This window comes from Diospyros lotus, chromosome 1, assembly GCF_014633365.1.
Source record: "Diospyros lotus cultivar Yz01 chromosome 1, ASM1463336v1, whole genome shotgun sequence".
Classification (NCBI taxonomy): Eukaryota; Viridiplantae; Streptophyta; class Magnoliopsida; order Ericales; family Ebenaceae; genus Diospyros; species Diospyros lotus.
Window position 1 is genome coordinate 20,134,077 of NC_068338.1, and position 144,179 is coordinate 20,278,255.

General features: G+C 36.9%; 2 protein-coding genes and 1 long non-coding RNA gene across 3 annotated transcripts; 1 reads left to right on the forward strand and 2 right to left on the reverse strand.

Annotated features, from left to right (window-relative positions):
* Positions 1–19,655: 19,655 nt before the first annotated feature.
* LOC127807530 (uncharacterized) lies at positions 19,656–20,513 on the reverse strand. The gene is made up of 2 exons (XM_052345492.1): positions 20,119–20,513; positions 19,656–19,977 (listed from the first exon to the last, which is right to left on the reverse strand). Exons 1-2 carry the CDS (start codon positions 20,511–20,513, stop codon positions 19,656–19,658), a joined length of 717 nt encoding a protein of 238 aa, XP_052201452.1.
* A 1,814-nt stretch (positions 20,514–22,327) lies between these two features.
* Positions 22,328–22,895, forward strand: LOC127798206 (uncharacterized). The gene is made up of 2 exons (XR_008022352.1): positions 22,328–22,408; positions 22,657–22,895. It is a non-coding gene; the product is annotated as an uncharacterized LOC127798206 (long non-coding RNA).
* Positions 22,896–55,786: 32,891 nt separating this feature from the next.
* LOC127807586 (uncharacterized) lies at positions 55,787–85,967 on the reverse strand. The gene is made up of 4 exons (XM_052345602.1): positions 85,795–85,967; positions 85,517–85,673; positions 82,050–82,106; positions 55,787–56,347 (listed from the first exon to the last, which is right to left on the reverse strand). Exons 1-4 carry the CDS (start codon positions 85,965–85,967, stop codon positions 55,787–55,789), a joined length of 948 nt encoding a protein of 315 aa, XP_052201562.1.
* Positions 85,968–144,179: the final 58,212 nt, after the last annotated feature.

A 144,179-nucleotide genomic window follows, 5' to 3' on the forward strand; every position in this document is an offset into this window, starting at 1 on the left:
TATAAATTATAACGTATATTATTGATTTTTGAGGAAAGTGCATCGACACCCTTTAGATTTAGGATTTGTTTAGTTTTTAATTTTAAGTTGAGTTTTGTTTGCTTTTTAAGTGGAACAAATTGTATATTTGATAATAACGTAATTCTATTTAACTCATCTCAACTCGACTCGACAAATCTAACCTCAAGTTGAGCTCGAGCTCAAGTCAAGTTTGGAAACTGAGCTCGAGCTTGAGCTCATTTAACATAGTTCGAGCTCGACTCGAGCTTGACTCGTGTCGAGCTCGCCACCATGCTCGAGCTCAGTCAAGGCGAGAGTAGAGGATACGGTGGTCAGCAGTGGCCAAAGCAACGAGAGAGGTGAGGCGACGCACAAGAAATGCAAGGCAACAAGCTTCAATAATAGATCTCTTTATCTTTGAAACCGGCAGTATGACAACCCCACCCTTAGAGACCCCGATCGAGGGAAACATGGGAGAAGTGTCAAAAAGGAATGATACATGCTGGAGTCATAATAGAAAACACCACAACATCTTATAACCAACAACAAGATTATATATATATATATATCCAACGTAGAATACTAACGCATACAATAGGGCCATACATTAATAGCATTACGAAGCAAAGAAATACAAGGCCCTCAAAAGCTAAACATCTACAACAGACACCGTGTCAATATCTTCCAAAACTTTTTGTCTGAAACAGCTCTGTACATGTCTAGACACTAGACCCCACATGGCTAGGCTCCTTACCTTCTTTAGACTTGCCTCTACTTGGAATGACGCAAGCACAAGTGAGTTACAAAACCCAACAAGTAATATAAAATAAAAGGCAGTGGAAGTATCAAAGTTTGAACTATAGATGATAGTGAATATCTCCACTAATGCACATAGGAAAGAAAGGAAGTAAGCCATAAGCACCATAAACATGCAACAACATGAACCCATGTTATGTTAGCATTGTAATAGCCCACTTCCCAAAGCCCCTACTAGCATAGATGATCTGTGATAGGATCAATATGAGGATGATATATAACAGTAACACAAGCCAACAACACGCACCAACCTCAATGCAATACAAACCATGGCTTTCTTTTCACACAACTAGCAATAAGTTACACAGACAACAAAATACTTAAGCTCCACAAACTAACAAAATAAAATGACACCCAGGACTGTTTCTTTAGGATAGCATTGCACACGAACCTAGGACTCAAGGACGAGACTTGACGTCACTAAGCAAACCTGCCACTTCCAGCGTCCTAATTGAAATGATTGACAGTAAAGGCGAGTCACAAAAATTAGCAATTATATACAAGAAACAAAGGCTGGTAAAACTTAGGAAGAAGATCCCAATACAACCCGCACCCAAGACACACGCATCCACAGAATTAACCACTAGACAAAGGAAAATCGCATAAATAAACATGCACATAATGGTCCTTGGGGCCCACATAGAAGACACAAGCACCCAAGTCCCTAACAAACCTATCGATATCGTGAATTGACAAGCATAAATACTCCGCGTTGAATCCAAAGCTTCCTCGAGACAGTTCCTCCGCCTGTAAATCATGTACAGAAAATCTCAAGTCCAATCAAGTCTTCTCTTGGGACCTTTCCGAGCTAATCTAAAAGTTTTCCTTCGGGTTTTCTCCGAGCTAGTCTAAGAAAACCGAGATGAAGCTCCCCCCGAGTCGATACTCCCGTCACCTAGTGTAACACCCCAAATTTTCGGGCGTGTTATAACTTAGGATTTAAGGATTTTTTTTTTCTTTTTTACACCACATCCATTGATATACAACATACGATTCTCAAAAATCCCAATTTCACCTTCTCAGCCTATCAAACCCAATGATCAAATAGCTAAAACAGGTGTTATAATTACAAATGTGGAAGCTAGATCGAACCTGATATAGTACATAACCATAACGTTTTATTTATGATATGAAAAATTGTTCAAGAAGTCTACAAAACAAATTACATGGATATCATCTCTTGAAAGCGATAACTGAACGCCTTAAACATAACCAAAACGTACTAAGGTTCGCATAAACTAAAATTCTCATACATACTTAAAGATATGCTAAAATATGCTACAAATAGCAAAATGAGTTTATTCTTCAGTTATCTCATTTCCCTTAGAGCCGCTTATTGAACCTGGAACGTTTGAATATTTCAAAGACACAGTCCAATTAGATTATGAATCTTCTAGTGAGAACTCCAAAATAGTTTATATATATGCATGAACAGATATAAAATGTATGAGGAAATAACAAGAACTATTCTGAAGTGCCTCGTGAACATGTCAGCCTTCTCCAACGAGAGATTTCTCAACAGCGCACACATAGCGCTTCTCAAGAGGTCCTTAACCATGTCACATTTGCCCGACCTCATAGAACTCGTGTAAGCACCACATCAGTTACTCATGATCTTCCCTACGAGAGCTTTCTCGATGACGCACGCATAACGTCTCTCGGCGGATATCTAAACTTTCACTTTCGGGTAACAACACATAAGTACAACAATATAGCCACACGGACTTTATAAATACAACAATTAAAAGCCAACAACATATATTTCCAGGAAAACATATTTCATATATGCAACATGATTTCATGTAAGAGAACAATAGAATTTTGCGTACATGAACGTTACATAAAACATGTTTCATGCAATAGAAGTCTCACATAAGAGAACAAAAAAATAAGGTTTGAAGTATAGGAGCCTCACCTTGAAGGTTTGTCTTTGGAAGTTACGATTTCTCCGCAAACGACCTAGGTTTCTGTTGAAAATATGAGTTTCGATAAATCTAACCTCCAATTTTTTTATATAAGGTTGAAAGGCATTAAATGAGGGATATAACTGAAAAATTTCAAGGCAATGAGGCCCCTCGTGGGCCCTCACGCGCCCTAGGAAGGTGGCCCACATGCCTTCACATGCAACCCCTTCCCGTCGCATGTAATTCATGTACTGTCGTGACAGCACTGCGTAATATTTTTTAATATTTGAGAAAATGTGTTTGATGAAAAACCTATCTTAGAACGAAATTTTTTTATGTAAATCTCATATTTCGAAATAAAGTTTTCATATTTCGAAACATACTTGAATAATGTTTGGCGCAAATGTTCAAATGTTTGAAAAATTCAAAATTCATACATCATGTTTCGAAACTAAGTTTGCATGCTTCAAAACATCATTCTGCCATGTTTCGAAATGTCTACTGATAAGGTTTCAATGTTTGCTAAGTTTATATGCTATTTCGAAACTTGTTTGAGATTTAAGCATATGTTGTGAAACTTATATAGTATGTTTCGAAACCTCTGTCATTTTTGTCAGTAGAGTATTTAAAATCTATGTTGCATATGTTTTGATAAATGTTTTTGAATCATATTTCGAAACCTTCATAGTATGTTTCGAAACATCTGACTCTGTCAACAGAATATTTGAAAAACTGACATGCTTTTGCTCTTTAAATTTCTTTTCATCTAAAAGTTGTTTAAAAGTCTCTTTTAACTTAATCTCCATACTCTAATGTTTCAATTTCAAAATTTGAAAGTGGAGAATAAAACAAAATCATTTTATGTTTAAAAGCATTGTCTTCTACTCATTCTGTCTCTAAGTGCATAACCAACTGTAAAGGCTGGATGTTTCGAAACCTCAGTGTAAAAGTGTGCTGTTTTGAAACCTACTTTCTCATCTTGTCTCTAACGGTTATAATTACCCAAAACTCTATCTCTTTGATATATATATCAATTCTTTGAAGACAAGAAACACAACTTACAAGCATACACTTGAGAACACACTTACAAGAGACATACACAAGTACAAGTGAACCAAATCTTTGTTACAAGCTCTCAAATAAGATCCATTCAATCAATCCAAGATGTGAATTGTGGTGTAAAAAAGAGAAGCAAACTGAAACCGACGTCTCATTCTTTTAAGCTCTTCTCATCTCATACCAAGAGGTTTGTACAACCATTTGGTAAGGTATTTCATTACATTAAAATTGTTGATTTGTAAAAGATAAGTTTCATTTATCTTGTTAGTGATTATAAGGTTTGAGTTGAGCCATAAAAACTCATCGTGTACAAGGTTTTATGGTGAACTGAGTTAAACCCTTGTTGTGGTTGATCACTAGTAAAAGTGATTGTATTTGAAAATTTTTCAAGTGGGTAAGCTTGAAGGTAGTGGACTAAGCGAGGTGTCGAACCACTATAAATCTCATGTGCATTTGTTTTACTATTTTACTTGCATATTATTATTGTTTATGTTTTCAAAAGAAACATTTTCAATAGTTAAAAGTTTCAAAATAAGCAAAATAGATAACAAGGTTTCAAAACATATCATAATAGGTTTCGAAACATACTTAACAAAAATGTTGATTTCGAAACATACTTAATTATATTTCGAAACATATTTAACAGAAATGTTGATTTCGAAACAAACTCCTTGATATTTTGAAACATAGTGTTCTGTCATCAATAGGTCTTTAATTTATCAAAAAATTTACCTTAATCCCAATTCACCCCCCATTTGGGATATATTTGCCATCATTTGGAACTAACAAATGTCTGTCACCCCAACCCCCATTTATGCTTTCCTAACTTTGCCCCTTCCATTTGCACACACATATATTTCCATGCTCTTTTATGTCATTTGCCCCTCATTTAATTTTCTTTTTAAATTTAAATAATCTTTTTGTAAATGGGCTCAAGCCCAAACCCATTCATCCTTCACATATAATTTAAGCCCAACTCATTTAATTAGGCCCGACATCTCATAAAACCCAAAATACTCCTTTTCAACTTGGCCCAACACTTAAGGCCTGAAAGATCTATTTTTCACTTGGTTCAACCCATTTCATTTAAAATCAAATATGGACTCAATCTATACATATTAGGCCCAATCCATTAAAAATGGTTTCATTTAAATTCTAACTACCATTTGCCATGCACTTTCTCACATTGGCCCAAATCTAGTTTCATTAAACCCTCAATCCATTTTATTTAATTTAAAATAATGTCATTAGATATATATACATCAAAATGAAAAAAATATCAATAATGGCATAAACCCAATAACGGGTCGTTACACTTGCAGGTAATTCTTATTATTGCTTTTTAGATGAATACTTGGCATATAATCAAATTCTTATTATACCCCGAAGATCAAGAGAAAACCACATTTACATGTCCATACGGAACCTTTTCTTATCGAAGAATACTATTTGGATTGTGTAATGCACCCGCAACCTTCCAATGGGGCACGATGGTTATTTTTTTTTTATATGGTGGAAAAATTTATAAAAGCCTTCATGGATGATTTCTCTATGTTTGGTTCTTCTTTTGATAATTGTTTGGCTAATTTTTCTTTAGTTGTGCAGAGATGTGAAGAAACTAATTTGGTGTTAAACTGGGAAAAATATCATTTCATGGTACAAGAAGGAATTGTATTGGGACATAAAATTTCAACAAGGGGAATAGAAGTAGATAGAGCAAAAATTGAGATCATTGAGAAATTACCTCCACCTATCTCTGTTAAATTAGTAAGGAGTTTTTGGGACATGCTGGATTCTATAGAAGATTCATTAAAGATTTTTTTAAAATCACTAAGCCTTTTTGTAATTTATTGATAAAGGATACACCTTTTAAATTTACTAATGAATGCATATGTGCTTTTGACAGGTTGAAAAAGATGCTAATTTCAACTCCCATTATTATGTCCCCTGATTGGAGTCTCTCATTCGAATTGATATGTGATGCAAGTGACTATGCAGTAGGAGCAGTGTTGGGACAACGAAAAGATAAAAAGTTGCATGTTATTTATTATGCTAGTCGTACATTAAATGATGCATAACTAAATGATGCTACCACAAAAAAAGAACTTTTAGCTATTGTTTTTACCTTTGATAAATTTCGATCATATCTTATTAGGTCAAAAGCAATAGTATATACAGACCATTTAGCTATTAAATATCTTCTTGCAAAAAAGGAAGCAAAAACAAAACTCATTCGTGGGATTCTTTTGTTGCAAGAATTTGATTTAGAAATAAAAGACAAGGAAGGAGCTGAAAATTTGGTAACAGACCATCTATCTAGACTAGAATTGGAAGAGGAAAAAGAAGGTGCATTTCCTATGAATGAATATTTCCTTGATCAGCAATTATTAGCAATCCACATTTCCAATACTCCCTGCTACGCTGATATTATGAATTATTTGTCATGCAATATTGTTCTTTCCCATTTATCTTATCAACAAAGGAATAAATTTTTTTCTGATATTAAATATTACTTTTGGTAGGATCCATATTTGTATAAATATTGTTCAGATCAACTTATTAGGAGATTTATTCCTGAAAATGAGATTAGAAGTATTTTAAATCATTGTCATTCTCGAGAATGTGGTGGACATTTAGGTTTGTCAAAAACAACTACTAAGGTACTTCAATGTGGATTTTATTGGTCTTCATTATTTAGGGATGCTCAAAACTTTGTTAATGCATGTGATCGGTGTCAAAGAACTAGTACTATTTCACATAAAAATGAAATGCCATTAAATAATATTTTATAAGTAGAGCTGTTTGATGTATGTGGAATAGATTTTATGAGACCATTTCCACCATCTTTTTCAAATCAATATATTCTTGTGGCTGTGGATTATGTATCTGAATGGGTTGAGGTAGTGGCACTTCCATCCAATGATGCTAAAAGTGTACTCAAGTTTTTGCGAAAGAACATTTTCACTCGCTTTGGCATCCCAAGGGCACTCATTAGTGATGGAGGTAAGCATTTCTGTAACTATTATTTTAATTCTCGACAAACTAAATATGGTGTCACTCATTGTGACGACCCGTTCCCACTTATGAGTGCCATTCGTGAACAAACATCCGAAATGCTCACATGCCTGGCCATTTGTGAAGGGCGGATTATGTTTCGACACGAAACGCCTTAAGTGGGAACTAGACTTCGTCTTTCTCTTTCCTCAATCCCAGGATCAACTAGCAGACTTGGGCTTTAACTATACCACACTTGGCTAATTAATTTCCATTTAATTTGCCCAATCGTCATTTTATTATTTTAATTCTTCTTCTTTCCAAGAATTCCACCGGGCTCCATATATTTCAAAATTCCAACAACCCATTGATTTTCCCAAAAATTCAAAATTTCCATTTTCCAAAAATTCGAAATTTATCTCCAAAATACTTGAAAAATCCTTTTATTTTTGAAATTCTTCCGGGGCCCATAATCAACCAAAAAATACCCCAAATTTTTTATTTTTTTAAAAAAAATTGGTCAGCGAGGCTTGCTGGTGCGCCTGGGGCCCTGTGGTGCATTGGCCGCGTGGCTGGCCACGGCCCTCGTGTGCCTACCTCACACCCACCCGGGCACTTGCGCCCGAGCAAGTCCCTGCGCGCCTGCTGCCCACCATGGCCACCTGCGGGCCACCTGGTGGCCCCCGTTATTGCTACTACTGCGTTCTTCACACTTTTACCCCTCTGTTTTTTTTTTTTTTTTTTTTCTCTTGGGCTTCCTAGCCCAAAATTTTTAGAATTTCAAAACCCCATTTTTAACATCCCAAAAATCTTTATTCCCCCCCCAAAATACTCATTTTCTTCTTTCACAAAGCTTACACAATAAAGGAAAAATATTACTTCTTACACCCACTCACGATGCTTATTATAACATAAATCAATACAATCAAAAATAGGCTTCCATAAGCCATACAATGGTCTTGAATCTTCATTCTCATGCATCCACATGTTATCCCATCTTTGTCTTAACTTTCCCATGCCTTAACAATCTATATGTGAGGGTAAAACCTCATGAGCTATTGAGTTCAGTAAATGTGCAATGACAATAAGCATGGACATGAATATAAAATGTGATGCCAATGCATGCAATGCAAGAAAGTTAGGGCTTCCATATCCTCACAATCACCTTGGTTTGAGACTTTAACCTACCCTACCTCACACAACCTCATGGCCATAGGTCATTGAACACAAACAACATGCCAATGCACACATAAAAATTTATGAACCATACTTACAACCTTGCTAGCCACCATCCTATAGGGCTATCCCTTACCTCTTTTCTTTTAAGAGCTTCACCAACTTTTCTTTCAAGACTTGTTCATGCTTTCAATCCCTTAAAAATAAAGCTTTTGATCTTTAATTATTCTTTTGAAGACTAGAAAATAAAGGAGTAAGAAGACTCTTCTTTCTTTTCTTCTTCCCATTACATAACATAAATCAATATAAAAGAAAGCTTAACTCTTTTGATTCTTTTCTTCTTCCTTTCTTTCTTTCTTTCTCTCCATTAGAAGACTTCTCATTCCAAGCTCTTCAAAGGGGAAAAAATTGAGCATAAAGCTCTCTTTCCCCTTTTATACTTCTCTTGTCTTGATATCTCAATTTCAAGACTTCATCTTAGCTCTTGATTTCCCTTTACTTTTAGAGAGAAAATCCCAACCACACAAGAAAGCACAATCCATGTGCTTTTGCCTTCTTTAATCTCATCCATTAGATTTCATTCACTTTCCAAGAGAAGATCTCAACCATTGGAACAAGTACAATTCAAGTGCTTTGCTAGGATTTAATCCTAATCTTCCATCTTCTTAACCCATGATCTCCACCATCCAAAATCAATTTAAAAAAGATTTCTTAAATGAGTTGGCAATCCATGCCAACTTGAAGGATTTTATCTATCCCTTAGATCACTTCCCATTTTCAAGAATAATTCTCCACCCTTGGATCATCTTGAATTTCCATTTCCTTTCTCATTTAATTAAATTATCAAATTTTGCAAGGCATTAATGGTGACTAATTACCATTTTCTTTAATTCACCATAATCATGCCTCTCATTAAATGCTTACAAGACTAATATCTTTTTTCTTTTGGAATTATTTAATTCCACATTTCTCTTGGAAGAGAACTTGCCAAGTGTCACATTTAGACACAAGCCTTTGCCTCCAAGCTTCTATCACAACCATCCATGTGCCATCACCACATTAATTCATAATTTAAGGAAAATCAATTATTTTCTCTCATAATTTAATATTCTCTATTTTCCCCATTCTCCATAATTTAATTCCTTTATGGAATTTCACTCCAAATTACTAAAATGCCCTTTGTGAATTATTAATCCCATTTATCTCCACATAAATACAAAAATAAGAAATTAATTCACTTCCATACTTAATTCCACCTAGGAATTATTTTTAATTTACCAAATTACCCTTTATTGGACTTTACTATCCAAATTACCAAAATGCCCCTCTCATAGGACACCATTTTTCTCAAAATCCATCACATTCTTAAGGGTATTTTTAGAAGTTTCTCACTTCCTTTCCTATTCTCCTAACACCAGTAACACTGGTGTTACACTCATCGTGTAGGAACTCCTTATCATCCTCAAACGAGTGGCCAAGTGAAAATTTCCAATATAGAAATCAAGCGAATATTGGAAACAACAGTGAATTCTTTAAGGCGAGATTGGTCTAAAAAGCTAGATGATGCATTATGGGCATACAGGATAACATTCTAAACACCAATTGGAATGTCCCCATATTGTTTAGTCTATCGTAAGACTTGTCATTTACCGGTGGAATTGGAGCATAAAGCTTATTGGGCAATGAAGTTGTTGAATTTTGATATGAAAGTTGCGGGTGAATGGAGATTGTTGCAATTGAATGAAATGGATGAATTCCACCTTAATGCATATGAAAATTCTTGTATTTACAAAGAAAAACCAAAAGATGGCATGATAAAAATATTGTGAGATAAGAACTTCAAGAAGAGCAACAAGTACTTCTTTACAACTCCCAATTTCGATTGTTTTTAGGAAAACTTTGCTCTCGATGGTCTGGCCCATTTACCATTACCAAGATTTTTCCATATGGTGCAGTAGAGTTACAAAGTGAAGATAAAACTTTCAAAGTTATTGGTCAAAGGTTGAAACCTTATGTGAATGGAGGTTTTGAGCAACACAAGACTTCCATTAAACTTGATTAATGTGACATGTTGCCAAGTCTAGCTAAAGACTATAAACAAGCGCTTTTTGGGAGGCATCCCAAATTTATTTTTCATTTGTTGCATTTTATTTTATTTTCTCACCCCAATTTTTAATCTCATATGCCTTCTTTAATTTGGTTTTGCATGTTTGGTAGGAACACCAATGAAAGAAGCATTGAAGTACCACTTATGTTCCTTCAAGACTATAATAAATCCAGGGGGAGTATTTTTGCTCTTTATATCTTTTATTTCTCTTACAATATTGAGAACAATATTGAGTTTAAGTTTGGGGATAGATGGAAAATTTAAAATTTTTAAAAAAATGATTTAAAAAAATCAAAATTTTGTGTAAATATATATATATATATATTTGTTTTATTTCGATTTGAGACTTGTTTGTTTGAATGATTGAAGAGCCCATGATAAAACTTGATTGAAAAAAATATGACTTTTGGAAAATTCTCTGCATTGTGATAATTTGTATTTAAAGATTGAGTTAGTTTATTGTTCATTTAGAGTTTTTGGAACAATTTGAGCACATAGCCTTGAGTAATGAGTTCTTTTGCTACTTAGAGAAGGTTTATGTAAATTTTATAATTTCAAATAAATCTCGACAAACTCTAGAACTTTATAGTGGTTCGGCTTTCCAAGCCTAATCCACTACCTTAGCTTTCCACTAAGGATTTTGAAATCAATCCACTACAAACCCCCTACTCAAGCCGAGTAGGTCCTCTAGTCCACGACTAGGAAGATTACAAGCCTCCCACTTCAAATAGGCCCTCTAGCTAATGCTAGGTAAATAAAAGGAAATAAATAAGAGAATCTAAGAGTAAAACTCTTAGTTACAAGTTCTCTCTATAGAAAAAAAAATTATGAGGCTTAGAATGAATATAACAGTGTAGACACAAAGCCTAAAAAAAAAAAAAAAGATAAGAACAAAGAGAATGAAATTTAAAGCTTGATGTGAACTTGAATGCTCGGTAGTTGGAATAATAAATATTCTCAGCAACCTTCAATGATCATTCAACCACCTATTTATAGTTGATGGCGAATGCTTCTAAAAATAGAATCGTTAGTGTAGTTGGATGAGCATTAAATGTGCCAAAAACTAGCCGTTATAACTTTTTGTGAAACAAACTATCAACAAACTCAAGAGCTTAGTCGACTAATTATTTGAATAAAATTAAAACATAGTCAATAGAGCCATAAGGATAGTTGACATAAAAACAACCAATGTCACTGATAGTCCACAACCACCCTTACATAGTTGACAGATCAAAAATATGAAGAAAACTTCTTCTAACATACACACTAATAGTTGACAAATCAAATTATTTTATCAACAGAATCATGAAGATAGTCAACAGATCAAGACATAGTCAACAAATGCTAGGCATAGTCGACAAAACAAGCACACGTAGTCGACTATTCACTTAGAAAAACTCAACACTTAGATGACAACATGTAAAAGAATACTTGATTGATATAAGTGAGATTCCAAACATAAAATTTTTAATCATTGAACTCTCTTAACTTTATTTCAAGCAACTTGAGATTATTAAAATGATATTGATGTTGAATTCAAACACTTAATTGTACTTTTTTAAATTTCAAGATTGATTTTCATATAATGAAGAAAATTGTGTCATTATCAAAACTTTTATTAATACTTAAGAGTAAAATATTAATCTCCCCTTTTTTTATGATAACAAAACATATTTGAAAATCAATTCATATCTTATTTCACATCAATTTATAGTAATATCTTATTTCACATCAATTTATTTTATCTCCCTCTTTTTGTCAAAATCAAAAAGATTGGACTTCCCTTTTTTGAAACAGAATAAGAATAGTAGAAAAAAAATGAAACTCCCCCTTAATCCAAAAAAAAAAAAAAACATACTCCCCCTTAAACCAATCATTCATTCAGTCACAAGCATCCAATAGCAAGAGTAAAATGTCAATAGTTAACCACATTTCATAACTTGATAATAATTCATCCATAAAATGGCAATGTAGCCAACACAAAATCACATCACAAAAGCAACATTCAACAGCTCCAAAGTAAACATTTATATATCAAAAGTAAAATGAAATGTATGATGAGGGCAACATCTAAACATCAAGTGAAATGGGCGATGGAGAAGATTGATCAGTTGAAGGAGAAAAAGTTGAAAGTAGAGATGATGATGAAGCAAGAGGAGGAAACTAAGAAGACATTAACTACATGAGCCATCCCAACTGAGATGAAATCTCTTCTTGCTGCCTGTTGAGACTCTGCAATTTTGATCTTACCTCTTCTCTGAATTCAGTCAAGCTTGTTTATGCCCTTGAGATGTCCAACTTCAGATCTGCCATCCCTTGAACCACCAACTCATCTTGAGACTCAGGCTGAGACGATGATGGTCCTTCTGATCTCCTCTTTTTCTTAGGATTCTCTTACTTATCAACCTTGACCCATTCCCTATCCTTACTTGCATAGCCAATCCTAATGGCTATCTTTCCATTATTATGCTGAGAGGGATTAAGATAGACTTTCCTAGCACTTTCCATTTGGCCCACTAAATTATCCAATAATTCACTTATTGTCATACCATAGGGAAGTGACCTATGTTTCCTCGAAAAAGATTCTATCATTTGGTTGATCATCAGTAGACATAGATTTGGCCTTCTTTTAGCCTTAGTACATTGAAGTAGCCATAAATCTAATCCAGTAACCAGTGAAAAACTACCACTTCTAGGATACATCATCTGATAACAAATGAGATGAAGAACTCTAGTGTTCAAGTCCACATATGTTGTGTTAGTGATTTTAGTGGTAAAAATGTCATCTCCTATGACTTCTTTACTAGCTTGGACACAGTCTTGTGTCCAGGAAGCATAATCTTTACCACGTAATGGAATTCCAAACCAGTTATGAATTAGTGTCAAGGTGAATTCAATATGAGAATCTCCAATGTTGATTTTAAACTTCTTATCCGACTTTCTCTTATGATAGGTGTTGTCTGCATTTGAATAAAATGCCCTAACTGTATCTTCATATATACACCTATGGATAGTTAAGAAATCCCACCATCAGAACTCCTCAAACGTTTGAATGTATGGAAAATCAGTGGATTCCAGAAACGTTAAATCCAAATAATGACTTTTTAGGACTTCTCAAGATTCAAAGTGGATGGAATTCCTTTCTTGTTAACCCTCAGAGTTGAACAATTGGATTTGAGGCCTAGGTTGTGACGATGGACGACTTGAAGAGGCCGATTCTTTCCCTTTTCCTTTATCCTTGTTGGAGTTTTTTGTCCTTACCATTGATATTTCTTTGAAAGAAATGTCTTGGGCTCGGAGAGAACAAATTGTTGAGAATGATAACGAGAGAATGAGAAAGAGTTGAGAGCTTCGAGAAATATAGTGAAGAGGGATGTTCGGCCAAAAGCAAAATTTTTAGGGCTTGAAATGAACTTTTGTGCAAAATGATCGAGTATGAGTATATATATATATATATATATATAAGGGTTTTGAGAATACCGATGGTCTCCCATTGTTTAAATAGATCAACCTAGATAGTCAACAAAGAACTATGTTCTGTCGACTACCCAAACGATAAAAAAATAAGCTTAGTCGACAGATGTTATGCTTTTGTCGACTGATTGAAATAAGATAAGCAACATAGTTAACAACGGTTGGACCTCTTGTCGATAGAGACTTTGGTCTGTTGATTATTTCAAAAGAAGAAAGACAAGTTAGTCGACAAAGGAAGAGCTTTTGTCCTTTGTCGACCATTTTAAAAGGAAAACAAGATTTAGTCGACAAAGAGAGGACAATTTGCTAACAAAGATGTGCCCAAAATCACATATAAAAATTTGGCCTAGATACACTTTGTTAATAGATCATTTTATTTGATCGACAAATTTAGATGCTTTGCCTTAGAATCGAGATAAAACATATATATATATATTTAAAATTTAATAAACCAAAGACAATGTCAAGTCAAATAACACATAGTTAATCATGTAATAATCAACCCTAGCTCACTCCTAAAATATTCAAACTTCTCTTTGTCCAAGGCCTTTGTAAAGATATATATTATTTGATGATTTGTATCTATGAACTCAAGGTTTATGTTCCCTTTTTGAACATGGTCTCTAATAAAATGATGTTTTACTTCTATATGCTTAGTTCTAGTGATGTGTGATTTATGCACAATTAATTCGCGCAAGTGTACCCTAGTCAAATATACATATAGTGATAAAAAGAGTGTCGATCCCACAAGGACTAGATCACAATACCAAAATAATTTTAATTAGTCTAAGTTGAATTAATTAATTAATCAGATAAATAAAAATAAAAATAAATAGAAAAATGAATTCTTTATGAGAAAAATTAATTAATGAATGCACTAGGGTTTATATTTCATTTAATTTGGGTCATGTAATTATTTATTCAACTTGATTCAAAACCACAAATACCCTTATAATATTTTATAATTATTTGTATGTGTTGGTGGATTTTCCTCAATTAATTAATAAGCTTTCTCAAGTTATATTAATCCTTTATTAATTCAATTTTACTGTCAGATCTCTGAACAGATATCAACGAAATAAATAAACATTAAGTTCTTTGGAAACCTCTAATCTCGAAAGGGGATTTGACTCACTAAGCTTCCTCGATTCCCACACATGAACTAATCATCTTTCGATCTCATAGTCAAGCATGTGATTTATGTTGCCTACGGATCTAATTTATAACAATCCTTTAGTCAATCATATATAAATCATTAAAATGTGGCCAATCTTTTAAAGCATTAAGCACAACAATATAAAATCCTCATGCAAATAATAATTGAGTTTTGAATCAAACTAAACAAATAATCACATAATCCCATAATTAAAATCCATTCAAACCCTAACTAAAATAATTTAGCTAGATATAATTAAAATAAAAAATAAACACTGAAAATTTAATGGAAGAAATAAGGGCTCTCTGCCCAGATCTATTCCAAATCTGGGTCATAATTATTGCTGCTGTGCGTGAAGTGGCTCGAGGCTACTTCTAATCTTCCGTTGAATCCCTTGCACTGCTTCTATTCAATCTCCTTCACTATGCGTCTGTGCCTCAAACACTCGGTCGTTGTTCTTTCAGATCTTCACTGTGCGCCTCCTATCCCCTAATTTCATCCACTCCCCTCTTAATATCTTATTATATATATATATATATATATGTGGCGTGGGCCGTCCATTCCTCAATTTGAACTTCAATTCCAAGTTTTATAATATAATAATATATACATATATGTTCCATGCGCCCAACCTCACGTCTCCAATTCAACTTCCATTTTAACTTTATAATATAATATAAAATAATATATAAGATAATATTAATTTTAAAATAATTTTATAAATTAATTTATAATATTTTTTTTCTTCTTTTTGTGCCCAAATCTTCGAATTCAATTCCTTTCTTGGATTCCTATAAAAAATATTAAAATAATATAAAATTCATATAAATATATATTTTAAGTAGAAATAATAGCACAAGGTTAAGATTAAAAATAGATAAAAATATATATAAAATTAAGCCCTATCATCTAGCATGAAATACATGATTCTTTGTTAGAGCTATAGCACTTGTGTTATCACATTTTATTGGGATATTTTAAAGTCTTATACCATAATCTTCTAACTGATATTTCATCTATAATATTTGAGCACAACAACTACCTGTTGCAACATACTCAGTCTCGGTAGATGATAGTGCTATTATATTGTAATGACCTAAATTTATTTATTTATTTATTATTATTAGTATTGCTATTGCTGCTATTATTATTATAGTAATATTATTATTACTCCTAGTATTATTATTATTTATTGTGGATAGAATTATTATTGATATTATTATTATTATTATTATTATTAGTTGAAAGTACTCCCCGCAGCTTTTGTTGCCCACTTTCATCTGCCTCCAAGTTCCTAAGCCATTTCATGAAGCCGATGAAGGCGATGGGTTGGTGGAGGTTTGAGTGGGAAGAAAGAGAGAGATAGATTAGAGCTTGGCCATTGTGTAGAAGAAGGAGCCAATGAAGAACAAAGGAAGTTGCAAGAAAAGAAGAAGCAGAGGAGGAAAAAGGAATTGCATAACAGAGAGGGTTCGGGCGTGTTGCTGTTGCTTTTGATTCTGCAAATAGGCAAGCTTCTTCCCCTTTTTCTCTAGCTTAAATAGTTGTTATCTAATAGTGGGTATGTAGGGTCAAAGGTCTATCAATTTACTGTTGCATCGTGAAGCTCTGTAATTATATACATATATATAATGTGTACACGGACAGAATGGAGATTCGGTTGCACGCAGTAGTCTTGTCGAGGCCCAGTTTAACCGTTTAATCTCTTCTTTCCTTGCTCAATACCCTGTTTCAGTTGGGTTGGGTGTTCTTTTAAGCTAACTTTAATCTTCTTAAGCTCTAAATTATGGCCATTGCTCTCGCTGGAGTGAGAACTGTTGGTGATAACTAAGAAAATAGAAGTAAAACACAGTAAAGAGAATTCACAAAATGGAGGCAAATCACAGATATATTTTATTGAGTCTCTAGAATTGTTTAAATACATCAAACCTTAACTGAATTCATCCATAATCTCCTAAAATATTGGAACTAATTAACTGAAGAATTTCAACTACAGATAAATAAAAAAATAAATCATAATAGAAGCTAAAAGATTAGGACTGTAACTAACTATTTTATCAATTAAGTTAGCTACTTCTGCTCCTATTTTTCCTCTCCCAAAGCCAGCTATAAGAGAGATTTCCAGATTATCTTCAATTCTGCTCCAACGTTATAACAGTTGCTAAGGCATTTTCAACACTCCTCCTTGCATTAGCAACCGGACACATTCCTAAATCCAATCTCAGTTGTTCAAAGTTGGTTTTAGGTAAAGCCTTTGTAAATATGTCAGGCAACTGGTCTTCTGTTTTGCAATACAGAAGCTTAACATCACCATTCTGTTGCACTTCTCTGAGAAAATACAATTTGATGTTGAAATGCTTAGTTTTGCCATGGAAAACTGGATTGTTGGAGATAGCTATAGCTACTTGGTTGTCCACATAAATTGGTGTACTTTTTTGTTGCACCAAACATAGATCAAATAGAATTTTCCTCGGCCAAAGAGCTTGATTCATAGCTGCAGTTGCTGTTATAAATTCTGCTTCTGCAGTTGATTGGGCTACAATTTCTTGCTTCTTTGAACTCCAAGAGAACACTCCAGATCCCAAAGTAAAACAGTACCCTGAGGTGCTTTTGATATCATCTAAAGATCCTCCCCAATCTGAATCAGAATAACCTTCCAACTTGACCACCTGATTAGGTTTAAACTGAACACCATAATCAGGAGTTCCCTTAATGTATCTGAGGACTCTTTTTGCAGCCTTGTAATGCTTTACACTAGCACAATGTAAGAACCTTGAAAGGACACTTACAGCATGAAGGATGTCAGGTCTTGTTGCAGTCAAATACATGAGACAACCAATAAGACTTCTGTAGATTCCTTCTTCAGCCTTCTCAGCACCATCATCCTTACTTAGTTTTTCCTTTTGATTCATCGGAGTGGCGATTGCTTTGCATTCTTCCATATAAAACCTTCTTAGTATTTCCTTTGCATACCTCTTCTAACATATGAAGATTCCTTGTTGATCTTGCTTTATCTCCATTCCCAGAAAGTAAGCCATCGCTCCAAGGTCTGTCATTTCAAAAACTTTCAGCATTTCTTGCTTAAATTGATCAACTTGCTTAACATTACTCCCTGTCACCAAGAGATCGTCTACATACAAAGACACAATCAATATATCAGCATGTGAGTGCTTGATGTACAAGGTTGATTCACTTAAGCTCCTTGTGAGGCCAAGATTCTGCAAATGCTCATCTATCATGCTATACCAGGCCCTAGGAGCCTGTTTTAACCCATACAAAGCTTTTTTCAACAAATAAACCTTGTCTTCTTGCCCTTGAACAACAAACCCTTCTGGTTGTTCCACAAAAATCTCCTTTTCCAAGTAGCCATTGAGAAAGGCTGACTTGACATCAAGTTGAAATACAATCCACCCTTTTTGAGCTGCTATTTCAAGAATTAATCTAATGGTATCTAGGCGTGCAACAGGTGCAAAAGTGTCTGAGAAATCTACTCCATACACCTGTGCATAGCCCTTAACCACTAACCTTGCCTTGTGTTTGTTGATAGAACCATCAGCATTCAGTTTTGTTTTGAACACCCACTTCACTCCTATGACTTTCTTGTGCTGTGGTCTATTAACCAAGTCCCAAGTCTGATTCTTCTCAATCATCTTCAACTCCTCCTGCATTGCTTCTATCCAATTGCGATCTGTTGCTACTTCATTGAAATATCCAGGTTCCACCATAGAAAGATTACATCTCTGATATACATCAGATAACAATCTTGTACCTCTGATTGGCAAATCATCAACGGTCTCATCCTCAACTAATGGTGGAGCTGCAAATGATGGCGAGACAGCTACTGATGTGCCTTTTTATCCTCCTAATGCCACTTTTCCTCTTCTGCAAAATGGACATCTCGGCTGATCACAATTTTTTCAGACTGTGGCTGAAACACTCTATAGGCTTTAGAGAAATTGCTATAGCCTATAAAGATGCTCGGATCAGCTCTCTTATCTAACTTGTCTCTTTTTACCTGTGGCACAAGAGTATAACAAATACAACCAAACACCTTTAAGTTCTTTACAAGAGGTTTGTTACCATACCATGCTTCAAAAGGTGTTTTCCCTTGCACTGATTTTGTAGGCAATCTATTTTGTAAAAACACAGCTGTGTTAGTTGCTTCAGCCCAAAACTTCTTAGGAAGATCTTTCTCATGAAGTATGCAGCGAGACATCTCCATAATAGTCCTATTCTTCCTTTCAGTCACTCTATTTTGTTGTGGAGTGTAGGGAGTTGAAAATTGGTACTCAATTCCAGCCTCTTCATAGAATTTGGTAAACTGTTCCGAGGTGTACTCCGTCCCATTATCTGATCTAATAACCTGAATCTTGCAACCACTTTGATTCTCAATCCATGCCTTGAATCTCCAAAATACTCCTGTAACTTCAGTTTTGAATCTCAAGAAATAGATCCAACACATTCTAGTTAGATCATCTATAAATGCAATATAATAACGACTTCCCTTCAAAGATGACTCTGACTTTGGTTCACTAAGGTCAGTATGAACCAACTGCAGCTTTTGAGTTGCTCTCCAAATTATTCGAGTAAAAGGCATCCTAGTTTGCTTCCCAAACTAGCAGGCTTTACAAACTGATTTAAGATCTTCCAATACAGGTAATCCTTGCACCATATTCCTTTTCCTGAGATCCTGCAAAACAACCTGATTGCAATGGCCTAATCTTTTATGCCATAGTTTAGTTGCATTATCAATTACAACATGAGCTGTTTGTTCATTTTTCTTCAGGTCTAAAGGAAAGCATTTACTTTTCATGCTAACCTTAAACACCTGCTGACCATTAGCATCCTTAATCACGCACATGCTATCCTCAAACAACAGTTTAAAGCCTTTTTCAAGCAACTGACCAACACTAAGCAAATTCTGATCAACTTCAGGCACAAAAAGAACATTCGAAATCATCTTAGTACCTTAAGAGATTTCCAATGCAATTGTTCCTCTGCCTTTGACCTCCATGTAATCTCCATTGCCTATCTTCACCTTCATGCCCCCGACGTCTTCAAGCTCCTTAAATAACTCTAGATTGCTGGTCATATGATTGGAGCAGGCACTGTCTACCAGCCACATTTCCTTTGAACAATTGGCTAAAAGATAATTTGCAGCAAACAATTGCTCTTCCTGGTGATCAGCAACCTGAGCTTCTGTAGCTTGATGAGATTTACTTTTGCATATCTTAGCAATATGTCCCAGTTGCTTGCATTTGTTACACCTAACATCTGGTCTCTTCCAACATCTATAAGGTGGATGGCCCTTCTTTTTGCAGTGTTCACAAGGAGGAAAGTTTGGCTTGCCACTACCTCCTGCCTTGCTGTCAGATCGATCCACTTCCTCCTTCTTCCATTTCTTTTTTTCTTTACCACCTTGACTAACCTACAACTTAGCCTGCAATGCTCCCTTAATTGACCCTTCCTGCTTTATAAACATTCTCTGTTCCTGTGCTTGCAAGGCATTCAAAAGTTCTGCCAAAGTGATGATTGACATGTCTTTTGAATTCTCCAAGGCTGAGATTGTTGTCTCAAACCTTTCAAGAACTGTCACAAGTAACTTCTGCACTATCCTTGAATCAGCAAATTCACCTCCCAGCAATCTCACCTTGTTTGCAATTCTCAGAAGTTTATCTGAGTATTCTTGAACTGTCTCAGATTCCTTCATCTTCTGCAACTCAAATTCCCTTATTAGATTCAGCTTTTGCATCCCCTTGATCCTCTCATCTCCTTCATACTCTTTCTTGAGAAAATCCCAGATCTCTTTAGCTGTCTTCAGGGTCATAATTCTGGTGAATATTGTGTTGGAGAAACTGTAGAGAACAAATAAGACTTGGCCTTTGACTTTCTCTGCTTCTTTTCTTTGTGATTCCTTAGTTGAGCTACAGTTGGATTCTCAGGCAAAGGAGGGATGTCATAATCCTCCTCAACAGCTTCCCAGAGGTCATTGGCATCTAGAAAAGCTTCTATTCTTACTGCCCAAACTTGGTAGTTTAAACCATCAAACACTGGAGGAGCTATAACAGTAAAAGGAGTTTCAGCTTGCATGGTGTTTATCTAAAAAATAGCTCACAGGTCCCACAAGAAAAATAGCTCTGATAGCAATTTGTTGGTGATAAGTAAAAAAATAGAAGTAAAACACATCAGAGAGAATTCACAAAATAGAGGCGAATCACAGATATATTTTATTGAGTCTCTAGGATTGTTTAAATACATCAAACCTTAACTGAATTCATCCATAATCTCCTAAAATATAGGAACTAATTAACTGAAGAATTTCAACTACAGATAAATAAAAAAATAAATCATAATAGAAGCTAAAAGATTAGGACTATAACTAACTATTTTATCAATTAAGTTAGCTACTTCTGCTCCTATTTTTCCTCCCCCAAAGCCAGCTATAAGAGAGATTTCCAGATTATCTTCAATTCTACTCCAATGTCATAACAGTTGCTGAGGCATTTTCAACAAGAACTGGACTGATATATATATATATATAAATATATATATATATATATATCAGCATGCATGCATGCTGGGTTAGCCGAGTGAGAGAGCAGCTCCTGTTCCTCTATTCTCCCCCCTCAATATGCATGGTTGATTTAGTATAATCTTGCAAAGCTCATAATAGTTTACTCAAATTATAGATCCTGGAGATTTCTCTCGCTGGAGAAGAAATGTGACCCATGTGCACCTATATATATATATATAAAACGTGGTAATGTATGTTGAAGGATGGAAGTGGTAGGCAGCACGTCCTTGTGCCTTTGGGAGTATAAAGTGTGTTTATATATATATATATACATTTATGTAAATGTTGTTTAAAGACTATAAGCATAATTTGAGGTAACTAAATAAATAATAATAGTAATAGACAATATTAGTAAAGATTATTTTTATTATTATCTTTCTTTCTTAAAAATAATAATAGAAATAATATTTATAAATAATAAGTATTATGTGACATAATTCATTAAATTATATATATATATATTATAATATATTTTTAATAGTTATGTATCATATGTAATGCCTCATTGAGTTATTATAAAATAAAAGTATAATTTAATAAGACCATAGAGGTTGTAAATGTATCCGGCGTGTGTTGGTTGCATTTCTAGAGAATTTGTTCACTATTTACCTTCTAAAAGGAATGAAGATAGGTACATTTGGGTTTAACGTTAGCTAGTGTCCATAGGGAACGGGTGTATGTCTTATAACACTGTTTCCCCTGTCCCAACTAGTTAAACTCATACTACACGACCAAGTGTTAAACGTACACTCAAGTCGAGTTTATGCATTTTTTGTGGTTCATTTACACTTGAGTGCTTGTTACACGATCATGTTATATTTATTTGTAGTTGGTAGACACGAGCATTTGCATTTGGCGTGTGTTTTACTAGTTGGATGAGGCTTAGCGGGATGCTTGGCGTATGGGGGCTTCATATCCTGTTTAGTCTACTATGTCAGCCTTATATGTTGCACTTGCATTATCATGGCACCAGTTTTGAAATACTATTGTATGGTGTCGGGCTTTCCCGAACCAAGTAACTTAAGGACGCCTCGGCGTGCCTAACTTTTTATTTTGGTCGCTTATGCAGGCTAGAGGGTGTGGTCGCTCCCACCCAGGCGAGCTTCAGCTCGTAGTTCAGGTACAGTCTGCCTTCAAGGTAGTAGCAGGTTTGTGATAAGAACTTGGGTGCTAGTGTATTCCTTATTTGGGCCCCAAGATCCTGTATATGTGCATTGTTACTTATGCAATTGGTACCTATGTCAGTTTATGAGATTGCATGGCATGTTATGCATGAGTTTCGGTTTGTTATGCACTTGAGATGCAAGTTTACTCTTAGTACCTACTCTATCCGTCTTTCCTTTATTTATGAGCTTGCTGAGTCATTTGGACTCACCTTGTTTTCTCTTCATTCCAGGTAAAAGCAAGGACCCAGTTGTGGGCGGGTCTAGTAGTTCTCGACTACTTGGTTAGGCGGTGTATAGGGCCATGCAGACCTAACAGTTGTCAGCCTGGGGGTTTCTTTTTGTGCATTTTGTCACTTCCAGACTGTATTTTCTTTAGTTTATTTGGGTCTGTATGGTTTATAATTATTTTAAGGCTAGTGTGCCAGAGATGTATGTTATGCATGCTTGGGCTATGTAAGCCTAGAGATCAGTTGTTGTGTAGCAAATTGAGGTTTTGTTTTATATGCCGGGATGACAAGTTTTCCCTATCAGTTTTCCCTTGGTATTTATCAGTGGCATGCATGACAGGTTCTTTTTGACCAGGTTGTCTTTATTTTAGTAGGGCACTTGCTCTGGTTCTTTGGGGACTTGGGTGGGGGCCTTACATATATTTTGCTTCCTACTTGACCAAGACACTAAACAATGTCCTAAGAATTGACATGAACCACTTGTGCTTTTCCTATCTATTTTACAACCATCATAATCAACATCAATACAAGTCATTAGATCAAAGTTGTTTGATTTAGGGTAAAACAGTTATAAGCTTTTAGTTCCTTTTAGATATCTCAAGATTTTCTTAATTGCTTTTAAGTGAGATTCTTTGGGATTGGATTGAAACCTAGCACACAAGCATACACTAAACATAATATCAGGTCTACTAGCTGTTAAATAGAGCAAAGAGCCAATCATACTTTTATACAACTTGTTATCTATAGCCTTGCCTAACTAATCTATATCTAGGCTTAGAGAACTAGTCATGGGTGTAGCCATAGGTTTGCAATTTTGAACATCAAATCTCTTAAGAAGATCTCTCATATATTTTTGTTGAAAAAGATAAATACCCTCATCTTTTTGTTTTATTTATAATCCTAGAAAGTATTTTAGTTCACCCATTATGCTCATTTCAAATTCTCCTTGTATAAGATTTGCAAATTGATCACATAGAGATTTGTTTTTGGATCTAAAGATGATATCATCTACATATATTTGAACTAATAATATATCCTTGTCATGATTTCTTGTAAATAGGGTTGTATCTATTTGTCCTCTTTTAAATCCTTTTTCTAAAAGAAATTTACTAAGCCTTTCATACCATGCTCTAGGGGCTTGTTTTAGACCATATAAAACTTTGGATAATTTGAACACATGGTCTTCATACTTATGATTTTCAAAGCCAGGGGGATGTTCTACATAAACTTCTTCATTGATATATCCATTTAAGAAAGCACTCTTAATATCCATTCGATATAACTTGAAGTTTTTGTAACAAGTAAATGCTAATAACATCCTGATGGCTTCTAATCTAGCAACAGGGACATAAGTTTCATCATAGTCAATACCCTCTTCTTGGCTATATCCTTGAGCCACTAGCCTAGGTTTGTTTCTAATGACTATACCATTTTCATCCTTTTTATTTCTAAATACCTATTTTGTGCCTATAGTTGGATAATCTTTTGGTCTTGGCACTAGTTTCCAAACTTCACTTCTTTCAAATTGATTTAATTCTTCTTGCATGACAATAATCCAATTTTCATCATCTAAAGCTTCTTTGACATTTTTAGGTTCAACTTGAGATAAAAAACAACATATTTGCATTCATTTCTAATGGATGATCTAGTTTTAATGCTTTTAGATGGATCTCGTATAATTTCATTTTCTTTGACCTATTTTCTTTCTCTTGGAAATATTTGTTCTTTTTCTACTTGATGCTCTTGTTCTCTGTTGAATGGATCATTATCTAGAGAGTTTGATTCATTTTGATCTAATGAAAGTTTTTCAAGATTTTGGGATACTTTATTTTCACAATCTTCCATAGGTTTTGAGATTTCAACATTTATGTCATCAATTATTACTTTGAATTGTTTCTTCTACTATTAAGGACATTTTGTTGAATACTCTATAGCCTTTGCTTTGAGATGAACAACCTAGAAATATACCTTCACCACTTTTAGCATCGAATTTTCCTAGAGACTCATTTCCATTGTTGACAATGTAGCAAGTACTACGAAAAACATAACAGTGACTTATATTAGGTTTTCTTCATTTGTATAACTCATAAGGGGTTTTCTTCAAGATGTGTCTTATGGAGACTCTATTTAGTATATGACAACCAATTTTCACAGCTTTCTCCCAAAAATACTTAGGAAGATTTTTATCACATAGCATTATCCTAGTCATATCTTGAAGAGACCTATTCTTTCTTTCTACTACACCATTTTGTTGAGGTGTCCTAGCATAAGAAAAACTATGATTTATACCATTTTCTTCACAATATATTTTGAAAGATTCATTTTCAAATTCTCCTCCATGATAACTTCTAATTTTTGAAATGCAAAAGCCTTTTTCCCTTTGAACTCTTTTATTGAATACTTCAAATGATTTAAAAGTTTCATTTTTAGAAGCAAGGAAAATTACCCGTGTGTATCTAGAATAATCATCTACTATGACCAAAACATATTGTTTTCCTCCTAAACTTAATGTTCTCATAGGACTAAATAAGTCTAAGTGAAGTAATGTCAAGGGTCTTGATGTTGACACTTCATTTGTAGGTTTGAATGATATACTAATTTGTTTACATTTCATTCATGTGCCACAAATGTGATCTCTTTCAAACTTTATCTTTAGAAAACCATTAACAAGGTCATGTTTTACTAGTTTGTTAATCAAGTTCATATTAGCATGACCTAATCCATTATGCCATAACCAAGTATTTTGAGAAGTATTAGACATTAAACAATTTTCCATCCTAGATGACCCAGAAAAGTAGGATAAACATTTCCTACTCTTTTTCATTTTAGTTTTATTTCCTTTGTCTTTGGACATATGACCTTAAAAGAACTAGCATCAAAACGAACTTCATAATTCATATCACATAATTGACTTATGCTAATCAAATTATGCTTTAGACCATCAACAAAAAACACATTATCCAACACAAGGTGTTCAAAAGAGATAGAACCCATACCTATGATCTTACCTTGGGAGTTATCACCATAGAATACATTGTCTCCTTCCTTGAAGATGATGTTGTTGAGAAGATCTTGGTCTCCCGTCATGTGCCTTGAGCACCCACTATCAAGGAACCACTTGCTCATTGAGTCAATTGAAACCAAAGTAGTCTCATCTTCAAGATTAGCCATGAAGCAGACATTGACAACTTCATCATCTTGTGATTCATCACTTGATGATAACTCCCCCCCCTATATAGCTAGTGCCTTCTTCCTCATTTTTCTCTCTTTGCGATCTTTCTTTTTCAGTTGAGGACAGTCATTCCAATATGACCTAGCTTTATGCACTCAAAACATTGAATCTCATTAGAGGGGTTAGCTTCATTTTGATCTTTATCTTTTTTAAAATTTCTTCTTTGATTAAATCTTCCATTTTTCATAAAATCTCCTAGCTAGTAGTGTAAACTCATCATCATCACTATTTTGAGAGTCTTTTTTCTCGTCTTCAACTTTAAAAGTTACATTCTTGTCTTTCTTTGGTTTTACATGATCATTTCTTTTCATCATGATTTCATGGGTCGTTAGTGAGCCTAACAGATTATCAAATTCAAGTTTATCTAAGTCTTTGGCCTCAGTAATAGCAGTGACTTTTGGATCCCATGACACAGGCAAACTTCTCAAGATTTTTCTAACCTTTTCCCCATTTGTATATATCTTTCCTAGAGCTTCTAAAGTGGATACAATATCATTGAATCCAGTATACATATCTTTTATGGTTTCATTCTCTTTCATTGTAAACAACTCATATTCATGAACAAGGAGATTGATTTTAATTTCTTTTACCTGGTTTGTACCTTCATGTGTTGCCTTGAGCTTATCCCACATTTCCTTTGTTGTTTTGCAAGTTGAGACTCTATTGAACTTTTCTGAGCTAAGAGCATAAATTAATGTGTTCATAGCTTTGGCATTGATCTCAATATTTCCCATGTCGGATAGCTTGATTTGTTTATGAATAGCCTTAATCAAGCTAGAATCTTACACTAAATAAATTTACATCCTTGTTTTCCAGTAATTATAATTTGTTCCATCAAAAAATAGAGGACGAGTATGCTTTGACCCTCGGTTTGGGATGTAGATACAAAATGTGCCATTAGAAAATATCTTTTTCCCTAGGTTGTTAGACCAATGAAGACACAAGGAACCTCGCTCTGATACCAATTGATATAAATGTATAGCAATGGTACCAAAACCCAAGAAAAGGGTGAATTGGGTTAATTAAAAATAATTGATTTTACTTGAAAAAATCTTAATCGATAATGATGCTTAAAGAAATGAAAATGATAATCAATGGGTAATGTTAGTTCTATATAATGACAAATATATCCCAAGAGGGGGGTGAATTGGGATTTAGGTAAATTTTCGATAACTTGAAAAAACTTTTGCTTGCAGGACACTATCACTACAAGAAAAACGGAATTTAGTGACTGAAAAATCCGTCACTAAAATATCAAAATCCGTTGCTAAAAAATTTAGTGACGGATTTAGCGACAGGCAGCTTCCCGTCGCTAAAAATAGCGTTACTAAATTTCAGCGACGGGGAAAATCAGCGACGGGTATTTTTGTAGCTGATTAAGAAATAAAAAATAAAATTTATTTAAAAAATTAAATATTATTTTAGCGATTGAAAACATTCCGTCGCTGAATAGCAACGGAAAACTTTCCGTCGCTGATACACAATAAAAATTAGAATATTTAAAAAATTAAAAGAAATTATAATTAGCGATGGAAACAATTCCGTCGCTAATCAGCGACGGAATTGTTTCTGTCGTTGACTTTAATTTAAAAAAAAAAAATAGCCTGCGTTGAAAGGATGCGCGCGCTGCCTTGCAGCGCCACGTAGCGCGGGGATAATTTCTAGTGCATTCCTTTCTTCCCTTCCTCGGTTTTGATCCCTGGTTGCCAGTGTGAGCGCCCCCGCGCACAATAGTCTGAGCTAAGAGTTTCCTTATGATATACACTTCACATATTAACTATATACTATACTTAGTTGCCAGCTATTTTAATTTTATTTTAAACTAAGTTTTTAAATTTTAAATCTTTTAAATTTATAAATTAATACTTAAAAAAATAAATATTGTAAATTTTAACTCAACTAATATACCACTTAAATGTTGTAATTAATTTATCTCTTAAATATTTAAGTTTTATTTGATTAAAAATTATTTTAATACATATTTATTATTATTATAAATTTTACAATATCATATCAATTTACATATTTTTGGTTTGTAAATAAAATACATAAAATATGCATTTAAAAAATTTTAATATTTATTTAATCTTTGTTTAATACATAATTAATAAATTTTATTTTTTTAATTTACTTTTTTCATTTGTAACGACTGGCTAATTGTTTTAATTATTAATTTATTTTTTAAATTATTTAGTGATTTTATATTTAATTTAAATTTATTTTTATTTAATTTTTTATTAATTAGTGACGAAATATTCCATTGCTAAATATATTTAATTTAATTAAATAAAAAATATAAAATTTAGCGACGGGATAACCCCGTCACTAAAAAATAAAAATAAATTAATTAACAAATACCAAATTTAGCGACGTGATAAGTCCCATCGCTAAAAAATAAAAATAAATTAAATAAAAAATACAAAATTTAGAAACGGGATGAGGTATAGTCCTCGTCACTAAAAAATGAAAATAAATTAATTAAAAACAATTCCAAATTTAGTGATAGGATAGCCCCGTCGCTAAAAGTGTCGCTAAAAAAGAAAAATAAATTAATTAAAAATTACCAAATTTAGCGTCGGGGTCACACCCATCGTTAAAAAATAAAAAATAAAAAAAATAAAAATCCAAAATTCGACGACGGGGCATCCCTGTCACTAAAAAATAAAAATAAAATAAATAAAAATACAAAATTTAGTAATGGGGTCACACGCGTTGCTAAAAAATAAAAAATGAAAACCCAAAATTTAGCGACGGGGTTCGTCACTAAAAAATAGAAATAAAGTAAATAAAAAATACAAAATTTAGCGATGGGGTCACACCCGTCGCTAAAAAATAAGAAATAAAAAAAATAAAAATTCAAAATTTATTGACGGGGCAGCCCCTGTCGTTAAAAAATAAAAAATAAATTAAATAAAAATATAAAATTTAGCAACGGGATGACCTCGTTGCTAAAAAATAAAAAATAAATTAATTTTTTTTAATTATTTAGTGATGGAATATTCCGTCGCTAAATTTAAAAAAAAAATAAAAAATTTGGCAACGGAATATTCTGTCGCAAATTCGAATTTTCGTCTCTAATTGGCAATAGAAAAATTCCATCGCTAAATTCGTCACTAAATTATAGATTTTTTGTAGTGTATGTTTCAAAACCTGAGGGAGTATGTTTCGAAACTAACATTTCTGTTAAGTATGTTTTGAAATATAGATAAGTATGTTTCGAAATCAAACTTATCGTCAAGTATGTTTCGAAAACTACTATAGTATGTTTTGAAACTTTACTCTCTGATTTGCTTATTTTGAAACTCCTTTAACTTTTGAAAAACGATTCTTTTGAAAACATAAGCAACAATAGTAAGCAAGTAAAATAACAAGATAGGTGCACACGAGATTTATAGTGGTTCGACACGCGCCTACTCTACTACCTTTAAGTTTACCTATTTGAAGGATTTTCAACCACAATCACTTTCACTAGTGATCCAAACACACTAAGAATTTAATCACGGTTTACCCTAAAACTTTACACAATGAGTTTTTACGAGCTCAACTCAAACCTTACAACAAGATAAATAACACTTATCTTTTACAATCCAACAATTTGAATGTAATTAAATACCTTATCAAATAATTATTACAAACCTATTGGTATGGAGTGATGAGAGCTTTGGTTTCAGTTTGCTTCTCCTTTTCACACTATAATGCATACAAAGGAATTATTGAAATGATATTCTTTGAGAGTTTGTTTAAAGAGTTTCGTTTGCTTGTGCTTGTGGCAAATATCTCTTATAGATGTGTAAACTTGTGTATGCTTGTAAAATGTACTTCTTGTCTTCAAAGAACTGATATATATAAAAAAGATAGAGTTTTGGCTAATTATAACTATTAGAGACAAGATGATAAAGTAGGTTTCGAAACACACATTATAGATTTCAAAATAACACATTTTTACATAGAGGTTTCGAAACATACATATCATGTTTCGAAACATACAGCCTTTACAGCTGGATATGCATCAAGAGACAAAATGAGTGGGAGATATTGCTTTAAAACAAAATGATTTTGTTTTATTCTCCACTTACAAAATATTTGAAATTAAAACATCAGGGTATGAAAATGATTCCAAAAGTAAGCATGACAGTTTTTTAAATAGCTCTTGAAATAAAGGCAAAAAGCATGATAGTTTTTCAAATATTCTTCTAACAGAGTCAAATGTTTTTAAACATGATATGAAGGTTTCGAAATATACTTCAAAAACATGATTCAAAACATGTTAAACAAGTTTTTAAATACTCTGCTGTCAGAGATGATAGAGGTTTTGAAACATACTATATAGGTTTCGAAACATATGCTTAGTTTTCAAACAAGTTCCGAAAATCAACATATAAACTTAGCAAACATTGAAACCTTAACAAAAGACATTTCAAAACATGTATAGAAACCTGGCAGAATGATGTTTCGAAACATGAAAAGTTAGTTTCGAAACATGATGCATAAATATTGAATTTTTCCAAACATGACTAAGAGCATTTCAAAATACGTATAGAAACATAACAGAACTGTGTTTCGAAACATAGATACATGGTTTTGAAACATGATACATGGATTTTGGATTTTTCAAACATTTGAGCTTATGCGCCAAAACACTAATCATGCCTGCTTCGAAATATGAAAAACTTATTTCAAAATATGAGATTTTCATAAAGATTTTTCATTTTAAGGTTAGTTTTTCATCAAATATATTTTCTCATATATCAAAAAATATGATACAATAATTCTTCCCCTATTTTTTTGATAATGATGAAAACCTTTTGAAAAATCAATATGCACTTAGAATACACATAACTCCCTCGTAAACTTATATCGGAGATAGAGGTACAAACCTTTGAAGTTGTAGATCCTCTTTGTATTTGTTTGAGACTACATAACACAAAGGTTTTCTTGATACCAAGAGTTAGTGTTTCAAAAATGAATAGGTTTGCTCAATACTAATTGTTCAATACCAATTGATAACCGGACATTGGAAAACTTACTTGATAAACTTATTTGATATCAATTTATACTAAACATACATTGCATACATCATACATAAGCATCCATTCTTGACATTGCTATGACTTGGGATATTTAACGATGTCTAGAAACTGTGATGCACCATCTTACATCTTTATAGATTAATCACAGTATACATCATATAGACTTCTATCTAGTTTCATTCGATCATTATATTAATAACAATAAACTAATAGAACAACTTCTTGTAAAATTAAATAATTCTTTATTCAATAATAAATATGATTACAAATGTCAGTGTACAATTTGTCCAATCTAATTGGGTCTAGAGCACCTACACTAACAACTACACTCATAGTTAGCAGGCTAAAAGCCTCAAACAACTGCCACTCACGGCTATCTACCCAGTCACAATAGCCACACTCCTACTCATAGCGTTGGGCACCTCACTTCCATACCCTGGGTGATACAAAGTAGTGCAATCATAGTCCTCAAGGGACTTTATCCACAGTCACTGCCTCTCGTTCAACTCCTTCTACAAGAACACATACCTCAGGCTCTCTGTGATTCGTGAGCACATCAAATGTCCCATCGTACAGGTAGTGCCTCCATAACCTCAAGAGCACATACCACAGCTGCCAGCTCCAAGTCTTACATTGGGTAGTCCACTCTATGTCTTAGCGTGATCCATACCTGATCACCCATATATGTTACATTAACACGCAACTCAAATCTTTGAGTTATCACAAGCTCCCACTGCATCCAACAGATCATTCCCGCTTGACTCTCTTCATGAGTCCTTCAATGAGCATAACTATTTCAGAGAGTCCCATCACGAACCCCTAACAACAATTTACCAAACATCTTTAGACAATTAGGGATCCTATCACAGTGCTCCGGTCCCTTGGGACGCGGATCCTAGTCAAAACATAATAGCCATGGCGTTATCTAAACTTTGGCATTTGACCGTTGTAACGCCCCAACCCCAAGATAGTATATAAGGTACTATAATATTTACACGGGCGTCAAGGAAATCCCATATACTACAGTAAGGATTGTAACCTAAAATGTTGGGACTTCCATAAAATAAACATTCACACACACAATTTATCAAGATAGCAAGGAAAATAGACTTCATTCTCCACGAGACAAAATATTGTCAAAGTTAGAGTACAAATCTTATAACATACTACATCATAAGAGATGCCTAAACAAGATAACTACACTCACACCGCCTCCAGGCCTTCTCCCTTTGAGCCCGAGCCTGACAGATCTGGAACATTTGAATATTCCAGGGGTATGAACACCCGGGTTAGATCGTTAAATCTAAGTGAGGGTTAAAAATAACTTCATGCGTGCAAATGCAAAATGCAGAGATGCATGCTCTAGGTGGATGTGACGCCAGGGTGTTGCAATCACCCCTGCCAACCTTATCATGTAACACAGCCTAACAACACGGCCAAGTGAAGACTCCCTTCACCCATGATATTCACAACTAGTCACAAGCCACACGTAGTGATGCATGAACAAATGGAAAGAAACATGCGTATCAAATGAAATAAACATGATATGCACTTGCAATCACCGCCAACATGCTCAATAATATGCACAACATGTAAGAAATACAGTTTAGAAACCACTCACCGAAGCTTCCCACTTCTTGGTTGCACAAATTCACGGCCAAACGTCGCACCAAGTGGACTGTTCTATAAAAATCGAGACCTTTTTGTATCCAAAACTAAAATAAGTTTAGATAGGTAAGTATCTACTAAAATTAGGAGTTTTCATGAAAAATTTCAAGCCAAGAAGACCTATCACGCGCCCAAACGCTCTCCCACAAGGTATGCCACGCGCCTAGACGCGCAGCTCTGTTAGGCGCGTGCGGATCACGCGCCAGACGGACTTCCGACCCTGAAAATTAAAACGGGCATAACTCTCTCATTTTAACTCCGATTCGAGTGCCGTTTGAACCTACGGACTCCTATTTCAACCCTCTACGTGATTAAAGAAAGAAGATGAGCTTACCTTGCAGTTTTGGTTACTGTTTTGCACGGATTTCAAGGGGCTCGTGCCTTCCAACTGCTTGCTTTCGGCTCCTACTCGGGCAGGGTTTCCTTCCCTTCTTTACAGCAGAGTTTCCCCTCCTTTATAAGCAACTTGCCTCCTTAATTTGGTGGCCAAAACCCAACTCAAGGCATTCTTATGTAGTGCCCTTAAATCCATAGGATTGTGACACTTGGCTTTCTAAGATGGTGACACTTGGCACTTGAGATTTACACCCTAATTATTGCTTTCTTCCCATGGTGACAAGTGGCTCTTGAGATATGAGCCTTATCATGACATTTTTAACCCTTTAACGAATGGATTTTTGCCACGTGTTATGGAGATTTGAGCCATAATGATTGCTTTCATCCTACGACGCCACGTGTCCTCGAGATATGAGCTTTCATTATTACTTTCTTCCTACTACGACATATATCCCTCGAGATGTGAGCCTTCATCATTGCTTCCATCCTACGATGCCACGTGTCTCTCGAGATTGGTGTTTAATTATTACTTTTGATTTTCCATCCAAATTACGCCACGTGTCCATGTAATCATTTCTACCCATGTGTCTCCATCCTTATGATGACATGTGTCCATTAATTGAATTTAATTTGGGTTTGAAATCCATAGCCACTTTTGATATTTTTTTGGAATCCAAAGTTAGGTTTAAATAAACTTTGAAGTCCATTGCCCTTAAGTCCCCTAAAGATCCTTGAATCTCACAAATTCCCGAGTCTTTGAGAACTTAAAGAAAATCGGGAAATCGTTTCATTTATTAAATAGAAATAGCTTACAAGTTTTAGGGTATTACAACCGTCTCTATAGTTCACTATGTAGCTCTGACTCATGGGTCCTAGACTCGTATTGCGAGCCAGCTCAGTTGCTCCGGTCGTTAGTCACGAGCTCATCACTAGTCTTCTGCCTTGGTCCCTAGGCTCAAATCTGCTGTTACAGACCACACACCCATGGTGTTATTGTTTATGTTAGAGCCTCCTTATCCAGCCTCTGAAAGTTGTAATTGACCCAACTCCTGTCACTTCTAGTACTTCTTTCAATACTAGCTCAAATTTCCAAATCTCACGAATCGTCGATCCTTTTCGGAGTTATATTTACTCAGGTTACCAACCTTTGCTCCAACCAACCTCTATTCAAAACTTTTGATTAGCCTCCCAAAACCTATTTGGACATCTGACTTTTCGGAACTTCTTAAGCTCATGGTGCTTATGATAATTAACTTTGATTTCACGTTCACCAACATGGAGCCCCATGCTCTCATCATCTTTGTTATGACCTAGCAACAAATCTTGGTCACAACATCCATCGATGCTCCCTACAATGCCTCTCGGGATTGCCAAAACTCACATTCGAAGAATTTGGCGTACAACTAGTGCTTTCTAAGAGCTCCCAACATTATCCTTAATGTTCCTCATGCGTCTCCCTATCCGAGGGGTATACCAGTATATCATCGATAAACCCAATCACCAACGCGACTTTGATGCAGCTGGTGCATTAGTCAAACCATCAAATCCTGACTCAATGCTAATTCTGGAATGTCCCATTCCCTCGATTGCATATCATTCATAGAAAAATATCCCAACCACTTGCAACTGGTTAATAATTCATCAACTCGAGGTAAGAGATACTGACTATTAATTATCATCTCATTCAAAGCTCGGTATTTTATGTCCTCACTCAAGCCACACATAGCTAAGCATCAAATATCCTTAAGCTATCAATGGCAGCTCCAGACTTTTCATTTTGAAATAATTTCAATAAATTTTTTGAGAATATATTATGGTATTTCTCTTGCTACCTTAACTTTCCTCACGACTTTTCACTGACCGCAAGCCCTTGTACAACATCTCAACACGCTCCTTATATTCATAACTTGCCGACATCATTTTAATGATTGTCTAGCTATACATCTCATGATCTGCCCACCTGGGCTACGTAGACTAATCGTCTAGCCATACAAGAGTTCTATTCTCCAAAATCGAAAATCTCGAATCTCTAATCTCTAATCAATTTAGGTCTACTAAGAACACAACTTTTCCTACTGTGACCTGTCATCCTGGCACATCTACCCTCATTTGTTTCTCTCAAGCATGTCAATCGATTTACAATATCATAATGATAACAATCCATAACCACCTCACTAACTCAAGCGGGTAGGTACTTACGTCCCCTATGGTACTCCAGTCCTCATTGGATCATAGCTTTCATAACTTAAGAGATTAGAACTTTTATTTCCTCAACAACATTCCTCTAGGACTTGTTGAATCTCTTCTTTGAAAAACTCTGAAGTCTCATCATGAATCCTTAGATTCTCAATGGCCCTTAAAATCAATCCTTTAAGGAATTTCCTCAAGAATCCCAAATCGATTTATCTTCGGAAACCTCAAATCAGATCACGATATTTGGTGCCAATTATTTTCTATAAACAACCGAACCTTAAAAACTTCTAGGGACTCTTTACCTAAGGATACCTTAAACCTCAAATAATGATTCAAGTCCCCATGCGGTTGCACAAGACACAACCCATTCACGTGTCCTTTCTCACAGACTTTCGGATCCTCAAGCCCACTTGGCAACTGAATCGTAGTCACAACCTTTGTTGACTAGGTCTCCTTATCATTCCTTTTGCATTGCTACGACCTATCAAGCAACTATTACCTTTTTGGTACCCGAACCCTACCTTGAACCAAGATTGCAATCTCACAATTCATCGTCAAGGCTTTGGACTAGCCATGCTCCACTACCTGAAATCTCACTCACCAAGATTCCACTACCTCACCCTGTTTTGTTCTTCAAATCCAACTAACTATTGGCACGAGACCATTAAATTAGTTCTTCCTAGGCACTACTTTTACGGTCAGTTAGCACTCAAGTTGTTATCATCACCCCGATCACATAGTAGGCTTACTCCTACACCAAGTGTTGACCCCCACACGGGTACGCCTTGGGTGAAAGTGTAACTCCCCGCTCCCATTTACGGGTGTTACTCGTGAACAATTACCCGAATTGTCCACCTGCCCGGCCTTAGGTGAAGGGTGAACTATGTTTCAAGACGAAACGCCCTAGGTGGGAACTAGGCTCGCCCTTCCCTTCCTTCAACCCCAGGATTCACTAGCAGAATTGGGATTCAACCACCACATTCGGTTAAAAAGAAAACTCATGAAGATGCCCAACTACCATTTTCTTATTTATATTTAATTCTTTTTCCATCCAAGAATTTTACCGAGCTCCATAATTCACCATTAAAATCAATTCATTGATTGATTACCAATTTTGGAGGAAAAACTCAAATTTTCAAATTTTCCAAAATTTTGGCATTTTCTCCAAAAATGCCCGAAAAATTCATTTATTTTGAAAATTCCTCCGGGGCCCAAAAATAAATTTAGAATTGCCCCTTAATTCCCCAAAATTCCAAATTTTAAAAATATTTGGCTGACTGGCCCCGCTGGCACACCCCGGGGCCCATCCGGGGCCCCGCAGTGCGCCTGCAGCGCGGGTCGCACGCACTTGCCTCGCGCCTGCATGGCCGCCCGCGCTCGCGCCCACGCGCGCGCCTCTGCATGGTCGCCCGCGCCCGCACCTCCGCGTGGCCACCCGTGCGCCCCCGTGTGCGCTCGTACGCCTAACAGCCTGCTGCTGGCCTCCTCACTTCTTTTCCCTTTTTTTTTTCTTGGGCTTTTAAACCCCAAATTTTTCCAGAAATTTAACTAAATAAAAGACTTCACTTTCATCCAATTTTTGTCTCAATTTTCCAACAAAATCATTTTATTTTACTTGGTTGCTTCCCACAACACACCTAACAATGAGACTTACACCACAACTTAGGCTTCAACATGCCATAAGCCAACATCTCATTTTAAAGTAAAATCAAACACTGCAAAAGGAAATACACCCATGGTTTAGGCTTTACAAGCCATTACCAACCAATCAAAATTACATCTCATAAATCAAACACAACAAGGTAGGCTTCCCTAAGCCATACAATACACTTGAATCTTCATTTCCATGCTTCCACAAGCCATTTCACTTTGTCTTGATTTTTCCCATGCTTCCACAACCTATATGTGAGGGTAAAAACCTCATGAACTATTAAGCTCAATAAGGGTGCAATGCAAAATAAATATGAACATAACAAGATTATATGATGCCAAATGCATGCAAGTGTGGCTAGGTCTCTTTGCCCTCACAACCCCTCCAAGGTTAGAGGCATCAACCCACCATTCAACCATGTTCCCAAACTAACCTATGGCCATAAGTCTCATGAACATAAAAGAACATGCCAAATGTAACATATACATTTATGAAACATACTTACAACCCATTGCAAGGCCACCCTCCCATGGGGCCATCTCTTACCTCTTCTTGAATCTTCAAATCTTCATTTCAAGAGAGCTTTCATCAACATCTTCTCCCATCTAAGATGGCATTCAAACAAGAACTCACTTACTTTGCATACAAGAACACTAAATAAAGAGAAGAAGAATGCACTTACCTTGATTCCTTTCTCTTCTTCTTCTTCCTTTCCTCTCATCTCTTCTTTCTTTCATTCTTTCTACAAATGGCCAAAGGGAGACAAGTCTTCCACACTTGCCATTTTATACTACCCTTTTCCATTTTCAAGAATGGATCTCCACCATTCATTAAAAGCACAATCCATGTGCTTAAGGAGAGTTAAATCTCCACCATTCATTTTAAATAAACAAGTCTCCTCTCTTGGAGAAAGCACAATCTAAGCTCTTTATCTTGATTAATCTCATCCATTGGATTATTTTGCCTTTTCAAGACTTAAGCACAACCATTGGATCACTTGGAAATTTCTTTTTATTTCCAATTTATCAAAATACCCTTTTTATTGGGCTTCATTATCCAAATTACCAAAATACCCCTCTCATAGGGCACCCTCAATCTCAAAATCTTTCACATTCTTAAGGGTATTTTTGGAATTTTCTCACTTCCATTCTCATTCTCTTAACATCGGGATTACTGGGTGTTACACAAACTACACGATCTCATCATAGTCCTCTAAGAACTATCATTCACTGTCATTGCCACATGTCTAGCTCTTTCTACAAGAACACACATCCAAGGTCCTCACTAAGGTTGGTGACCACGTCACCACGTAGGTAGTGCCTATACGGCCCACGAGCTTGCATCAAATCTACCACGGTCACATGTTTCCATTACATCAATAAGCGGCTTTACTTCATACTAGAGGCATCGGCATAAACAATCCATCTCATGATCTGCTAGCATTGCCACACTAGACACCGAGGTTAATCTACCCCTCGAGCCTCATAATGCTATTCTCATCACCATTTCACAAGATGACCACGAACCCAAATGCAAAAATAGGACACCCCGTCCATATTCAAGACATTACTTGCTTCTCCATCTTTAGATCACGTCTCCACAATACGATCCATCTCATTTAGATTCCCGAGGCTTCCAGCCCCGTTCAACAAGCTACTGGCACACGTCGCACCCTAGTCCATTGGAACTTAGACCCAATACAAGGTACAAACCCTACTATGTTGTCCAGATCTTCAACATCTGATTGTCTCCCATGCAGTCTGCTATGATGCTTCGATCAACGAGCCTCCTGTATCTACCGCAAGCCATCCCTCTGCCCTTTGCACGTGGGTCCCTAGATCCAGACCTATCACTACGAACATCAAACCAGTAGTGCTGTCACGCTACTAGGGTTTCTTGTCCTGACTCTGCGAGTCACATTGGTTGAACTACTGTCGCCTTAACTGACGTAACTCACACGCCATCACTCGACCTTCTTTGGCCTCTCGCTTGATACAATCCCTTAGATCATTGATCTACATATCTCATTTTTTCGAGTCACTAAATGAACCTCGAAAATACTTATCATTCAATCCTAACTCATCAGCTAGGCTATGACACATTAGACTAATCATTCATGATTCAATCATCCTTGATAACCACCAGTTATCCTATCATTCATCGTAAGGATTTTGACTAATGACCTCAAATCAACCGTCTCTAAATCTCTTGGATCCATAATCATGGTTAACTAATCATCTTTACATTCGAACCATATCATCGAACCCTAACTTTCATAGCTAGATCATTCCGACCAACTATTCTATCACTTAATAAGGTTAGATCCTCAAATCAATACTCTCTAAGACCTCAACCGACAATCCCAAATCTAAGTAGGGATTCCATTCTATGACCCATCAGTTTCATTTTTCCCCCTAAGTCTCCAGTTGGGGTTTTCTACTAATTGGATCTAACTGTATCAGATCCCCTTAAGTCTACAAGTCAGACTTTTTCCAAGTCTCCAAATAAACGTTCGCTCTGATACCAACTGTATCAGAGTCCGATAAATCTCAAAGTTAGACTCTTTCTAAGTCTTCAAATCAAATTTTGCTCTGATACCAACTGTAACGCCCTGCTTTTTTTGGCTTTAAATAACTCATGAAATTTCAGGGATATATTTTTTTTCAATATAAACTCAACATAAATCATTCCCGACAATCTCGTTCTACCTTTTTAGCATACCAAAATAATAATCAATAAGCTAAGATAGGTAATCATCATAAATTCAGAAGCTAAAATCGAAACTTTATATGGTACATAATTGAATTCACTTTTATCATAACATAAGAATCCATATCATCATATCTTCATACTCGTAACGCCCCGCTCCCACTTACGGGTGTTACTCGTGAATAATCAACTAACTATTCACACGCTAAGGCCAAAAATGAAGAGACGGGCTACATTTCAATGAGAAATGACCTACATGAAAACTAGGCTTTGCCCTCCCTTCGCTCTACTCGAGGATCCGGGAAAATATTGAAACGATCCAGCGAAAATAAAACCCGAAACCTCGTAAAGTGTCACCCATTCTCAAACTCTTAATGAAGAGCCAAGGATGACTTCCCAGGATTCGATAAAATAAGCTAACACACTTGCTTCATTAAAATTACGGCATAAGGCCTTAATTATAAGAAAATAATTTTCTTTGCCCTAACTATTAACCCATTTTTTTCTCACTTCCAAACCCTTTAGGAAATATTTGGGTTAATATTTCTTTGGAAAAAATTTAATAAAATTTTCCTTATCAAATCTCCATTGATTTTTCTTTTTTTTTTCTTTCTTAAATACCTCAAATTTCCAACCTTTTGGAAATAAATTTTTGAAATTCAAACATCAAGCTTCCTCATCCATTTTCCAAATTTCAAGGAAAATACTCTCTTATTTATTTTCCAAAATATAGGAATTTTTCCACAAATGCCTCAAAATTTATATTAATTTAATAATTAATTTGAAGGCTTAAATACTCATTTATTTATTTATTTAAACATGCATTTATTTCAAAAATTCCCAAAATAGCATATATAATTAAATAAACAGAAAAAAGAAAAATATATATTTTTTAAAATAGCGACAGGGGGGCCACGACAGCATCAGCCATGCCCCCAGCGCGTGGGCCACGCGCGCTGGCTGTGCATGCGCTGGTTGCCAGCCACGTGCGCGCTTGTTGCGCGCGGCCGCACCTACCGCGCCCCAGGCGTGCCCTGGCGCCCAGCTTGCTGCCACCCCAAATTTTTTTATTTTAAAAATATGTTTTTTCTTTTTAACTCAAACTTTCCAGAATACTTAGATACATTAAATACCTTCCAAAACATCTAAGTTTTCCACCATTCATCCACATTAAGCATTCATACATATTTAACTAAAATAAATACATCAACATCCACTAAATCAACAAAATATATTCAACTTCACATGCATTTCTCTTGCTCCATTACCTTCAACCTTCCAAAACTCTATTTTCTTTAGAAGATTCCCCACCTACATATAGGTGAAAGGACCTTATGAGCCATTGCTCAGTAAGCGTGCTATGCAAAAGTAAATGTAACATGAGAAGTAAACATGTAACGCAAATGCAATGCATATAATGGGTAGTCCTCCATGCCCTCATAACCACATAGGTTAAGGTACCAACCAACCCCTCCCACATCACTAGTCTTCCATATGGCCATAGGTCCACTAGAACACAAAACATGCAAATATGTCCATTACTTGCAACTCATACAAAACAATTACAAATGCAAACAAACCCCACCACTTGGGGTCATCCCTTACCTCTCTTTCCTTGAAGCTTCAAGCCCTCATTTGCCAAGACTCTCTCTTTAGCTTTCAACCTGTAACACCCCCTCTCCTAGAACTAACTGAGAAGAGGTGCTATTGGGGATAATAAAATAAACTGGCTGATAAACAAAAATCTGATACCATGACTGAACATCTCAATCAATTGGAATAAAAACTCTTAGTCAATACAAACTGAAATGCATAAACTCTTACTGAGGGACAATCCCTCAACTGAAATATAAAATAAGATCTAATCTAAGAAAACTCTATAGAACTCAACAGACTCCCAGACATCTTTTATCTTGAGCGGCTCCACGTACACACACTACTGAACACTGCTGCTAGGCCCCATATCTGATACTCCCCTGCTAGAACCTGGAGGGGTGAAGAGTACAAGGTGAGCTACAAAAGCTCAGCAAGTAATAAGCTGGAAAGAATACTGAAGCTGAATCGAAGAATATCGATACTGATAAATAACTGACTAAACTTGTACTGTATAATCACTGTCTGATTGCATTCATAAAAATGTAATGCACATAAACTGTAAACTAAATGCAGGTATGCAACTTTGGCTCATAGGCCCACATAGTCTGATAATACATACCTGTCTGATCTGAAACCTGCATACATAAAAACTGTAAGCACATACTGTGGGCAAAGTCCCTAGCCCCCTGGTTGCCACCAGGCGAGCAACTCATAAACTGAGCTGAAACTGAAACTGATGGGATCCCCGCGGACAAGCCGCCTAGCGCGCATAATGCAATGCAATGCTCACATAAATGCTGGCACACGATATGTAGTGCTCCATATAAAGTCATGCTCAATGCTCATACCAAAATGTATGCACATAATCTCACAAAATAATGCTGATCATGTCAAAATAAAATAATGCTAAACATGATATGATCTTCATCTATATATTGGAATACAAAGATTCTATGAATTATGATTTATGGTATGGGTATGATTAACTTGTCATGTTCTGGCTTATGAATTCAATGTTGGAGGGTATTGAATACATTGATTGAATTAAACTTGAATTAGGATTCACTGGAAGCTAAATTGGATTTCTGAAAAAGTCATCCGGATATCAGAAAGGATATCAGGATAAGAAGGAAGACATCCGGATATGAAGAAGGCTTATCTGGATACACTGACATTCAAAGAAGAAGCTATTCGGATATGCTGGGAAGTATTCGGATATGAACTAGGACATCTGGATTTGATTCTGGTCATCCGGATATCTCACTGATGCATTCGGATATAACTGGGGACTATTCGAATGAAAAATTCAACTTTGAGATAGGCATCCAGATATTATCTTGACCTTTCTGGATGTATAAACAAACCATCCGGATATCATACTCGAAGAACTTTAGATACATCCGGATACGATACAAGGTATCCGGATATTAGAACTTAGAATAATAGAACTTGCAATCCAAAAGGGATAATAATTAATCGAACTTGCAATCCAAAATGGATGAGGATTAATAGAACTTGCAATCCAAAATGGATAAGGATTACTGGAACTTGCAATCCAAAATGGATAAGGATTACTGGAACTTGCAATCCAAAATGGATGAGGATTAATAGAACTTGCAATCCAAAAAGGATAAGGATTTATAGAACTTGCAATCCAAAATGGATAAGGATTATTGGAACTTGCAATCCAAAATGGATAAGGATTACTGGAACTTGCAATCCAAAATGGATGAAGATTAATAGAACTTGCAATCCAAAATGGATTAGGATTACTGGAACTTGCAATCCAAAATGGATAAGGATTAATGGAACTTGCAATCCAAAATGGATAAGGATTACTGGAACTTGCAATCCAAAATGGATGAGGATTAATAGAACTTGCAATCCAAAATGGATTAGGATTACTGGAACTTGCAATCCAAAATGGATAAGGATTAATGGAACTTGCAATCCAAAATGGATAAGGATTAATGAAACTTGCTCATAACTTCACTGTTATACGCATATATATATATACGTCTCTGCTTACTGATATAAAATCTAAGAACTCAATGAAGAACTGGAATAATCTGAAAAACTGATATAAACCTGTAATGGAAGGGATTACAGGAAGAATACTTGCCTGATAGAACTCTCTGATTGAACCCTGGAGCGATCCTGAAGGCTCTAGCAAGCCTCTGCTATCTCTTAGCCTTTCTGTTCTTCACATAATGTGAAGAAAAGCTAAGCTATGGGCTCTATATATAGACATAAAGTCTTAGATCCCTTTCCTTTTATAACTTGGAATCCCTCTCCCAATTGAACTTTGAGACTCTCAAAACCTTCTCCTATTGGGACTAGGAGACTCTTAATCCAATTCCATCTCATACATGGATTCTCATTCTTCTTTAAATACATAGTCCCACTTAATTAATAATAATACAAAAATTATTATTAAAACTCTCAAATAATAATAAAACTCCAAAATTACCTTCACGCCCTTGCATTTAATTTCCACAAAATAAATGCCATTTAAATGCTATTTAAATACTATTCTCTCCATTAAAAATCTAAATTGCCACCTTGGCAAATTCCTTTAACTCCAACATTAAAAAGAAATAAATGCTATTCTTTTCCTTCAAAATCTCTAAATTGCCACATTAAATAATTAATTGGTAAAATTGCTTAATCAAATACTTCAACAATTAATTAAATCATTCTTGAATAAATACTGAGCCCTCTAATGGGTCGTTACACAACCACCTTAAGAAAAGAATTCTTAAAGCATTAATGATCTTGAAGACTAGAGAAATGAAAGGAGAAATGAAGACTTTCTTTCTTTCTAGAAGAGATTTAGATCAAGGCTTACCTTCCTCTCATTTGGAAGCTCAGAAGAGACTCTCCCTTGATCTCTAATTTCTTCCACCAAGCAAAACTTTCTCTTAGAGATTTCTCTTCCTTTATATAATGTCTTGACATCTCACAAGTTCAAGACTAATTACTAGCCCTTGATCAATCTTTTAAAGAATAAATCCAACCCTTGAAACTAACACAATCCTTGCCATCCAGTCTTTTTAAATCTCCACCTTTGATGATAAATTAGAGACTAAATCTCTATCATCCATTCTTTTTATTAGGCTTATTAGATATTTATTTAATTTATAAATTTGGCAATCCATGCCACTTTCAAGAATCCATTGTAGCTATTAGATCTTGATCCTTTCCAAGCTAAATCCTCAACCATTGGATCAAATTTTCAATTCCCATAATTCCCCAATTTTCAAAATTAATAAATATTGACTAATTTCAAGATTGACTATTTTCCCCATTTCTCATTTAATTTAAATCCCATAAAATTTCAAGCATTTAATGGAGACTAATATCTAATTTTTTTGATTTAATTTAAATCATTCTTGAAAGACATAATCCCTTTTTAATTTGCATTTACTTTAATCCACTATTTTTCCACATAAATGCATGACTAATTTTCTATTTAATAAAGAATTTCTTTAATTCACACCATAATGACTCTCATTTAATGTTTGAGAGACTATTTTCCTTTTTTTTTTGAATTACTTTTAATCTCATTCTTGTTTCACAAGATCATGCCAAGTGTCCCACTTACACTTAATCCAACTAATTTCTTATTCCCATATTTAATTAAATCCCTTTCATGAGATCTTGCCAAGTGTCACCAATCTACCTTACTTGGCTTCCATTTTAATTCCACATTTTTCAGTCATTTTCCCATGCATTTAAACAATAATTAATTTCTCCCAAAAATAATTTACCTTTTATGGGACGAGACTCCAAATTACCGTTTTGCCCTTCTTAAGGCATCCTATATATATGTGCCTTCTCTTTGATTCAAGGGCAATTATGAAAATTTCCATATACCATTATTCCCTTTTATCATGACTCATCAAGGGTATTACAATACTTAAATACATAGAAACTCATTTCTTGAAAATAAAACTAAGCACCTCTAATACAATCAAATGATACCTCAACATAATCAATAAATACCTTAAACAATATTACATGATCGATTTCTCAAAACATTATTCATAATACGTACATTCTTACATTTAACAAGATAGCTTATCAATGGATCATAAATCTCTCAACCTGACTAAAACATAACTGAATCTTCCTGAAGAAGCCAAATACCGGAACAACTTACCAAACTTATCGGACATGTCACTTCGTGCTGCTACATCTCAACTACTCCATTGCCTTAGCTGCAAGTTTCAACTAGAACGTTTGAATGTTCTAGGGGTATAACCCAATTAGAAGATGAATCTTCTAGTGAGTGTTTAAAAATAGATACATGGATGCATGATGCAAATACATGAACAACATATGCCTTAGTGTAACTTTCCTGGCTCTTTTTCCCAGTATGGAACCCTTGGTAGTAATCCCGACCTGCTTTCGGGATACTGCCAAACCTTATTCCATCATTTACCCTTGGGGAATTATGACTACACTATCAAGGCAACATCCCATCCTGACACAAATATCGATGTGCCAAGAATATCATGCCAAGGAAAAATCATGACTACCAATGCAACAAATATGACAAGATGTGCATAAATTACATATGATTTAACAACCATCATAAATATCATGCTCAATATAGGCAAAACACAACACATATAAGTTTTGGGATAAAACTACTCATATTTAGACGTACTCAGAACGCCTTGATTTGAGTGTAAATCCTCGATTCTCGTGCCTATCCTCAAATAACCGCACTTATACTCAACCTTGAGTCTCAACGATCCCTAGATATCATATTTATATGAAACAACTCAAGTTTTGGAGGGTAGAACCATTCACTTGAACCAATCACATGCCACAATCATTTATATGAAACAACCTAAGTTTCGGAGGGTAAAACTGCTCATTTGAACTAACTAATCATATGCCAAAATCATTTATACGAAACCAAATCAAGCTTTTGGGATAGAACCACATACCTTGACTTAGCCTCTTAGGCTTCCTCATTATGCGTGCTTTAACCTCGAAATATGTGCCCGAAATAATTTTCTTTCCTCGGCATGCTCCTCTAGTCCCAAATAAATTCCTAGAATTTTTTTCCATTTTTCCTATTTTCCTATTTTCTTTTTTCTTTTTTTTTCTTCTTCTTCTTCCTCTATATATAGACAATGCACTCCTTAAGTTGTCTTGGCCATCACCCTAGCCTCCCATTTGCAGCAAAGACTTAGCCATTAAGTCTTTCTTGTTGCCTAGCCATCACTTCTTCCATTTCATGCGATTCCCATGTGCAAAAGATTTCACAGAGGCTCCATCACGCACACACGCTCATATATATATATATATATTCTACATCACATTAATTTTCCCATCCTCTGCTTCTTTACCACATGTATATGTATATATATATAACCATATATTATATATATTACACTAGTGAGAAAATTTTCTCATTTAAATCCCACATTTCATCTTAAAACCATTTCAGGGTTGATCATTACGCAAAACTGAAGACCCATTAGGGTTCTGTTGACTTCCCGGAAGTCTCTTATAATGATTATGGTTTTCAGCCCCAATCATAGGTGTATTTTAGCTATACTAAAAATCGTTTCAGATTCGATTTCTTTCAATACCATAAATGTAATACCCCAGAATTTAATGTAAAGCTTGGATGTTGCAATTTTGATTTCGGGGAAGGAGAGAAATCTTTAATTCTATTGAATTAAAAATGTGAAAAGGAGGTCAGAAGTACCTAGGAAAAAAATTAACAAGATAGGATTGGATTTGGAACTTCACCTTAAAGTCTTATGGAAGAATGATTAATCTTACACCAAAAGTCTTAAGGTGGCTTAGCTTGGAAGTTGTAATAATGAATGTTACCCAAAAGTCTTAAGGTGACTTAGCTTGGAAGTTGTAATAATGAGTTTTACCCTAAAGTCTTATGAAGGAATAATTGCAATGGTGATTCCTTATCCTAGAAGACATGAGTTGGAGAGATAGGATTGGATTTACCCTAAAGTCTCAAGGAAGAATGGTTGTAATGATTGATTTTACCCTAAAAGTCTAAGATGACATAACTTGGAAGACTTAACTTGGAAGAATAGGATTGGATTACAAAAGAAGATGATAATAGTGCTTATCCTAAAGCCATGTGAGGGTGTATTTAGAGGCTTTGGATTGGAAGAAATAGAGACTTGCTTTGAAAGATAAGGAAAAATCAAAGATGGTAATGATTGCTAGGGTAGAAAATGAGGAAACTTAGGGGCTAAGAGATATCTTGAAGATTTGGGATTTGAGAGGCTATATAAAGGGGAGGAGGAGAGGCCACGTAAAGCTAAAGTGTAAGAAAGAAAACAAGAGCAACAAGGAAAGAAAGAAAATCAAGAAAAGCAAAGAGAAGGAAAGATAGAGATACCTGGTCAGAAAGCGGAAACAATAGAAATGAAATCAAAGAGGTAAGCTGATTTTCTTTAGTAAGGTCGTAGAGAACAAAAAGTGGAGTCCGTAGGTTCAAATGGAGAGCAAATCGGAGAAAAAATGAGCAAGTTATAGCATTTTTAATTTTGGGTTGCAAAATCCGTAACAAGGAAGGAGGAGGCGCATGGCCACCCTTCCGGGGGTGTGTGAGGGCGTGTTCGGCCTCTGTTTGGCCTGAAATTTTCACCATATTTCTTCTATTTTAATTACCTACAACTCTATGTAAAAATATTTAAGGTTTGGTTCACTGAAATCCATGATTTCTGCAGAAACAGCCCCTAGTACTCAAAATCGGGTTATAAACAATGCGATCAAAGGGAAACGATCAAGGTGAGTGATTGCTGCATGTTTGTGACACTTTGAGCGTTTGTTGCTTCACTTGTGTGTGGATGTTGGCTTGCATATCATGCCTTTATAGCTTACATGTCATATTTTTCCTTGATTATGCATATTCCTTATGCTTTGTCATATATCATGTTCATGTTGGTGACTGTGGCTAGTTGTTAGACCATCATTGAAGAACTCGTGCTCTTGCGGTGAGCCAAGGGGTGACTATGATGACCGTGGGGGTGATTGCAATACCTTGGCATTGCTACCATAGGGGTGGATTTCATAATGTCATTATTGCATTTGCACTCATGTACTTTCCTTTTCTGAGTCACTCACTTAGATGTTATTATCTAACTCGGGTGTTTCATACCCCTGGGACATTCAACATCCCAGCTTTATCAGAAGTATCAGGTGTTACAGGTTTCAGTTCAAAGCATGGGAAAAGAGGTGGAGCTTTTCCAGCTTTGGGTTCTTTTCGATTTGTTATGGTTCTTATTGATTTATTGTGTAACCCGAATGATGTATTGTAAATAGCAGCTAGGATACTCAAGGTTGTAAGAGATGTGTGTGTGGGCATCCTACAGTTGTACCTATAGGTAGTAAGTTGTGTCTTTTGGGTTTATTGAAAGTTGTATACATTTCTTGTACTTGTAAAGGAAATCTAGTGGAAACTCCTTTGTTTAGCTTTGGTTAAGCTTGCAGGTTCGATCCAATACTTTCGTTGGTAAGGGTTTCCATAACGCCTGTAAGTGATGTCTTAATTATAATTCAAGTTATCACGTATTTGGAAAAGTGGGGTGTTACAATAAATCACATCTCGAAATGCTCGTCAATACCATATCATTTTTCTTAGACATTTACACTCCAGGGCACTCCCTGTAGTTGATTCGGTACTGATAATTGTAAGAATTTACTCTATAATCTCAAATCTTTTAAAAATTTCACTTTCGACCCAATATAAATTACGCTTGAGTCCTTGAAAATTCTCGAGTATTACAACTTCTATGCGTAATGAAAACCTCAAGTTGATCTTTCTTCTTGAAACGGTATGGTGCTCCTGTCTGTGATAATAGCCTCGGATAGGTACTCCCGTCTAAAAGATGTACATCAAAAATCATAATCGTCGCGCACATAGAACCATGCAATGCAACATAAAAATGCATGGCATTGTAAGCATAAACGTGATACAAGGCCCCCATAAGCCAAGCATTAGTACATGCTTCGCCCACATAGTAATACACATTCAATGCAATGCTCATGCAAGACACACCCTAGATGCCCTAAGATGCCCCTACTCAAGCACTCATAAGATATGACCCCCTCATTGATGCAATTCCCAAATCCTGACACACTGTCAACATTAGACTGTAATTAAATAAATATTAAATTTGCATAAAAAAGACCCACAATCGTTACACACACACACACACACACACACACACACACACTCATTTGGAGCCTAACCCAACTAGGTGCGATATCATTCCCAAGGAAATGGGGAGAAACAAAGCCCTATGTCAGTTAGCAAGAAATATCATGGAGGGTCGTTTACTTAGCTTAAAACTACCATCAACGGCCCAACCAACAACTCACAAGTTTAATATTCGATACTGAATCGAGGTATGAGAGAGAATAGAATATGTAAAATGGCAGGGACTTGCATAGGGATTAAAGGAAACGAAGAGAGGGTTAGGAACTTGTCTTTAAATGGACGGTTTCAATCTTTCTTGTACTCTCGCTGCAAAGTAATATTTTTATAGAAAATGATGAAATTACGACCCAAAATAGTTAAATCTAATGATGTAAAATTTATAATTTAATCATACCGAGCTTTTGGTAATTTTTCCCCACTTACTTGGCTATTTTAACTTCTAGTTGTGTAGTTTTTCTTCAAAATTTTCCACGGAATTTTCCCTTCTTTCTTGGCTGGTACTCGTGCTTCTTCTTCTAATTTTTGCTCCTCCAATTGCCTCATGTGTTCTGCCTGAATTGGGCTTTTGGAATGGCCAAATTTAGCCTTAAAATAGCAAAAACGGAGTAGCTTGGTAGCCAAGGTAATCGGGTGGTCCAGCATGCACCACATGGCTCCTCCAATAACTGCTGCGCAACCTCTCCAAAATGGCACCATTTTGGGCACCCTTATGCTGAAAAAATTTAGCAAAATTCTCACCCCCCAGCTTGCGCAAGATTGCTCTAGTTGCCTCTTTCAACCTATATATACATCTAATTAGTTTTAAGGTGATCCCCAACCCCTTTCCGAAATTTATACTTAGACCTCAGAATTCCTAAAAACTAGCACATACACCCTGCATAGTAATTACACTTAGACCCCGATTTTCCCAAATACCTACCCATTTCCCTAGGATAATATAAGTTAACATTTCCCCTTAATTCCATAAATATTCAATAATCACCCCAAATATTGGTATTAATAATTATTATTTACTTTCAAAATTCCAGGTTGTTACATTCACAACCATTTCCATGCTCATGCACATGCATCAATAATAATGAATTTCCACAAGCTCCACATGGCTTCCAAGGCCATCACATCCATACATGTATAATACATTATGAAAATAAATAAATAATTAATTAAAATTTGAGCCTCGCCTACCGGGCTTTTGGCCACCTCAACCCACGTCAGACACTCATAGGGTATCCTTTTCTCACCTGCAGACATAGCCACCATGCAAAATAATAGATGCGTAAATAATTATCATGCAAGCATTCATACAAGAAACATCAAAAGTTGCATGAAACTAAGTCTTTAGCCAAGAAAAGTATCATTCCTTAAGAAATATAGGGTGATACAAAACCCTATTGAGGCTCCCAACAAGACTCCACAAAAATACAAAAAAAAAATCTAAACTTAGTAAAACAAGGGAAATACAACCAATTTATCAAAATGGGGGGTTTTTCATAGGCAAGAACCATGATATTAACATAGGAAGTATAGCAAAACAACAAATTTCCAAAATTTTTAGATTTTAGCTGTAATTTCGGGGACCTATTTCGAGCTCATAACTTAAGCAAATATTATGAATAATATACCCTAATCGAAGCCTTGGATCTCTAGTTTCTAAAACAACAAACGAATTTAAAATCAGAAATAATCACAATGAGTTATTGCCCAAAAATCAAAGCAAGGTAGAACTGCTATAATAAAATTACAACATTCTGGACAGAATTCAACAAGGTTGTTATAGGTCAAATCATAACCGAAAAATTCAAATCTTATACTAAAACAAATCCTATGATGTCTAGTTTACAAAACAACAAACGGATTGCTGATTGGATATAAGCACAGAAAGGAATACTGTAAAAACCCAAGCAAGGTTGAATTACACGGAGTAGTAAAGTTACGAATTTTTTTGGCAGAAATTAACAAGGCCACTGATGGCCCAAATTGAAACCAAAAAATTCAATCCTTATATCAAATCGAAGCTCATGAAGTCTAGTTTATAAGGAAATGAATGAATCTTAAATTGACATAAACATAGGAAGTTATACCCCAAAATGTACAACATGCGCAAATATGCCAAAAATAAGAGTTCTATGTACAAACATTCCGAAATCCGAAAATAAGGGCTTCAATTATCGTAGATGGGATAAGAAAATTTCCAGAATAGGAAGGGGCTTCAATTAACGACATGCTCCTCAACTCTTGATGATTGCTCCATATTAATTAATCATTGAATCTAATCCATTAACTCTTAACGGTAAATGTCACTAACTCTTAATGACTATTTTAACCTTAATCGCTTAGTTAACCATTACACCCAGATATGCGTGTGACCTTCTAGGTTCACTACCAAGTAGCGATCGGGGCGTGCCAAACTCTTTGACGTTGACCAAACACTTTTGGTCTGCAACGAGGATCTTTCCATCTCCTTAATTTATCTTGAAAGACCCTGAGTGACAACTAGCATTATGTTAGGGCAATCCTACCAGTAATAAAGTCTTACTTTAGAATATAACCTATTTGGACTTTTCATTCCCGTGTACTATAATCCCTCCATCAGTTATCATCCCGATCGAGCGAGAGTCATGGACTGATCAAACTCACTAACTTTATGACTATGCCCAAATCTGTGTGGTGAGATTGAGATAACACATCAGAACTCTTTCTGATATTGGAAAACTTTCTAATCAAGTGTACCCTGGCTAGGGGTTTCTACAATCAAGACCACCACTGGTCGCATAGGATGTTTACCTCATGCCAGAGGTCGATGGATCCCATATGCCACTACATAAGGACCACACAGTGCATCTCCCACTCGGTAACCAGATGGTTCTTAGCAACAACAAATCCCTAGTACCAACACACAAGACAACTGTGTTGCCTCCAGTCAAAGGACCAATAACACAAATCGAGTGTGTGATAGACCATAGATCCTATGATCCATGTGATCTATCACATGCATCATATCCAGTAAGTGTTCCATATACACCTACCCACATGTATACTATATCCATCTCATGGATTATGGCATGTGACTCACCATTCTTTATCATTAGCATCTCATACTAGTTAAAGGTAGTATCCCATGTGCCAGTTCATATTCGACTAATCATAGTCCCATTCTAAGAAGTCTAAGGACTGGGAATTTATCATTAAGATATCCTTATTGCAAAGGTCAATTGTCAAATATTCTTAACACTTAAGAATAAGACCTTAAATAAGAAATCTAAGGACTCATTCATATATAATGATTAGAGAGATATGAATGAAGATATGACCTCAAAATATACAAACACATTTAGTTATATATATTGCAAGAATTACATCATTAGTCTCATAATTATAAATGCTAGATTTCATCTAAATCTAGCATTAGTGCATAAACACTAACAATCTCCCACTTGCACTAATGTTGATTTACATGCTACAGATCCTCATTGCATCGTCTGTTGGTATCTAATACCCATCTTCTCAAGATGATGATCAAGATAACTGTGTGGAAGTGCCTTTTTCAGTGGGTCCGCAACATTCTCTAATGACGCGATCTTCTACAACTACACGTTTCCACGTGCTATGATCTCTCGGATCAAATGGAGTGTCAATCGATGTGTTTGGACTTCTTGTGAGACCTGGGCTCCCTTGCCTGTGCAATGGCTCCATTATTGTCACAATATAATAATATCGACAACTCAATGGACATGACCACTTCAAGTTCAACAATGAACTTCCTAATCCAAATAGCCTCCTTTGCAACATCGCATGTCACAACATATTCGGCTTCTATAGTGGAGTCAACAGTTATTTCTTGCTTGAAACTCTTCCAACTAACTGCCCCTCCATTACAGACAAATACAAACCCAGATGTAGACTTTCTATCATCCATATTAGATTAAAAATCTAAATCTATGAACCCATCAACACGGAGATTGAAAGTAAAGCAAGATCACTACGGGGCAAGCAACGTAGTTCAAAAAAATTTGAACCTTACTCCGATCCTGGCTATTGGATCAACTCCAAAAGTATAACATTCACATACAAAATAAAATAAATCTAACCATTAGATTTTTTGAGTCATTTACGGATTTGAGTTGTCCAAGCGTCTGGCCTCTAACTTGTGATACGCGGCACGCATCCTTTGGCGATGAGAGCAGAATAGGAGTGCTAGCTCCTTCTCCTATCGTGACTTATGTATGGACGGAAAAATAATGATTTTTCAACTCTTGAAAGCCATAAAATTCAAACCTTAATTTGGGTAACCCTTAAAGGGGTATTTACAGAGAAGCCTTCTAGGGTTTCTTAAACCCTAATGGATTGGGCCAACCCATTTATCCTAATTTAACTAGGAACTTAATTAAATAGATTTATTCTAATCCAACTAGAAGTTTAATTAAATAGCCCAAATCTAATTATAAGTTTAAATAAAATATTTGGCTCAGATACTTTATTTAGCTCAAGTATTAATTTAAGCCCAAATTATTAAATTAGAAACTCCTTTCTAATTTAATCAATTTCCATTTTAGGAAACTCTTTGCTTTATGACCACCCCTTATCATATCGACGTCATTACATTTATTTGTTTTTTTTCTGAGAGAACCTATAACGGCACAACTTCTTGCCGAAGTGTCCCATTTAACCATTTGTCCGCTCTCCTAGTTTAAGCTAGGGACCATACCTTTTGCGTATGACTCATTAGACTTCCGAATATGTTAGTAATGTGTCGGTACGAACACATAAGACAAGATTGGCGTCTAGCAAGGCATCATGCCTACCCAATTATTCAGAAGGATTCATAATCTATAAACAACCTTTCACGAGCATGCCTACCCAATTTTATTGCTTGATTATGATCACATGAGTTTTTCTTCAGTTTTTCGAATATCCTCACTTAATAGAAAGTGAATCAATAACTCTTTATTGATCTTTTTCACTATGGCCATGGATTTAAAGTGAATATCCACTGAAGGTGCCTTAAATACATCATCCTCTATCAAGGGATAAACAAGTCCCATCTTGGTTATGCGCCTATCTCCATAAGCCTCGCGATATGCCCAACGATTGCCCACGTGCAACCTTTGTCTAGGCCTATCGAAATGATGTGAAAGCTTGTCAGGCTTCTTATGAGATGACCGTGATAACCTCAGGTCCAAGGATTAGTTACGCCCATCTCGTATGAGAATACCATCAACATATAATCAAAATGGATTCTCGAGGCGAATCATGTCCAATGACATGTTCTCCAACATTGGTCACCTATGTACTTGTCTAGGCATCCCCATGCCTATAGGTGTGAGACCCCCATTGCTATCACATAGCACATACAAGTCTTATTGCAATTGTTAATGTCGATTCTTGACATTGCTACGACTTGGGACATTTAATGATGTCTAGAAACTATGATGCATCATTTCATATATTTATAGATTAATCACAGTATATATCATATGGACTTCTATCTAGTTTCATTCGGTTATTACAATAATAGCAAGAAACTAATGGAATGACTTCTTGTAAAATTAAAGAACTCTTTATTCAATAATAAATATGATTACAAATGTCAGTGTATAATTTGTCCAATCTGATTGGATTTAGAGCACCTACACTAACAGATATCACCCTCTCCATCCATCAGTAACAAATCCTTAGTCCTTCTCAAGTATTTAAGGATACACTTTACTGTTGTCCAGTGTTCCATGCCTAGATTGGACTGATATCTGCTCGTGACGCTCACAGCATATGCAATATTAGATCTTATACATAGCATAACATACATAAGACTCCCCACAGCTGAGGTATAAGGGATCTTTTACATGCTTTCTATCTCTTCGGGTGTCTTGGGAGACATCCATTTAGATAGACGTATTCTATGCTTGAAAGGTATAAAACCTTTATTGGAATTTTTCATGCTAAACCTCTTTAGCATCTTTTCTATGTATAGACTTTGGGAGAGACCTATTAATCTCCTCACTCTATCTCTATGGATGCGGATTCCCAAGATATATGTCACATCTCCTAAATCCTTTATGGATAATTTATTGGACAATCACAATTTAATTGACATCAACATGCTAATGTCATTCCCCATTAAGAGGATGTTATCCACATACAGGATCAGAAAAGCTCGTCCTCCACATACAAGGTTCATTTAGATTTCTAATGAAACCAAACTCTTTGATCTCATTATCAAAATGAACGTTCCATGACCTTGAGGCTTGCTTAAGACCATAAATGGATCTCTTAAACTTGCACACTTGATTTGCATTGGAAGACTCAAAACCACGAGGCTGCTCCATGAATATATCATCCTCAAGATAACCATTCAGGAAAGCCATTTTGACATCCATTTGCTAAATCTCATAATCGTAGTGTGCTGCTATGGCTAGCATCATTTTGATAGATTTAAGCATCACAACTGAGGAAAACATCTCCTCATAGTCAATACCATGCTTTTGATGATATCTTTTCACCACCAGTTATGCCTTGAAGGTTTGCACCTTCCCATCGAGACCAATCTTTCTCTTATAGATCCATTTGCACCCTATAAGAACTATTCCTTCAAGAGGATCCACTAGAGTCCATACTTGGTTGGAATACATGGATTTCATTTCAGACTGCATAGCCTCTAGCCATTTCTTAGAGTCGATGTCTGACATTGCCTCTTTGTAGTTAATAGGATCAATATCTTGACCATTATCTCCATATAGAAATGCTTCCTGTATCTCTTCCATCACCAAACCATATCGTTCTGGAGGACGAGATACTCTATTAGATTTGTGTGTCTCATGTGGACCTACTACATTTGGATTAACTTCTTCATTAGGATCGATTTGTGCTTTAGAATACACTTCTTCTAATTCTATTTTCTTCTCGATGCCTCTCCCTTGAAGAAACTCTTTCTCCAAAAATATGGCATCCCTACTGACCAACACTCTTTGGTTGTAGGGAAAATAGAAGTAGTACCCTTTGTAATGCTCAGGGTACCCCACAAATCTTCCTTTGCTAGAGCGAGATTCCAGCTTATCTGTCTTGAGTTTCTTTACATAGGTAGGACAACCCCATATCCTAACATGCTTAAGATTGGGTTATCTTCCTATCCATATCTCATATAGCGTACTCTCAATAGATTTACTAGGAGCCCTGTTATGGAGATAAATAGTTGTGCATAAAGCATAGCCCCACAATGATATTGGTAGATCGAAAAAGGTGATCATTGAACGTACCATGTCCAACAAGGTACGATTTCTTCTCTCAAAAACACCATTCAATTGTGGAGTTGCAGGAGGAGTTAACTGGGATATAATGCCATTGGCCTTAAGGTATTCATTGAATTCTGTACTCAAGTACTCACCACCTCGATTCGATCGAAGTATCTTAATGCTCTTTCTAGTCTAGTTCTCTACTTTAGCCTTAAACTCCTTGAACTTTTTAAAGGATTCAGACTTGTACTTCATCAAGTACACATAACCATACCATGACAAGTCATCAGTGAAGGTAATGAAATAATGATAACAACCTCTTGCCATTATAGAGAACGACCCGCATACAGATGTGGATCAACCCTACAACTCATTAGCTCTTCCACTTTGTCCAACAAAGGGTGACTTAGCCATTTTCCTGAGGAGACATGATTCACAAGTTGGGCTCGGTTTAGAACCTACTGGATCAATTAATCCTCTTTTGGCTAATTTGCTAATCTTTCTCTCGTTTATGTGGCCTAGTCTAAGATGCCATAAGTGTTTAAGGTTAGCACCATCATCACGAGAACGCTTCTCGTTGCTAGTGGGTGATTAAAACACTAATCATACAAAATATGAGAGATTTTCATAAAGGGTTTTTCATTCTAAGGTCGGTTTTTCATCAAACACATTTTCTCATATATCAAAAAATATGATACAACACAATTGTCACATATTCTTAACACTTAAGAATAAGACCTTTAACAGGAAATCTAAAGACTCATTCATATATAATAATTGAGAGATATGAATGAAGATATGACCTCAAAATATACAAACAAGTTTTTGTTATATATATTGAAAGAATTACATCATTAGTCCCATAATTATAAATGTCAGTTGCCATCTAAATCTTGTATTAGGGCACAAACACTAATATCACCCTCCCTCACATTTTAGATTTTGGTTAGGTGAGAACTGTTGAACACCACCCCATCATATGGTTAGAATATTAGAATCAAACAATCTTTCATGAAATGCACCCTCACATTTTAGTTGTCGGACACACCTAATCAGACTGATGACCCTCTACGACATGGATAGACATAATGAATCAGATTCACTGCTTAAATCTAATATTCTTTTACACATGGGAAGATTTCTGAGTTTTTCTTGGTTTGGGGGATGCCCCAGCATGGCTTGTAGACCATTTTTCTCATTTTTTTTTGTTAATATATCTTACTTACAGAAAAAAATACTAAAAGAAGCACCAAAATGCATAAATGTAGGAGATAATGCATAATCTTTTAATTTAGAAAAAATGTATTCTTCATTTAAATTAAATTAGTGTAAAACATAATAAAAGACATATTACAAGGTCAAAGACATTCATACAAGTTTTAGATGTTGCACCAAAAATAATCTTGCTAACTATTACCAAAAGAAAACCATTAAATTCAAATGTAATACATTGAATTTAAATGTAACTGATCCCATGAATAAAAAGCATTTATTATTATTGCCATAAATATAGCATTTATTTTGTATATATATTGGCTCCAAGGAAAATCTTTTGACATTCTACACTATAAAAAAGATCTTTTCTCTACTCAAGCTAGTTGTCGGAACACAACCCAAAAGATATGAAGAAGACACTTCTCAACAAAATAGTTTTCTTGGCCTTCCTTATTGTTTTTGTCTTGGGTTAGTTCTCTCCCTATATCTCTTACCCTAAAGGCTATATATTTATTGCAATTTCTACATTTTTGTTTCTTATTTTTTATACTTTCAAGACCCAAAACTTTAAAACACTTTTGATTTTCATTTTTTTTACCCCAACGAGTTCTCGAAATCATTAAAAATAAAATATTATAATTTGCTAGTTTCGACGTTATTTCTCAAAATTATATTATGAAACACATTTTTTACAATTAACCTAATTTCAAAATGATAAAAACAATTTTGAAATCATAACCAAATGTGTGCTAAATAGATGATTTCATATATAATGAGGTGACTAACATATATGTATATATTTTAGGTTCACAAAATGTAGATGCAAATGGAATTGAAGGAACAAAAGCAACAAGGATTGAGACAAGATTTGCTCTAAAGAATGAGACAAAGTGCACAAGCGACTATGATTGCCAAAATATATGTTGGCTTTATTGTAGTATCAAACATTGTGTAATTGCAACTGGCGAATGCATTTGCGATATATGCTAAGTTAGCAAAGTTTCATATATCAATGTTATGAGAAACAAATAGTGAAGAGTTTCAATGAATAAATGTGGGGCTTTTGGTATAGGATGCATTTTAATCCTTGTTGTTTTTAGAGTAAAGTTGATGGCATTACTTCTTTTAGTTTAAGATTATTTATATAGTCAAGCCACATGCACAATTTTAATTAATTATATTTATTGTATAAAATTTGGACATTAAGGCTAAAGGGTGGTGTTTGGATTTTTTTACTAAACTAAAACAATACCCCCATCAAATCCAAAGTTTAATTGGGTTGGGTTGAGTTTGATGGTGTTAAGATCAACCATTATAGATTGTTGGTTGATTTGCGACAACTACTCAAAAGTTGGTAGTTGAAAAATGTTAAACGCTCACCGAAAATGTGCCTTCAATCAAGATCATAATGACTACTTGCGAACATTTCTAAAAAAATATTTTTAATATTTAAGTCAAAAAATATGTTAAAAAAATGATTTGAATGAAATAAAGAATCTCTCTTGTACCTATTTGTTGTTGTCTTCTTATTTGGGTGAGATGCCTTGTCGCAAGTTAGGGATGAAGGCTGAGATAGCTGGGATTGAGATGAAGATTATCTTATCAAGCAGTGTGATCCAAGTGTTATATTATCTTGTGATTAGAATTTTCTATCTATCTTGTTGACACATCGAGATGAATATTATAGATAATTATAATCTCAAAAATCACGACGACTAATTTGGCCCTTAGGTTTGTGAGACGGTGTAACATATATATAAGAAATATGGTTTTGAATTCAAATCAGACCCGACCTACTCATAAGGGGTTCATGGGTTTAGGGTTTACTACCCTAAACCCTAAGACAAATATATATATATATATATATATATAATTACTACCCACTTCAGAAGTAGGGAAGTTGAAGACAAATATATATATATATAAAACAAAAATATAGAAAAAAATTGATCGTTTTGCATATAATAGAATCACTGGCTACTTTTTTACCAATAGAAAAAGAGGAGGAAATGAAACTTTCAGTTAGAAAATGCAAAATTTAACCTTATATACTAATAGCACTATCTGTACTACCAGTTTACAAAAATATCTATTAGCAAAATTACTTAATGCTCACCTACACTTGTTAAACGCTCAAGACCTTTTAAATCGAGCAAAGTCTGATTTTAAATGTCATACCATTTTCATTACAAAAGAAGAATCATTATCAGGAAAATTTAATTATTGGAGGGGATTTCAAACCATGAAGGCATCTAAGCACATTTATAAACAAATAACAACAAATTTTTCATTCTTTTGCGATTTGTTTCCACACACACACATGCACCTATCATATATGCAATTTCTTGCCAATTTCTCCTCCAAATCTCAACTTGATCAATCGGTCATAACAGTGTTAAAATCATCCTAAATTATGTTGAGAATAATTTTGGCAAGATTCACAGAGAACCCAAATATTTGAGGTAGTGGTTCATGGATTTTTCATTCAATTTACCAAGTTTATGTCACAATTTTTACCTTGTCATAACTTTGTTGTTAATCATAAAAAATGTATACCAAAAATGTCAAATTACTTTCTTCTATCGTGCCTATAATACCTATCAAACTATTGAATTTGATTCAAAGTCATTTGTTCAGAATTTGAGTCAAAAGTGTTGGAATTGGTGTACGACGATGTAGGTAAATTTAAAAATTTTTGCACATCAGACATACACAACGAAAGTCATTAATACACACTATACATAGTTTTAGTATTTAAGTGACTTGATATTTCCTCATATGAAATACAATAAATCACATAGCTATAGCCCAATGTTAGGCGGGTGTAGAAATTATTTCTATACTAAAACTGAATCCTCCTCACCACATGGAAGGCCTAGTTCATCCATACTTAACAAGCTATCCAATATCATGTCAAGGTCATTGTCACGTGCTAATCTGAGGACATTAATTCACCTGCACCTTTTTGTCTCTCTTAAACAATCTGTAATTTTCCCAGTGTAACAATTATGCAGCTATATTTTTTCATAGAAGCAAAAGCAAAAGATAATAGAGGAAAAAGCCAAGCACGTAGCCTCTAAAATTTTCTCTCCTAATTTCCTCTACATCTATGAAGACAGAAGCTTCCAATTTTTCCTCATCACCCTCCAATTTTTTGCCACATGTAAGGCATTATAATTAGCTAAGGTGGCACTAGTAGTTGAGTGTCTTCCCCAAGCTAGTCGACTGCTTGAACTGAGGCAGTCGACTCTCAATGTTGTTTTCAAAGAAGCCGCAACTGGCTCATTAACTATTATCGAACTGAGTCATTAACACTTAATGACATATTAAAAAATCGTCATTAACTATTAATAATGTTTGAGACATAACAAGTGCGTAATGTCGATACCAAATGCCATGTTATATGGTGTGCGACTTTCTAGGTTCACTGCCTAATAGCAATAGAAAATGCTAAAACCCTTTTTTATGCTGGCTGAATCACTTTGACCTGTTGCGAGAATCTCTCCATGTTCTAGTGATGTTTTGAAAGGTCCTGGGAAGGGCTTAACACCGATCCAGCACAATATAGAAGGTAATGAAGTCAAACTTCAGGTGAGCCTAAAACAGTTGACGATTACCATGTAATATAATCCTTCCATCACTCAATGTCTTGACCGAGCGAGAGTCATGGTGTGATAAACTCACAAACTCAATAACTATGTGCCAGATCTTATTAGCATGGCTAGATGACACCCCAGGAAACACTTTCCTGATTAATCATACTGCCTTGGCTAAGAATTTTCTCGTCACACGAATAGTAAACCACATAGGATGTTCGTCACACTGAAATAAGCATGACAAATCATATTCCTGAGCACCTGCCTCCATGTAATAGCAATATGAAACCACATAGATGAACGTTCCCACCTCGCAATTGAATGGTTTGGAACATTAGCAAATCCCACACACCAATACATAAGACAATTGTGTCAGTTCAAATCTAAGGATCAGGCACACAATTGCAACTTAATGACAAGATCATTATCCACAAAGTCATGTGATTAGTCATTAGTGTCACATTCAGTGCGTTGTTCTCGAACAACCACCCATGGAGGCAGGTGAGAACCGTTGAACACCGCCCCATCATATGGTTATAATAGGAGAATCAAACAATCTTTCATGAAATGCACTCTCACATTTTAGTTATTGAACACACCCAATCAGACAAATGAACCCCTACAATAGTGGAAAGTCACAATGAATTAGGTTCACCACTTAAATCTAATATTCTTTTACACATAGGAAGATTTGTGGAGTCTTTGAAAAAATTATGGTCTCATTGATATATCCATTAATTCCGTCATACATCATATGCATAATAAAATGACCAAGCATACAAAACATAATAAATAAAATGATCATGGGCTTGAGCACAAATTAAACCCAAAAATCAAAGGTTTAAGCCATGCCTACAATCACATCACGCAAGATATGAAAATCTCTTGGCGTTGCTGCATCTTATCTTGAGAATTCATTAACACTTGATGTCTTCCCTATCAACTCCTTAATGCTTGTCTTCTTTTACAACATTTGTAAATAAAGACTAAAAGAAGCAGCAAAATGCATAAATCTTCATAGTTTAATGCATAAAAGCTATATTTTATGAAATCATATTGAATTTTTTCACAGCAAAATGCTTAAATCTTCATAGTTTAATTTAAATATTTTTTAGACAAATTAATATGTGAAATATATACTTATCCCTTAAATATAGGAGATAATGCATAATTTTTTAATTTAAAAAATGTATTCTTCATTTAAATTAAAATAGTTTAAAACATAATAAAAGACATATTAAATGGTCAAAGACATTTCATACAAGTTTTTGATGATGCACCAAAAATAATCTTACTAACTATTACCAAAAGAAAACTATTAAATTCAAATGTAATACATTGAATTTAAATGTAACAGATGCCATGAATAAAAAGCATTTATTATTATTCCTATAAATATAGCATTTATTAGCGTTTATTCTGCATATGTATTGGCTCCAAGGAAAATCTTATGACATTCTACACTATAAATAAGATCTTTTCCCAACTAAAGTGAGTTGTCGGAACACAACCCAAAAGATATGAAGAAATCACTTTTCAACAAAATAGTTTTCTTGGCTATTCTTATCCTTTTTGTCTTCGGTTAGTTCTCTCTTTGTATCTATCTCTAACCCTAAAGGCTATATATTTATTGTAATTTCTACATTTTTGTTTCTTATTTTTTATACTTTCAAAACCCAAAACTTTAAAACACTTTTTTCATTATATTTTCATTTTTTTTTACCACAATGAGTTCTCAAAATCATTAGAAATAAAATATTATGATTTGTTAGTTTCAACATTATTTCCCAAAATTTGTTCTCAAAATTATTTTATGAAACACATTATTAAAAATTAACCTAATTTCAAAATGATAATAACAATTTTGAAAATCATAACCAAATGTGTACTAAATAGATGATTTCATATATAATGAGGTGACTAACATATATGTATATATTATACGTTCACAAAATGTAGATGCAATTGGAATTGAAGGAACGAAAGCAACAGGGGTTGAGACAAGATTTGCTCCAAAGAATGAGTCAAACTGCACAAGCGACTATGATTGCCAAAATATATGTTGGCTTTATTGTAGTATCAAACATTGTGTAATTGCAACTGGCGAATGCATCTGCGATATATGCTAAATTAGTGAAGTTTCATATATCAAAGTTATGAGAAACAAACAGTGATGAGTTTCAATGAATAAATATGAGACTTTTGGTATAGTATGCATTTTAATCCTTGTTGTTTTTAGAGTAAAGTTGATGGCATTACTTGTTTTAGTTTAAGATTGTTTATATAGTCAAGCCACATGCACGATCTTAATTAATTATATTTATCGTATAAAATTTGAACATTAAGGCGACAAGGTGGTGTTTGGAGTTTTTGATTAAACTAAAACCATACCCCCATCAAATCCAAAGTTTAATTGGGTTGAGTTGAGTTTGATGGTGTTGAGATCAACCATTATAGAATGTTGGTTCATTTGCTACAACTACTCAAAAGTCGGTAGTTCAAAAATCTTAAATGCTCACCAAAGATGCATCGTCAATCAAGATCATAAAGACTACTTGCAAGCATTTCTAAAACATATTTTTAATATTTAAGTCAGAGAAAATGTTAAAAAATTGATTTGAATGAAACAAAGAATCTCTCTTGTACTTATTTTTTGTTGTCTTCTAATAAACTTGTTAGCTTAAAAAGGGGGTGAATTAATCTTTTTCACCTTCTTTGAAAATTAAATTCAAATAACACAAAAGAAATAAGATTATACAAAAATTAAGAATGCAACACACAAAATTTAAAGTGGTTTAGCTATCAAAGCCTAATCCACTACCTTGGCTTATCACCAATGATTTTGCAAACACACAAAGTGTATCTTTTACTATATCTAGCAGCTTTTACAAATTTGGGTTTTACAAACTTGACTCAGCCACAATCAATTGTCTTTCAAGGATCATGCGTAACCTTTACAAGCTTTCACAAATAATGAGAAATGATTTCTCAAGAGGAAAATATAATACAATAGTGATTACAAGTATTTCTCTTAAACAAAAGAGAGATTGAAAAATTTATAGATACAAATTGTATATCTTGAAATCTCACAGAAAAATGTATTTTGTGAGCATGTGAGAAATTAAAAGCTTTTAAAAGATATTTGTATGCTTGCACAAGCTCTTGCAAAAAGTTCTTGAGTATAGTGTTCAATGTTGTGATCGGTTGTAACCTTCTTTAGCATTCCCAACAACTATTTATAGATTTCCTATATTCAATGCTAGCTGACATGTCCTTAAACAATTGGAATGTTTTTTGTTTGAGTCATAACTACCACTTTTTGTCTCTATAAAATTTAAACAACTAATATTAATTCACAAAAGTACGCCCAAATTGTCTGAAGAACATTTAATGAACTGAAAAGAAGAAATTGGCAACATTTAATGCATTTAATGGCTATATTTTTTGAAATTAGCTAGAAAATACTCGAGTAAGTTTTAGCATGTTACTCAACTAAGTTTGATCCTTACTCGATTGGATATACTATGTAATCGATTATATTTTAAGCTTACTCATGTATGAGAAAATCATTACTTGACTAATTTTTTAAGCTTCAGAAAGATGCATTATCCGCTCGATTACAAAGCTAATTAGTTTACTAAATTAGATTTGATCTTTACTCGAGTACAAAGAAATGTTATTTGATTACTTTTGAGTTCAAAGACTTAGCCATATTTTAACCTATCTGTACTCGATTACAAAAATATTTCACTCGAATAAAAGGATACCCACAAATTTTAACTTAAGATTACTTGATTAAAAAGTAGATTCACTTGAGTACAAAAGATAATTACTCGATTACAAAAACATCTTACTCAATTAATTTTAAGATGATAGAAAATTGTATCACACACTTGAGTACAAGGGTTTAGTTAGTCAAGTATATCACATCTTTACTCGATTATTCTTACATATGTAATTAGCTATTTTTGAAAATGAACTGAGCATTACTCGATTACACTCAATACTTACTCGATTAATTTTCACAATAAAACTTTCATATGTTTACTCAATTTTCACAAATAGTTTACTCGATTGACTCTCACATGCTTGATAAAATACTTGGTTATTTTGATTAAATACTCGATTTGATTTAACATATACTCGATTATTTGAACTTACACTTGATTAAAAGTTTATCAATATTAAAAATGCATTAAAAGGTTTTGGACATCATCAAAGAACCAAATTTACTAAAAAATATATTTGTTTATCCAAATTTACTAAAAAATATTTTCTCATAAAATCAAAACACAAATTTCTCAACATCTTCTTATTTGGGTGAGATGCCTTGTTGCTTGTTAGGGATGAAGGAAGGGATAGCTGGGATTGAGATGAAGATTATCTTATCAGGTGTGATCCAAGTGTTATATTATATTGCGATTAGAATTTTCTATCTTATCTATCTTGTTGACACATTGAGATGATTATTATAGATAACTATAATTTAAAAATTCACGAGGGCTAATTTGGCCCTTAAGTTTGTGAGACGATGTAATGTATATGTAAGAAATATGGATTTGAATTCGAATCAGACCCAACCTGATCATAAGGGGTTCATGGGTCAAAAGTAACTGCAAGGCAGTTACTATCCACTTCAAAAGTAAGGAAGTTGAAGACAAATATATATATATATATATATAGAAAAAATCGATCGTTTTGTGCATAGAACAGAATCACTGGCTACTTTTTTATCAATAGAAAAAGAGGAGGAAATGAGACTTTGAGGTAGTGGTTCAAAGATTTCACAAAGAACCCAAAGATTTGAGGTAGTGGTTCATGGATTTTTCATTCAATTTATCAAGTTTGTTTCACCATTTTTAGCTTCTCGTAACTTTGTTGTTAATCATAAAAAAATTATAGCAAAAATGTCGAATTACTTTCCTCCATTGTGCCTATAATACCCATCAAACTGTTGAATTCGATTCAAAGTGATTTGTTTAAAATTTGAGTTAAAAGTGTTGGAGTTGATGTATGGTGGTGTAGGTAAATTTAAAAATTTTTGCAAATCAAACATGCATAGTATGTTATTAATACACACAACATACACAGCTTGGGTATTTAAGCAATACAATATTTCATCATATAAAATACAATAAATCAAATACTTGTAGCTTGATGTTAGGTGGGTGTAGAAACTATTTCTACGCTTAGATTGAATCCTCCTCACCGCATGGTGGGCCTAGTCCTTCCATACCTAACAAGCTATCCGGTATCACATCGCAGTCCACGTCTTGTGCTTGCCTGAGGATGTTGATTCACCCGCACCTGTATGTCTCCCCTAGACAATCCAAAATTTTTCCAGCGTAACAATTATGCAGTTGTATTTTTTCACAAAAGCAAAATCAGAAGCTAACAGAGGAAGAAGCCAAGCACACAACCTCTAAAATTTTCTCTCCTAATTTCCTTTGTCTTCAGGAAGCCTGCTTCCAATTTTTCCACCTCACCCTCCAATTTCATGCCACGTATAAGGTATTACATTTGGCTAAGGCGGCACTAGGAGTCGACTATCTTCCCCAAGCCAGTCAATTGTCGAGGCAATCAACTACTTGAAGTGAGGTAGTCAATTTTCAGCATTATTTCTGAAGAAACTGCAACAAGCTCATTAACTTTTAATGAACCGAGTCATTAACACTTAATGACATATTAAAACCATCATCAACTATTAATGATGTTCGAGATATAACAGCTGCATTGTGCCGATACCAAATGCCACGCTATAAGATGTGTGACTTTCTAGGTTCACTGCCTAATAGTAATTAGATAACTCCAAAACCCTTTTTGACTCTGGTGGAATCACCTCAAGCTGTCACAAGAATCTCTCCATGTCTTAGTGACATTCTGAAAGGTCTTAGTGTAATGCCCCACTCCCACTTACGGGTGTTACTCGTGAATAATTACCCGAATTGTCCACATGCCCGGCCTTTGGTGAAGGGTGGATCATGTTTCAAGATGAAACGCCCTAGGTGGGAACTAGGCTCATCCTCCCTTTCCCTCAACCCCAGGATTCACTAGCATAATTGGGCTTTAACCACACCGCATTTGGCTATAAAGAAAACTCATGAAGATACCCAACCGTCATTTTCTTATTTATATTTAATTCTTTTTCCATCAACGAATTTTATCGGGCTCCATAAAAATCACCATTTAAATCAATCCATTAATTGATTACCAATTTTGGAGGAAAAACTCAAAAATTTTCATTTTTCGAATTTCGGCATTTATTTCCAAAAATGCTCAAAAATTTCTTTATTTTGAAAATTCCTCCGGGGCCCAAAATTAATTAAGAAATGCCCCAAATTCCCCAATTTTTTAGAAAATTTTAAAAAAATTTGCCGGCGGGGCCTACGGCATGCCCCGGGGCCCGGTGGCAGCGCACCCACACGCTTGCGTGCGCCCGCGCGCCCCAGCCTGCTGCCTATTGCTGCCATTTTCACTTCTTTTTTTTTTTTTTTCTTTTATTTGGGCTTCCAAACCCAAATTTTCCAAAAATTAAACTAAATAAATATACTTCATTTTCCTTCAAAGTTTGCCTTTATTACTCCATAATTAAGGCTCAAACCAAACTCTTGATGCTTCCATAACATTCCAAAAATAAGACTTCACCAAAACTTAGGCTTCATTATGCCATAAGCCATAATCTCATTTCAATATAAATTCAAGCATTCTAAAATATAAAATACACACATGATCTTAGGCTTTAACAAGCCATTAACAACCAAATAAAATTACATCTCATAAACCAAACACAACAAGGTAGGCTTCCCTAAGACATGCAATACACTTGAATCTCTGTTTCCATGCTTCCACAAGCCATTCCACCATTGCCTTTACTTTACTATGCTTTCACAACCTACATGTGAGGGTAAAAACCTCATGAGCTATTAAGCTCAATAAATGTGCAATGCAAAATAAATATGAACTTAACAAGATTATATGATGCCAAATGTATGCAAGTGTGGCTAGATTTCTTTGCCCTCACAACCCTCCAAGGTTAGAGGCATCAACCCACCATTTCAACCATGTTCCCAAACTAACCTATGGCCATAAGTCTCATGAAAATAAAAGAACATGCCAAATGCAACATATACATTTATGAACATACTTACAACCCATTGCAAAGCCACCCTCCCATGGGGCTATCTCTTATCTCTTCTTGAATCTTTAAATCTTCATTTCAAGAGAGCTTCCATCTTTATTTTCTCCCATCTAAGATGGCATCCCAAAATAAACTTACTTTATATTCAAGCATACTTAAAATAAAGAGAAGAAGGAACAAAGCTTACCTTGATCCCTTATCTTCTTCTTCTCTTTTTCTTCCATGGGAGACTTTCTTATCTCTCTTTCTTTCTTTCCTTTTTCATTTCTTTCTCCAAATGGCCAAAGGAAACCAAGACTTTCTCACTTTCCATTATATACTAGTTTTCCATATTTCAAGAATAAATCCTAGCCATTGGATTTATTTAGTGAGAATAAATCCTCACCCTCCAAACTAACACAATCCATGGCATTAAGTCTTGCTTAAAATCTACCATTGGATCTTTTCTCACTTTACAAGACAAAATCTTAGCCATCCAAAGGAAGCACAATCCATGTGCTTTGCTAGGTTTTAATCCTATCATTTGATTTAATTTGGAGATTAAATCTCCACCTTCCAATCATTTCTCTTTAAAATCTCTCCACCCATTTGGCAATCCATGCCAACTTCTAAGATTTAATGGTGGCCCTTTGATCACTTTCCAAATCCAAGAATTAATCTCATCCCTTGAATTTTTATTTCTTTCCCATTTAAATTAATGGGACTGTTTTCATATCCATCACATTTGAGAGACATAAATACTTTCTTATGTATTTAAATAACTCTCATATTTTCCAAGGCATTAATGGTGACCATTTACCATTTTCTTTTGGATTTTTTTTAATCCATATAATCATGCCTCTCATTAAATGCTTGAAAGACCAATTAGCATTTCTTTTGCATTTAATTAAATCACCCCATTTATACTTGAACCACAAAAAGCCAAGTGTCACAACAAGACACTAACCTTGGCTTCCAAGTTTTAATCTCATCCCTCCATGTGGCATTACCACATTAATTCACCAATTTAGGGAAAACATAATTATTTTCTCAAATAATAGAACATCTACCATTTTCCCAATATTCCATAATTAAATTCCTTTATGGAATTAAATTCCAAAATTCTCAAAATACCCTTTGTGAATTTATTAATCCCATATATCTCCACATAAATACCAAATTGGGATTTTATTCACTTACACACCTAATTCCACATAGGAATTATTTTTAATTTATCAAAATACCCTTTATTGGACTTCTCTATCCAATTTACCAAAATACCCTTCTCATGGGCACTCTCAATCTCAAGGATCTATCACCTTCTTAAGGGTATTTTTGGAAGTTTTCTTACTTCCTTTCATATTCTCTTAACACTGGTTACACTGGGTATTACACTTAGGAAGCACCTAGCAGCGGTCCAACACAATATAGAGGGCAATAAAGTCAAACTTCAAGTAAGCCTATTATAGTTGATGATTACTATATAATACAATCCTTTTATCACTTAATGCCCTAACCGAGCGAGAATCATGGTGTGATAAACTCAAAAACTCAATAACTATATGTCAGATCTTATTAGTATGATAAGATGACACCTTAGGAAACACTTTCCTGATTAATCATACTGCCTTGGTTAAGGACTTTCCTATCACACTAACAATAGACCACATAGGACATTTGCCACACTAAAGTGAGGGTGACAAATCCTATTCTTAAACATCTACCACCATGTACCAACAATACGAAACCACATAGATGAACACCCTCACCTCGCAATTAGATGGTTTAGCTCAATAGAAAATCCAGCACACCGATACACAAGACAACCATGTCAGTTCAACTCTAAGAATCAATTACACAATCACAACTTGATGACAAAATCATTATCCACACTGCCATGTGATCAGTCATCAATATAACATTTTGTGCGTTGTTCTCCAACAACCACCCATGAGTTTACCAGAGACATCCCCATGTCATATAGTATGTGATTCACCACACTTAACCATTAGTGTTGTTGCCAAAATACAACAATTAAAATTTGTGATGTGGGGTCCACTCGAGCTCGGTGTTGGGTGAAGTTAGGTTGTCGTAAGAGATGTTGCTTCGAGCTAGTCCTCGTCACTAGCTTTCGCCACTAGCTCAAGTCACCAGCTTCGCCACAAGGTTCGCCATAAACTTCGCCACAAGCTTTGCCGCTAGCTTCGCCACGAGGTTCGCCACAAGCTTCGCCATGAGCTTTTCCACAAGCTTCACCACAAGGTCTTGCCGTTAGCTTCGCCACAAGGTCTTGCTGTTAGCTTCGCCACTAGCTTCACCACAAGGTCTTGCCACTAGCTTTGCCACAAGGTCTTGCTGCTAGCTTTGCCACAAGGTCTTGCCACTAGCTTCGCCACAAGGTTCACCACAAGGATTCGGCCCTGTTAATGCTGAGAAAATAGGTTAGAAGGCTCGCGGGAATCTTCCCCGCGAAGGCTCTCCGATGCCAAAGTCAGTCCCGAATCCCGATGAATATTCACGAAAAAAAATAGTCAAAGTATATTCAAAGTGATAAGATTTACCGAAGTTGGAGGTCCTCATTAATGTCCTGTAGCTGGGTATTTATAGGGCACGATTCTCAAGGGTGGCTGGTGTCGACACGTGGCGGTTGCTGAATGGGTCAGAGCCAAGACAAAAAGGTGGGGGAGGCTGCTACGATGCAACCACGGGGCAGCGGGGCCTCGTGGCAGTGTGCCTTGCGGCCAGCACTGCCGTAAGGCAGCTGCCCTCCTCGCGGCGCGCGGCCGCGAGGCTGCTGTGCCTCGCGGCGTGCAACCGCGAGGCACCTCGCTCAAAACAGCCGGCCTCGTGGCAAACAGTAGCGAGGCTGGGCCTTGCGGCGCGCGGCCGCTAGGCTGCTGTGCCTCGCGGCGTGCAGCCGCGAGGCACCTCGCGGCAAACAGCCGGCCTCACGGCAAACAGCCGGCCTCACGGCAAACAGCCACGAGGCAGCCGCAAGGCTGCCAGCTGGCGGCAACAATTGCCGCCAGCTTTCTTTAATTTTCCTTTTCTTTTTTTGATTTTCTTTTACCCTTTTTTTCATGGAACTACAATTGCCCCCTACTCTTTTGTTTTGTCTTTAGACAAAATTGAAGAGTAAAAAATATTAGCCAAGGAGTCGGGTCTAGCACCTTGACTCGACCAAGTGTTTCGGAATGCCTAAGAAGATCTTACCTCAACCTGGGACTTGAAGTACCAAACTATCTCTGGGCAACGATGCCCTTGATAGATAGACTTCACTGTGGAGTTCTTGCCGGGTGTCCGAGCTTGCCGGGAGGTCTAGATGCCGGATCAACTAAGGAGTCAGGTCTTGCTCGGGAGCATAGCACCGGACTCAGTCAATGGATCCCGACGAGCGTACGGGCACAGTCTTCGGAGCATCCGGTGATCCTATGATGGATCATAACGCTCTGGCTATTGTGCTCTCCATGTCCATCTTTCGGAGTTAGCCTATTTCAGGGAATCCATGTTTAGCCAGTGGTTCGACACGAGATTCCGGCCAGACATCCAAGTTTGTCGGGAGACCTAGGCGCCAGATCTACCAAGGAGTCGGGTCTACGCAAAAAGGCATAGCACCCAACTCAAGCGAGGGATCTGGGTGAGTCTGCGGGTATGGGCATTGGATGTTCTGGTGATCCCGGGCCAACTCATGGTCATAGGCACCAGATTGCAACTGGATGACTCAACTCCGATAAGCGGGGTCATGGTAGAGTTGTCATAGGGTTGTTGTCTTTTTATGCCTTCCTTAGGCCAGTCTACCTCAAGGGATCTGGGTTTGGCCAGTGGCCCGGTGCGGGATTCTTACTAGGCATCTGAGTTTGTCGGGAGACCTAGGCGCCAAATCAACCAAGAAGTCGCGTCTAGCCAAAAAGGCATAGCACCGAGCTTAAGCGTGGGATCCGGGTGAGTTTGCGGGCATAGGCATCGGATGTTTTGGTAATCCCGGGCCAGCCCGTGGTCATCGGCACCAGATTGCCACTGGGCGACTTGACCTTCAGGAGTGGTCTTATGCTGGAGCTATCAGGTGATCACTTCACTTATTTTCCGCCTTCCTAGGGCCAGTCTACCTCAGGGAATCTAGGTTTGGCCAGTGGTCCAGCACGGGATTCCTACCAGACATCCGAGTTTGCCGAGAGACCTTGGTACCAGATCAACCAAGGAGTCGGGTTTAGCTAAAAAGGCATAGCACCGAACTCAAACGAGGGATCCGGGTGAGTCTGCGGGCATAGGCATCGGATGTTCTGGTAATACCGGGCCGACTCGTGGTCATCGGCACCAGGTTGCTACTAGGCGACTTGACCTATTGGAAGCGAGCTGTGCTTGAGCCGCCATACCTGCAAGACACATACAAATAATCTGGGCTCCTGCAGATTTTACGTGGTTCGGCTTATAGTTTTGCCTACTCCACAGGAATACATGGGATATATTCTTTTATTTATCGGGGGATATATGTTTTTACAATGGAAAATTTTAAAGACAATTCCGGCCTCTAACTGGGTCGAGGAACGCTTCTGACGATAGGCTTGACTCTATGTCTCGTGCTTCATCCCTTCCCCTGGGGCTAAAGCCGGGAAGTACCTCTCGAGGTGCGCGGTGTTCCAAGCCTTTCCTATCGCCTCGCTTTGTGGTGTCAGTAGTGTGTACCTGTCGGGGTCTATCATCTTCTGGATTTTGTAAGGTCCTTCGCACTTCGGGCTGGGTTTCCCTTCCTCTTCTATTACCTTACCCTGCGTCCAAAATTTCCATTTGGGTGACAAACTGTTCTGCTCGGTCGAACAACTCAGTCACTGAATTTGGCTCAGAGAAAGCTAAGGATCTTCTAAGCGGGGTGTAGGTTGTTCCGTTTAGCAGGGCTGACACTGCTAATCCGATTGGGAGATCCCTTACTTCCTGTGTCGCAACCCTAAACCGCTCGATGTATTGCTTTAGAGATTCATCCGACTTCTGCTGTAAACTCATTAGATATATTGTACTCTTCTTCTTTGGAAGATAAACGGAGAATGCATCTAGAAACTCTTTCTTCAACTGTTCGAATGATCGTATATGTCCTGCCGGTAATTCAGTGAACCACTGCTGAGCTTGTCCTGCCAGGGAGAGTGGGAAGGCCCTGCACCTATTGACCTCGTTCCATCCATGTAACACGGCCATTGCGAAAAAATGTTGTAAGTGTTTTTCGGGGTCTTCCCTTCCTAAATATACCGAGAGTTGTGGTAGTTCAAACCCTGGTTGCACTAGTTGCCTCTAGAGTTCCTCAGATAGAGGGAACCCTTTCGAGGGAGTTACTTTTGGTATCATCATTACCTGTTTCTGTTCTAGCACCTCCTCTATGAGGCATTTAATGTTGGACACGCTAAGTGTTTGTTGCTTCCCTTCATTTTGGCAAATAGATGGGTCTTGAGGCACTCCCGAGTAGGAGTTTTCTGCTGTCTCTCTATACTTGGAAGCTTTTCTCGCCCTCCTGTGATTTTTCCTTCTCGAGTCTGTCACTTCCAGAACTTGACTATTCAGCCCTGGTGTTCTGATTCTTATCCCCTGCCGAGGGGTTCTTGAAGGGTTATCCTGGAATCTCCGATGTTCTACCCTTGTATCGATTTGTCCCATGTGGGGAATATGAATGTCCGGCCTTAGTTCACGTAACAAAGCAGTGACCTTCTGTAGTCTTCTCATATTCTCCTCATTGTTCACCCTGAGCTCATTATTCTGCTGCTTCAGCTCCTCAAAGTTCTTCCTCAATAGTTCATAATCTGAGAGTAAGACTGTGGGTGGAGCTATTCTTGAAGTTCCCATGAGGTTTCTATTTGGAATTGAAGACTGTCCAAATGAGTGTTATTCCTGGTTAGCGGGCGTTGTATGTGGGACTTGTTCCCCTCGCCCTGTCGTGTATCCACCTACGTGTGCTTCTTCTTGCTCCGAATGCTCCATGCCCCCCAGTCCGGTGGTATGGTTGTATTCGAGCACAGGAAAGTTTCCAAAACGCACTTCGTTGTTAGGGTGATCTACTGAAAATTCTGGTACTGTACAGTTCGCCTGGTGGGAGCTTTTCGTGGCTCCTGTCCTGGTATGAACGCTCCTTTGGGTGGGGTCAGGCGGGCTCGCCCGACTGGCTGATCTTGTCCCTCTCAGCATTTTGTGTTGAAATTGGCCTTTTGTTGCAGTTTCCCACAGACGGCGCCAAATTGTTGTTGCCAAAATACAACAATTAAAATTTGTGATGTGGGGTCCACTCGAGCTCGGTGTCGGGTGAAGTTAGGTTGTCGTAAGAGATGTTGCTTCAAGAGAGGTTGCCGTTAGGATGCTCGCCGCAAGGATTTGCCGCTAGTTCTCATCACTAGCTTTCGCCACTAGCTCTCGTCACCAGCTTCGCCACAAGGTTCGCCACAAGGCTTCGCCACAAACTTTGCCACAAGCTTTGCCGCTAGCTTCGCCACAAGCTTCGCCGCTAGCTTCGCCACAAGCTTTGCCGCTAGCTTCGCCACGAGGTTCGCCACAAGCTTCGCCACGAGCTTTGCCACAAGCTTCGCCACAAGGTCTTGTCGTTAGCTTTGCCACTAGCTTCACCACAAGGTCTTGCCACTAGCTTTGCCACAAGGTCTTGCCGCTAGCTTTGCCACTAGCTTTGCCACAAGGTCTTGCCACTAGCTTTTCCACAAGGTCTTGCCACTAGCTTTGGCACTAGCTTCGCCACAAGGTTTGCCACAAGGATTCGGTCCTGTTAATGTTGAGAAAATAGGTTAGAAGGCTCGCGAGAATCTTCCCCGCGAAGGCCCTCCGATGCCAAAGTCAGTCCCGAATCTCGATGAATATTCACGAAAAAAAATAGTCAAAGTATATTCATAGTGATAAGATTTACCGAAGTTGGAGGTCCTCATTAATGTCCTGTAGTTGGGTATTTATAGGGCACGATTCTCAAGGGTGGCTAGTGTCGACACGTGACGGTTGCTGAATGGGTCAGAGCCAAGCCAGAAAGGTGGGGGAGGCTGCTACGATGCGCCCACGGGGCAGCGGGGCCTCGCTGCAATGTGCCTTGCGGCCAGCACTGCCGTAAGGCAGCCGCGAGGCTACTGTGCCTCGGGGCGTGCAGCCGCGAGGCACCTCGCGGCAAACAGCCGGCCTCGCGGCGCGCGGCCGCGAGGCTACTGTGCCTCGTGGCGTGCAGCCGCGAGGCTGGGCCTCGCGGCGCGCGACAGCGAGGCTGCTGGGCCTCGTGGCAAACAACAGCGAGGCAGCCGCGCCTCGCGACCGTTAATCCTTGCGGCTGCGAGGCAGTCGCAAGGCTGCCAGCTGGCGGCAACAATTGCCGCCAACTTTCTTTAATTTTCCTTTTCTTTTTTTGATTTTCTTTTACCCTTTTTTTCATGGCACTACAATTAGTATTTCATACTAATCAAGGTAGTAAACATGGTTTCAGTCCATAATCGATCAATTATAGTGCCCATCCAATTAATCTAAGGACTAGGAATATTTAAGAAATTCAATTACCAGAGAATCTCGTCACATATTCTTAACACCTTAAGAATCAGACTCTCAAACAGGAAATCCAAGAACTCATTCATACAAAAAATTGGAGAGGAATGAATGATGATAAAACTTTCCTTTTTTACAAAGATATATCATATGTATTTTACACATGCCAGACGTCATCTAAATTTAGCATTAGGGCACATCACTAACAATCTCCCAATTACACTAATGCTAATTTACATCAAATGTAAAAGACAAAACTAGTGCATCATCGTCGGCAGTTATCGAATACCCATCTTCTCAAGATGCTGATCAAGTTGTGACTAAGGCATAGCCTTTGTCATTGGGTCAACTACATTATTCGTTGAATCAATTTTCTACAACTGGATGTGCCCACATGCGATAATCTCTCAAATGAGGTGAAATCAATGTTCAATGTGTTTGGTATTTTGATGAGACCATGGTTCCTTCGCTCGTGCAATGGCTTAATTGTTGTCACAACATAAAAATACTGGCAACTGAATGGACTAAACCACTCCAATTTCATAAACGAATTTTTGTATCCAAAGAGCTTCCTTAGCAATATCACATGCTGCAACATATTCCACTTCAGTGGTAAAATCCGTTGTGATTTCCTGCTTGAAACTTTTCCAACTCACAGCACCACCAGTTAAAAAAGAAATAAAATCGGACATAGATTTACGATCATCAACATCCGACTAAAAATCAGAATTTGTGTACCCATCAATATGGATATCACCATCTCCATAACTTAGTAACATATCTTTATTTCTTCTTGTTGGTCCCTTAGGGTATGGCCACTCAAGAGGGGGGGTGAATTGAGTGATTAAAATTTTTCTCAATTTTAATAAATATTCTTGATTAAGGATTTTATTGAAAAATATATATTTGATAAATATAATAAATTATATTTGAGATTAATAATAAATGTAAGCCATATAACAAAAATAAATACAATGTGGCACAACACAATTTATAGTAGTTCGGTATCTTCATACACACCTAGTCCACTTTCCCAAGGTTTAACCATTTTTGGGGTTCCACTAAAATAATTTTACCAAGGTTTCCACACTAGCTCACCTTAGAAACTAGATACACACCTAGATTACAACGGGTTCTAGGCAACCACTACACCAAGGTTTTCTTCCTAACTTATCTTGGAAACTAGATTTACCAAGATTTTAATGGTTCTAGAAAACCTATACAATCCACAATAGTAATTTAAATGTTACAAATAATTTGTCCACACTTGGACACAAATAAGCAATTAAGAACAAATTATACAAGATAATAATATTTAAATAAATAAATAAATTTGTAACCTCAAATGGAGAAGTTTGGATTTGTCGTAGAAGACTTGAAAATCTTTTCTCCTCTTACCTTGTGGCTCTTCGATGGATGTCCAATAATATTTCGAGAGTCTTGGATTGCTTGGATGCTTTACTTGAGAGCGTTTGAGAGCTTTCGGGTGCTTTGGATATGCAATGGAAGTATTTGGATACTCAAAAAATAAGTTTGAGGGGGTATTTATAAGCATTTTAGCCACTAAAGAAAGGGTTAATATGAAGTTTAAAATTCAAAAATTATTTAGGCTTTCTCAAACAATAAGAAAACATGTCTCACCTTTAATTCAAAATAAATTTATTTTTTGCATGAGAAATCAAGATTTGAAAAGTCAAATATAAGCTTTTGAGACATAAATGATTAAAACAAGAAAACATATCTAAAAAAATCTCATTTAATTCAAAATAAATTTACTTTTTGTATGAGTAAGAGAAAACATGTTTAAAAACAATTATCCTTTAATTCAAAGTTTGAAAATCCAAATATAAGTTTTTGAGACATAAATGATTAAAACAAGAAAACATGTCTAAAAGCAATTCTCTTTTAATTCAAAATAAATTTACTTTTTGCATGAGTAAGAGAAAACATTTATATCATAAAAATATTTTTATTAATCATGAAAACTTAATTAATATGTGCAAGTTGGTTCAACATTCTCTCCCTTTTTGATGATAGCAAAAAACATGATTTATGAGGTGATTAATGTGATAAAATATTTTTGAACTCCTCATCTTAAAAATACTAATAGTATAAAAATGTTTTGGATATAGCTTAATAGATAAAATAATTTTAAGAGTTTTAAAGACCAAACCTGATTACCAAATCTGATTGCCTTGATTGCACCTGCTTGATGTCCTGTCTCTTAGATATACTATTTCCTCATATACACGAAAAAATATCATAATACATTTTTCTTCTCCACATAAAAATAATATACAATTCACACTCTCATACATACAATCTCTCATCTCATAACATCTTATTCTCCCCCCCCCCTTTTTGTCATAATCAAAAAGACATTGTTAACAAAGAAAATAAAGATTTAAACAATACAGTTCGTGAGATAAATATACCAAGAATAATCCACATAAATAATATGATGGATGATAAACAGAAAGTACTGACAATATAGATGTAATGTTAAGTATTAAAAAAACAGTACAACAAATCCATCATGGAATTTCGCGCTAACCATTCCAACCATAGATCTAAGATTACATAACATAAAATATATTTACAAAGAAAGAAATCATAGAATAGTCAAGGGGTACAGTAACATTACAGAATCTACAAAGTAGTAATCTAAGTCACCCACATTGATAGCTTTGGATTTCGCCGATGCTTAGCACTGATGATGGTTGCCGAACATGACGGATCCAAGTTCATTCATATCATCTGGGAATGGCCACTGGCTGCTGCTAGTTTCGAATAGGTAAGGTTGCAAACTAGCCTCTTGGAAATAAGGAAATGTTATATTTTTTTCTTAGATGACTTGGTTTGCAAAATTCCAAATAGGGTTTGGATCATCTACGAGGAAAGATCCATTGTCATAATATGGGTTTGAATTGGTTTCTGGGTGAAACCAATTTTGAACATTGAGAGGGCTTGCATAAGAGGTTGCAAATAGTAATTCCTCTAATAAAGCTAGATGAAATTGAAGATCAATGACCTGCTGTTGGAGGAAAAAAATATAGGAGACACAACCGTAAATGGGATCTTGAAGCCTAGCCAAAGCTTCATACATGAGTGTAACGATGGCCCCATAGTGGTCATTTACCGGAAGTTGGGTCAAAAGCTTGGAGGCATTACTGGCACCAAAAACCTTTTGGATGGCTTTAAAATGAATAGGTCCTTCATGGAAGAAGTAAGGGGTAAAAATGTACGATTGGGTACATTTTCTTCTTAATACTTTGCAAGTACCACACGGAGAACTGGTGCCTGACATGATCTTCTAGTTGTTTTGAATTTTTTTTATTTTTTATTTATTATTATTATTATTATTATTATTATTATTATTATTATTATTATTATTATTATTATTATTATTATTATTATTATTATTAATTTTGTTTTAAAACAGTGACTTGTCACAGTTTTTAGGGTTTCGATTAATAGAGGCGAGAGGGTGAGGGTGAGACCAAGAGGACGAGGGCAAGGGCGAAAGCAAGATAGAGTAGTGAGATGAATTGATGACCAGGATTTTACTTCTCGAATGGAATATTTTCTAAATCAAATTTACATGCCCAAAGCCAAAAGGCAAACCATATTGAATGGGGCACTCTGAGCCAGGCACGTTATCCATCCTAAAGTTACCTCAATATATAAGTTTGAGGAATAAGATCAAATTTTGAGGACACAATTTTTTTTTAGGGGGGGGAGAGTGTAATACCCGAGAATTTTTTATAAAACTTGTGGATTCAATGTGATAGGATATGTCCAAGGAATCACAAGAATTCAAGAATAAAAGTACAATTTTGGAGAGGTTCGGGTAAAGATGTAATCTCTTAAAAATATTGAAAAGCAATTTAGGGATTGATAAAAGATGCAAGAAACCCCTTCTTAAGGACGTTTGGCGTCAAAATAAGGAACCACATGAATGGCTAAGGTCCTAAAAGATCTAGGGGTCAAAGTGCAAATATACGAAACTTGGGGTAAAGTGTAATTTTTGAAAACTCATAATGGGGTCGCTAGATAAATGAACCAGCCGAACTGGCAGTTAGAAGTAATCATGACAAGGAGATAAGGATGACACGTGGCAATATGGGATTGGCCAAAAATTATATAAATAGGCTTAAATCCAACCCAAAGCAATTCATGAGGACTTGCATATCATATTTTTTTTTGGTTTGTGCATATTCCTTCTGCTTTACTGTACATCACGTCGTTTTGGTGACTGTGGCTAATTGTTGGGACATCATGGGTGATCTCATGCTCTTGTGATAAGCTAACATGTTGCTATGATGACTACCACAAGGGAGGTTTCGTACTTCATATCGCATTTGCCCACATATATTCTTCTTTCATGAACCATTTCACTTAGATGTAATTATCTAACTTGGGTGTTTTATACTCCTGAAACATTCAACGTTCTAGGTATCTCAAGCATAACAGGTACTCCAGGTTCCAGTACAAGCAAAGACAAGAAGGTGGTGCTTGGCTGATTTAGAGTTTTTTATTTATTTGTGTACCTGTGTAATTCCAATATTGTATTGTAAATAGCAGTTAAGATACTTAAGCTATAATGGCCCACCACCCGGAGCTTGAGCTAGCATAGAGGATCTGTGAGGAGGTCATCAATAGAAAGATACAGAAACAATTCAAATAAGAACATTTAACCCCACCACCACAAGTAGAGATATAACATCAAAACATCCATAAACGCTCATTGAATTACCACATATGTACATCCATTCATGACATAAGTACACAAGTTCTAAGCTTCCATTAGCTACAAAACCCCAAGCCATGATCGCAACATATACATAGGCCTTCAAAATATAAGAGACTGACAAGTTCTCGGTAATACAACAAAAAACTACTAATGACCTTATCTTTAAGTAATCTTTGTACACAACTAAGTCCCCAGAGATCCACCCTTGCTAGATTCACCTTACTGGAATGATGTAAGAAGCAAGAGAATGAGCCATAAAGCCCAGCAAGCGTAACAATGACTGATAATGGAAATTAGATTACAACATGAATAATTCACCATAGGGAAAAGGAATAAAGCCCAGCAAATCATGCACCCCGCCCCCACGAACGAAAGAACATATATGCACATATATGAATCCCATTAGCTTGTATAATTAACAAGGGATGCTTGGGGACAGACAACTCCACTCCCAGGGATGTGCTCGTTAGCACATATAACCCTTGAGGACAGTTACCTCCCACCCAAGGTCATAACTACTTCAAATTCCATGAGGTAATTGGGTCCAAATAGCTCCACTCCAAGGGTGGTGCTCATGACAACACACGACCCTTGAGCCCAATCAACTCCACCCAATACCTAGGCTCACACACACACACACACATATATACCATAACATGATAATGCATGAAACACACCCCAAATATGCGTCTCAACCATTTCTCATAATAGTTATTCACGAGACCCCAAAACTCGAACCAAGTAAAGCCACGGAACATGGATTGACTCTCAATCCCGATAGGTATGACTTTAAACCCTATGGGGACCCTTAAAATCTTTTCCAAATAATACCCATAATATGTCAAATTGAATCCTATCGAGTCTAGTTTACAACTCCTCAAATGGTTCATCAATTGGATATCTATACAAAAAGTTATCGCCGAAATAGTAGAGGGTGCGCAGTGTAGAGTCGACTTACAAATAGTCAACTAATGAGAGCATTAGTCGACTATTGAAAGGATTAGTCGACTGGGCCGAGATCTGATCTTCCAGAGGTCATCTAACCCACTAAATAGTCGACTAATGAACCCAAAAACGCACATAAATGATTGGGAACACCTCAAAATCAACCAAAACTCGCAACCATTAATCCTAATCACAAAAATACATCATTCCCAACTAAATATAGGGTGGAAAAGACCTTATGTCAAGGTCCAATTAAAATTAACAAGAATAAATGAAGATGAAGAAGGGCTTACATACTTCTTCCTTAACCAACAACATGAATTTTTCTCCAAAAATCATGGAAGTTTTCTAGCTCTAATCATCAAACCAATAAGAACAAAAGGTATAGAAAAGAGAAGAACTAGAACTTACCTTAATCACCTCTTTTAGGGACACCACTTGAAGAAGTTCCACCAAAGCCACCACACCCTTCCACAACCCAAATTAGGAAAAACAAGCAAGAGAAGATGGAGATGATGAGAATCTAACACCCAACCAACCCAAAACCCTCTTAGAGCTTGATTATCAAAGGGGAAGAAGAATAAGGGAAACCCTAGTTGCTCTCCTTTCTTCCTCTCACGAACGCCTTCCCTTCTTCTCTTATTTCCTTCATTTTTCTCCTTTTATCCTCTTTTCCTCATATATATATATATATGCTATTATTAACCCATTTTCATTTATTAGACTTTGTCTAATATTCAAGAAAAACCCATGTTCATTTAAACCAAAATTCCATAATCCATATTACAATATTTCTATGAAAGATTTCTTATAAAACAATAGTGGAATAGAAATCTTACTTTGAAAGCTCCAAGATAGATAACTCTACCTTTTAAATGCTAGGATAGATTTGATGTAAACACAACTCCACACCAAGGGTAATTTGATTACCAACTTAAAGAAGTAGCAACCAAAATACTTTCATAATCAAATATGCCTTCTTTGTTAGTCTCTTATTCTTCTCACTAGAAGAATACTTGTATACTTCTTCAATCCTCAAAACACTCTCAAAAACATCATTTGGATGAAATGGGTGGTGCTTTATTTATATTTGAGTGCCACCCCTTCCCAAAGGACTTGTCTTCGGAGAAAGGGTTCATGGAACCTTCCATGTAACCACCCATAACTAATTTGGTGTAACCACCCATAATGGTGACCATTCATCCATAACGAAGAGAGAGAGATTTATGTGTTGCCATGTGTCAGCACATGGTTAAGTCACATGTCAACTGGCTAGTAGTCCATGTAAGTTGTCATGTCATCACCCGATGACATGTCATTGCCACCTCACTATCACTCAGCTAGTGTCACTCCCTTGAGCTAGGTCCAACTACCTTGAGTTGACTTGAGCTAGAGTGAGCTAAAGTGAGCTGGAGTTGAGCTGGAGTGAGTTAGCTTAAGCTATTGTGAGCTATTCACAACTCACATTGAGCTCTCTCTAGCTATATCATGAGCACATTGGTACTAAGCTTCAATTTATGATCCATATGATCAAGTTTAACTTGTGCGTACACAAGTATTTGCTCAAATTCCAACAGCTCCCACTCGCACATGGTAAACTTGAACCAATCTTCACTAACACATAAAAGCAAATGCAGACTCATACAAGGCATATGGGTCGTGACCCTTTGGCGAAAGTTGAGTTTTTCTTACTATGCAACTGTTAAGTTAGACATAGCAGATTTTCTCCAAACGATGTGACCTACCTATCTAAATTGATAGTCGTCAAAATGACTCCCACTATCATTAGCATTAATGGTTATAACCATTAAGTTCGCCTGATACCTAAGACTTGAAACTAATTCAAACTCATGAACTATACCAAACAACAAGTACTCATGCTTTAAACTGCTATGTAGTGGAGGATTGTTTTGCTAAGAAACATATGATCTGGATCAATTCCACATACAAGCGACAGCGTATTCAAACAAAGTCTTTCCTTTTGAACTCACTATCTTACAACTACAAGTTATTTAATTGCCCAACAAAGAAACTGACAGACCACATGTTCTCATGGTCATAGATTATGCATCAAAGCAACATAAATAACTCATAATCACAAAATAGTAGTTAATAGTCACTAAAGGCATACAAAAATGAGAAGCTCACACAACATAAGAGATAGGGATCACTCTTAGTTACTTCTCGATGGTCACTATATTAAATATACACACATGGTATAGACATATGCCACGGTATCACAAGACACTGAAATGATTTACTACAAGAATCACTCAAATTCTCCCACTTAAATCATGTCTAGTGGAATTCTACCAAGTGTACTCCCACTCAAAGAAATGGTCTTGTTCAACTTGGAGCGGATGTCAAGATTTGAATTATAAATACCGTGCAGACACGGACCAAAACACATATGTTTTAGCTGAACTTCTTCAAGAAGTCCTGTCTGGTTCATAGGTTGAGCAACAGATGTGGGGTACATATATGCTCGGTGAATCACACATCACCTCATCTTGAGGTTCTAACATAGAGAACTCATCAAGGCGACTATCATACCCAAGATCACATCCACAAAATAATGTGACTACCTCGAACAATCATCTCATGATTATGTTGGTATTTGAGTAAGTCTCATCCTTGGTTCACAAACTAAGGATGAATTACTCGTGTGAGAGAGCCAATTCTCAACCTATACTTGACATATCCTTTAAGTGTTATGGAATATGCTAATGGTAATGAAAATAATACATCTACTCATTTCATTAATAAAACAACCTTGAATACAATATGGTTTTCATGTTACAAGGAAGTACAATCATATCCTACGCAACCCCATTGCTTGAACATGACGGGCAAATAAATCAGGTGGTATAGGCTTAGTTAAAGGATCTGCCACCATAGTTGTCGTAGGTATATATTTCAAACAAACTTCCTTGGACTCAAGTGCATCTCTCACAAAATTATATTTTATCCCAATATGCTTGGTGTTCCCATGATACTTTGGATCCTTTGTATAAGCCAAAGCTTCTTGACTATCACAGCATATTGTGATAGGCTCATTCTTGCAAGGCATTATACTTAAATGGGAAATAAAATGACCAAGACATATGGCTTCCTGTATAGCAGCAACACTCGCCACAAACTCAGCCTCCATGGTGGATAAAGCCGTATAAGTTTGCTTCTTGCTACTCCAAGAGATAGCTCCACTATTCAGCAAAAAAATATAACCCGATGTAAATTTGCATCTATCCTTATCACCTCCCCAATTAGCATCCGTGTATCCAACAGATTGTAAACTACCACCTTGGTAGCATAAACAATAATCTTTCGTACCTTTAAGGTAACAAAAAATCCTTTTAATACACTTCCAATGCTGACTTCCAAGGTTGGATTGATACCTGGCTAATAACCCAACAGCTTGACTGATATCAGGCCGTGTACACATAATGGCATACATTAGGCTCCCTATAGCACTTGAATATGGAACTTATTCCATTTCGTGTTTCTCTAGAGGGTTTTGTGGACACATTGCCTCACTAATTCTGGCCTTATGGGCAATCGGGGTATTCATTGGTCTAGCATCCTTCATATGGAATGTCATCTACAAGAATATATGCAGCTTCTCCCATATCTTTCATTTCAAAGGTTGATGATAACCATCCTTTGATGACTTTAAAAAATCCTTTGTTATTACTTGCTAATAGAATGTCATCTACATATAGTGACATGACCACAAATTTGTCCTTGGAATGCAAGACGTATACACAATGATCTTCATCCATCATTTTGAAACCATAGCTCAAAATTGATTGATGGAATTTTAGATACCACTGCCTAGAAGCTTGCTTCAGGCCATATATCGACTTCATTAAGTGACATACCTTTTGTTCTTGACCCTTAACGACATAACCCATTAGTTGTGTCATATAGATTTCTTCACTCAAATCACCATTGAGGAAGGTTGCCTTAACATCCATTTGATGTAACTCCAAGTCCATATGGGCTACTATTGCAAGTATTACCCTAACGGAGTTAAACCTAATAACAGGTGAGAAAGTGTCTTGATAATCAACACCTTCTACCTGTGTGTACCCTTTAGCAACAATCGTGCCTTGTACTTATCAATGGAACCATCTGCTTTTCTCTTGATTCGAAAAACCCATTTGTTCCCAATTGCTTTCCTTCCTTGTGGAAGATTAACCAATCCCAGACATGGTTATCCCTCATAGGGTTTAGTTCTTCTTCCATAGCCATTTTCCACTTATTTGAATCAGGACTACTAAGTGCATCCTTAATAATGCGAGGTTCATCATCCACCTTAGGTGAAACCATGTTCACTTCATCATTTAGAATCCACTATTTCTTTGGCTGTCTAAATATTCTTGAAGACCTATGCACACTAGGAGAAGGCTCATGATGCCCATCATCATCATGTTGTTCAGGAGGTTGATCATCTTCGACCAATTCTTGATGTTGATCTATTTGATCACTTTCTTGTGTGGACATATCTTGATCAATATTTTGATCATTGTTAGTCACATCTTGACCAACTTCAGTTGAATGCTCAACACTCCCACTCAACCCAACATTCCCAAACACTCCTTCTGGTGTAGGTATAGTTAATACAATGTGATTATCAACTTGTGATTCAGATATTTCATAAAAGGAAACTCCTATAGTAACATTCCATTTTCTTAGAAACTCATTTTCCAAGAAAATTGCATCCCTTGAATCAAATTCATCTCTTTTACTCCCTTTATCTAAATCAGCAAACACATAGCCTTTAGAGTGTTCACAGTACCTAAGGAAAACACATTTCTTTCCTTTTGGTCCTAACTTTCCAAATTCAGATTTGGTGTTATGGATATAGGCTGCACAGCCCCAAGGCCTTAGATTACTCAAATTTGGATTTCTTTTAGTCCATAACTCATAAGGAGTAGAAGATACTTATTTGGAGGGCATTCGATTAAGCACATATGTTGCTGTTAGCAACGCATCTCCCCAATAAGACATATCTAAGTTGTCTTGAGCCATCATAGATCTCACCATGTCTAAGAGTGTGCGATTCTTCCTTTCGGCCACTCCATTTTGTTGGGGTGTATCAGGAATAGTAAGCTGCCTTTCTATTCCTTTTTGCTCACAAAACCCCTTAAACAAATTAGACATATACTCACCTCCACGATCTGTCCTTAGACATTTGATCGTAGTATTAAGTTGATTCTCAACCAATTGCACATATGCCAAGAAGCAACTCATTGCTTCACCTTTAAACTTTAACAAGTACACATGTGTATAACGAGTATAGTCATCAGTGAATGTGAGGAAATATCTAAACCCTTGTCTAGATATCACATTCAAGGGACCACATATGTCAAAATGTACTAGAGTTAATGGAAACTGAACTCGGGACCCTTTCCCAAATGGTTTCCTACTCATCTTTCCAGTAAGGCAATATTCACATGTAGGAAGAGATACATTTCTCAAAGAACCAAGTAAGCCTTCTTTGGCTAACCTTTTCATTCTTGATTCTCCTACATGCCCTAATCTTGAATGCCATAAATATTCATTTTGCCTTTCAGCTATAAGACAATGAGTGTTTGAATTTTCATTTGAAGAATTCAAAATAAAGAAACCATCATGTAGGAAACCAAAACCAACAAACTTATTTTTGGAAAATAAATCAACATTATTTCCATGAAATGTTAATGCAAAACCAAGATACAAAAGACAAGATACAAAAATCAAGTTTCTTCTAATTTGAGGTACATAGAGTACATCTACTAAATTGAGACAATGTCCATCCTTTATCAAAATTTCACAAATCCCGATTCCTTTTACTTCATGTCGTGCATTATTTCCAACATATACCCACTTGGTACTTGGTGGAATCTTCCTGAAATGCACGAACAACTCACCATCTTTTACAATGTGACTGGTTGCTCCTGAATCCAAAACCCATCCTGAGTTAGAATCAACCATGAAAGTACATGATGCAACTAATACATCAAATGTAAAAGGAGTAAAGTGTACCTTTGGTATAGTGCAATCATGTGCAAAATGACCCTATTGGCCACAGTTGAAGCACTTGATTTTCTTGGGATCCTTTTGCAAGTCAAGCAAGATCGCTACGGGGCAAGAACGTAGTTCAAAAATTTTGAACCTTACCCCGATCCCGGCGATTGGATCAACGTCGAAATCAAACAATCATATACATAATAAAGTAAATCTAACCTTTAGATTTTCGAGTCGTTTGCGAATTTGAGCCATCCAAGTGTTCGACCTCTAGCTTGTGATACATGGCGCGCGTCCGTTGGTGAGGAGAAAGGAATGGGAGTGCTAGCTCTTTCTCCTAACAAGGCTTATGAATGGACAGGAAAAGAATCGATTTTCAACTCTTGAAAACCAACAAAAACAAAAGCTTAATTTGGGCATCCCATAAAGGGCTATTTATAGAGAAGCAACCTCCTAGGGTTTCCCAAACCCTAATGGATATGGATTGGGCTAGCCCATTAATCCTAGTCCAACTAGAAATTAAAGTGGCCCAAATCCATTTATAAAATATTTGGCCCAAATCTAATTCAAGCCCAAATAGTTAATATTTGGCCCAAATCTAATTTAACCTAAATATATATTTATTATTTAATATTTGACCCAAATCTAATTTAACCCAAATATTTAATTTAATTTAATATTTAGCCCAAATACTTTATTTAGCCCAAGTATTAAATTAAGCCCAAATTATTAAATTAGAAACTTCTTTCTAATTTAATCAATTGTTATTTTAGGAAACTCTTTCCTTTATGACGACCCCTCGTCATATCAACGTCATTACGTCTGTTTGTTCTTTTTCTCGTGAGAACCTACGACGGCATAACTTTTTGCCGAAGTGTCTCACTTAACCATACGTCCGCTTCCCTGGTTTAAGCCAGGGACCGTGCCTATTGCGTATGACTCATTAGGCTCCCGAATATGTTGGCAATGTGTCGGTACGAACACATAAGACAAGATTGGCCTCTAGTAAGGCATCGTGCCTATCCAATTATTCAGAAGGATTCATAATCCGCAAATAACCTTTCATGAGCATGGTTACCGTGTAATTTGATCCTCTCTTCAATGTATCCTATGTGATCTCAAGTTGGCAATGTGTTGCTTGATTATGATCACATAAGTCTTTCTTAAGTCATCCAGATATCTTCACTTAATAGAAAGTGAATCAATAACTCCTTATTGATCTCTTTTACCATGGCCATGGATTTAAAGTGAATATCCATCGAAGGCACCTTAGATACATCATCCTCTATCAAGGGATAGACGAGTCCCATCTTGATTACGCACCCATCTCCATAAGCCTCACGATATGCCCAACGATCGCCCACATGCAGACTTTATCTAGGTCCATCGAAACGATGTCAAAGCATATCAGTCTTCTTATGAGATGACCGTGACAACCTCAGATCCAAGGATTAGTTACACCCATCTCGTATGAGAATTCCATCAACATATAACCAAAATGGATTCTCATGGCGAGTCATGTCCAGTGACACGTTCTCCAACATTGGTCACCTATGTACTTGTCTAGGCATCCCCATGCCTATGGGTGTGAGACCCCCATTGCTATCACATAGCAAAAACATAGCGCATACAAGTCTTACTGCAATTGTCAATGTCCATTCTTGACATTGCTACGACTTGGGACATTTAATGATGTCGAGAAACTGTGATGCATCATCTCACATCTTTATAGATTAATCACAGTATACATCATATGGACTTCTATCTAGTTTCATCCGATCATTACGTTAATAACAAGAGACTAATAGAATGACTTCTTGTAGAATTAAATAACTCTTAATTTAATATGAAATATGATTACAAATGTCAGTGTACAATTTGCCCAATCTGATTGGGTCTAGAGCACCTACACTAACACCTTTCCCTTCTTGGGATCTTTTCCCTTTTTGTCTTTGCCCTTCTTTACAGACAACTTTCCATTCATTCTTTTCCCTTTCTTGAAACCTTTGGTCCACTTCTTCTTTTTAGAAGTATTACCTTCAGCTACAAAAGCTTTAGGGTTTGTAATATCCATCACTTCTGCTTCCAAAAGCAAATGACGGGCAATATCCTCAAAGGTCTTAATTTCAGTGTTGTGTCGCAAATTGATCTTTATCAATTGCCACTCACTATCGGGAAGTGAACAAATGACGGCCTGCACTTGTTATTTATTAGTTAGAGTATGTCCCATAGCCTTTAATCTAGTGATCATTTTGGACATCTCTCATAGATGCCTTCCCATTATATGATCAGGCTTTTTCATATAATTCTTAAATTTGAGAATTAGTGCTCTTTGCCTCTCTAAAGAGATGCTACCAAAATTTTCCTTAGCCTTGTCCCATATGGCTTTGGCTGATTCGAGCACAACAAAATCCACCATGATGTCATCAATCATTGCACTAAACAAAGTGATTCTCGCCATGGTATCTTTCTTTTTGAAATTGACAAAATCCATCTTTTGCTGGGGTGTTGCCTTATCACCGGGATCTATCATGGTTTCAGTGATCATTTCAAGGGTTTCTTGCTCAGTTAGTATGAATTGAACCTTTTGTTGCCATATAGCATAATTGTCACCATCAAGCTTCAAATCTTTATTGAGCTCGGCAATTATGCCCTTAGTAGCATTTGCCATCTACATGCACATGCACCCATTAGCAACTTGTCCATAACTTTTCATTCAAAGCATTATACGAAACAACTAATCAAATAACATACATACTCAATCCAAAAGAGGGGCATCTGTAAAGATATGTATGGAATGAAGAAGAAGAAGAAGGTAGTGAACCCCGACGAAGAGAAGATAGGCATGAGGGGCAAGAAAGGCAAAACCCAAGACAATAAGAGAGGGGGAGGGATCGGAGGCAAGACCCTCCTCTAGATAATGAACCAACCCACCAAGCCATCCATGTTATTTCAGGGGTTGAAACCCTAGCTGGGGACACTTCAGCCTCATGAAAGGCATATGCCCGTCAGGCCTACCAGGTTAATTTAGTGATGGACGTAAGAGAAGATGAGGAGCCAATTACATTCACTCCTACCGATAGAGGTGATATAATACTCCCGCATGATGATTCAATGGTAATTTCTGCAGTTGTTTACAAACACCCCATTAGTAGAATCTTGGTGGATAGTGGCAGTTCTGTTAATTTGATCTACTGGAACTGCTTTAAACAAATGCATATATCTCATGATCGATTAAGGAAAGTGTCCTCCCCCTATATAGCTTCACCGGGGAGGTTGTCCCAGTGGTAGGGTCCATTCAATTGCCAATCACATTTGGGCATAGACCCCCAAAGCGTGACTCGATAGGCGAACTTTATGTTGGTTAAAGCCCCTTCAGCAGCATACAACATGATTTTGGGTCACCCACTACTCAATGATACGAGGGTCATGGTGTCATCCTGCTACTTATTGATGAAGTTCCCCACACTCGCAGGGGTGGGACAGGTTCGAGGGGATCAAAAGAAGGCACGCACTTGCTATGTGTCATCCATAAAAGGGAAAAAGAGCGAAGAGATTTTATCCATTTCCAAGACAAGTCACGAAAGGACATGCCCTTAGAAGAAGGCAGTCAGCCACTGTTAATTCCCTCAAAGAGAAAATTGGGTGAAAAATTCAGACACATTCAAGAGAGCCTATGTTAAAGATCGAGAAACTAAACTGTTTGAAATTGTGCATAACCTGTGTATTTTGCAATCAGAGGCAATAATAAAACCCCAAAATGAAATAGTGGATGTACTTACTTATTTCAAAAAATGTCAGCATTTTCATTACACATTGCTTTATGAAAGTTTGTTTTCTATGCTTTGCTTCCGGGAAATAAAAACACACTCAAGCTCGTTGTCCCGCTCATAGCCCAACAACGAGGGAAAAATACAGTCAAGCCCATTGCCCCACTCACGGCTCGGCAATGAGGTAAAAATACATTCAAACCCGTTGCCTCGCTCATAGCCCAGCAATAAGGTGAAACTAGACTCAAGTCCGTTGTCTCGCTCATGGGCTGGCAATGAGAGAAAAATACAGTCAAGCCCATTGTCCCGCTCACAGCCCGACAATGAGGTAAAAATACATTCAAACATGTTGCCCCGCTCATAGCCCAGCAATGAGGTGAATCTAGACTCAAGCCAATTGTCCTGCTCATAGCCCGACAACGAGGCAAAAATAAACTCAAGCCCGTTGCCCCGCTTACAGCCTGACAACGAGGGAAAAACCCAACGTAACCCCGTCATCCTGCTTATGGCTTGGCAACGAGGGAAAAATAAACTCAAGCCCATTGTCTTTCTCACAGCCCAACAACAAGGGAAAAGCTAGTGCAAACCTATTTTCCTACGCATAATGCAATTATTAGGAGTAGAATCAAATTTATGGTTCGGTGCATAGTTCGACATCTATGGAAAGTGAACTTAATGGTATATCTACCTCATACTTCTACAAAGGAATTGAAAAGCATCAGAGCCCAGAAAAGGAATAGTGTGTGAACAAGCTCAAGAGGATGTGTAGAAGATGAAGTGGCTAAAAGAGATGTAATGTTCAAAAGTTTACAAGACAAGATACTCTTCCACCCATAACTCTCGGCTGAAAGAGTAGAGAATAATTGATATGCCCTGCAAACTTGGAGCGTCATGAAACTTAAAAGAGTTAAGAGACATGGAAATGAAGCCCAAAGGGCCTACGGGTTGCAGGAGATCAAGGAAAACAAGCCAAATGAGTAAGAGGTCAAGCCGAGACTAAGCAGGGAGGACCCACTCGGTCATAACTGAATGGTGTGACACCACTTCATTTTTGTAGGTGTAACTCTCTTGTCCGAGCTCCGATTGAGGTGATTCAAAATCCTATAGAAATCCAAGAGAATTATCTACAACTTTAATGTTTTGAGTTTTGAGAGATAATTGCCGAATTAAGGCTGAAATTGGGCTCTAATTTGATGCACCCGCACTATTAAGGCTCAGAGTCAAGTATTGGAGTGAAGAGGGATCCAAACCAAGACAAAAGGCAAAAGAGGCCCTCAAATCCAAGTGAATGAAGACCCACTCGGTCATGACCGAGTGGGTGGGGGACCAATCCCCCCTTTCTTTTCATGACCCACTCGGTCATGATCGAGTGGGTGCGACATTGCTTTGGTTTTTATGTATAACTCTCTCGTTTAAGCTCTGATTGAGGTGATTCAAACTCTTATGGAAAGCTAAGATAATTATCTGCAACTTTCATGTTTTGAGTTTTGAGAGATTCAGGCTTCATAAAGGTGAAAATCGATTTTGAAGATCCTCAAAGCCAAGAAGACCCACTCGGTCATGACCGAATGGATAGGGTCCAACCCTTTTCATGACCTACTCAATCATAACCGAGTGGGTACACTTGTGTGCCTACGGATGGGCCTGAAACCCTTGAAATGGGCCACAAAATCTCCTGAATGGGCCGCGAAAATCTCGCCGTGATTGCTATGTGGCTCCTCTCACCCTCCACTATAAATAGGAGGCCATGCCTTCATCACAAGGTAAGCACTCTTGGGCCCCTCAACACAATTTCACACTTTTACTCTCGAGAACGAATTTAGGCATCGAAGGGTTTGTGCGGGACCCCCACCCATGCCCTAACGACGCTCTTGTTTTGCTGGCCACTCAGTTATCAAGGGTCACTCGGTTATCTTTGGGCTCTCGATTATCAAGGCCACTTGGTTATCCTTGGCCACTCAGTTATCTTGGGCCACCAAATCACCAGTCCCACCAGATCGACGAATTCCCTTGTTCGCCAAGATTCTCAGCACATAGTGACGAGACTCCCAGAGCATTGGTGATGAGACTCTCAGCGCGTGTTGGTGATAAAACTCTCAAAATGCTCACGAGGCCTGAGCGAGACTACCGCGATCAACCATAACCCAGTATACAAGTGGTGAGACTCTTACATTCGCCCACAATTAAAAATAGAATGTTGTATTTTGGCAACAACAGATTAAATTAGGAAGGAGTTTCTAATTTAATAATTTTCTGTTTGTTGGAATGACAAATAGGAAATAATATATATTTGGGCTTAATTTAATATTTGGGTTAAATAAAGCATTTGGGTCAAATATTAAATTAAATTAGATTAGGTCAAATATTAAATATTAAATATTATATTTGGAATAAATTAGATTTGGGCCAAATATTAAAATATTTGGGCTTGAATTAGATTTGGGCTAAATATTTTATAAATGGATTTGAGCCACTTAATTATATTTCTAGTTGGACTAGAATAAGCCCACTTAAGATTCTAGTTGAACTAAGATTAATGGGCTAGTCCAATCTGTAACATCCCGATAATTTGGGAGTAGTTAATAATTATTAAATTATGAATTTGAAGTGATTTTTGACTTATTGGAATTGAATAATTTAGTGAATAGTTGATAATTATTAATTATTGCATATAAGGTGATTATCAAATATTTGCGGGTTTAAAGGAAATATTAATTTATTTTGGTATTAGAGAAATGGGTAATTAATTGTTAGAAAATTCAGGGTATAAGTATTATTAATAAGTGGGGTGCACATGATAATTTCCAGAAGTTATGGGGTCTAAATGCAAATTCTTGGAAATGTGCTAGAATCACCTTAAAATTAAATTGAACCATATAATGTTTGAAGGCAGCGTGTGGCGAGGGCGATCGCGCGCGTAAGGGACCAGGGGGGTGACGTGGGTTTGAGCCCACGAGTGCGCGCGCGAGAGAGGATTTTAGTTGGAATTTTCCAGCCATTCCTTGCCAAAACGGCATCGTTTTGGGCAAGGCGATGGGCAGCTAGTAGCTGCCATGCGGCGTGCCATGAGCTGCCCTCCAATTGGCTTTTTAAGGCCCAATTTCAGTGAATTTCGAGTAAAGGAAGTCGTGCAACAGAAGAAGAAAATTTAAAGAAGAAAAATCTACATGCAGCCATGGAAATGGGGAGGAAAATTCAAGGAAAAATAGAAGAAATGCAATTTAATTAAAGTTTAAATATAAAAGTAAGTTAAGTAATTTATGTGAATAAATTTGTACTATTAGAATTTAATTTTGGGTTCGATTTTGTTAATTTTGGGAGGTTATACTATTTTGTAGCGTGTATTAATTTGGTGGCATGTAAGCGTAAAAACACTGAAACCTGATAAATAGAGGTAAGCTCCCTTCTTCCTTTGTGAGCTCCTTCCATTTTATGAATCCCACGTCTTTCCTTGATTCGATTCAGCTTCGTGTATTAATTATACATATTGAGCATTTTATTAGTATGAATTAATTTACATTAAATAAGAGACTCACTGAGGTTTTATTTACTGTGTGCCTACGGGGTATTGTATCGCCCATATTTCTTTTAGAATGATGTCGAACCTGATCCAGGGCTAGGTTCATAGAGGATTAGCGGGATTTGGTTGTGGTTATGGTTTCCCACAAGTGGGAGTCTTAATAAATAGAGGCATGGGCTGTTGACCGGTGAGGTGACGTGTTGACCATTTTGTGACATGGGAGCGAACTGTTGACCAGGCCTGGGATGGTCGATGACTAGTTGATCCTTAGTCATAGATTGTCGACCGGTGCCTGGTCACTGTCGATCGGCTTTGCCATTATGTGACATATTGCATGGCATTGCAGTGCATGGGATTGAGCTTGCATTCATTGGGGATCATCCTTGTATGTGTTGGGGGTGTAAGAATTGGCATGACACAGTTGGACTGTTGAGTGCTGACTTGTGTATGTTAGGCGAGCATATGCACTTAGAGCATTCGCTTGTGTGAATTCCTACGTGGGCGTAGCATGGCCTGATGCTTGGCTTATGCAGGCGTTGTCATCATGTTAATGTTGCAGAAGCCATTGCATTTATTACTTATTGCATTGCATGGTTATGATACTGTATATTTATGCTAGCCATGGCCTCGGGCTCATTTATTTATGCTAGCCAGGGCTATGGGCTCATATATCTTTGCTAGCCAGGGTCGTGGGCTCATGTATCTTTGCTAGCCAGGGCCGTGGGTTCATATATCATTGCTAGCCATGGTCGCGGGCTCATCTATCTTTGCTAGCCAGGGCCTTGGGCTCATATAACTTATGCTAGGGCTTCAGGCCCATATGGTGTGTGCTAGCCAGTCCATGCCAATTGCAGGTTTGTATGCGGACTTAGGTGCCAGGTTGTGCATTTCTTATGTGAGCCCCAAGGACTGCCACTGTGTGCATTGGTATGTTTATTTGTGTTGATAGCTGCATGTTGTAATACATGGCATGGCACTTTGACTTCCATCACGACATTTGATGGGTGGTATTCAGTGTGAGAGATTTATTCCCAGCCATACCATATTTCTTCTGTTATGCTTGCTGAGCTTTGTGGCTCACTTTGTTTTACCATCATTCCAGGTTGAGAAGAATAGTGTTCGGGGATGACTGCTATGGCAATTATTATTCTTTTCTTTGGATTCTGTGTGTACAGGGCAATCCCAACTGAAAAGATCTTTGAGGTGTGAGTTGTGATCAGGGGCTCTGATTATGTATTTGTGGTATTTGATTGATTGATGCTTTATTGAGTACGGAAATGCCCCTGGGATGTATATTTATATTTAATTTGCTTACGCTGTTGTATAATAATGGGGAAAATTTTCAACCCATGCGATTGAGTTATTATCTAGTTGTAAATAAAGATCCAGGAAATTCTGGGTCGTCACACAATCCATTAGGGTTTAAGAAACCCTAAGAGGTTTCTCTATAAATACCCTTTTATGGGTTGCCCAAAGTGAAAAAGTAATTTTGTATAGTTTTTCAAGAGTTGAAAAACAATTGCCATTCACTTTTCCCCATTTCTTTTTGCATCAATACGAAATGAGGGCCTTTTTTTCTATCCGTACACAAACCGCGAAAGGAGAAGGAGCTAGCACTTCTATTAGGCTCTCCTCGCCAACGGACACGTGTCATGTATCACGAGTTAAAGGTCGGTCACTTGGACTGCTCAAATTCACAAATGACTCAGAAATCTAAAGGTTAGATTTATTTTATTTTGTATGTGAATGATTTGATTTCGACGTTAATCGAATCGCCGGGATCGAGGTAAGGTTCAAAATTTTTGAACTACGCTGCTTGCTCCGTAGCGATCTTGCTTTACTTTCACCATGATCATAACAACATATACGTAGGCCTTCAAAATATAAGAGACTGACAAGTTCTCAGTAATACAACAAAAAACTGCTAATAACCTTGTCTTTAAGTAATCTCTGTACACAGCTAAGTCCCCGGTGATCCACACTTGCTAGATTCGCCTTTAGCCTTAGCTTTGCCTTTTCCTGAAATGATGTAAGAAGCAAGAGAATGAGTCATAAGGCCTAGCAAGTGTAGCAATGACTGATAATGGAAATCATATTACAACATGAATAATTCACCATAGGGAAAAGGAATAAAGCCTAGCAAATCACACATCCTGCCCCCACGAACGAAAGAACATATATGCACACATATGAATCCCATTAGCTTGTACAATTAGCAAGGGACGCTTGGAGACGAACAGCTCCACTCCTAGGGTTATGCTCGTGAGTACATATAAACCTCGAGGACAATCAACTCCCACCTAAGGTTATAACTACTTCAAATTCCATGAGGTCATTAGGTCCGAATAGCTCTACTCCAAGGGCGGTGCTCGCGACAACACACGACCCTTGAGGCCAATCACCTCCACCCAATACCTAGCCCCCCCCCCCCCCACACACATATATATATACCATAACATGATAATGCATGAAACACACCCCAAATATGCATCTCAACCATCTCTCATAATAGTTATTCACGAGACCCCAAAACTCGAACCAAGTAATGCCACAGAATGTGGATTGACTCTCAATCCTGATAGGTACGATTTTAAACCCTATGGAGACCCTTCAAATATTATCCAAATAAAACCCATAATATGTCAAATTGAATCCTATCGAGTCTAGTTTATAATGCTTTAAATAGTTCATTAGTCGGATATCTATACAAAAATTTATGGCCAAAATAGTAGAGGGTGTGCAGTATAGAGTCGACTTATGAATGGTCGACTAATGAAAGCATTAGTTAACTATTGAAAGGATTAGTCAACTGGGGAAAGACCTGATCTTCAAGAGGTCAGCTAACCTACTAAATAGTCAACTATTGACCAAAATAATCGACTAATGAACCCAGAAACGTACAGAAATGATCGGGAACACCTCAAAATCAACCAAAACACCCAACCATCAATCCTAATCACAAAAATACATCATTCCCAACTAAAGATAGGGTGGAAAAGACCCTATGTCAAGGTCCAATTGAAATCAACAAGAATAAATGAAGATGAAAAAGGGTTTACATACTTCTTCCTTAACCAATAACATGAATTTTTCTCCAAAAATCATGAAAGTTTTCAAGCTCTAATCATCAAACCAACAAGAACAAAAGATATAAAAGAGAAGAGAAGAACTATAACTTGCCTTAATCACCTCTTTTAGGGACACCACTTGAAGAAGTTCCACTAAAGCCTCCATACTCCTCCTCAACCCACATTAGGGAAAAACAAGCAAGAGAAGATGGAGATGATGAGAATCCAACACCCAACCAACCCAAAACCCTCTTGGAGCTTGATTATCAAGGGGAAGAAGAAGAAGGGAAACCCTAGTTTCTTTCCTTTCTTCCTCTCACGAACACCTTCCCTTTTTCTCTCATTTCCTCTTTTTCTCCTTTTCTCCTCTTTTCCTCACTTATATATATATGCTATTATTAACCCATTTTCATTTATCATAATTTTTCCAATATTCAAGAAAAACCCATGTTCATTTAAACCAAAATTCCATAATCCATATTATAATATTTCTAATACCTCAAATTCCATAAAATGCTTATTTACATACCTTGCAAAGTCGTGGGTCCCACTTCCATTAGAATCAAACCTTTGAATTTTTCCCACATTCTCTCTACCTTGGTCATATTACCTAAAAATAACACATACAATGTCTCAATGTCATTACTCAATTAATTAAATATTCCTTCCCCAAATTAATATAATCCGACCGAATAACGGGTCGTTACATAAGGTTGTGTGGTGTATGTGTATGTTCCTATGATTGTACCATAGAAATCCATGTATTTGTGAGGCTGCTACAGATTTGTAGGATGGTTTTGATAATTTGGGTGTATGTTATAAGTATGTTTATATTAAACAAAAGGGAAAATCCTAGCTATTTAGCCACTCAGGTTCGATCCTTGCTTCCGTTGATAAATTTCCAATATCGCCCGTTTGTGATATTAACTTATATTTAGCATCATCATATATTTGAAAAGTGTGGCGTTACATTACTTATGTGCCAAGGCTTTGGGTGTAGCTAATGGGCCCCAATGGGAATATGCAATATGAAGGCATAGATGTTGGGTTGAGCTAATGGGCCCCAAAGACCTTATAGCGTATGAAGTGGGAAGACCTTAGGTTTAGCTAATAGGTGTATGCGACAGGAAGGCATAGACATTGGGTTGAGCTAAAAGACCCCAAGAATCGCTTGATATTTCTCTAAATTAGTTTTGTGTTTTAAGATTTATGCATTTTATTCATTGATCATGTGGAAATGATGCATAGCATGGATGCATTTCATGTGGTTTATAGTGGGTTTCATGAGCTTACTTATTGTTGTGGTCCTTCATCTTATGTTTTCCCATATCATACTATATTTTTTGGGCCTTGTGGCCCATCCTTGTTTGCACCATTCCAAGTAAAGGTAAAGCTAGGGCTGAGGGTGAGTCTAGCATGTGTTAACCTTCTGGGGTTTGACGTGTACAGAGCTCACCTAAAGGAAAGATCTTGGGATTCTTTTGTTGTGTTTAAAGAGCTAGATAGACTATTGTGTTTTGAGGGCTCAACTATATTTTGTATCTTTGACCTAATGTAATATGATATGTAGAATTTTTAAATAAATAACAAAGCGGTATATAAAATACCTGGATCGTAGCAGAATATCGAAACTGATTTGCCTAACAACCTTTGTGGAAGAAAACTATAAAAACTTTCTTATCCGTCCACCCCTTGTCTGCCCAAGGCTCGAATGGTGATGCTGAAGACAGTATATGAGGGATCAGAAACTGATTCTGATTGTTGTTGTTTTTTTTTTTTTCATTAGGCTCTATGTCTATTTATAGGTATCACAAAGATATAGATAGACATAGCTCTATAGGAATTTGAATCTAATTCAAATTCTAATTACTTATCCCATTACATTGTTAAAATTCAAATGTTAATGAATTTGAAACAAATTCAAATTCATAACATTTATCTTTATCACTAGGGAACTTATCCCAATGTAATCGCAATTCTAACAATCTCCCACTCAGGTACATGGGATAATGCTCAACTCATCTCCTCATACAGGACGTCAAGGGGTGCGACCTTGATGACAATGATAAGAGTATTATATCAAACAACCACCAATGCCAACATAGTACTGCTGCAAAAAAAAAAATAAACGAGGGCAATGCCATCTATGCCTTAGATAATAAATAACACATCTATCAAATGCTTCCAATCTCTCAAGAGTAACTCTAAACAACATTTGATCATCAATCGAAGTTCTTGCACTCATGATCATCACACAGATGATCGTCCGAACTATGAGTTGCAAAACTTACATGATGTGGTATAAATTACCTTTCCCAAAATTCGAAACAATCCATCTCTTGGTTCAACCACTTGCCCAGACATGGCCCGCTTAACTGCTTTCTTGCTAGCCAATTGGGTGACATGCTAAAGTAGTGTAATTGAACCTCAGCTTCATGAAACAATTTTAGGTCAGAAGGCATATGTGATTAGGGTCTCACGCAGTGATAGAGAGAGAACAATCTTGTCACTTCCCTATAGCGGTCGTACAAGCGCATGTTGTATGATGTGCATGCTACGATGGAGCTCCCACTAATTAGGGATGTCACACTTAAAACACCGTACAGATGTCGATCCAGTCACCACATAGGCACTAACCCGAGTCACTCAACTTATGAGTACTCACATCCTGCTTTTTCTCAGGCTTAATATGGAATTCAGAATATATCCATATTCGACTTCTTCAAATAAGTCTCATCTTAGCCGTACTAAGGTGACAATAACAACATTGGATACCCCTCATGTATCAAGGCACTTACACTGACCACATAAGTCCAAGAGTAAGTTGTCTCATCCTACACACCACACAGGTGTCAGGGCGATCGTCCGCGTGATTGGACCGATCAAGCATGGTGACATTCACGAACATGTGCAATTATTTTCATGTTTTCCATATCAACAACACAATGTCATATAATGAAAACAGAAAGAAGATAACAAATATCCATCAGCATAAATCAAAATGAATGTCATAAATAGTGATCAAATGTAGAACTCAAATTCTACGCAATCCTATACGCCTCACATGGGATTCAAATACATTCCTGCTAAGTGGCTTTGTCAATGGGTCAGCCAGCATTTTAGCACTAGGAATATAACTTAAAATCACTTCGGTGTCCCTGATCAATCCTCTAATGTAGTGATATCTTCTTCTTATGTGCTTTCCTCTATTATGAAATTTGGGGTCATGTGCGAACTGCATCGCAGCCGTGTTGTCGATACGAATTTCGACAGGTTCATCAGCCTGAGCTGTTACCCCGAGCTCTCGAAGGAAAGCACAAGACATGATGCATGTCTTCCAGCTTCTGAGCTAGCCACATACTCTGCTTCCATGGTCGACTGAGCAACACAATCTTGCTTCTTGCTTCGCCAAGAAATAGAGCCTCCACCAAGAGTGAAAACATATGCTGATGTGGAGACACTATCATCTTTATCTCTGCTAAAATCAGCATCAGTGTAACCATGTACTTTCATATCTCCACCTTGGAAAGCTAGAGCATAATCATAAGTACCACGTAGATACCTCATGATTCTCTTTACAACTCTCCAATGTATCTCACTAGGATTACTTTGGTATCTGCTTACTAGCCCAACGGCGAAGTAGATATCAGGACGAGTACATTTTATAAGGTACATGAGACTCCCAACAACACTGGCGTATGGTTTCTTTTCCATTAGATTCCTTTCTTCTTCTGTTTTAGGGCACTGACTTGTACTCAAGGTGCAACCCTTATCAACTGGAGTATCAACAAGCTTTGAGTTATCCATATTAAACCGTTCAAGGATCTTACGGAGGTAAGTCTCTTAAGACAAACTCAAAATCCTCCTTGAGCGATCCCTCGAGATCTTAACTCCGAGGATATAACTCGCTTCCCCTAAATCCTTCATCTTAAATACAGAGGATAGCCATTCCTTAATGGTGTTAATCATCTCCAAGTTGTTTCCAACCAATAAGATGTCATCTACATATAAGGACAAAATCAAGAACCCATCTTTTGTCCGTTGGATATACACACAATGGTCTTCCTCCATCATGGTCAAACCAATAGAGGTGACGGCTTCATGAAACCGTAGATACCATTGTCTAGACGACTGCTTGAGACCATATATGGATCGTTTGAGACGACACACTTTGTCCTCTTGCCCTTCAGTAACAAAACCGATGGGTTGATCCATATATATCTCCTCGTCTAGTTCTCCATTGAGAAATGCTATCTTGACATCCATCTGGTGTAGCTCAAGATCTAAATGAGCGACGATGGCTTGAATCATGCGAATAGAGTCAAATCTCACCACCGGAGAAAATGTCTCTAAGAAATCTACACCCTCCATTTGGGTGTAGCCCTTCGCGACCAATCGGGATTTATACTTGTCGATCGATCCATCAGCTCGGCGTTTGATTTTCAAGACCCACTTGTTACCGATCGCCTTTCTATTTGGTGGAAGATCAACAAGTTCCCACACCTTGTTCTTATCCATCGAGTACATTTCCTCTTTCATAACGATCAACCATTGATCTCGGTTTGGGGAGGTTAAGACTTCTTCATAAGAAGTCAGCTCACTGTCATCCGACATGGCACACATAAGTACCCTTCCCTCAATATCATCGAAATGACGACGAGAGATAAGCCTATGCTGGCTGCATCGAATTACTTGAGTCTCCGAAGTACTGTCTATGGGTTCACTCCCACTAACTGTAGGAATTCTCCCACTGACAAAAGGCACTTCCTCTTGTAGCTCATACAATTGGGAGTCCTTATCAACCTCACCAATTCTTGGGAACTCATCCCCAAGAAACTTTACATCCCGAGATTCTGTCTCAGTCAAACCCCCACTAGGATGTTCACCATACACGACGTATCCTTTTGAACCTGCAGGATACCGAATGAACACCTTCTTGTTAGCCCTTGGTCCAAGTTTTCCATACTTGTGGGACGTGCTATGAACATATCCAGCTGATCCCCAAGGTCGCAAGTGATCCAAGTGTGGACTTCTACCAGTCCATAACTCATAATGGGTAGAAGGCATGGACTTACTTGGAACATGGTTAAGAATGTAGGTTACAGTCAACAACGTATCTCCCCAGAAACTAATTGGAAGATTCACCTGCGCCAACATCGATCTAACCATTTCCAACAAAGTCCTATTCCGGCGTTCTGCAACACCATTTTGTTGTGGAGTGCTAGGAATGGTTAGGTGTCGAACTATACCTTTTTCCTCACATAGACTTCTAAACTGATCAAAAAGATATTCATGGCCTCTATCGGTTCGAAGAGTTTTTAAGCTCTTATCCATCTGATTTTCAGCCTCATGCACAAAGCGTCTGACTTATGAGAAATCAGATACACGTAACCGAAACGTGAATAATCATCTATGAAGGTAATAAAGTATGATACACCATGACGTGCCCTCACATTCATAGGACCTCATATATCGGAGTGAACTAACTCCAAAAGACAAGATGCACGGGAAGCCTTACCAAAAGGTTTCCTCTTGGCCTTACTGGCTAAGCAAGGCTCACACACAGTGAGTCTCACTTTACTGAGAGATCCCAATAGACCTTCTCTTGCCAGCCTTGCCATCCTTTCTTGACCCACATGGCCAAGTCTCTTGTGCCATAAATCACAATAAACATTTATGTTAGAAGAAGTGGAAGAAACTAAAGCAATAGAATGGTTATTAAAAACATGATCCAAATTAAGTTTGAAAAAACCATCTACTAAGAAACCACCTCCAAAGAATGTATCATCCAAATAGATGTTCACGCCAGTATCACGGAAAAGAAAAGAATAACCCTGTCCTAATAAATATGCTACTGATAATAGATTACACCGGACTCCAGGAGCATGCATAACGTCCTTCAGGAGTAGAATCTCGCCATTCTTCATCTTGAGCTGGAACGAACCAACTCCAAGAACTTCTTCTTGTGTGCCATTCCTAAGCGTGACGTACTGAGTTCTCGCTGGCACCCGGTGGTAATCCACAAACCCTTCTTTCTCAACACTTATGTGTCGTGTTGCTTCTATATCCACAATCCACTCAGGACGTGAGTATGCAACTAATGCATGTGAGCAAACATGAATCAAAGGGGAATAAGAAGAGAAATATACCTTATTCGGCTTTGGACAATCCCGAGCGAAGTGACCATTCTTCTTACAATTATAGCATTTCAATTTGGACAGGTCTTTCTTTCCACGTGTCCCTCTTTTGGCCTTCTTATTCTTGCCAATATTAGGTGCAGGCCCGATGCCTTCGATCCTTGTCTCTTGCGTTTGGGCCCGAAGCCCTCACGTTTGTCGACCTTGGCTACAAAAGTCGTCGCACGGTTCGCTTCAACGCACTCCGCCTCAAGCTCTAAGTGACGTGAAATATCATCAAAAGTTTTGATATTTTCACTATGTGTCATAAGGAGCTTCATCTGAGACCACTCAAGGTCAGGCAAGGATTTGATCACCCCTAGGAGTTGCTGCTCATCAGTAAGCGCTACTCCCGCACTTTGAAGATCTCTGATAAGTGAACCCATCACTCTCAAATGCTCAGCCATGCTGTGCCTCGGGTCTTTAACATACTATTGAAATTTTAATTGTAAAGCACGAAACTTTGTTGCAAATGTCTGACCAAAAGTGATCTTCAACTTTTGCCACATTTTCATGGCAGTCTGGTAAGACTCAAACTGGCCCATGAGATCGGCCCACATACTAACAAGCATCGCAAGACGAGCATAATGGTCCCTCTCAAGCCATTTGTCATAGACCCACTATGTCGCCAAGGAAACATTTTCCCCTTGCAGCACAGGATGTGAAGTCTCCAAAACGTCCCATACTTTTTCCATCTGAAGTAGATACTGAATCTACTTCTCCTATGTGGAGTAGTTGGACCCATCCAACTTATCTATCCTGGTCATGCTTCCAGCAACTGAACTGGTGGCCATTAATCACTGAATCAGGGACAACAAAAGGCATTCAATGCACATGTTCAAAGCAAACAATTAAATCAAACATTTAGTTATGCACTTCGGGATCAACAAATTGCCAGGCTTCAAAGTCATCACCCTTAATATATAACAAAAATATTATGACTTAATTGTTTATGTGGAACTAATCCACAATATCCAACAATATATTAGAATCCATACAAGGCTCAAGATCGGTACTAAACCGAAATTAATTATTAATAAGCAAATAAAACTAAATATTTGCAGGCAATAGATAATTAATTAAGTTAGCAAAAATGCCACATCACATGTATTTATAATTTTAGACTCAAAATTAAACTTATTAATTTATGGTCTAAAAGAATAAATCAAACAATTATCATGACAATATTAAAACACATAATAAAAGTCATGAAAATAATTTTATTAATTACAAAAATTAATATTCCAGAATTAAATATTCCTAAAATAATTCAGATTTTTTTTAATTCAAAATGGATTTATTATTTAATTTATAATTTTAAGCACAAAATAAAACTAATTAATTCATGGCCCAAAACTATAATCTAAATAATTAAATAAAAAACCCAACATCATGGCCCAATACAAAATTAAGCCCAACTAATATTAAATTAAAAACATACCCAATTTAATTAAAACAAATGGCCCAAGCCCAAAGCCCAATTTGAACAAATCAATTGGCTAGCTTTAGATCCACTCACGGATTTGCCTATGGATCGAGTCTGACCCAATTCGGATTTGACCCAGCACATAATGGGTCAAGTCTTCTTCTTCCCTGCACATAGGGTTTGCTGGGCTCCTTGAACCAGCGCCGCTGCCGCAGCCTTCTTCTCTTCCTTGCTTCGTCGTCGGCCGCCTCTCCATCCTCTTCGCCTCTCATCGCTGCCGGTTGCCTCTTCTCTTTCTTCTCCCCTCATCGCCATCTCTAATGGCAACCACAGAGGCTACCATTTGATAGCAAGAAGAGGCCGCAACCATGGCAAACCGTCGGCCATGGCTATGGTAAAATTGATCGGCCCACGACTGAGAGGAAGGCAGCCACAACGAGAAGAAATGCCTGAAGCGATTGGACACAGCGAACCCATGATGATGCAATCGACCCATCCTATGTCAAGCACCAAACTTGAAGCGTTGGCCATGGCAGAAAAGAGAAGGTCTCGGCCATGGCCGATTTTAGCCTCCAGCGACGGATCTCCCACTGGCCGCGACATACGTGACTGCTGGGGATGGCTTTAGCCATCGCGAGGATGATCTTTGCTTCACACCTCTCTGTCTTCGACACTATAGCATCGCCCACGAACCGCGACATACACAGCCGTTCATCATGCTGGAGTTTTCATAGAAAACCCATGGAGAAGACCCACGAACAGCAAACCCAGCAGCTGTGACAAACACGACTGCTTGCGACGATGCCTTAGCCTTCGTGAGGCTGACCGAGGAGCAGCAAGCCGAGCAGCAATGACGAACATAGCCGCCAATGACTCCCTTTGTCACGTCTGGTTTGCAGTAGGCATACAAAAATAACACACAAATAATCACGAGTTTCAAACTAAACGTGACTGAATCGAAGCAAACAGAGAGACCAAATTATTTCACTTAGAAAAATATCACGAGTTACTAAAACTGTGACTATCAACTATAACGGTGTAGGCAAATAAACAATGGCTCTGATACCATTGTAGAATTTTTAAATAAATAGCAAAGCGGTATATAAAAATACCTAGATCGCAGCGGAATATTGAAACTGATTTTCCTAACAACCTCTGTGGAAGAAAACTATAAAAGCTTTCTTATCCGTCCACCCCTTGTCCGCCCAAGGCTCGAATGGTAATGCCGAAAACAGTATATAAGCGATCAGAAACTGATTCTGATTGTTATTTTTTTTTTCATTTGGCTCTATGTCTATTTATAGGTATCACAAAGATATAGATAGACATAGCTCTATAGGAATTTGAATCTAATTCAAATTCTAATTACTTATCCCATTACATTGTTAAAATTCAAATGTTAATGAATTTGATACAAATTCAAATTCATAACATTTATCTTTATCACTAGGGAACTTATCCCAATGTAACCGCAATTCTAACATGATCAGTGGTAGTCTGAACTTTATGTATCTTTTGTTCCGGTGGGCTATATATGGTTAATGGAGAAGAAAAATTTTGTATTATTGTGTTATGTCATTCCCCAAGTAAGAATTTTATTTTTATAGTATGATAATGGTTGCTTTGCTAAAGTTGCTTTGGTATCATTACTATTAATGACCCGCTCACGAATCCTCCATGCTAGCAAGGGCTCCGGGAGTTCAAGCTGTTACAAATACCCCTTACATTTTAGTTTTTAAAGTACTCACATAATTGAGTATGCAACAACTTGCCACCATATCACATGTGAAGCTCAAACTTCAGCTTCTAACCCACCATATCACATTTTAGTTTTTTGCTTAGATCCCACCTACTATCTTGGCTAAGTGCAATGGTTTTAACATCACACTCCCTTACATTTTAGTTTTTGGTTAGGTGAGAACTGTTGAATACCACCCCATCATATGGTTGGAATAGGAGAATTAAACAATCTTTCATGAAATGCACCCTCACACTTTAGTTATTGGACATACCCAATCAGACTGATGAACTCCTACAACGGTAGGAAGCCATAAAGAATTAGATTCACCACTTAAATCTAATATTATTTTGCACATGAGAAGATTTTTGGAGCCTCTTAAAAAATTATGGTCTCATCAATATATTCATTCATCCCATCATATATCATATGCATAATAAAATGAACAAGCATACAAAACATAATAAATAGAATGATCAAGGGCATGAGCACATATTAAACCCGAGTCTCGAAGGTTTAAGCCATGCCTAGAATCACATCACATAAGATATGAAAACCTATTGGCTTTGTTTCTTCTTATCTTGAGAATTCATCAACACTTGACATTTTCCCCATCAACTCCTTGATGTCTTCTTCTTTTACAACAATTGTAAATAAACACTAAAAGAAGCAGTAAAATGCATAAATGCTATATTTTATGAAATTGTATTGAATTTTTTCACAACAAAATGCATAAATCTTCATAGTTTAATTTAAATATTTTTTATGCAAATTAATAAGTAAAATGTTAGAATTGTCTAGCAATGGCACCACACACCCAAGAAGGGGTAAATTGGGTTATTAAAAATTTTAAATTGAGTTTGAAAACTTTTTGCCAAAATGTGAGGTTTTAGTACAAAATGATAATGTTTGAGAAAAATGCTTAGTAATATCAATGCAATGAAAATAAATGCACAGAAGACACACGTAATTTAGAGTGGTGCAGCTAAATGGCCTAATCCACTACCTTAGTTCCTAACTAAAACAATTCACTAAAATCTCCTACTTGATCTCAAGTAGAACCTCTAGTTTGAAGCAAGGGCAGAGCTAGAAAATTTTTTCAGTGAGGGTGAAATTTATTAAAGAAAAAAATAATAAATAATATAAATATATTAAAAATTAATATAATTTATTTAATTTCTCCCTTTTAACATCTTTTACAACCGACAGAGATTTCTGTTTTAAAAATCTCTCCATGACTATTTCAAATTTAATATAACAAATGATAATTAGAGAATGCACAAATTCATAAATTCACAAATTATGTGATTGATCCAACAATCAAAATATCAAATTATGTGTGCTTGTGAAATTAATTCAACAATCAAAATATCAAATTATGTGTAATATTGATCCAACAATCAAATATCAAATTATGTGTGCCTGTGCAATTGCTCCAATAATCAAAATATTGCGCCTGTGTAATTAATAAACTTATTTATCAATCTTAACATCACATTAACAAACTTCTTTTTGAGAAATCTAACATCAATTAACCCAACATCAATTAAAAAAATTCAATCACTTAATTAATTTTAAAATTGAAAAAAAAAATAGATTTTACAATAAAAATTAGTGAAGCAGAAGCTTACTGTTGTGCTGCTCACTGATTTACGTGAAGTAGGGTCGAGACGGAGAGCCGAAGGCGGAGTGGCAATCAGGCAGGTGGCAGCGAGCAACGGAGGGCCGAAACCCGGAGGAGGGGTGAGTCGGCGATGCCGGCGAGTGACGGAGCGAGGCTGCGAGAGAGTCAAGAGAGCTTAGAGAGGCAGAAGCAAGGGAGAGTGAGACTGTGAGAGACCGAGGTCCGAAGGAGAGTCGGCGGCCAGCGAAGGGCAAGCGACGAGACGACCGAGGCGGTGAGAGCGAGGCCGAGGTGGCGCCGGCGAGCAACGGAGCCAGACAGAGGGAAGAGCGAAGGGTAGGGGGTGGTGGGCAGCGGCTGGGGACGGGCGCTTGAGCGAAAGAGGAAATGAAGGTGGGACTTGGGAGGGTTTGCAAATTTTGAGCAGGCCTTAGTGCGAGCCAAGGCCCAGTAAGGGTCATGGCCCACATTGGGCCTATGCTGGCTCCACCCCTGGTTTCAAGACTAGAAATACAACCTCTTACTTTGCCAAGTAATCCCTCTAGCTACCTTGCTAGGCAATTGCAAATAGATTGTAATCAAGAGAGGATTTGAGAGATAAATCTCTTAGTTACGAGATCCCTCAAAATCAAATACAAGGCTTGAAATCAAATAATATAAATTAAGTACAAAGCCTTTGAGAGAAAATTTGAAAATAATTGAGTACTTGTAAATAATTTGAACGCTTGAAGCTTGTAATCAATTCTCTAACCATTAAATGCTCCAACAACTTGGTATTTATAGCCTTCACTGAGCCTTTGAATTTCATAGTTGTTAGTGTCTGTTGGTCAACATAAATGAGCTGCAAAAATAGCCATTAAAGTGTTTTGTGATGAAAAAGGTCGACAGGGTTAGAGATCGGTCAAGCTAAACCCTAAGGGATCGATCAACAAGAGACCTGACATGATCAACACGATTAAAAATAGTCAACAAGTTTTTATGCAGTGGTTGTCGACCTCTCTTGGCCGAGAGCCATTTTTTGACTAGTCGATGTAACGACCCATTAGTGGGTCTATATTATTTTTTAGGGATGTTTAATATTCTAATGTGTGAGTCATATTATTGGCATTGAATGACTTAACAGTATATAATATTAAAAATGTTGACCAAAGTCTAAAATGAATAAGTTGTGTGAGAGGAAAGATAGCCAAGGAAGAAAAGGAAAAAAAAAAAGAGAGAGAGAGAAGAAAAGAAATGTATATATGTATATGCAAAAAACTAATTAAAATTGAAAGGGAGGACATGGTGGGCATTTGCATGTTTGATCATGGGCAAAATTGGTAATTGGGCTTTGGATAAAAGAGAGGGGATGGAGAGTGGCGTGAGCCACCTCTTTCTTCTTTCTTTCCCTTTCCTTTCTTCCTCTCTTGGCCACTCAATCACTTCTTCTTCTTCTTCTTCTTCTTCTTCTTCTTCTTCTTCTACAACACAAATTCTTAGTTGATTAGCACTTTAATAGAGATCAAAAGGTAGTTTTTGAGGCAGAAATTTCAACTTCAATCGAATTTTTACAAACTAAAAGGAAAGTTCTCTTTCCTTTCATATTATGTATTTACTTTCCCTTTTTTTCATGGGAATGGTAGAAACGAGTCTCATGGGGAGTTTTGTGAGTCTTGTAAATGAATTTTGTTGGGTTGAAATCAAAAAATTTAGTGTATTTTGGTTTGGGTTGGTTTTGTGTAAAAATATGGTTGCATGTAAATTTCTCATTTGTTATACGGTTTTAAGGGTCTAAGCTTGTGGTTTCGTTGGGGGTATTAATCTACCCCATATTTCTTAAGGATTGACACTAGTTTTGAGCTAAAATCGAGCTTAAATGAGTTGGAAATTGAAAGATTGGGTTAGGGTTTCATTCTATAGATTCTGTTTTGTTTTTGCTTGCAAGAGTCGACTCCCAATATGTTAAAAGTCGACTCTCCATATGTTAAAAGTCGACTCTCGCGGTGGACTGCACTGCGCACCTTGTATTCTTTTAGCCATAACTTTCTACCCTGATATCGAAATTGAGATCCTCTTTTGGGTTGTAAACTAGATGTCAAGGGATTTGATTTGATATATAATTTGACATATTTTGGCTGTAAAATGAACCACCAAAAGTATGGTTGTAAAGTGACGTACCATACAAGGAGAATGAATTATCAAGTATGTGCCCACAAAGAGTTCTTAATTGTAAGATAAGTGACAAGATGATTAAATGGGGCTTGACTTTAGATGAGACCTAATATGTTCACTTACATGTTTGACATGCATGATATACTGATAGGTATATTAGCGCATCTACTATTTTGCTCGAAGGAAAAGAAAAAGGATATTCTACAAAGTGGAAAGGGTAAGATTATGGGTTAGAGTCCCACTGCATTTGTACCCTGTGACGAGTAAGACTGTGGGTTAGAGTCCCCTAGTATTTGTCACCGTATGAGTAAGACTGTGGGTTAGAGTCCCCCAGCATCTGATACCGTTTACGTAAGACTGTGGGTCAGAGTCCCAATGCATCTATACCCTATGATGTGTAAGATAGTGGGTTAGAGTCCCCCAGCCTCTGTCACCATAATGCGTAAGACTATGGGTTAGAGTCCCACTGCAGCTATGCAAACTCGCCTGAAATGAAGTCAGGACAAGGGTGGATAACGGTCCACGTTGTGATGATAGAGTTTCTTTATTTTGGCACATGATGTATATATTAATACGTGTGGCATACATGACTTTTATCATATAGTGCATATATTAACGCATGTGGCATACATGACCAATCAAGATGGGAAAATATGGTATGGCTAATATACATATATATTTCCATAATACTCCCGAGGGTGGAAAAAAGGGCGATAAATTGATCTCATAATACTCGTGAGGGTGGACAATGGTCCACAATATGATTATGACACTTTTATACATATGCATGTGTGAGTACATGAATGCATGGGGTAAATATGGATGAATAAAATGGAAAAAGAATAAAAATAACATGACATAGCTGGGTTTGGCTAGGAAGTTATATATTTGCTGAAGTGAATTTAAATTGTTTTGTGTATTATTACTCTAGCTTTATCAAGTCTCCGATACTTAATTTCATTCATATTATATGCTTGTTGAGCCTTATAGCTCACTTTGTTTACCCCCATGGCAATCCAGATAAGGGTAAAGCAGTAGTAGGCGGTGAGTCTAGCCACACTTGATGTTGGGAGATGCATAGTGTGTACAGAGTCACCCCGGCCTGAAGATCTCGGGGGGTGTTTTGTTTTCTTTTTAGCAAGGCATGGGAAATCAGATGTCTTGATGTAATTTTGCTTCATACCACCTATGGTTTTTGTATTGTATGGACAGTTAAGCCCAGACCAGACATGTTATTAGATGATATTGTATGAATATTAAGTTCTATACTTTTAAATGTTAGTAAAATGTCATGAAAGTAATGTTGGGATGTTTTGTTTCCATTTCTTAGCGACCTTCTCACGAATTGCCTATGCTAGCGGGTACTCCAGGAGGTGGGCCATGACAATCGACATGCTATGAAAGCTAGTTGACAGCAAGGGCAAAAATGGTCGACTGTTCCTCATGGGCGGTCGACAGTTTGGCCTTGCAATTTAAAAACTTAGCTTCATTTTTCAAGTGCTTCAAAACTGATTTTGATGAATCAATTTTAAATGAATCTTTTGACATAAAATCTTGTTTTCCCAAATGCCATCAAAAGATTTGAAAATGAAATTCTTGGTATTGGATTGATATTGATTTTCTTGATTTGAAATTGATTTTCGATTAGGTGCACCAAGGTGAAATCATTAACAAAATGGTTCATTATAAAAGAAATATTATTTTTCATCATCAAAATCAAAAAATAAAGACCAAAACAACATGAAATATATATTTATTCCTTAAATATAGGAGATAATGCATAATCTTTTAATTTAAAAAAATGTATTCTTCATTTAAATTAAATTAGTGTAAAACATAATAAAAGGCATATAAATGGTTAAAGACATTTCACACAAGTTTTAGATGTTGCACCAAAAATAATATTGCTAACTACTACAAAAAGAAAAATATTAAATTCAAATGTAATACATTGAATTTAAATGTAACTATCCCATAAATAAAAAAAAATTATTATTATTACCATAAATATAGCATATATTAGCATTTATTTTGTATATATATTGGCTCCAAGGAAAATATTTTGACATTCCACACTATAACTAAGATATTTTCCATACGGTACTTGTTGGAACACAACCCAAAAGATATGAAGAAGACATTTTTCAACAAAATAGTTTTCTTGGCCATCCTTATTGTTTTTGTCTTTGGTTAGTTCTCTGTCTCTATCTCTAACACTAAAGGCTATATTTTTAATGCAATTTCTACATTTGTTTCTTATTTTTTCTACTTTAAAACACATTTTTTTTCATTTGATTTTCATTTTTTTACCCCCAACGAGTTCTCAAAATCATTAAAAATAAAATATTATGATTCGATAGTTTCGATGTTATTTCCCAAAATTTGTTCTCAAAATTATTTTACGAAGCACATTATTAAGAATTTACCTAATTTCAAAATGATAAAAACAATTTTGAAAATCATAACCAAATGTGTACTAAATGGATGATTTCATATATAATGAGGTGACTAACATATATGTACATATTATAGGTTCACAAAATGTAGATGGAGTTGGAATTGAAGGAATGAAAGCAATAGGGGTTGAGACAAGATTTGCTCCAAAGAATGAGACAAAGTGCACAAGCGACTATGATTGCCAAAATATATGTTGGCTTTATTGTAGTATCAAACGTTGTGTAATTGCAACTGGCGAATGCATCTGCGATATATGCTAAGTTAGCAAAGTTTCATATTTCACTATTATGAGAAACAAGTAGTGATGAGTTTAAATAAATAAATGTGGGACTCTTGGTGCATTTTAATCCTTGTTGTTTTTAGAGTAAAGTTGATTGCATTACTTGTTCAAGTTTAAGATTCCTTATATAGTCAAGCCACATGCACAATCTTAATTAATTATATTTACCGTATAAAATTTGAACATCAAGGCTCTAGGGTGGTGTTCGGATTTTTTGATTAAACTAAAACCATACCCCCATCTAATCCAAAGTTTAACTGGGTTCGGTTGAGTTTGATGGTGTTGAGATCAACCATTATAGAATTTTGGTTGATTTGCTATAACTACTCAAAAGTTGGTAGCTAAAAAATGTTAAATGCTCAGTAAAGATGTGTTGTCAATTAAGATCATAAAGACTACCTCCTAAAATTTTTGAAAAATATTTTTAATATTTAAGCCATAAAAGATGTTAAAAAATGATTTAAATGAAATAAAGAATCTCTCTTCTACCTATTTGTTGTTGTCTTCTTATTTGGGTGAGATGCCTTGTTGCCTGTTAAGGATGAAAGATGAGATAGCTAGGATTGAGATGAAGATTATCTTATCAGGTGTGATCCAAGTGTTATATTATCTTGCGATTAGAATTTTATATCTTATCTCTCTTGTTGACACATTGAAATGATTATTATAATATCAAAAATCACAAGGGTTAATTTGACCCTTAGGTTTATGAGACGGTGTAATGTATATGTAACAAATATGGATTTGAATTCAAATCAAACCCAACTTTCTCATAAGGGGTTCATGGGTGAAAAGTAATTATTAGGCACTTACTACCCACTTCAAAGGTAGGGAAGTTGACGACAAATATATATATAATAGAAAAAAATTGATCATTGCACAGAATAACATCACTGGCTACTTTTTTATCAATAGAAAAAGAAAATGAGGAAAAGAATCTTTCAATTAGAAAATGCAAAATTTAACCTTATAAACTAATAGCATCATCTGTACTACCATTTTACAAAAATATCTATTAAAAAAATTACTTAATGCTCACCTACAATTTTTAAACCCCCAAGACCTTTTAAACCAACCAAAGTTTGATTTTAAATGTCAAACAGTTTTCATTACAAAAGAAGAATCAGAATTAGGAAAATTTAATTATTGGATTGGATTTTATACCATGAAGGAATCTAAGCACACTTATAAACAAACAACACCAAAGTTGTCATTCTTTTGCAATTTGTTTCCATACACACACACATATATATATTTATATATGCATCCATCATATATGCAATTTCTTGCCAATTTCTCCTCCAAATCTCAACTTGATCGGTCATAACAATGTTAAAATCATCCTAAATTAGTTTGAGAGATTCAGGCTAAAACATGGTCGAAATCGGTCTACAAGGAGAAATCACACACCTGAAACATGGGCAATCCTAATTGCTCCACACCCAATCCGAATTGCTCACTCCCAATCCGAATTGCTCACTGTAGTATCCGAATCACACTCACAAAACTATCTCCAAGTGTACCTCTAGCTATCTGGATGCCCTTACTCTCATCCAAATGGTTGCTCCCTCATCCAAATCCTATCTTCTAAAACTCCAACCATCTGGATGCTCCTCCACCATCACTCTTAAACCTTAATTATTTTTTTCCAAATCCCCCAAAGACACTAACATACATACTTATTCACACAACACCAAATCCCAAGCTAACTTAACAAATAATGAATACCTACAAGACACAAAATAACACCGAATTATTTATTAATATCGGCCCCCTTCTTTAGGTCGTTACAGCCTCTCTTCATCAATCACATCTCGAGTATAGTTATAGGAGGACTCAGGCATAAGACATCGTCTATCTTTTCCATACTGAACACAATTTTAAGATTTTGAAACCAGTCAAAGAAATTAGGGCCAATAAGCCTATTTGTATCCAAAATACGGGTTAAAGGATTCATATTGCCTGTCATTTTATCTGTAGAAAATAAATAGATATATTAGTATATGTGTCTTCGTAAAACAACATTTAATTAAGAACTTTCAACTAAATAGGGGCTCCCACTAATTTTTTTGAATTTTGCACTTCCCAATCAGAAAAATGTGATCCTTTAGAAGGATCTAATAGCAAGTGATCAAATTCTCTTTCATATGAATACCCCTCATATTTTAGTTTTTTAAGTATTCACATAATTGAATAGGCAACAACTTGCCACCACATCACATGTGGAGCTCAATCTCCAGCTTCTAATCCAACATAAACCTCACATTTTAGTTTTTGGCCAGATAAACTAGTTAGATCCCACCCAATATCTCGCTAAGTGTAATAGTTTGGACATCATCCTCCCTCACATTCTAGTTTTTGGTTAGGTGGGAACCATTGAACACAGTCCCATCATATGGTTAGAATAGGATAATCAAACAATCTTTCATAAAATACACCCTCACATTTTAGTTATTGGACACATCCAATCAGACTGATGAACCCCTACGATAGTGGAAAGCCATGATGAATCAGATTGACCACTTAAATCTAATATTCTTTTGCACATGGAAAGATTTCTAGAGCCTTTTAAAAAATTACGGTCTAATCGATATATCCATTCATTCCATCATACATCATATGCATGATAAAATAAACAAGCATACAAAACATAAATCTCTTCATGTGTTTGAGCACAGATTAAACTTGAGCCTCGAAGGTTTAAGCCATGCCTACAATCACATCACATGAGATATGAAAACCTCTTGTCTTTGCTACTTCTTGTCTTAAGAATCCATCAACACTTGACGTCTTCCCCATTAACTCCTTGAAGTCCATCATCTTTTACAACATTTGGAAATAAAGACTAAAAGAAGCAACAAAATGATTTAGTCTTCATAGTTTAATGCATAAATGTTGTATTTTATTAAATTGTATTGAAATGTTTCACAAGAAAAATGCTTAAATCTTCATAGTTTAATTTAAATATTTTTTAGGCAAATTAATATGTGAAATATATACTGATCCCTTAAATATAGGAGATAATGCATAATATTTTAATTTAAAAAATGTATTCTTCATTTAAATTAAATTAGTGTGAAACATAATAAAAGACATATTACAAGGTCAAAGACATTTCATACAAGTTTTAGACGTTACACCAAAAATAATCTTGCTAACTATTACCAAAAGAAAACTATTAAATTCAAATGTAATACATTGAATTTAAATGTAACGATCCCATGAATAAAAAGAATTTAGTATTATTACCATAAATATAGCATTTATTCTATATATATATTGGCTTCAACGAAAATCTTTTAACATTCTACACTATACATAAGATCTTTTCCTTGCTCAAGCTAGTTGTTAGAACACAACCCAAAAGATATGAAAAAGACACTTTTCAACAAAATCGTTTCCTTGGTTATCCTTATTTTTTTTGTTTTTGGTTAGTTCTCTCTCTCTATCTCTAACCCTAAAGGCTATATATTTATTGCAATTTCTACATTTTTGTTTCTTATTTTTTCTACTTTCAAAACCCAAAACTTTAAAACACATTTTTTTTCATTTGATTTTCATTTTTTTACCCAGCAAGTTCTCAAAATCATTAAAAATAAAATATTATGATTTGATAGTTTCGATGTTATTTCCCAAAATTTGTTCTCAAAATTATTTTACGAAACACATTATTAAGAATTAACCTAATTTCAAAATGATAAAAACAATTTTGAAAATCATAACCAAATGTGTACTAAATAGATGATTTCATATATAATGAGGTGACTAACATATATGTATATATTATAGGTTCAAAAAATGTAGATGCAATTGGAATTGAAAGAACAAAAGCAACAATTGTTGAGACAAGATTTACTCCAAAGAATGAGACAAAGTGCACAAGCAACTCTGATTGCCAAAATATATGTTGGCTTTATTGTAGTATCAAACGTTGTGAAATTACAACTGGCGAATGCATCTATGATATATGCTAAGTTAATAAAGTTTCATATATCAATGTTATGAGAAACAAACAGTGATGAGTTCAATGAATAAATGTGGGACTTTTGGTATAGTATGCTGATAAAATATATTCTCCTTATTTATCTTGTATTTTATCTATCTTGTACTTTATCTTTATCTTATTCCTTTCTTGATTAAGTTTATTTGTATTTTTTTTCTGTTGCAATCTAATCCTATAAAATAGGAATGTAATCTCTAAAATCTAAGAGAATTTTTAGAAAACTCTTGTATAAATAATTTTTATTCATATCAATAAAATATATGGAAATACCGCTTCCCTTTCTCCTTTTTCTACATGGTATCAGAGCCTCATTAATAAGCTGATACAATAAACCCTAGTGCTTTCATTGCACAACCACTTCATTTTGTTCAAGTGCCTCCATTGCACTGTCATTGTTCACAGTCACTATTCATCATCACTGTTCACATCGAAACGCCTCTTTTCGGCCACCACCTTCCAGCACCACCACTATCATTGGGTTCGTCGTCATCATATTGGCTGACCACTGGAGAACCACTGCCATCGGAGTCCACACACTCCCCCATGCGCGGTTGTAATACCCAGTATTTAATATTAAGAGCATTTTCAAAAATTACAGGGCCAAAATGGAATTTACAATAGTTTCGGGTCAAAGTGCAATACTCAAAACATAAACGAAAGGTGAGGGACGATCTCAAGCAAGACAATGAAGGTAAAACTATCCAAATAAGCAATATTCAACAAAATCAAGAGATTTTTGAAGGTTTGAGGATGAAAATACGTGATTAGGGGCATCCGGGCAAAAGTGTAGATTTCATAAACTGCCCGAGGGAGGTCGAAATGATGAATTTTCTAGGAAATCTTGAGGGAAATGAATATTTTATAACTTTAGGGTCGTCGAGGAATTAATGAAAAGTCTAGGGGTGCCATGGGTAGGGAGAAAATGCAATTAGAAAATTCATGGGGGCAAAACTGTAAATTTCCAAAAAACCATGGTGTGAATGCGACTGCCGCACATGGCCGCCGGAAGCCACCTCTGGACGTCGGGAAGCTTGCCTAGAGGTGCTAGGACAGTCTTCAGGTGATGATGAAGCTTCTGGGGGTGGCCATTGGCCGAGCACGGCAGCGACGTGATCGAAATTAATGGCGGATTGGACCAAGGATTCGACCAGAATTTTTGAGCGATTTAGCTCGTGAAATAGGGCTAGTTGATGGATTAAAGGCTAGATCTGGGCTTAAGGGATAAGGATGAGCAAGATATGGTGGGGAATCAGGTCAAAAACGAGTATAAAAGCGGTCTTGGCCGAGAGTTTTGAAGAACAATCGGGTGAAATTTTTCATGTTTTAGGCTGAATCAAGCTTCTTGGATAAGGGGCTTTTGTTCTACGAGTTGTAAGGATCATTTCTGGAGAATTTCAAAGAGATTGGTGTGCGTTTGATAGGGTTTTGGAGCTTCGGCCGGAAAATTGGGCTCCACAGCACCGCGACCTGCAACTGGCTTTTAAAGCCATTTTTGATGGCTTTTTCTGACATTTAAAGGCACCATTAAGATCGCATCGTCAAGATCTACAAGCCCCTGTAAGAATTTGGAGCATTAAAGGTCGCCGAAATCGGAGAAGAAGGCCAGAGAAGACAAGCAGGCCGACTACGCGTGGGCTTTACTCGCCGAGCCCCTAAGTGGCGTGTGAGGGCACGTGAGGTAGTATTTTTTCTTGATTTTAATTTTAGAATTTTGGTAAAATTATTTTAGGAATTATCATAAAAAAATATTTTGTGAAACTTGATGTTAGATATTTTTATGAATTTTCGAAGATAGGAAAGGTTTAAAATGAAGAAAAATAGAGAAAATTGAGGAAAAGGTCCTAATGGTGAATAGGAGATGATTGGTGTATTGAAAAGAAGGATTGCACGATTTTCGAGGTGTGGCACATTTTTCGAGATGAAGTCCGAACTTTTCTGATTTGAGGTGAGTGGTTTGATTCTAGCTTTACCTTGTCTTGTATGTGTTTTGGAGTGTGTGTAGTGGGTTCTGGTGAGCGGTTTTACCCTCCCAAGCTTAGGATACACATGATCGGACCAGTTCTAGTGAGCGATTATACCCTCCTGAACTTGGGTTGTTTACAAAGGCGTTTCACTTATGTACATTATGACATCATTTGCATATTAAACATGGGATATATTGCATCAACTATTTTTACTTTTAAAATGAGTCGGTGCATGGCGTGTATTTTCATATCATCGGGGTATCGATTTTCGTGTTGTTATTAGGTCTGTATGGGACGGGATGGGGTCTTCTTGAGAATGGGACAAGGTTAATCCTGGTGAACGAGTGACACGGTAGGGCACTCGAGGGATTAAGTATGTCGCGGCAAGGTCAACCCCAACGGTGTGTGGAATGGTTTTTCCATGGGAGGTTGAGTATGTCAGGGAGATTTCTCAAATTATACACGTTGCATGTTGTCGTTTGTCTGTATATGCCATGCTCGTATGTTGTTCATGCATTGTGTAAACTGTTTCATGCCATCACTTAGATGTTTTATCATCTAATCTGGGTTATGCCCCTAGAACATTCAACGTTCCAACCAAGGACAGCTGTGAGATCGAGGACATGGCCGGTGGGGCCAACGATGTTTAGTTGATAGTTGTTGTACCATTTTGGAAGTGTTAGTATTTATTTTGGTATATGTATGAACGGTTGTATGACAACGCTGTATCGTTTGATAGTTTGTAATACATATATCGGTATGGGAATACCTTGTATGAAACTCGTGGTAGGCCACGACATTTTGGTGTTAATTATTCCACTGTGTTGAATTATGTCTCATTTAGTCTTAAGTCTATTGATCTTGTTAATTAAATGAGTAAGACTGGGGTTCTCGGGACTTTTATCTGCATGTGAAGATTGTTTTTGAAATCACCATGGGCGTCGGTCATTGTATGCGATGAGTGTTTCATCTATTAGTGTAGGTGCTCTAAACCCAATTAGATTGGGCATGTTGTACACTGACAATTGTAATCATATTTATTATTGAATAAGGAGTTATTCAATTTCACAAGAAGTCATTCTATTAGTTTCTTGTTATTATTTTAATAACCGAATGAAACTAGATAGAAGTCCATATGATGTATACTGTGATTAATCTATAAAGATGTGAGATGATGCATCACAGTGTCTAGACATCATTAAACATCACAAGTCGTAGCAATGTCAAGAATGGACATTGACAATTGCGGTAAGACTTGTATGTGCTATGTTTTTGCTATGTGATAGCAATGGGGGTCTCACACCCATAGGCATGGGGATGCCTAGACAAGTACATAGGTGACCAATGTTGTAGAACGTGTCACTAGACATGACTCGCCATGAGAATCCATTTTGGTTATATGATGATGGAATTCTCATACAAGATGGGTGTAACTAATTCTTGGACCTGAGGTTGTCACAGTCATCTCATAAGAAGACCGGTATGCTTTGACATCGTTTCGATGGGTCTAGACAAAGGCTGCACGTGGGTGATCGTTAGGTATATCGTGAGGCTTATGGAGATGGGTGCATAGCCAAGATGGGACTCGTCTATCCCTTGATAGATGATGATGTATCTAAGGCGTCTTCGGTGGATATTCACTTTAAATCCATGGCCATGGTGAAAGAGATCAATAAGGAGTTATTGATTCACTTTCTATTAAGTGAAGATATTCAGATGACCGAAGTAAAACTCATGTGATCGTTATCAAGTAACACATCGCCATACTTGAGATCACATAAGATACATTGACGAGAGGATCGAATTACACCGTAACCATGCTCGTGAAAGGTTATTTGTAGATTATGAATCCTTCTGAATAATTGGGTAGACATGATGCCTTGCTAGAGGCCAATCTTGTCTTATGTGTTCATATCGACACATTGCCAACATATTCGGAAGCCTAATGAGTCATACGCAATAAGCACGGTCCCTGGCTTAAACCAGGAGAGTGGACGTATGGTTAAGTGGGACACTTCGGCAAGAAGTTGTGCCGTCGTAGGTTCTCACGGAAAAAGAAGAAATAGACGTAATGATGTCTATATGATAAGGAGTCGTCATAATGGAAAGAGTTTCCTAAAATGACAATTAATTAAATTAGGAAGGAGTTTCTAATTTAATAATTTTCTATTTGTTGGAGTGGCAAATAGGAAATAAAATATATTTGAGTTTAACTTAATATTTGGACTAAATTGGATTTGGGCCAAATATTAAATTAACTATTATATTTGGACTAAATTGGATTTGGGCCAAATATTAAAATAAATATTATATTTGGACCAAATTAGATTTGGGCTAAATATTAAATATTATATTTGGGCTTGAATTAGATTTGGGCCAAAATATTTTATTTAAACCTATAAAAGGATTTGGGCCATTTAATTATATTTCTAGTTGGACTAGAATAAGCCCACTTAATATTCTAATTAAATTAGAATTAATGGGCTAGCCCAATCCATTAGGGTTTTAGAAACCCTAGGATATTTCACTATAAATATCCCTTTATGGGTTGCCCAAAATTAAGGGGTTTTTGGTGTCATTTTTCAAGAGTTGAAAAACGTATTACCGCTCACTCTTCCCCGTTTCTTTTGGCATCAATACGAAACGAGGGCGTTCTTTTTCTGTCCATACACAAGCCGCGCAAACGAGAAGGAGTTAGCACTCCTATTCCGCTCTCCTTGTCAACGGACGCGTGCCGCGTATCACGAGTTAAAGATCGGACACTTAGAAGGCTCGGATCCGCGAACGACTCGATAATCTAAAGGTTAGATTTATTTTATTTGTATGTGAATGATTTGATTTTAACGTTGATCCAATCGTCGGGATCGGGGTAAGGTTCAAAATTTTTGAACTACGCTGCTTGCCCCGTAGCGATCTTGCTTTACTTTCATCACCTGCATGTGAAGATTGTTCCCATGGCGCGACGTGTGATAGACTTGAAAAAAAAAAGGAGATTCTTGAGAATTCCCTTATAGTGACGCGCCCGTGTAAGGCGGGGTGTTACATCGGCCATCAGTTCATCTTTGACCCCACACGTCGATGCATGAAGGAATGTCCGTAGCCCTTTCGCCTCCAGCTACTCCAGATTTGCTCTCCATCATCTTTCTAGCCTATCCCTGGTGTCAAAATCTTCTGTTACTGGGTGCTTCCTCCTTCTGTTGTTGTCTCAAACTATCGATTCCTTCTCTGCTCCACCTGAGTCTTCACCATGACAAACACTTCTGAGACAAACAACGGTGCTTCATCTGACATGCTAATGGGGAGTTTGTCTAACAATGACATTCCAGGGTTACATCAGTCTTATAGGCTTGATGGAAGGAACGACTTACAATGGGCGCAACTTGTGCAGACTTTCTTGAAGTGAAGAGGAAAGATGGCCCATCTGACCGAGCCTAGTCCAAATGCTAAAGACCCTAATTTCATTGCATGGAAAGTAGAGGATTCCTTGATAATGTCTTGGCTATGAGGCTCAATGCACCCTGAGGTAAGTAAAAATTGCATGTTTCTATCTACGGCTAAGGAGATTTGGGATACAACAAAGTGTACTTATTCTAAAGTGTAAGATGCCTCGGTTGTTTTTTATATCAACATGAAAATAAGTAGTACTAAACAAGGTTCTCTAACTATCATCGAGTACTATAATAAAATGAATGGATATTAGCTTGAGTTGGATCATTATCAAGATATCAAGATGAAATGTAGTGAAGATGCAACCACCATAATTGCAATATTTGAAAGAGATAGGGTAGTCGAATTTTTAGCAGGCCTTAATGCTGATTTTGATCAAGTAAAGGTGTAGGTCCTAGGGAAAGACAAAATTCCTTCTTTAAATGAAATCTTTGTTATTATTTGTAGTAAGGAGTATAGGAGAATAGCTATGCTAAATGAGACTTCTCTTGAGGGATCTACAATGGCAACTAACAAGAAAGTTGCTTCTCAATTTAGGTCACAACAAGGTGGGAATGGTTTATGGTGTTCTTTTTGTAAGAAACCCAGGCATACCAGGGAGACCTGTTTTAGACTCCATGGGAAAGAAGCAATACTGAATAATTAAGGTATGAGAGATGAAGAATCTTCAGAATTTTCAGCCCCGACAGCAAGTTCAAGCCTATCAAGCTTCCAAGGAGGAAGAAACTACATTGGAGAAGATAGATTCAGTTACAAATGATTCATTTATCATGACCAAACAGCTTAATGCTAAAGAAATCAACAAGCTTAAAAGCTTCCTAAAGACTATTCAAGGTGGTTCTTGTTCCATGGCCCAAACAGGTATTTGCTTGAATTTTGAATCTAGTATTGCCTCACATACTATTAGGAATACTCTATGGATTCTGGAATCGGGTGCTACTGATCATATAACCTTTGATACAAATGTCTTCGATTCCTATACCCCACTAAGTAGCTCCAAAAAGATAACGGTGGCCAATGGTAATACAATTCCTATAGTTGGACATGGTAATGTAAATCTCAATTTCTCATTGCCTATGCAGCATGTTCTTCATGTCCCAAATCTTTCTAGCAACTTTATTTCTGTTAATAAGCTAACCAAGGATCTAAATTGTTATATTGTCTTTTTCCCAAACAAATGTGAATGTCAGGCACTGAACACGGGGAAAAAGATTAGAGTTGGTGAGGAATGGAATAGGTTGTATTTTCTGAAGACATGCAGTGTTGATCTTAAGGGGGCGAAACCTTCAGCTTCTTCAATTCCTTTTCAGCAAACTGTTTCAATCCATGATTTTTGGCTTCAACATTATCGTTTGGGGCACCTTGCCATTAGTACTATGCAGTCTATGTTTCCAACTGTGCTTAGAAATTTAAACATTTCTAATCTTCATTGTGATGTGTGTGAACATTCTAAACATCATAGAGTTTCATATCCTATGAGTAACAATTTATCCTCTCTTCCATTTACTTTGATTCATTCGAATGTGTGGGGACCATCTAAAATTCCTAATTGTTCTGGGGGCTAGGTAGTTTATTACCTTTATTGTTATTAGTTCTATCTTGCCTATTTTCTATAAGATGATATTTACTCAATTTGGGTCTCAAATTAAAAAATTTCGAACTGATAATGCAAGAGAATACTTCAATCATCACTTGCATAACTTCTTTCAGCAAGAAGGTATAATTCATGGGTCTTCATGTGTTGATAGTCCTCAACAAAATGGTGTAGAGAAAAGAAAAATGAGACATTTGCTCAATGTTACTAGAGCTCTCTTACTACATCATTTTGTCCCTAAGTCTTTTTGGGGGAAGGCAGTTTTGAGCCCTGCCCACCTAATTAACCGAGTTCCTCCTACTCTTCTAAAACACCAAAGCCCAATTCAATGCTTGTCTTCCTATTTTCCAACAGTGTTTTCTCATACTCCTCTTCCTTTGAGAGTCTTTGGTTGTGTTGCATTTGTCCATGTATCCAAACATCATAGGGATAAACTGGACCCTCGAGCCCTCAAATGTGTGTTTCTTGGTTATTCGCCCACTCAAAAAGGGTACAAGTGTTATCACCCTCTTACTAGAAAATTTTATGTGACCAAAGATGTTACATTTGTTGAAAATCAGTCATTCTTTGGTCCTCCTAGTGCTGATATTCAAGATACACATATATCTTGGGCTAATATAAATAATGATCTTCCCATTTTGGAAACCTCTCATGATTTGCAGATTCATGCTCCATCTAACTCTTCTTTAGATGGACAGAACCAGCTAGAACCTCTAAAACAACAGCTGTCATCCACTACAATTCGATTCAAAGGATCTCTCTATGTATTTAAGAGGAAAGCACAGCAACAATAGTCCATTCCAGAACCTCTTCCAGCACTAGTTTCCTCTCCTAATCCAAGTAATGAAACCTCACGTTGTTGTCCCTCTGATACTCAGCTTAATTCTGCTACATCTAATTCACTGCCTGCATTAATTACTAATGATCTTAATCTACCAATTGCACTTCCTAAAGGGATTAAAAGCTGCACCCAACACGCTTTGGCTAATTATATGTCCTATCACCACTTATCTCCAAATCATAAGGCCTTTTTGACTTCCTTAGACATGATTCCTATTCCTAAGACAGTTAATGAGGCTTTCCAAGATCAGAATTGGGTTCAAGCAATGCAGGAGGAGATGAGGGCGTTAGAAAAAAATCAAACATGGGACATTGTGCCTAAGCCAAAGGGAGTCAAGCCCGTGGGTTGCCGATAGGTTTTTAACCTCAAATATAATATAGATAGGTTCCTAGAAAGGTATAAGGCAAGGCTAATTGCTAAGGGATACACACAAACTTATGGTATTGATTACCTAGAAACTTTTGCTCCAGTAGCCAAAATGTCAACTCTGCGTCTCAATTAGCCCTGCCAGCGCACTATGGTTGGAAGTTGCACCAATTTGATGTAAAGAATGCCTTCTTGCATGGAGATTTGTAGGAAGAGGTGTTCATGGAACCCCCTCCCAGCTTTGATAAAGGGTTGTTCAAACAGGTATGTAAATTAATGAAAGTTCTTTATAGCCTTAAACAGTCTCCTCGGGCCTAGTTTGATCATTTTTCTAAACTTACGAGGCATATGGGTTATTCTCAAAGTAGGGGTGATCATACTCTTTTCTTTAATCATTCATGTGGGGGAAGGGTAACTACTCTTTTGGTTTATGTGGATGATATTATTGTCACTGGAAATGACTGTGAAAAGCAGGTACAACTTAAGGATAATCTATCCAAGACTTTTGAAATTAAAGATCTTGGCATTTTGAAGTATTTTTTGGATATAGAGGTAGATTATTCTAAAGCAGGTATCTTCTTATCCCAAAGAAAATATATTCTTAATCGATTGCATGAGACAAGTTTGCTAGGTGGCAAAGGTGCAAGTACTCCGATGGAATTTAATGTTAGACTATGTGATAAAGGTCAACCGGTGGATAAAAAGAGGTATCAAATAATGGTCGGTAGACTAATCTACTTATCCCACACCAAACCAGATATTGCCTCCGTAGTAAGTTTGGTTAGTCAGTTCATGCATTATCCTATAGAAGATCATATGCAAGCTATACGACGAATTATGTGTTATTTAAAGACGACTCCAGGTAAAGGAATCTTATTTAAAGCTGGGACAGATTTGGATATCACAAGATACATTGATGCAGACTATGGAGGGTCTTTGGTTGATAGACACTCTACCACAGGTTATTGTGTCTTCTTAGGTGGAAATTTGGTTTCTTGGAGGAGTAAAAAGTAAGGGGTAGTAGCGCAATCAAGTGCTGAAGCTGAATTTCAGGCACTAGCAATGGGCCTATGTGAGTTGCTGTGGTTATAAATTATTTTGGAAGATTTGAGGATTTTCAACCATGGGCCAATCAAATTGTGTTGTGATAATAAGTTAGCTATAAGTATAGCACATAATCCTATGCAGCATGATCGCACGAAACATGTGGAGATAAATAAACATTTTATTATGAAAAAATTGGAAGCCGGGTTGATTTGCATTCCATATGTGTCTTCGAAAGAATAATTGGCTGATTGTTTGACCAAAGGGCTGCCTCCTAAACGGTTTGAAAACTTGGTGTGCAAGCTAGGGATGGTTAATATCCATTCCCCAGCTTGAGGGGGAGTGATAAAATATATTCTCCTAATTTATCTTGTATTTTATCTATCTTGTACTTTATCTTTATCTTATTCCTTTCTTGATTAGGTTTATTTGTATTTTTTCTATGTTGTAATCTAGTCCTATAAAATAGGAATGTAATCTCTAAAATCTAGGAGAATTCTTAGGAAACTCTTGTATAAATATTTTTCATTCGTATCAATAAAATATACGGGAATATCGCTTCCCTTTCTCCTTTTTCTACATATGCATTTGAGTCCTTGTTATTTTTAGAATAAAGTTGATGGCATCACTTGTTTTAGTTTAAGATTCTTTATATAGTCAAGCCACATGCACAAACCTTAAAGAGTCTTGAGTAGCACAACAAAGGTAATCCTTGGAGAGACAAATGGTAGACCCCAAACCTTAAGGAGTCTTAGTGGTGGAATGAAGAGGTACAATTGAAAATTAGAAATAAGAAAACTTGTTAAAAGGCTATATATCAGTGCAACAATGAAGAAAACCTAAAAAATTATAAAGAAGCAAAAAAGGCAGCAAAAAGAGATGTTAGTGAAGCAAGGTCAAAAGTATATGAGAATCTATACAAATGACTTGATACAAAAGATGGAGAAAGGGATATATATAAATTAGCTAAAGCAAGAGAAAGAAAAATAAGGGATCTAAACCAAGTGAAATGCATAAAAGATGAAAATCAAAATGTATTAGTGAATGAGAGAACGATTAAGGAGAGATAGAAGGAGTATTTCACAAAATTTTTCAATGATGGTGGGGACGCAAGAGTTAGGTTGGGACATCTTATTAACTCCGAAGGGAACGTGAGCTATACATTTTATCGACGCATAAGTTCAAATGAAATAAGGCAAGCATTAAAAAAGATGAAAAATCAAAAGGCGGTGGGACTGGATAATATACCAATATAAACATGGAAATGCATGGGAGAAGAGGGTATCTCATAACTAACAAAATTATTTAACACGATCCTTAAATACAAAAAGATGCTAGAAGAATGGAGAAAAAGTACTTTAGTTCCTATATACAAGAACAAATGAGATGTTCAAAACTGTGAAAATTACAGAGAAATTAAGTTAATAAGCCATACCATGAGGAGAGAGTAATAGAGCAAAGGCTTAGAAAAGAAACAAATATCTCAAAAAATCATTTTCGTTTCATGTTCGGTAGGTCAACAATGAAAGATATATACCTACTGAGACACCTAATGGAAAGGTATCGGGATCAGCAGAAGGACCTGCATATGGTATTTATAGATCTAGAAAAGGCCTATGATAGGGTCCCTAGAGAAGTATTATGGAGGGTTTTAGAGAAGAAATGAGTCCGAATAGCCTATATACAAGCCCTTAAGGACATGTATCACGGTACAAAGACAAGAGTCAGAACCTGCAGAGGGAATACTGAATCATTTCAAATTACAATGGGACTGCATCAAGATTCTGCACTAAGTCCATACTTATTTGCTTTAATAAGAACTCACTAAACACATTCAGACAGAGGTTTCAAGGTGTATGCTATTTGTAGATGACATAGTGTTGGTGAATGAAACAAAAGAGGGAGTGAACACTAAGCTTGAGTTGTGGAGAAACAATTTAGAATCTAAGGGATTTAAATTAAGTAGAAGGAAAACATAATATATGGAATGTAAATTTAGTAAGAATGCAAGAGTGGAGGATGTTATAATAAAATTGAAAGACCAAATCTTACAAAGAAAAGACCATTTTCGATATTTGGGATCAGTGATTCAAAAAGATGGAGAAATTCATAAGGATGTCACGCATAGAATTAAGGCAGGTTGGCTAAAATGGAGAAATGAATTAGGGGTGTTATGTGATGGTAAAATCCCATTAAAATTGAAATAAAAATTATATAGGACAGCTATAAGACCAATCTTGTTGTATGGCTCAGAATGTTGGGTAGTTAAATACCAGCATGAGCAAAAGATGAGCGTAGCGAATATGAGGATGCTAAGATGGACGTGCGGTCATACAAAAAAAGATAAAATTAGAAATGAGGTTATTCGTAATAAGGTAGGAGTAGTGTCAATCGAGGAGAATATGAGAGAGACTAGATTAAGATGGTTTGGTCATGTGAGAAGGAGACCAAGAGACGCTCTTGTGAGGAGAGCTGATGAAATTGAACAATTAGTCAAAAAAAAAAGGTAGAGGCAGACCCAAGAAAACTTTGGGAGAGATATTAAAGTTTGATATTGTTGTGCCCCAATAATCGAAAGGAAGAAGACCAAGCATTGCGGAGAAGATTAGAAGTTACTGGGGAAGGGTCCTTCGGAAGGACCTTTCAGAAGCGTCCTTCGAAAGGATGCTTCAGAAGGGTTCCTTTGGAAGGAACCCTTTAGAAAGTCCACGTGTACTCCCTGCTCAATCTCTATAAAAGGCCAAGTCCAACTCTCAAAAAAGAAGGGAGACGTCGGTACTTCTCTCCCACTTTCCTTCAGAAATTTAGCCTTTTTTTCCTTTCGTCGCGATTATTTTCCTTCTGTTATTAACTTAAGCATCGGACGGTCTTTACGGGAGGAAAATCCCACGAGCCTTCTAACCCTTGTTTATCCCCTATAGTCCCTTCAGAAGCACTGCACCCGTTCCTTCAGAAGGACCACTTGCAAGAGAAGACCAATATCCTTCGGAAGACCCTGCTGAGACAAAGTTCTTGAGAAAGGCCTTGCTTGTTCCTTGGGAAGCAAAATCTCCGTCACATCCCCAAGTTCTTTCGAAAGCAACCTTCAGAAGGACCATACCTCAAGACCGTTGCCCACTCAACCTTTGCTTATCAGAAGCAAGCCCTCAGGGAAGTCCCTTCGAAAGAGTCCTTCGAAAGGGGCCTTTGGAAGGAACCATTCGGGAACATCAGATTGCCAGACCATTGCCAACTCGACTGGAACCTATTGTGAGCCAGCCTTCAGAAGGACCCTTCGGAAGGACCTCTCAGAAGCCCACTTGAATCTTGCATCCAGTCTTTGATCAAATCTCAAGGCCGAGGCATCTACTAGTATCCCACTCCTAGAAATTCTAATTATTGTATTTTGGCAACAACAATTTGGCACCATCTATGGGAAGCACAACAAAAAGCCAATCTTAACACAAGATGCCGAGAGGGACCAGATAACCAATTTAGCGAACTGGCCTAACCCCACCCGAAGGAGCTCTCATACCAAGATAGGAGCCACAAGAGGCCCTAGTCAAGTGCACCCTATAGTACTAGAATTTTTAAAAGATCACCCTTGCAATGAATTGCGTTCAGAGAACTTTCCTAAGCTTGAAGGCAACCAGATCGTCGGACTGGGGGGCATGGAGCATTCAAAGTAGGAAAAGGTACACATGGTTGGATTGAGGAGACATGCGACAGGGCGAGGGAAGCAAGTACCACATGCAATGCCCGCTAGTCAGGAATAACACTCCTTTGGATAGTCTTCAATTCCAAATAGAAACCTCGTGATGACTGTAGTACCACTAGAACCCACAGAGATAGCCCCACCCACAGTCTTACTATCAAATTATGAACAACTACAGAATAATTTTGAGGAGCTGAAACAACAGAATGATGAACTCAAGATAAACAATGAGAAGAATATGAGAAGACTATAGGGAATCACTGCTTTGCTGCATAAACTAATTCCCCGCATGGGACAAGCCGATATGGGGGGAGAACACCAGAGATCCCTAGAAACCCCTCCAAAGACTGCACGACAAGGGGTAAGAGTTAGAACTCCATGGTCGAATAACCAAGTCCCAGAGATGACAGACTTGAGAAGGGATCGTGATAGGAGGACAAGGAAAGCTCCCATGTATAAAGAGGCAGTGGAAAGCACCTACTCACGAGCTCCTTATGTCCCACCTCCTTGCAAAAATGAAGCAGAACAGAAAACTCTCAAGACGTCTGACATCAAATGCCTCATAGAAGAGGTGCTAGAGCAGAAGCAGGTACTAATGGAGCCAAAGGAAATGCCCCCGAAGGGGTTTCCTCTATGTGAGGAACTCCAAAGGCAACCAGTGCAATTAGGGTTCGAGCTACAGCAACTTTCGGTATACTCGGGAAAGGAGGACCCAGAGATGAACCTTCAACACTTCGTCATAGTGGCCATGTTACATGGGTAGAATGAGGTCACTAGGTGCAGAACCTTCCCTCTCTCCCTGGCAGGACAGGCTTAACAGTGGATCACTGAGTTACCAGCTCGACATGTCTGGTCATTTGAATAGCTGAAGAAAGAGTTTCTGGAGGCATTCGCTGCCTATGTCCCGAAGAAGAAGAGTGTCATGTATTTAATGAGCTTGCAACAAAGGCCAAATGAATCCCTAGAATGATACATTGAGCGGTTTAGGGCTGTAATGCAAGAGGTAAGGGACCTCCCGGTCGGTTGGGTAGCCTCAGCCTTGCTTAATGGAACCGCCTACGCCTCGCTCAGAAGATCCCTAGCATTTTCCGAGCCAGGCTCAATGGACAAATTGTTTGCCTGAGCCAAACAATTCATCGTTCAAATGGAAATTTTAGAAGCATGGGAAGGGAAAAGAAGAGGAAGGCCGAACGACGTTGGGTCAGACACATCAGTGAAGTTACCGAGAAAAGAAGAGCCGCTATCCTTTCCTCCATTGCACATGGGCAGGAACATGGACTCTTTCTGCAAATTTCACGAGTCCCCAGGGCACACTACAGAACAGTGTCAGGAGCTATGAAACCAGATTGAACAGCTAATCAAAGATGGGAAACTCTATCGATTCATACTAGATAAATCGAAAAACCATCAAGGCCGAGGAAAAAGGTCCAGGAGAAACAATCAGAGGAGAGGTGAAGAGCAAGACCTGGAACACTATGCACCACCAAAGGTATTTCCCTGCTCTATTGGTTGAGGCTAGCCATGAAAGATCTGAAGCACAAGACATGGAGATGCGTTCCTTGCAAGAGGCATTACCTGACTCCGTTGTGAGCCGAAATTCTTTTTAAATTTTCCATTGTAATAATATCCCCCAATACATAAAAGAATATACCCCCTGTATTCCCATGGAGTAGGCAAAACTATAAGCTGAACCACATAACCTATGCCTTGAGCATTTGTATGTACGATAAAATGTAATGAAGGTGCAACAGCTCGGCGATGGCCCCGATGAGATCAGAGTGGCTTGGTGGAAATTAGGCGCATATGACCATAAGCCGGGTCAGAATCATCGAATGCTCCAATGTCTATGCCCATAAACTCACCTAGATCCCTCGATTGAGTCCGATGCTATACCCCTAAGCTAGACCCGACTCCTCGATTGATCTGGCGCTTAGGTCTCCCGACAAACTCAAACACCTAGAAGGAATTCAGAACCGGACTGGCTATTAAACCTAAATTCACCGAAGGCAGACTGACTCTCATGAGGGCCAAAAGATGATGAAGCTGATATATGGTAAGTCGAAAGATACCCTTACCATGTGAGGCTTGGGTCACCCAGTTGTGATCTGGCACCTATGACCTAAGACCAACTCAAGATCATCGGATGCTCCGACGCCTGTGCCCGTAGACTCACCTAGATCCCTTGATTAAGTCCGGTGCTATGCCCTTGAGCTAGATTCGACTCCTTGGTTGATCTGGCGCCTAGGTATCCCAATAAACTCGGACACCCAAAAGGAATCTTGAACTGGATCGTTGGCTAACTCCAAATCCCCTTGGACAGACCGGACCTCAAAGCGGTGCGTCGCTATATGATAAGTCAAAAGACACCCTTGCCATGCGAGGTTTATGTCGCCTAGTTGTGATCTGGTGCTTATGACCTAAAACCAACTCAGGATCATCGGATGCTCCAACGCTTGTGCCCGCAGACTCACCTAGATCCCTCGATTGAGTCCAGTGCTATGCCCCTGAGCTAGACCTGACTCCTCGGTTGATCTAGAGCCTAGGTCTCCCAGCAAGCTCAGATACTCAGAAGGAATGTAATACCCAGGAATGATTTAAGGCTATAGATGGTATTTGATAAGGGATATAAGCGGAATTATCGAAATAATAAGGCTATAGGGTACACTAACACAACTTTATATGACCGAATCAGTTTGAGGGAGTACCCTGGACCCTAGATAGCCAAGGAAAATGGTATTGTATCAACAAGTGATTCGAATTATGATTTTTAGTGATGAAAGAAGTGGGATCGAGAACAATTTTTGGTACAACTGTCGACCGGGCTGGGAAAATTAAATCGACGAAGGAGACATCTGGAAGGTCAACGGAGGATGCTAAGGACTAAAATTTGATGTGTAGAATAACCCTTAAGCGAATTCGGGTTGAAACGAAAGGAATTGGGGTCAAAACAATCAACCAGGCCTAAGTGTAATTTTCTAAATTTGCCTGAGGGAGGTCAAAACAGTAATTTTTTAGGAATTTCAAGGGTTAAATGAATAGTATAGGTCTTGTGGGCCTTAATGGTGGTATTGGATAGTTTAGGGATGTTGAGAAAAGGGCAGAAGTGTTATTTGAAGAAAATTAGGGGCCAAAATGTATTAAATGGAAAATGGCAGTGTGAAGGCAAGGGAGGATTTCAGCCGCTGCCTTCTGCCGCATGTGGAGGCTGTTTCCGGCGATGGGACGGCCGAGGCGAACCTGGGGGAGGTGCTATACGGCTTGGGTTTGCTTGGGGGCCAAGCTTGGCCGGCGATTGGTCGAAAAATGGCCAGTTTGTTGCTATAAAATGGGCCGAAAGTTTAGAAAATTTTGGCTTCAAATCAGCCGCGTTTTGGTGAGAATCGAAGAGCATTGATAGAGGGCTTTTGCTTCTGGATGTGAGGGCTTTGTTTCTGGAGAGTTCGGAGGTGTTTTGAGAGCATTTGGTGGCCGTTTAAAGCTTGGCCGGTGACGGGTGGCGGTCCGCCTAAGGCCGACCTGCAACTGGCCTTTCGATAGCCTTCCCGATGGTCTTTCGGCCCAAAAATGGTGTTGCTTGGATTGACTAAACAAGGGCTACAAGGGGGTACCATCGGATTTGAAATCAGATTCGTCGCCGCCGGCAGGAAAATCAGAGAAGAAGGTGGCGCGTGAGTCGCACGTGCCACACTTCACGCGCACTCACGCGCTAAGCACGTGAGGGGGCGTGACAGGGGAAAAATTGGTATTTCCTTTTCTAGTATTTTTCTTAATTTATTTTAGGAATTATCATGTGAAAAAATTTGGAAAAATGTTTGAGGAAATAATTATTTTGGAATTATTGAGGTGAAAAATGGGAGAAAATAGAGAAAATTATGAAAAAATTGGAGAAATGGACTTTAATGCTTTCTTAATTAAATATGGTGTTTAGGAAGTGTTGTGGCTTGAGGTTGAGTGTAAGCTCAAGTGATTACGACTTGGCTCGCAAATCGAGGTAGTGCACGAGGATCAAGGCGATCCAAATATGTTTAAGGTGAGCGGTGTGACTCTAGTTTTACCTTGTTTTGGATATGTTTTGGTGCGAGTGTAGTGAGTTCAGGTGAGCAGTCTTACCAGAACTCGGGATACTATGCTTATGTGTTTTATTCATGTATTCATGGCATCATTTGCATTTGATCATGTGGTATATTGCATCAACTGTTTTTACTTGCAAAAGAGTCGGTGCATGGTATGTGATTTTCATATCATCGGGGCATTGATTTTCGTGTCATTGTTGGGTCCGTATGAGATGGGATGGGGTCTACTTGAGAATGGGACAAGGTTAATCCTGGTGAATGAGTGACATGATAGGGCACTCGAGAGATTAACTATGTCGTGGCAAGGTCAACCCCAACGGTGTGTGGAATGGATTTTCCACAGGAGGTTGAGTATGTCAGGGAGATTTCTCAAGTTAGACGTGTTTGCATGATGTCGTTTTGTCTATGTATGCCATGCTCGTATGTTTTTCATGCATTATATAAACTGTTTCATGCTGTCACTTAGATGTTTTGTCATCTAACCTGGGTTATGCCCTTGGAACGTTCAATGTTCCAACCAGGGACTGCTGGGAAGGCAAGGACATGGCCGGTTGAAGGTCAACGGTGCTTAGATTGATAGTCGTTGTAACCTTTTGGGGTTTTAGTATGTATTCCAACCAGGGACTGCCATGCGCTGGCGTGCGCACTCCTGCTGTACGCGACCGCACCTACCGCGCCCTGGCGCCCAGCTTACTGCCACCCCAAATTTTTTATTTAAATTTTTTTTTCTTTTTAACTCAAACTTTCCAGAATACTTAGATACATTAAATACCTTCCAAAACATTTAAGTTTTCCACCATTCATCCACATTAAGCATTCATACATATTTAACTAAAATAAATACATCAATATCCACTAAATCAACAAAATACATTCAACTTCACATGCATTTCTCTTGCTCTATTACCTTCAACCTTCCAAAACTCTCTTTCCTTTAGAAGATTCCCCACCTACATATAGGTGAAAGGACCTTATGAGCCATTGCTTAGTAAGAGTGCTATGCAAAAGTAAATGTAACATGAGAAGTAAACATGTAATGCAAATGCAATGCATATAATGGGTAGTTCTCCATGCCCTCATAACCACATAGGTTAAGGCACCAACCAACCCATCCCACATCACTAGTCTTCCATATAGCCATAGGTCCACTAGAACATAAAACATGAAAATATGTCCATTACATGCAACTCATACAAAACAATTACAAATGCAAGCAAACCCCACCACTTGGAGTCATCCCTTACCTCTATTTTCTTGAAGCTTCAAGCCCTCATTTGCCAAGACTCTCTCTTTGGCTTTCAACCACCTTAAGAAAAGAATTCTTAAAGCATTAATGATCTTGAAGACTAGAGAAATGAAAGGAGAAATGAAGACTTTCTTTCTTTCTAGAAGAGATTTAGATCAAGGCTTACCTTCCTCTCCTTTGGAAGCTCGCAAGAGACTCTCCCTTGATCTCTAATTTCTTCCACCAAGCAAAACTTCCTCTTAGAGATTTCTCTTCCTTTATATAATGTCTTGACATCTCACAAGTTCAAGACTAATTACTAGTCCTTGATCAATCTTTTGAAGAATAAATCCCAACCCTTGAAACTAACACAATCCTTGCCATCTAGTCTTTTTAAATCTCCACCTTTGATGATAAATTAGAGACTAAATCTCTATCATCCATTCTTTTTATTAGGCTTATTAGATATTTATTTAATTTGCAAATTTGGCAATCCATGCCACTTTCAAGAATCCATTGTAGCCATTAGATCTTGATCCTTTCCAAGCTAAATCCTCAACCATTGGATCAAATCTCCATCTCCCATAATTCCCCAATTTTCAAAATTAATAAATATTGACTAATTTCAAGATTGACTATTTTTCCCATTTCTCATTTAATTTAAATCCCATAAATTTTCAAGCATTTAATGGAGACTAATATCTATTTCTTTTTTATTTAATTTAAATCACTCTTGAAAGACATAATCCCTTTTTAATTTGCATTTACTTTAATTCACTATTTTCCCACATAAATGCATGATTAATTTTCTATTTAATAAAGAATTTCTTTAATTCACACCATAATGACTCTCATTTAATGCTTGAGAGACCATTTTCCTTTTTTTTTTTTTGAATTACTTTTAATCTCACTCTTGTTTCACAAGATCATGCCAAGTGTCCCACTTACACTTAATCCAACTAATTTCTTATTCCCATATTTAATTAAATCCCTTTCATGAGATCTTGCCAAGTGTCACCAATCTACCTTGGCTTCCATTTTAATTCCACATTTTCCATTCATTTTCCCATGCATTTAAACAATAATTAATTTCTCCCAAAATCAATTCTCTAATATATAATTATTTTCTCCACCAAAAATAATTTACCTTTTATGGGACGGGACTCCAAATTACCTTTTTGCCGTTCTTAAGGCATCCTATATATATGTGCCTTCTCTTTGATTCAAGGGAAATTATGGAAATTTCCATATACCATTATTCCCTTTTATCATGACTCATCAAGTGTATTACAATACTTAAATACATAGAAACTCATTTCTTGAAAATAAAACTAAGCACCTCTTATACAATCAAATGATACCTCAACAAAATCAATAAATACCTTAAACAACATTAAACAATATTACATGATCAATTTCTCAAAACATTATTCATAATACGTACATTCTTACGTTTAACAATCATATGCCAAAATCATTTATATGAAACCAAATCAAGCTTTTGGGATAGAACCACTTACCTTGACTTAGCCTCTCAGGCTTCCTCATTATGCGTGCTTTAACCTCGAAATGCATGCCCAAAAAAATTTTCTTTCCTCGGCATGCTCCTCTAGTCCCAAATAAATTCCTAGAATATTTTTTGATTTTTCTCCATTTTTTCCTATTTTCTTTTTTCTTTTTCTTTTCTTTTTTTTTCTTCTTCTTCTTCCTCTATATATAGACAATGCACGCCTTAAGTTGTCTTGGCCATCACCCTAGCCTCCCACTTGCAGCAAAGACTTAGCCATTAAGTCTTTCTTGCTGCCTAGCCATCACTTCTTCCATTTCATGCAATTCCCATGTGCAGAAGATTTCACAGAGGCTCCATCATGCACACACGCTCATATATATATATATATATATTCTACATCACATTAATTTTCCCATCCTCTGCTTCTTTGCCACACGTATATGTATATATATATAACCATATATTATATATATTACACTAGTGAGAAAATTTTCTCATTTAAATCCCACATTTCATCTTAAAACCACTTCAGGGTTGATCGTTACGCAAAACTGAAGCCCCATTAGGGTTCCGTTGACTTCCCGAAAGTCTCTTACAACGATTCTGGTTTTCAACCCCAATCATGGGTGTATTTTAGCTATACTAAAAATCGTTTCAAATTCAATTTCTTTCAATACCATAAATGTAATACCCCAGAATTTAATGTAAAGCTTGGATGTTGCAATTTTGATTCCGGGGAAGGAGAGAAATCTTTAATTCTATTGAATTACAAATGTGAAAAGGAGGTCATAAGTACCTAGGAAAAAAATTAACAAGATAGGATTGGATTTGGAACTTCACCTTAAAGTCTTATGGAAGAATGATTAATCTTACACCAAAAGTCTTAAGGTGGCTTAGCTTGGAAGTTGTAATAATGAATGTTACCCAAAAGTCTTAAGGTGGCTTAGCTTGGAAGTTGTAATAATGAGTTTTACCCTAAAGTCTTATGAAGGAATAATTGCAATGGTGATTCCTTATCCTATAAGACATGAGTTGGAGAGATAGGATTGGATTTACCCTAAAGTCTCAAGGAAGAATGGTTGTAATAATTGATTTTACCCTAAAAGTTTAAGATGACATAACTTGGAAGACCAGGATTGGCTTACAAAAGAAGAAGATAATAGTGCTTATCCTAAAGCCATGTGAGGGTGTATTTGGAGGCTTTGGATTGGAAGAAATAGAGACTTGCTTTGAAAGATAAGGAAAAATCAAAGATGGTAATGATTGCTAGGGTAGAAAATGAGAAAACATAGGGGCTAAGAGATATCTTGAAGATTTGGGATTTGAGAGGCTATATAAAGGGGAGGAGGAGAGGCCACGTAAATCTAAAGTGTAAGAAAGAAAACAAGAGCAACAAGGAAAGAAAGAAAATCAAGAAAAGCAAAGAGAAGGAAAGATAGAGATACCTGGTCAAAAAGCAGAAAAAATAGAAAGGAAATCAAAGAGGTAAGCCAATTTTCTTTTGTAGGGTCATATAGAAAAAAAAGTGGAGTCCGTAGGTTCAAATGAAGAGCGAATCGGAGCAAAAATGAGCAAGTTATAGCATTTTTAATTTTGGGTTGCAAAATCCGTAACAAGGAAGGAGGAGCCGCGTGGCCACCCTTCCGGGGGCGCGTGAGGGCGTGTCCAGCCTCCGTTTGGCCTGAAATTTTTACTATTGTTCTTCTATTTTAATTAACTACAACCCTATGTAAAATTATTTAAGGTTTGGTTCACTAAAATCCGTGATTTCTACATAAACAACCCCTAGTGCTCGAAATCATGCTATAAATAGTGCGATCAAAGGGAAACGATCAAGGTGAGTGAATCCTACATGTTTGTGACACTTTGAGCATTTGTTGCTTCACTTGTGTGTGGATGTTGGCTTGCATATCATGCCTTTGTGGCTTACATGTCATATTTTTCCTTGATTATGCATATTCCTTCTGCTTTGTCATATATCATGTTCATGTTGGTGAATGTGGCTAGTTATTGGGCCATCATGGAAGAATTTGTGCTCTTGCGGTGAGCCAAGGGGTGACTATGATGACCGCGGGGGTGATTAAAACACCTTGTCATTGCTACCACAGGGGTGGATTTCATAATGTCATTATTGCATTTGCACGCATGTACTTTCCTTTTCTGAGTCACTCACTTAGATGTTATTATCTAACTCGGGTGTTTCATACCCCTAGGACATTCAACGTCCCAGCTTTATCAGAAGTATCAGGTGTTACAGGTTTCAATTCAAAGCGTGGGAAAAGAGGTGCAGCTTTTCTAGCTTTGGGTTCTTTTCGATTTGTTATGGTTCTTCTTGATTTATTGTGTAACTCGAATGATGTATTGTAAATAGCAGCCAGGATACTCAAGGTTGTAAGAGGTATGTGTGGGGACGTCCTACAGTTGTACCTATAAGTAGTAAGTTGTGTCTTTTGGGCTTATTGAAAGTTGTATACATTTCTTGTACTTGTAAAGGAAATCTAGTGGAAACCCCTTTGTTTAGCTTTGGTTAACCTTGCAAGTTCGATCCAATGCTTCCGTTGGTAAGGGTTTCCATAACGCCCGTAGGTGATGTCTTAATTATAATTCAAGTTATTACGTATTTGGAAAAGTGGGGCATTACAATAAATCACGTCTTGAAATGCTCGTCAATACCATATCATTTTTCTTAGACATTTACACTCCAGGGCACTCCCTATAGTTGATTTGGTACTGATAACTGTAAGAATTTACTCTATAATCTCAAATCTTTTAAAAATTTCACTTTCGACCCAATATAAATTACGCTTGAGTCCTTGAAAATTCTTAGGTATTCAACTTCTATGCGCAATGAAAACCTCAAGTTGATCTTTCTTTTTGAAATGATATGGTACTCCTGTCTGTGATAATAGTCTCGGATAGGTACTCCCGTCTGAAAGATGTACATCGAAAATCATAATCGTCGCGCACATAGAACCATGCAATGCAACATAAAAATGCATGGCATTGTAAGCATAAACGTGATACAAGGCCCCCATAACCCAAGCATTAGGCAATGCTTCGCCCACATAGTAATACACATTCAATGCAGTGCTCATGCAAGACACACCCTAGATGCCCTAAGATGCCCCTGCTCAAGCACTCATAGGATATGACCCCCTCATTGATGCAATTCCTAGATCCTGACACACTGTTAACATTAGACTGTAATTAAATAAATATTAAATCTGCATAGAAAAGACCCACAATCGTTACACACACACACACACACACACTCATTTGGAGCCTAACCCAACCAGGTGCGACATCATTCCCAAGGAAATAGGGAGAAACAAAGCCCCATGTCGGTTAGTAAGAAATATCATGGAGGGTTGTTTACTTAGCTTAAAACTACCATCAACGACCCAACCAACAACTCACAAGTTTAATATTCGATACTAAATCGAGGTATGGGAGAGAATAGAATATGTAAAATGGCAGGGACTTGCATAGGGATTAAAGGAAACGAAGAGTGGGTTAGGAACTTGTCTTTAAATGGACGGTTTCAATATTTCTTGCACTCCCGCTGCAAAGTAATATTTTTATAGAAAATGATGAAATTACGACCCAAAATAGTTAAATCTAATGATGTAAAATTTATAATTTAATCATACCGAGCTTTTGGTAATTTTTCCCCACTTACTTGGCTATTTTAACTTTTAGTTGTATAGTTTTTCTTCAAATTTTTCCATGGAATTTTCCCTTCTTTCTTGGCTGGTACTCGTGCTTCTTCTTCTAATTTTTGCTCCTCCAATTGCCTCATGTGTTCTGCCTGAATTGGGCTTTTGGAATGGCCAAATTTGGCCTTAAAATAGCAAAAACGAAGTAGCTTGGCGGCCAACGTAATCGGGTGGTCCAGCGTGCGCCACATGGCTCCTCCAATAACTGCTGCGCAACCTTTCCAAAATGGCACCATTTTGGGCACCCTTATGCTGAAAAAATTTAGCAAAATTCTCACCCCCCAGCTTGCGCAAGATTGCTCTAGTTGCCTCTTTCAACCTATATATACATCTAATCAATTTTAAGGTGATCCCCAACCCCTTTCTGAAATTTATACTTAGACCTCAAAATTCCTAAAAACTAGCACATACACCCTGCATAGTAATTACATTTAGACCCCAATTTTCCCAAATACCTACCCATTTCCCTAGGATAATATAAGTTAATATTTCCCCTTAATTCCACAAATATTCAATAATCACCCTAAATACTGGTATTAATAGTTATTATTTACTTTCAAAATTCCAGGTTGTTACATTCACGACCATTTCCATGCTCATGCACATGCATCAATAATAATGAATTTCCACGAGCTCCACATGGCTCCCAAGGCCATCACATCCATACATGTATAATACATCATGAAAATAAATCAATAATTAATTAAAATTTGAGCCTCACCTACAGGGCTTATGGCCACCTCAACCCGCATCAGGCACTCATAGGGTATCCTTTTCTCACTTGTGGACATAGCCACAACGCAAAATAATAGATGCACAAATAACTATCATGCAACCATTCATACAAGAAACATCAAAAGTTGCATGAAACTAAGTCTTTAACCAAGAAAAGTATCATTCCTTAAGAAATATAGGGTGATACAAAACCCTATTAAGGCTCCCAACAATACTCCACAAAAATACAAAAAAAAAAATCTAACTTAGTAAAACAAGGGAGATACAACCATTTTATCAAAATGGGGGTTTTTCATAGGCAAGAACCATGATATTAACATAGGAAGTATAGCAACACAATAAATTTCCTAAATTTTTAGATTTTAGCTGCAATTTCGGGGACCTATTTCGAGCTCATAACTTAAGTAAATATTACGAATAGTATACCCTAATCGAAGCCCTGGATCTCTAGTTTCTAAAACAATAAACGGATTTAGAATCAGAAATAATCACAATGAGTTATTGCCCAAAAATGGAAGCAAGGTAGAACTGCTATAATAAAATTACAACATTCTGGACAAAATTCAACAAGGCTGTTATAGGTTAAATCATAACCAAAAAATTCAAATCTTATACTAAAACAAATCCTATGATGTCTAGTTTACAAAACAACAAACGGATTGCTAATTGGATATAACCATAGAAAGTAATACTGTAAAAACCCAAGCAAGGTCGAATTACATGGAGTAGTAAAGATACGAATTTTTTTGGCAGAAATTAACAAGGCCATTGATGGCCCAAATCGAAGCCAAAAAATTCAATCCCTATATCAAATCGAAGCTCATGAAGTTTAGTTTATAAGGAAACGAACAAATCTTAAATTGACATAAACATAGGAAGTTATACCCCAAAATGTACAACATGCGCAAATATGCCAAAAATAAGAGTTCTATGTACAAACATTCCGAAATCCACAAATAAGGGCTTCAATTATCGTAGATGGAATGAGAAAATTTCCAGAATAGGAAGGGGGTTTAAGAATTTACATTAATAAGAATAAAATAAGGGAACTTGCACAAACAAAGAAGGAGAAGAAGAAGGAACTTGCATAACAAAAGGAGATGTAAGAAGAACTTACCTTTTGATGGTGAGAAACCAAAGAGAAGAAGAAGACTTGTCGAGAGGGGGGAAGGAGAGAGAAGAAGAGTGAAACAAATGAGAGGAAAATAGGGAAAGAGTATGCTATATGTCCTTTTCCAAATGACCTTTTTGCCCTTCACTTGCACACAAATCACAATTATTTCAAGCCCCTTTTGGACATTTGCTATTTCTCTTTTCTTTTTCCATTTTCTTTATCCAACCCATTTATGAAATTTCTCATTTACCTTTACCATTTTCATACATAACATAAAGACATTAAGCCCTTTCTTGTCATTTCACAATTCATTTCATTTCCTTTTAAATTTAAAACATCATTTGCAAATGGGCTCAAGCCCAACCCATTAATTCAACTCTTATTAATTAGGCCCAACTCACCTAAGGCCTAAAGGGTTTATTTTCCAACTTGGCCTAACCCATTCCATTTGAATTTAATTAAATCCACAACTCTTGAAGGTTGATGTAGAGGCTAAAATCTTCCAGTAGCAACAACTCCTTGCTCCAATTAGCTCCTGAACTTCTTTTTTAGTTAGACCAAAATCGTCCCCCAAAGCTACAAGGGGCCTATTAGGTCCACGCTCTGGTGAGGTAGTGAATCCCACTACTCTCTCTTTGTGTTAGACACAGAAAGTAAGGAAGATTAGGATTGGAAATGAAATGGGTTGAAATCAAAATGGCTTCTCAAGCTTGATAGTCTCACTATCAAGAACAACAAGCTAGAATAGCTACGAAGGAAGCAAGAAGGAGCAAAAAAGGGAGTTAAGGTTTCTGGGTAGGGAGAATAACAACAAGAATGGTCGAGAGAAACCAAGCCAAATCGTCTCAATTTGTCACAACATAAACACAAGCATATAAATCTCCCACAATTAGAAACCCTAGGGCACACTCAAAAAAGGCAAATCTGACAAATCAGGCATAGGAGAGAGAGAGAGGAGACAAAGGGACAACGAGAAGGACACACGCCTTCGAGCCT

Coding starts and splice junctions, on each gene's coding strand:
- LOC127807530 (XM_052345492.1), bottom strand. CDS start 20,513: ATGACCCTGAAGACAGCTAAAGAGATCTGGGATTTTCTCAAGAAAGAG. Junction 19,978..20,118: donor GGAGCATTGCAGGCTAAGTT/GTAGGTTAGTCA, acceptor TCCACCTTATAG/ATGTTGGAAGAGACCAGATG.
- LOC127807586 (XM_052345602.1), bottom strand. CDS start 85,967: ATGGTTTCACCTAAGGTGGATGATGAACCTCGCATTATTAAGGATGCA. Junction 85,674..85,794: donor AAGCAATTGGGAACAAATGG/GTTTTTCGAATC, acceptor ACCTGTTATTAG/GTTTAACTCCGTTAGGGTAA. Junction 82,107..85,516: donor TTAAGGGTCAAGAACAAAAG/GTATGTCACTTA, acceptor GGGTTGTGGAAG/GGTGTGGTGGCTTTGGTGGA.